Here is a 144,179-nt window from a genome sequence, read left to right on the forward strand (position 1 = left end):
TGTTTCTGTTAGTAGTTGCTGCCACATCAAAGAGACATTGCAAGGGAGTAGATTTTACTGGAAGCATGTGGTGTTGCTTTGGAGTTTAATTCTTCCTGACACTGGCCAGCAAGTGACACTGGTGTTTTGACCCTTCCCAAACACTTGGTTGATTCTGTTAATCTCTCTTAGCATTTTCACCACCGTGTGTGTTTCACCCATTTCTGATTTCATTGTCTTTCCCTACACAACCGTCCATATCATTCTCCCCCATGACCCACCTGCAGCTATGGAGAGGGCTCCCTGGTCATGTGAATGTAGACACAGTTCTAGGAATCTTTTTGGATAGCAGCACTTAGCACAGATATTTAGTTTCCTTGCAAACAATGTAAGAAGCAAGATCATCTGTTTCCTAGGGATAGAAATAGGCTCAGATGACTTAAGAAAACATGACAGTTTTGTTTAAAAATTTAATTTTAAATCAGTGTATAGCTAGATGTGTAAAAGGATAGATTTGGAAATGAGGATGCACTAAAATATTACATTCATAATTTCAAGTTGACATCTTTCGGGCTTTTCTTGATAAGAAGTAATATGTACATAGTTTTCAATCATTAAGCACCTTTTAACTGTTGGAAGCTGTTATTTACAGTATATTATCTCATATGCTGTGTGGATTACAAGTTTTTTTTCCCTATTTATCAAAATAAATAATTACAACATGCTTGTATATGTGTTTGTTCTACTCTGACCAATTATGAGATTAAGAGCCCTTCACTCTCCAAGCCAGGCAACGTAACAATGAAAGAAAGAAAGAAGAGAAAAGAAGCAAGCAAGCAAGAAAGAAATAGAAGTAAGTCTAATTGGCTTCAATATTGTTCATTTTCTAGGTGGGAGCCATTTTTACAGATGCTTATGTGGGCTGTTGAGAAAATTTAAATACTAGGATTTAAATTCAGAAGTGTATATATACATGTGTATATTTGCAATAAGTTAAAAGTAAATTTACAAATTTCGCTTGAGAAGGAGTGATGCAAGCCAGGAACAGGCCATGACACAACATGAGGATGTTTAGCTCTCTCTCTCGGCAGGTGTCTGATTTAGAATAAATGGTATAGAATCTATTAACATCATATGATGGGTAAATAGGACATAATTTGAAAGTTGAGAACATTCCCAGGTCAAAATAATTTCAATACAAATATGCAACAGCTAAGGTAAATATTTTGGGGAGCTTTATTAGAACTGACATGCAACTGTATGGTTTTGGGGAGGAACCTGTATTTTTTATTACATTTCTCATAATTAGTGTAACATTCAGAGCATGGAAGCCAGGAGCAAGCATTCTGATGGAGTGACACACGCAGGCTGTGCAATCACACACAAGGCCACTTTTCCTTGTGGCCTTTCCATGTGAGCCAAGCTGGGACTCTGATATATTGAGGTTGAGGTATGCTTCAGAGACAGCACGAATTTGAGGGCTGTAAGGCAATAGCTTCTGTCTTGTTCCCCCCAAGTTGCTATAACAAATGGTCATAGGCAGGGTGATCATAAATACTACAAGTTTCAATCACTCGCTCCCTCTTTTTTTCTCCCTTCCTTTGCCCTCCTGTTATAGACCATTCGACTTAGATTATATCTGGGAGCTGAGATACACTGGGATCTCCAAGTATTTGGCTTCTGTGCAGTGTGAAGAGCGTGCCTGGTCTTCACACATGTGGCAATGTTTCTGGTCCCTGAGGAATGTCAGCCCGCCAGCCAAATTACCTAGGTGGTTCTTCTCTGTAGGAATTCTTCAGGCTGTTTTATTGGAACCACACCTCTAGACTGGGGACGTTGCTGGCTGCCGGGCTTGTAATTGTTGGCAAAGCATCAAATACATTCAATCTTTCAGAAGAAAGGATTACAACTTTCCTATTAATATCCGTCTCTAAACCCAGCTACTACAAGTTTCCTTTTCATGAGTTCTTTCAGGAAGCCTATCATGAAGAACCTCACACCCCTTCTGTAACAAGCAGGATGAACATGTTCCTGAAGCTTTTTGCTTTCCTAGACCGAGGTGCTCAGTTTCCATAATAGGAGAGGAGGGGACAATCACTGTAATCTCCATATCTTCATGGAAACCCTCAAAGGTTGACAATGCAGTCACCAAAGACACAGGTTTCCATCCTGTTCTATACAAAACCCACACAAGGCCAGGGATAGAATAAGACCAGCAATGCTCCCAAGGGTGCAAAATTAAGGGAGGCACTAACTCTCAGAGGATGACTTTGGATTTGTGTGATCCTGAGATCAACTGCCTCTTTCAACTGTACACAAAGGTGGCTCACTGTTATTCAGGTCCTGTGAGTAGCGACTTGAGCCTGCAGAGTGAGTGTACCCTTAGATTGCATGCCAATGGTCCTCTGTTGTCTTGATCTCAGCAATAACTCCAAGAGGCAAGAAACTTCACTATGATTCTTCAAACTAGCCCACATTTCTACAGAAGTTGTGCTCCCATCACCTGATTCCACCTGGTATCTACATCTCGGTCTGGGAACAGCCAGAAGCAGAAATACTGATGATTCTGAGTTGTTGGCTAGCCTTATTGCTCTGATTTTATTGTTTTTCTTCCCAAATTGAGGTCTCATGATCATCCAACAGCCATGTATCATCTATTTAGTAGGTACTGGTTAACACCTTCTTTTTCAGAAGGAACTGGAAAAATGCATTTTAGAAAAATGAAAACAAAGCAATGATTTTCATGTTGAATGAGGTTGTCTTAAGGCTTTTTTTTGTAACCTAAGAGTAATCTTTGGGCCTGGTGTGATTGCTTGATTGGTTAATCTTCTACCTTACAAATGCTGGGATCCAATATGGGCACCAGTTTTGTTCCGGCTGCTCCGCTTTTCATCCAGCTCCCTGTTAGTGGCCTGGGAAAGCAGTGAGAGATCACCCATTGACTTGGGATCCTGAACCCATGTGAGAGACTCAGAGGAAGCTCCTGGCTGTTGGCTTCAGCTTGGCTGAGCTGCTGCTACTGTGGCCACTTGGGGTGTGAACTGTAGATGGAAAATCTTTCTCTTTGTCGCTCCTTCTCTTTGTAAATATGGCTTTCCAATAAAAATTAAAAATACATCTGAAAAAAAGGTGATCTTCAAAATTTTTACATGTTATATTATGTCTGGCCTTAAGTAGGCAAGTTGATTTCCAGGTTCTTATCCTAGCTACATATTTAATGAAGATCAGATATGATTTATAATGTATTTATTTGTTGTCGAATCTTTGTTTTGAATTATCTGCAGTGCTTTATCCTACGTCAAAAATAGACTATTTTTAGCGATGTTTTGTGCAATTTAAGATGACAAAATATAGCTAAGTAATTTTAAAAGGTTGTGGTTAGAACTCAGCTTAAATATTTGTTATGCAAAGTATATATTACAAACTGGAAGTAAGCCCACTAATATGAAACAAGTTTAATGGACAATTCCACAAGCCACAGGCAGGCCATTCCTAAAGGTGCTTGATCTCCTGAGGACGCACAGCAGAACTGGAACACAAACTACACAGGGTAAAAAGCAAGTTTCACATTTGGTTTTTCTACTGCTCTCCATTTCCCCAACTATTTTTAGTGCCCAGAAAAATCATAAATACTAGACCACAATAAAAGTAAGATGTGATATTAAATAAAAAATAGATCTGTAGGTAATAACTAAATCCTAACACTACCAAAATATTCACCTCAGCCACCAAGATATGCTTAAGCCTAAAAGCAAAGTTAACATTTGTTTTGTCAAACATTGCATAAAATTTCTGTCTCTGAAGAAGGTTTCATAGAAACTAAAATGAATAACTTGCAGAAGCCTAAGTGTCTAGCCAACCCCATTAGTCATGTCTGAAAGTATGCAGCAATCACTGAGCAGAGACTACTGCTGTCAAATTTTGAGGCTAAAAGATGAATAATGAAATTGTTTTCTGCTACCCATGAACACAAAAATGGACGAAGGAGAGAGAGGGAGGGAGGGAGTGAGGGACTAGAGAGCCAGAAGAAAGTAAATATGGTGAAACATTGAGATTTTTAAATCTTCTCACGTTAAAACTGAGATGTCTATTTCTTTTAAAAAAATTCAGCATTCATGCCCTGGCCATCTCTGTAGGAAAAGGAAAACACGTACAAAAAAAAAGGAAAATGTTATTGAGGGAAGTGGGATTCCTAAATATAAAACTTTGTCTCTAATTTATTCAAGAGGGGCACATAGAAGCCGGTAACTAAGTCATTTTCTAATGTCAGTACAATAAACAAGGAACAAAGAATAAGCATTTCCCCCAAAATTGAATGATATTAATAACAATACACCTGGCAAAAAAATAATACTCATGTGCCCTTCTCTGGGTCTCCAGGGCCAGGGACATGTTTATGGCGGGCGTGGCAGCCAGCTGTGCTGACGGGAAGTTTGCCTGTATGGCTCTGGGATACCAGCCCTTGCTCTTTCCAACAAGTAGAATCATGAAGCCTAATTAGCCATGGCTTTTTATGTGGTGCCTTCAGTTCCAGGAATGAAAAAAAGAGAAACATTATAGATGAAAAGATACTGAAGTAATTATAGAAGTTTTTTACAAATGAATATACAAAATATTGGGGTTGCTGAATGAATCCACCATATTTTTGTAAACAGCTGAACAATGAGATTTCCTCGTTGCATCAGCATGGTTTCACTTTAGTGTTGTTTGGAAAGTTTGAGGAGCTGCAAATTATTCCTTACACTCATCATTTGTTTTTCTTTTTTTAATTGTATAAATTTTATTTTTGATAATTTTTACATATTTGATTATGGTGCAAAGGGTCAAAGGGTAGACGAAAGTAGGTGAGGCCATTGTTTTGACATTCTCTTTCTTTTCTTTTTGATTGTATCGAAGGGGTGGGGGAGGGAAACGATAAGAGAAGCTGCACCCAGCCTCCCACCATCCCAGGTTCCCCAGTGTGGGGCATGCTTTGAGGGCCTTGCTCAAGTGGTTTTGATAGTTCAAAGTTCTGTATTGCTGCTGATTTTGCCACTCCAATCGTGATGAAATCTTTCCAGACTCCACTGGCTGACAAAGTCCATATTAGAGTCTCTGCCCAGGTTTTCACTGCCACCTCTTGGCTTGGGGAGTTGATTGACTTGTTCTGGCCTCTGTCCTCTGGTGTGGTACCAGGTGTCCTCTGCAGGCTCTAGTGCACTGCCATATCCTCCATGTGCATCTGGATATGCTGTCCACTGCTCCGTCTAAGCCACTGAGGAGCTGGACCTCCTCATTATTTATTTTTCAATATCACCTCTAAACATCACATCACTCCAATCCTTACTGCCGAGCACACTGCTGTCCTCTTCTCACAGGCAGTCATTTGCCCTCCTCCATTTCCACTTACGCTGGCTAAGCTGTCTTTCAGTTCCTTCTCTGGGAAAAAGCCAGTTGTTTGGGACCTATGAGAATGCCACCAGAAAAATAAAACTCAATGCTATTAAGTGTAATTTGAGAGTAAATCTTTTTCCTTGGTGAAATATTAGAACTTAACTTTAATCATAATGTCACTGATAAGTACGTATAAGTAGTTGGACATCTTTGGTTAACATATTTTGTTTTAAAATAGCATAAGACTCATTTGATAGATGAAAAATGCAAGACAGTCAAAATTAGATTGGAATTTCTATGTCCTAAAATCAGATAACAATGTTGCCTACAGTATACACCAGAAGTCATATAAACTAACCACTATCCATGAATACACAAAACTTTTCAACATCCAAAGACTGAAACTATAAATATAGTGCTATGAATTTACCTGCCTAATGAAGATAAGGCAAAGCAAGATAGAAGAACCAGACCCCTGTGCAAATGAATATATATATATATATATACGCACACACACACACACACACACACACACACACACACACTACAGTGCGTGTGTGTATGTGTGTGTGTACACATTAAAAAGCAATGGAGAGAATTTGGAAACTAAAACATAATTTAGAATCATTCCCAACAATTAAGTTGAAAGATAAATGCTTTAAAGAGCATAACAGTAGCTCCTAGTATTAATTAACATAGATTAAAAAGTCTTTAAGTCAAAGAAAGCGTGCTTGAACATAATTTGCAATGTGTCTTCAATACACACAGAAAGGCAAAAGTGGTCACAGAACTAATGAGCACTTGATGATGTCTGCAGCTCATGCCTTGGGTCAAAAGGATTCTTTGCACTTGATAAGATTTCACTATTCAAGATTCACATCTTCATATGCCTCATCTTGTAAGTAACTTACTCACTTTTTTTTCATAGTAGTCATGCTTGAATCTACACTGGAGTCGGTGAGAATACTGAAGAAGTTAGAAAGTCAGCTCCAATATGCTGTTTGAGCATCAAGCATAGTTCTACTTGAAGACTCCCAGTCTCTGCAATATTGACGAGACTCCCTGGCACAACAAGGTACGGCTCTTGCACACAGCACACGTTGAGGGTGGAACGAGGACAGGCTGCCCGGGGGCTGTTTTGGGTGCAACTGTCTTCCAGCAGATGCCCACTGAATCATTGCCTCTGTCTTCAGAAAACTTTGGCATAAGATGGAAGATGAACTTTGAGATTAAATATATGTTAATCTCTTTGATCTTGCATTTAAAATTGAGAAAAATGATTGAGGGCAGAAAGTATGTAAAAAAAATAGTGAATGGATCATTAAACTGAACTCTTAGAAAAAAGCTGCAGAGTAATTACCTCTGGACAATCAAAGTGCTGAGAGTAAACCCTTGCAATTAGTTTTATGGGAATAATTAAAGATTCAGAATAGAAAATCCTGTATTTCTACATGGAACATTGTAGCCTTAGAAACAGTTACTGTTGTTATGCACTCTTTCTGTTAATGAAAGAGAGTTTTCTAGAAACAGATCATACTTTTAGTTCTGCTACTGTTCCACAAAACAATCCACCATCATCCAGGTGATACTTTTAATGTGAACAGTAACTAGTAGTTACCACCTTTGCAAGGTATAGCATTTAGCAACCAACAATAATAATGAAATCACTAAAAGAGAACAGGGAGATTTTGGATTATTTACTTCCAATTGGATTAACTATTTCACCTGAGCCTCGAATTTTTAGGTCAGAGGTGACATTATTATTTTAAAAATTGGGTAAGATATTTAACCTGAGAAGAAATATAGGAAATAAACTAAGACTGTGAAATGAAGTAAATGCCCTGAGTTTAATGGTTTTGAGGAGCTGAATATGCTTTCTGTGGTGCCTGCTCATCACTGTTTCTCTCACAAGCAAATTAATTAGCTTAATCATAACTTATTAATGTTTTGGTGCCAGATATTTCTGAGGTATAATGTGATAATTTGGTATGTATATAAAATATAACCAAGTGGGGGTCTTCATCTTTTTAAATGTTCAAATAAATTTAACACTGTAAAATGGTACTTATGAGAAATGTGATATTTCAATACATAAATCAGATTTCAAACATGAGTTTATAAATAGGTAAAATTGTGTGTTTTTTTCAAAACACAGATACAACAGATACAAATCCAAGTGCACTGACTTCCCAGGGTGAGGGGAGAAGATGCGCAGATTTATACATGGAATCAAATTGTACAAAACTTTCTGACTCATCTTTTGGAGTGTGTCCTTGATTTTGTCAGTTTCACCTGCTTCCTGTGTGTGTGTGTGTGTGTGTGTGTGTGTGTGTGTGTGTGTGTGTGTGTGCTGGCATGTAGATTCCACAGCTGCACAGAATCCATGCCTGGGGTCATCTAGGGTCTTAAATGTGATGCCTTTTCCTTTGGGTGCACCCAGGTGCAGTGGAGTTAAACTCTGCCATCATTGTGTCAAAAAGTACTCATTATTATCCACTGGGTGAAGGATTAGGTAGGATCCTGGCTGCACTGTGAGATCAAAACAGACCCAGAGCTGCCTGTGAGGTGCTGAAAACTATTTCAAAAAGCAAATAGACAAGTTGGTATCCTGTTATCCATTCTGATGAGCTCAGTGAAGCAAAGGGATTGTACTCCAGGAAGGAAATTGTGAGTCTTGCCAGAGTAAAATCCCAGAAGTTTCTGTAAGGAAAATATATGAGCTTAGAAACAGGATGCTAATTTGGATGAATATCAAAATTCTGCCTTGTGAGACGTATTATCACAAAATGATTTCTCTCTGTGTTTATATGGCTTGCATAGAAACAATTTGCAGTGTTAATCTATTCATGTGAATGTCCCCTTAGACCAATTCAACCTCAGCTTGGTATTCATTCGAGTGACCAGCCTACCTGTGCCAGGCTCTCTCCTGGTACTTCTTTGTCCTCCCTTAGGGTGAGTCACTTTGGTGTCTCTCTGTTGGAACTCCAACCACGGCACGAACTACTGGGAAAGCTGGGCCACAAATGGACTATTTGAAACTTGCTTAAAGATTAGGGACTTGAAAACTTCATTTGATGTTTTAAAACATAAGGCCATGAATGAAGATAAAAGCATCTAACTCCCTGAGATGTAGGTTCTTTTTTTAATGTAGTTTTTGTTTTTCTTATTAATTTCCTCACTGACTCATATGTCACACAATAGCCTTGTATGTTTCAAGAAGGTCTTTGATTTTCTTTTTCATTTCTTCTATGACACACTGATCATTCAGTAATATGCTATTTAACTTCAGGTTGTAAATTTTCTATTTTCTCTCTGTTGATTCTGTTTTATGGCTTTTCATTTAAGGGGATAGATACATACTATCACATACGTTACCTCCAAATCAAAGATGGACTCCCAATGAAACTGTTGGCTGTGTTTTGACAATAAGATGCTGGACTCTCTGCCACTCATGCTCATAATGCCAGGATACACTTAATTAGAAGAATGATGGACTTATGACTGACTGTGTAGGACTATGTTATTGTAATGACATGGGGGAAATTAGGTGGGGGTTTTGGGATTTGGGGAGGAAGGAAGGGAAATCCTGGAGCCTGTGGAACTATATCATGGAATAATAAAATAAATGAATTAGAAAAACCAAAATAAAACAAAAAATAAGGTCATTCATCCATTCATCTTCTGAAGAACAGGGGAGTAAGAAGCTGTCTTCTGTTGCAAACACACTATACATTAAATTCTTCCAAGAGAAGAACTGCTATCATTTAAAATATTACCACAAATCGGTCATTTTGTATTTTGAAAACATGGCCATTGGGATTCTATCCAGCCAAGTCCTGTGTCCAGCTGAAAGCCTTCCTCCAACTTTGGGTACTTCCTTACTCTCTGGCCCAACAAGGCTCGCGGGCACATCCTCTCTCTACCCCACATTAGCCAACTGAGGTGCCCTAGATCCTGGTAGCAGAGAATAGAATGATGCTGAAAATATAATTTGAATGCCAGCATACTCTTTAGTTTATAGGCATTTTAATTTCTAAACCTGAATTTTCTGGCATGAAATAGGTAACAAATAGTAGGTCAGGAAAGGATAAGATAGGCTGTGATATATATATATATATACACACGCACACACACATATATGTATATATATTATACGTAATATATATAATTATATATAATGTAATATATGCAGTAATATATTATATAATAGATCATAATTAATTTATACTATAATTAATTATAAATAGATAACATTTTATACATCATACTATATCATAATATAATCATATATTAAAATGTTACATAAATAAAATAATACATAATAAAATATCAAATAACTGATTAATCATATTCAATAATATATAACACACTATATTATAACACAGTATATAAACAATATATCAGTTACAGAATATATATTAATTAACCAATGTACTAAACAACATACAATTGCTTATATACAATGAATCAAAATACATTGATTAAATAAAATTTAATAAATAAATGAATATATTGCAAAAATAAATCAAATAAAATTAAATTTAAAACATGAGATATACATTTTATGTATATAATTAGAATATGTTATGATATAATTATTATATCTAATAATGTTATGTATATTGTAGATTCTTGTGTGTAAGCGAATAGCTGTAAAGCACAGCCAGCTCCACAGAGTACTTCTTTACTCTGCCCTGTTTTCCATTTCTATCTCCCTTCCCCCACAGTGAAAAGTCCCATTTCCTAATAACGTTAATCTCACTCTTTCCCTATAACGGATGTAAGAGGAGTTCTAGAATCAACCTGCGTCTTCTGACAGGTGGAGATTACTTAGCAAGTGACCTTTCATGATCACCGAGGCGTATTCCGTTGTGTTCGTAGTTTTTCAGACATTGTCAGTGCCTCCCTGTGGGTCAAAATTACCCCTGCTGGTGCACCAATGTTCTACACGACTGTGCAGCCACGGAACCCTGTCATCATTGTCATAAACACTCCCAATATATAGACACCTAACTCTCCGACAAAGAAAAATTATTCTTACTAGAATTTTCCAGCTGGATTGATTTATTCGGGTTGCCCCAGATTGCCCAGGAGTCTGTATGTTTTTTTCCCTGTGAAGTCTGATTATTTGTTGTGCAACTTTCACTGAGAATATTAAAATGAGAACAACTATGAAATATGAATATGCCCCGAAATGCCATTTCATTATTAAGATAGGCAAGTGAGCCAGGCTCAGCCGGGTGGGCAGTGGTGTTTTTTTTTTCAGTAACACAAAATATAATTTTTCACTGATAATCTTTTCAAGGAAGGCGAGTGTGGTTACCCTCCAAAGGGGATTCATAAAAATTTCCTTTTTGGCTTTGGGAATATATAATACTTACATTTTTATTATAACTTTTTATGAGTGTTGCTAATCTGGAAAGAGTAAACTTTAAAAAATGTTAAGTGTGTTATGTTGTAAAGATTTAACTGAGCAGGAAATCCCGAAGTTGCCCCTGTTCTACCCTCCAGAACTGGTTGACTTCATGTCTCAGAAAGATAAAACCCTGAATCGAAGGAGGTAAGCAGTAGTGGAGACCTCTCCCGGTGACAGATGTGATAACAGGAGACACTAGAAGATTCTCTTTGGGCCAGAAAGATTTTACAAAGAATTAGCGATGTGAAAAGCATTGAGCAGGCTGCAAGGAGGAGGTTGAAATGAATAAAGACATTTCTTGCTTCTGAGGAATAATAACTTGTTTGGAGAGATGGTAATTGTCATATATCACACGATAAAAGTGCAGTAATTGAGATGACAGTGAAAGAAAGTTGATCTATACTTGGGAGGTGAGGGTGTCCGCCGTGTGTGGAAATCAAGTACTGGGACTGAGCGACCTTTGAAGGAGAGAGAGCGCTCGCACAGGCAATCCCAGGCCGGGGAAACTTCTGGAACAAAGGCAGCAATACAGGTGTACCAGGAGGCTTTGGAATTGTCTCTGTGAACATGTGGAGGCTGTGAGAGATCGGGACAGCTGAGTCTTCCATGCTCTGCCTCCCTCCATAGTTAGGAGCGAGGCGGAGCCAGGCCCAACACAGCTGTTTAGCTTTTTGGTGGCTTGCTACACCTGATTCTCATTTTCAATTAGTAGACAGAGTAACGATGTCCTTAACAACTTTAAACTAAGTGAATAAATGAAGCCAAAAAGGAGTGTTACACAAATAGCTTACTTAAATTGTTGCTTTTTGCCATTGGGTATTAACCTATCAGAATGCCTGCAGGTGTAACTGCATCAGGATCTGATGCCAGAGGCCTCTGATGTGACGCACAATAAAGTCGCTGGAGTTCCGAGGGACCAGGGAATCCCAAGCCACGGGCTAGGGCAGCAGCACAGACTGCAGAATCGGTGCATCAGAATGTTACTGGTGTGCAACACTGAGAGATTTTTTTCTCCTCATCTACTGCACTTTGCAGATTAGACTGTCAGCTTTGAGTAACAATATAATAATTAAAAAACTCACTCTATTAAGTTGTAACAGGAGCACACAGTGAGTTTGGGGGGCTAGGTGACTGATGTTGAGAACAAACTGGGCAATGACACCTGAATTCCTAAATCTGAATCTTACGTGATTGGTGTCATTTCCTAGGTGCTTGAGGACACCCACCTGTCACCCGAGCCAGGGAGCAGCGCAGCTTTACGGCAGCTGAAGTCTCTGGGATTGTATTTTGGGCCTTTGTTCCTAGATTTTGAGTTAGCCACAATGCTATGTTTGCCTCAGAGAGGGCATGAGAATGCCACCGAGTGGCAGCGTTTTGTAAGAAAAGGAAAAGAGAACAGAGCAGCACACACAAGGCACAGGACCTGCGAGGTTCCGTCCTCCCACATAGGGACTCCTCTTGGCTGTAAGATGCTGTAGAATGCTGAGAAGCATTAGATGCTAAGAACAGGTTTCTCGGCCTGCTGATTTTAAGCCACATGAAACATTGCATGGCCCTTGGCAGGTTTCCAAAGGGAGTGTGTAATTCAGTATTCATCGCATTCCGTGCTAACACTCAGGTGCCAGCCTCCGGGATTCTTGTTCAGCAGCGCCTTTAGAACTGTTTGGGTAACACGGGGTATCAACTGACTTCGTATGTTATCATCTCTTTAAAAAAGAAAGCAGGGGCCCATTGCTATGGCTCAGTGGCTAAATCCTCACCTTGCAAGTGCTGGGATCCCATGTGCATGCTGATTCCTGTCTCAGCTGCTCCACTTCTCATCCAGCTCGCTGTTTGTGGCCTGAGAAAACAGTCGAGGATGGCCCAAAGCCTTGGAACCCTGCACCCGTGTGGGAGACCTGTATTGTGAGCCTCCTTTCCAGCTTGAGGGTGAGCCAGTGTGTTTGTTTCCCTGGACAAGGCTGACCCCTAGAGGACAGGAGTTGCATGGAACCTGTGGAGAACAGGCACTAGGTGACTAACTAGGCATTCATCACTGCAAATTAGACACATACGTGTTTGGCATAATGTGAGTGTAAGATTCTGATTCTTCACCAACTAAAGAAAATTCTGTAACTCACTGACCTTAAATGCAATGTTGCAACTTTATTGAAATAGGCCAATAATTAATTGCACATATTTTTATTCAATCATTTGATCATGTCGACAATTATAAGCATACAAACAACAATCAAGACATCAAACATTTATGTCCCCCTGGTTTTTACAATCTAACTTACGTCCCTTCCCATCCTAAGATGACTGCTAACCTGCTTTCTGTCACTGTGGGTGAGTTTGCAATTTCTAGAAATTTGTATCAGTTGAGTCCTAAAGCACCTGTTCTTTTCCACCTGACTTCTTTTACTCAGCTGAATGCTTTGAGACTGATAGAAATTGGTGCATAAGGGCCCTCTGCAATAGCCTAGTGGCGAAATCCCTTGTCTTGAATGCACGGGGATCCTATATGGGTGCTGGTTCTAATCCTAGCAGCCCCACTTCTCATCCAGCTCCTTGCTTGTGGCCTGGGAAAGCAGAAGAGGATGGCCCAAAGCCTTGGGACCCTGCACCTGCATGGAAGAACCAGAAGAGCCTTCTGGTTCCTGGCTTTGCATTGGCCGTTGCGGTGGCTTGGGGAGTGAATCAACAGATTGAAGATTTTTCTGTCTCTCCTCCTCCCTGTATATCTGACTTTCAAATAAAAATAAAATAAATCTTTAGAAAAAACAAGTTGGTGCACCAATTACTAATTTCCTTTAGTTGTGTTGCCACAGTCCACAGTCTGGGTATGCTACATTTGTTTCAGCATGAAGGGGCCACAGATGTGAGGTTTACAATAAAACCCTGTTGGAGAAGCTCTCTTGGAAAGTATTCTGCAAGCTTGGGATAGACAAAAATTCCTGCAATTCCAAGTGAGGATTTAGCTGTTAGGCTATGAGATCTTTTTAACTCACCAAGTAAGTGTTTGAAAACGACAAGACTCGAATAGATTTAAGCCATACTTCCATACTCCTTTTATTCAACCTTTAATAATGATCTTTCATGTGAAAATGTCTTGAATGTTATGATATTCCTTTATCAGGTTTCTCAACCAGGAATGACTGTTTTCCTGGGGTAGCATTAAGCACAGTCCGGGTATTTTTTTCATGGTTACGTGTCTGAGTACTGCGGGGCTGCTAGGGCTGCTGCTGCTCCCTAGTGGCTGAAGGTGAGAGATGCTGCGGAGCGGCCCACAGCAGGGAGGAAAGCCTAACCCCAAAGGTCGATCCGCAGTCTGAAAACCCACTTTGTGCAGGCACACACATTATATATACATTGATGTCAGTTGAAAATAACGATAGGCTACGGGAAATGAATGAGGAGTCAAACCTGGTCTCCATTATCATGAAGTTTCCAATCCAATGAGGGAAATAAAAAAAAAATACCACCACGATGTCTCACATTATTATTATAATAATCATTATGATAGAAAATAATAGAATAGTTCAATATTTCAAAGAGATGATCTGATTAAAAATACAGTGGGGTTATCATTCAGAAATGCTTTTTTCTTTTGAAAAGATTCATTTGTTTATTTGAAGGACAGAGGTATGAAGAGAGAGATGGAGGGAGAGAAGAGAGGAGGCAGAGAAAGAAGTCTCTGACCACCGGTTCACTTCCCAAATGGGGCTCCAACACCCAGAGCTGTGCCAGGTCACAGCCAGAAGCCAAGAGCTCCATCTAGCTGCTTCCTATGGGAGCAGGGTCCCAGGGACTTGAGCCATCTCTTGCTGCTTTTACAGGTCCATGAACAGGAAGCTGGATCAGAGGTGGAGTGACTGGAACTCGAGTCAGTACCCCTATGGGATGCGGGAATTTGTAAATGGTGGCCTAACACACTGTGAAACAATGCTGACCCCGGAAGTACTCTGATTCAGAATAAAACGGTCTTTCCAGGTTCATGACAGAAAGTTCTTGCTTTCCATTTTTTTTCCTCTTCCTCTTAGCAAGCTGAGACCTAAAACGACAAAGTAGAAATTGTTTAGCAAGACTGAGCTGAAGGCAGTGGTGTCAGCAAAACAGAGAAATTGTGAAACCAGATGATTTCTTACAAAATGTGCTTGCCCTCTGGAGCTTGAAGCAGACCCCACTCGCTTCTCAGGTCTTCCTCTGCAGAGGGCAATGTTTCCTGATACATGCAACTCATGATTAAAAACCAAGCATGAAAAGAGCTTTAATTCTAAGGCTAGAGTTAAATATAGCTCCTTTTCCTGCTCTCAGCTGTGTTTCTTGCTCTACTACCTCCTCCTTCTAAAGGCTGGCATGTCATTTGGTGTTGCTTCTCCTTTTACGGAGGCATGGACTTCACCTGAGGATTTAGGGGATCCATTTGTTAGAATGCAATACCGTGCTCTATGCAGTCACACACAAATGCACACATGGATTAACAGAGAGGGAGGCTGTGGCCATGCTGAATGGCAGCATTGCAGACATCATCCAGTCCCACACGGCAGAGGAGTCCTGCTGAAGGTATGGATAGGCAGAGTCCATGCCTGAAACTGGCTTCTCAGGCTAATGTGAAGTCAGCACTAATCATATATACACACACCCTTAAGGACTAAGGTACTGAGAGCTGTGCAGCGTGAGCCAGGATAAAAAGGGAGGATGTGAGACTATGCATGTGAAAGAGACATAGAATAAAGATTATAAAAAGAGGGGCCGAATTTCTTTTTTGCAAAAGAGAGAGGAACCCCATGGTTCCTAGCAGTTTTTATTTTCTTAGGGTTTCAAATTCCTCTACTGATGTGGCAATAATCTAAGGCCACATCCCCATTTCACAGGTACCTAGCTAGCCCTTGAGACCGCTAGATCATCACGTGCCAGAGGCAGGGGAAAGACAGGATTCCTCCACCAGCACATGAGCTCTGGGAACACCTTGTCTTAGAACAACACCTGCACCTGAGGGCTTGGACCTTTGGCCCACTGCTGGTTTGCACGTAGGACAAAATAGCTGAGCGTATCCCCAGGCCATTCAAGTCAGAGCTGTGTCACTCCTCTGACTGCTGACATCAGCTCTGAATGGTGTCTGATGATATTGTAACCAATGGAGAGACACCATTATCAGCACCGAGGGAATGTTAATACGCAATGAAGACATGGGTCAATGAGAATAGGATTGAGCTAAGAATCCAAGGAGAGGAAAGAGGCAAAGCACATAGGATACATATTGTGAATGGTACAAGGTGTCAAATGTTGCGAGTTACAGCAAACTTGTGCTTAGTTAAGATTTTCTCCTTATCATTGTTAGAAATGACAGATGTGTTTTTATAAAATTAAGAAATTCAGAACTGTATTTAAAAAGATCATAGATGATTAACTGTAGTCTTCAATGCTCAGACAACCCACTGCTAATGTTTTGGTCTGTTTTATTCCGGACTGTGTTGTGTGTGTGTGTGTGTGTGTGTGTATCTACTTTCCTAAGGGACCACATTTACCAACAACAGTAAGAGATGGACAATTTGAAAGAGAAAGAAGATCAGATCTGGTAAATTAGCATTACTTGAAGATATCTAAGTGTGTTCAGTAAATGGATTTAGTGAGGCAGAACAATCCTGTTTTAGAAAATCCTTCTTTGTGTTTGTCTAAAACCCAGTTTCTCTTAATGATTCTCTTGCTGTTATTCTACTGGAATACACACTGCAATACAGGAAGGCATAAAGATGCCGAAACAAGGTGAGAGTGTATGAGTGGGGTAGGGAAGAGGAGGAAGCATTTGTTTGCAAAACTCCTTTGCTCATGGATGAGTTTTGTGACAGTCATTACCACGTTCTGAGCATGGTTTCCGGTAGAGACCTGGACTCCGTGGAACAGTGTTGAAACAGGGTAACTGCATCATGGGACTCCACATTCAGGAGGTGATGAATGTCGTTCCCCAGATTTCACGGCAAAGGCAGTGGGATCTGCGGACATTGTTGCTGAACCTTCTGTAACAGCTACAGACCCCAAGGCAACATTGGACAGAGGATGGGGCAAGTGACCCGGCTCTGCCCAGGCTGGTATTCAGGTATGATGAAGGATCAAGTTCAGCTATGATGAAGATTCAGGTTCAGGTAGAACGAGGCCCTAGGATCAGGAAACCCTGTAAGCCTTTATTTCAGATCTGTTTGTAAATGGAATCCAATCATCCAGTTAGTCATTCAGTCCAACCTGATAAAGTACTTACTGTATGTCGGGCAGCGTGCTGGGTGCTGGGAAACAGTAGCCTAAGTGCCGGAGTCCAGCTCCAGCCGAGTTCGGAGCTCGGGAAGGGTGCGTGGAGTCGGCGATAAAGAAAGACACAGACACAGACAGTTGGTGCGTTCTCACACCAGCCCAGGAAAAGGCTGTCCTTTTTATTTACTCAAAACCCTTCTCAAGTTTCTGCACAAGCAACTATTCTATTTTTTCTTTTCAAAATTAAGGGGGCATGTACAGACATTTGATCATTCTGTCTGCACTCCAAGGCTAAGCAGGTGCTCCTAAAGATAATTTTGCAAAATACTGTATACATATTCTTCAAAGCAAGCTATTGTTTATTCTTCAACAGTAGCCATGGAGCAACAGCCAGGACTCCAAGGCCAAGGCACATGTGATTATCTGCTAATTGGTAGTACTTTCCCACCACATTTTTACTTCTACAATTTACCCATCATTTAATGGGAAAATAGGTTATAAGGGAAAAAACCTAAAATCTAAAACAGAACTTAAAATGTTAAATCCCCCTACAACTATAGACCCCTACAACCCCATAAACAATAAAGCACTAATCAAAAGCATTTTTTATTAATAAAAGCACTCTTAATTCCTCTAGCTAAAATTATAAAAGCAACTAAAGCAATTACATTTACTAGGCTCCAAAAATTGTAAAGGCAAGTTAGCCTTTGAGATAGCAATAACTATGTTTATTGCCATAGTAGTTTCAGCTCTCACTCCCATCACTTGCATTGGTGTTTAAGACATATATATCAAGCCCCTTCCCAGAGGGTGTGCTGTATGTCTGGGCCAGATTCTGAAGCAATAATTAGCACACAATAAGGTGTCCAAAAATGGCATGGGCTTAATTGTGCTCCTGTGTGTAAGTTGTCAAAGGCCTACTCACCAAGACATTATCAGTGACGTCAACTCTCAAGCTCACATCAGTTGCAAAAACCTGCAAAAACTGTCCAACAGGGGCAAACAACAATGCCTCCAAAGAATACAAAATTCTAGGTGGGGTGCTTGAGTGTCCATGCAGCCAGGGGATGAAACAGCGTCAGGGTGGCCAGAGAAATCCGCCGGGCCCTGCCAAACAGCTGGAAGCTCCCCTGAGCCCTGCTAAACAGGGGAGCTGTTCTCTTCACACCTTCGTGCCATCCACACCTACCGCACGGACCCCAGCACCTAAGGTCTCTTACTGCAGTTTCCTGTTGTTATCCTGTAGGTTTCCTTAGAATCTAAGAATCTCTTTTGAGGATGCCACCAGTTTTAGGTTCATTTTTCTCAAAAACAGACTCCAAACCTAGAGTTCTTGATCAAACACTCTCAGAAAAAAAAAAAAAAAAGAGGGAAAAAAGAGAAAGCAATAAGGACATCAGGGAAGAAGAAAGCAAGTGGGGGAGGAAGAAGCCGAGCAGGGTGTGATTACAGGTGAAACCCCAGGCTACGGCCGATTCCCAAGCAGGCTTTGGAGTCGCACACCTCCGAGTTTGCACCATGTCAGAACAGAAGAGGGGGCTTTTTGTATCTTCACATCAGTCACCCACTTGCTATGGTCTTCCAGGTGTTGGTGTGGGAAAAATACTGTCATGGATCTCTGGCTTTTATTACTGTAAACATGGCTGTGACACCCAGTGGAGGTTTTCTGGATGTTGTGTGTGCAAGCCACTAGCCTCAAATCATATAGAAACTGAAAGATGAACACGTAGGCAAAGCACCAGCAGAGACCACACCACCTCAGCAGCGAGAAATCGTATACGAGGTAAAGATAAGCTTAGAATGCTCCAAACCTTGCTTCTCCAGGTGTGGTCTTCAAGCATCACATGGTAAAATAGTGCTGCATCAACCAGAAGCCCGTGAGAGACGCAGAACCATAGCTTTCACCATAGACCTAGCTATTCAGTCTCTGTGTTATGAGGACTCCCAGATATTTATACACATCTTAGCTTTTAAAAATATATTTACTTATTTTTACTGGAGAGGCAGAAATACAGAAAAAAAGGAGAGACACATAGTAAGCTCACCTATCCTCTGCTTCACTCCCCAAGTGGCTGCAATGGCTGGAGCTGAGCCAATCCGAAGCCAGGAGCCAGAGCCTTCTTCTGGGTCTCCCACATGGGTGCGGGGATCCAAGGCTTTGGGCCATCCTTGATTGCTTTCTCAGACCACAAGTAGGGAGCTAGACGGGAAGTGGAGCAGCTGGGATACTAACTGGTTCCCATATGAGATCCTGGCACGTGCAAAGTGAGGATCTAGCCACTAGGCTATTGTGCTGGGTCTGCATCTTCACCCACAAGGAGTTTTATAAAAATGATGTGCTGGGCCCGGCGCGGTGGCGCAAGTGGTTAAGTCCTCGCCTTGCACGCCCGGGATCCCATATGGGCGCCGGTTCTAATCCCGGCAGCCCCGCTTCCCTTCCAGCTCCCTGCCTGTGGCCTGGGAAAGCAGTCGAGGACGGCCCAAAGCTTTGGGAACCTGCACCCATGTGGGAGACCCAGAAGAGGCTCCTGGCTTCGGATCGGCATAGTATCGGCCCGTTGCGGCTCACTTGGGGAGTGAATCATCGGACGGAAGATCTTCCTCTCTGTCTCTCCTCTCTGTATATCTGCCTTTCCAATAAAAAATAATAAAAATAAATCTTTAAAAAAAAATGATGTGCTGAGATCCTGCACTAGACTGAAATAGTAATCATCCAATCAGAATTGCAACATGGTGGTATACTTGGAGCATGTGCAGTTTGAAGATTCCCTGGTCTGGCAGATGAAACCAGAAAGGAAACACATTTGTGGTTGAAAGAAGAGTAGAGCTCACTTTCCTACCCAATGCAATAAATCCAGACCTGCGGGTCCTAGACTCCCCAGCACCAGCCTCCACTATCTTACCTACTGATGGCTTCACTGTGGTGGAGGCGTGAAGCCAGGGAGAGAGACTTTAAAGAAGGGCTTGGGTGTGGGCACAGGAAAGAGAACAATACAAAATCATGCAAGATTGAGAGCTTGATCCTATAATTTCAGCTTGAGAAGCATTTTGAAAGGTCAACATAAATCCTTTGATTCAGATATGTGTCAGCTTCTTGTACAAAACAGGCTGGTCATTAGAAAGCCCCCAAGAGTTACAAAATGCTTTTCCACAATGTTGACAATTCCTACTGTGAGTCAGAATAGGGTCTGTCAACTAACAGAGATATTATTATCTAGGATGGGTGGGGTGGGGTCTGCTATGTGGAATTTTTGGAAACATCTGACTAACAATGGATAGACACTCATTTAGCCTCAAGCCTCTCTTTAAGCAAACAAGAAAATAGCAGTGTTTTTCTGTCACTGCAATGTTGTTTTATAACATTTACCCAGAGGACAAAGAGAATCAAAAAGTAGATAACAACAGTATCTTTTTTTGGATGTTGCAAAGATACTGAGGGTTCTGTGCAGGATAAAACTTAGATGAATCAACAGAGTTGAATTCTAGAAGGTGAGCTACGGCAGAAGTTGAAAATTGGTTTAATTTACCCACTTGATATCTGTAAACAATAAAGAACTGGCCTCAAATACCTCAAAAGCTGGGGTTGATAACAAAGCAAAAACAGTAAGATTGTTAGGTTGTTGAAAAAGTAGTCGGACTCTGATCCCCCACCCATGCGGCACAGTGAACATCCTGCCCCTTTAGGAAAGGTAGGTGCTGGCGGTGGGTTTCTGGAGAGAGGAAAATCAAGGCTCATCAGAAGAGGCCAGGTTCTCAGGGGTGTAGACAGTGAGCTATTCAGTCTGAAGTAGATCAGAATTTCTGAATTTGATTACTTGAAGAAAATGAAATTGGCTTCCATGTTTCAAGTGTTTGCTTACAATAAGATTTTCCCAGCTGTGAGAAGTTTTATGGCTGAACTTGTACTATGTATATAAAAGTATGCAAATTTAATAAAATGAAAGAAAGCTGGATGTCTGGGAGGCCCTTGCTGTTCAAATGGGAAACTTGGATGCTTTCCTGGTTCCCTGATCTGTCCTGGGGCAGGGCTGACTCTCCCAAGCCTTTGAGGAGTGAAACAACATGCAGATGCAAAATCTGCTCGTCTCTTTTTTCTCTGTGTCTGGTGCCTTTCACATTAAAATAAAAAGTCTAGAGAATAAAAATGATACTATAGTACACAGAATGTTCAGAGCATATAGTCATATAAAATGGACCGTCTATGAATTCCATGTGTATGATCGTAGTAATAGAGACAACAGTGATATCACACAGTTTTGCTATCGCTATGCTGGAAACGTGGATAAGGGTCCATTTGGGTAACGGGAGCTATCACTAAACACAGTTATTTAAGTACTAGCAAATTGAACATGGTCTTGTGAAATATGGAAGCAAATGTCAACATCATTAGCTAAAGGCATATAAAAATTAAGTATTGTCTTTCCGGAACTGGAAACATGAAAGGAAAATTGTATAATTATGACTTTAATAAAAGCAAGACAAATCATGAAACTGACATAAAGAACAATCCCTGACGTATTAAATATCATCATTCTCTCCCCCTCCCTCTGCCAGGACAAGCATACGTGATATCATCAACAGTTAGTCCTTCTCTTAAACGAAATTAGTTAAACAATTCAGCTTGAATCAATCCAGGTAAGTTACCATCTTCTGCATGGTTTTCATTATGTTACACCACCCCTGGACACATGTGAAGTTTGCTGCTCCAGAAGTAAGTGCTGCTGGTCAGACAGGGCAAAACATTCAGAAGCTTAGCTGAGTCTGATAGCCAAGAAGGCCATGTCATCAGCTTGGGCAACCCTTGTCACAGTCCATCATCCTAAGACAAATATTCATTGGAGAAAAATGAACAAAATAAGGTCACTTCCTAATTTTGGCTAAATGATAGAAGGAAAGTCATGTGTTATCTATGAAAAACCAAACAGTATTCTCTCACCTCAAAAATACTACTTCTTTACCACTTCCAACTTTATTGTCACTCTGGCCTTCCTCCCTTCCTCCCTGAATAAAAGACCCTCATTTTCTGGATGCCACAGTGAGGCTGGGGTGTTGGAGGCATAAGAAGAACCATGTTAGCACATTTGTCAGGAACTCACCATTTAATCATTGCATTAGTAGGTTCTGGGGAAGTCATGAACTCCATTGCTGCTGTTGAGGTCCTAACAGCTGCCAACTCAATTGCAGAAATAGAATAATAAAATGTCTAACTAAAAGAGTGTGGACTGCACTGTCAATAGAAAGAGAGGTGGACTAAAACACGCCGAGTTCAGTTCAATCTATCACTATTCACACCCAGTGAGGTGGATTCCTTGACTACTCTATGTGTCTGCTTTTTGAGCAGCAAAGTAATTATTAGTCTTACCAGAAGAGTTGAAAGAGTTCCATAAATTGTGTGTCTTTTTACTGGGAAGAAAAGGAAACCAAGGAAGTTGAATTGGCCTTCCTAAGATAACACACCTACGGGATTTTAGTGTGACACTCAGGGGGAGATAATGTCCAGAGGTACTTTTGTGTTAACAACAATATGTGCTATTATGATTATACATTCTGCCCAATGTGCCACCCGCATTACTTCTCTTGTAAGGGTAATGTTTTACTGTTCAATCTATAAACCATGACTTTTCAAATTTTCCTATTTTGTAATTTTGTACAAAGTTGTTAGAACTTACAAGCATTATTATACTGTAAATGATTACTTCTAAAATTCTGGAAATGCACGATCCGTGCATTTATTTCTACATTGATACGAAATGAAGGAAATTAATCAAGATTATTGTGACATATTAGAAAATCATGCTATGTCATTTCAGTATGAGTCACAAATGCGGTCTAAGGGGTTATGCGTGTTCATTAAAAAATGTGATGACCAAAGGTTCTTTGTTGATGCTAAAATCTTCCCCAAAATGCTGTGAAATAGACTTTCTGTGCTCACATCCAGGAAAACAGGAACTTGTGCAGTGAAAGTGCTTTACTGCAAGACATGGTCACAAAGATGCGCATAATGAAGTCCTGGGAAAGTCCACACGTCATCTTAAATGATGCCACCATCTTAGTCCTTTCATCTGCACGTATTGGGATTTCTTAGTCCTGCTTGATAAGAAGTTAGGCTAACACAGCGTGGAGCCTGGTGTGATAGATGCGCCATAGAGCCACGGAACACTAAGACATCACTGTAGAAAAGCTAAGTTACCACTCTCAGTGCCATGTCCTGAAGGCTCCCTGAGACAGGAAGCAGCACTTGTATAGTAAAACATCAGGCTGCAGACACAAACACTGAAATCATCAAGAAACACTATGGAAGTAATATTAGAAGGGCGATTGTAACAAATGTCACCAAGAAACAGTGTGCTTGGGTGGGGGGAAATATTCATTCCTTTGATTAAGATAAGCAGCAGGTTCGGAAGAATCGATTAAGTATCTAGAACTAAATGCAGCGGGAAAAAAAAAAAATGTAAGCCGCTACAGGTTCTGACTTGATGGAAATGTGAGATGTTCTGATCTCTGTGTGATTTCATTATCTTCGTCACTTTAATGACAAATACGTAAATCATGTTAACTCTGACTCTGGGACCAGATGTTGTTGCAAATCTCACATAATCTGTGACCTGGAGCACCTGGACTTCTACCTGTTGTCAAACGTTCAATATAAAACATAAAATTAAGGCAAGAAGCTACCCTGCCTCCCTCTGGGACACTTTCTCTCAGAGCCTTTAATTCTTAGCTTTTCTTTGTCTTTTACTTGATACTTACTGCTTAAATCTCTTGGGGTGCCTGATTCCGGAGAGGCTCCCTCCCTAAACTTGAGCTAAAGATGTTTCCTCTGCTGTTGGTCTGCTGCCAGCTGGGCCTACTGAAGCCACCAAGATGAAGGTTCCTCTTACCAGGGAGTCCCACTCCAACACCTGCCACCAGTGTTCCCTAAGCCCTCAGACTCGGGTTCCAAACACTGATCTCATATCCAATTCCTTCAATGCAGTCTTCACTGCACCCCCAATGAGTGCAATATAGTCTGTAATGTGTATAAAATAATACACATAGTTTTATCTCTCAAAAGTCTTTCAAATGAAACATATACGCAAAAGCAGAACTTAAATAAAAATTTTTTAGTAGCAGAGATAAAAAACAGGGATTATTAATAACTAAAAATGTTCAAGTACCTGTAGTTTACCAGAGGTAATAATATTTTATCTATAGCATAGAATTTAACAGAATTGGAGAGAAGCCATATCAGAGATGGCCCAGGACCCATATGAACCAAATTAGGACTTTTTCCTAGGTCATACTTACATCATCAGGAGACCAAATTTATTGATTGTGGAACATGACAATAGAGACACAGGGACCCAACCAAATGTAATAAAGACCAAAACCAGAACAATCATTTAAGAGAAGCATATCACTTCCAAAAATATCTGGAAAGTAAAATTTGTGTGACTTATTAAATTTGAAAGTGGCATTAAAAAGAGTCAAGGAAGTATCTCTGATTTTAACATGGCTGAACACGATTGATAGATGGAACTAGATGAGGAGGAATAAGTCTGGAAAAGCCATGGAGACTTGATGAGATCAGTTGAGTAGACAAGCCTGGGAGGTATGGGACAGGCAGGTGGGGGCATCCTCTACAAGGATGGAGTGGTAGACAGGTCAGTGGTCAAGAGTTGTAGAAGTTTTTCCTTTTTTTCCAGCGGGAGGTGGTCGGGAGGGGTGGGGATCTCCACCACCTATCTCCTACATCCACTTATATTTTCATCTTCCTGCCAGTGCATTTAGATCCTTATGACTAACTGACACAGGAGGAATTGAGTAATCATTTCTTCTCCCTCTTCATTTCACAGAAGTCTAAGGGTGTCATGATTGGAAGGCAATATGAAATTGCTGATACAAATCTGAGAGAGAAAAATGCATGACAACTTCACAATTCATCTAATTTCTTTGGTCATTTCCTTCCTAGAAAACATGGGACTTTCCTGGCCGTTTTGTAGAGGACTGAAAAATGTAAAATCTATACACAAATCAGTAATGTATTTTAGTAACTGATGTTGATGCATCGCTGGTCTTTTATCAATTTTCAATGAAAAAAAGGCACAGACATTCTTAATAGAATAAAACAAAGGTAATTACCTTCTGGATTTGGAACATATTTTATGATTACTTGGTTATGTGTTTATTTTATGAAAGTTAGCATTGAACTATGCTACTTTTCCCAAGCATACAATATTGTCCGAGACATCCTAGAAACATGTTGCGTGAGACTGAGACTAAGTTAAGACTCATAAAATAACATAGTCAATTCATTTATCCATAAATAATCTGGAAGGATTATTGAAAGTTGGGTGAGGGGATATGAATCTAGTGTGGTATCACTATACAATCCAAGGAAACTCATCAGTGTAAGCATGGAGTTTCATCTGATACAGGTGATGAGTGAATTCATGACTCAGAATGCATCCTGAGGCTGCTACTAAAATTCAGTCTCGCTTTGCATGCTTGTTGCATTACAAGTCTTAAGAACGTATTTGCTCTCCACAAGAGCTGAATCACAGCATACAGGATCTTTGTTCCCATTACCTGCTACTGTGACATCTGTGTTACGGCCATCACTTGGTAACGAGATAAATACTCGATCAGAGGCATTACACACCCCAACAAGGCTAGTTTCTTCTGCAGGCTTTCTCACACTTATACCTGGCCTAGGGCTATACCTTAAAATAGGAGAGATTTGTGCTGTCTTGAATTTGGAGACCTTCCAGTTCTGTGACCTAGGTCTACCTTCATTCAAAGCCCTGCTATTCTTATTCTTTTCACACACACACCCCGAAACTCCTTCCTTGACTACTCCTTCCTCATCAAAACCCTGGCTTCCAGAACTCAGGCACACCGAGCATTTCCCCGAGAGCTGTAGATTTGCTGGTGACGGTCACTTATAATAAAAGGAGATGTTTCTTCCCTAATAAAGACATCCCAGGAGGTATGAATTGTAGAATGTTTCAGCCAAGTTGTTCCCAAATTCACTTCTTAGAGATGACTACCTTCAGCTTTATCTACTGAAGTGTGAGAAAGCCACTTAACTTTATAAAATAAGCCTTGTAAAATAGACACAAATATTATCTTTCATGTAAATGAGTGTCTCATCTGTCAGCAAACCATAGGTAATAATGGAACTACCAGTGGATGTTCAGTCGAAGTAAAAGGAAATACCAAATCATTGCAACATGCTGAGCATAATAAGTCATTTATCAAGCAGTGAACATTAACTTGAGCCAAATACCTGTGCCAACCATTGGAAAAGAATATCATTGTTGAGGAAGTTGTAATTGTTGCTGTCTGACATGGAATATTTAACTCAACTGCCTGTTCAAAACCACTGTACAGACATTTCAGAGAAAAACACAATATAGTAAACTCTCCAAAGTGGAATATTAGAACTCTTCATGTGCAGTTATTTTCTTCTTTGTATATTATTTCCCATTTACATACAATTTTTTATAGCACTAGAAGGAAGAGGGAAAAACCACCTTAAAACAGATACTTTGATGATGTGTATGTGATTTTAAAAGTAGTGTATATCTTTTGGGGAAAATGTGGGAAATTCTTTGAAGCAAAACAAGGAGAAATGGCAAACATCTACATGTTAAAGCTCAAACATATTTATGATCTGCATTTTGAAATACCTCCATGGTTTATTTTTGCACACATTTTACTCAGATCATGAAAATCACTCTGCAAACAAAACTTGTATTTCCTTTTTCCTACAATGACTATATTATACACCTTTTCATAGAAAATTAAAAAATTAATTTTTTTCCAGAGATTTCCTTTTCCACTTCTCTCAGCTTTCAGTGATATGACCTTCTTTATCATGTATGTATCATGTGTGTGGTATATGGTATTTCAGGTTATCGGAGGGAACTTCCTACTGCCCATCTTCCAGTGCAGAGGCTGTGTTCTTTCTTTCACTTGCCTGGGTCTCTTAGTTGATCTTCTACTCTTGAGTTCTTCCTTGCCCATGTTGAAAGGGTTTTTCTTGCAACACCACTTTTACTAGTTACTTCCATTCTTCAGAGTTTTTGGTAGGCTGCATTTAGATCAGATTACAATGCATTATGCTTCCAGAGGCTTCTCTGTAACCCTGCTCCTTCCTTTCCTCTCCATATCCTGTGACAGCATGTCTGCTACCGATGGGACTCAGGAAGCTGTGCAACAATGGCCTTCACACCTTCATTGCCTTTTCCTCTCTAGCCTTTACACTTCTCATTTAGCTCCACACTTTCCTGAAGGTCCTAACACACTTAGCAAGTCTTTCTCTTCCTTCCTTGTGACACGCGTGATTTGCACTACTCAATTTGAATGTTTTGTCCTTTGCATCTTTCTCTAGGTATTTTCAAAATTTTTTTTTCTGATGTATTTGAATGTCACAGTTACAGAAATAGAGAGAGAGGAAGAGAGAGGATTCTTCCACCCACCTGCTCACTCCTGTATGGTCACAATGACTGCGGCTGGGCCAAGTCAAACTTAGGAATCATGAGCTTCATCTGAATCTCTCATATGGATGGCTAGAGCACAAACTTTTGGGTCATCTTTTGCTTTTCCCAGGCCATTAATAGGGAGTTGAATCAGAAGTAGAGCGGCTGGGGCACCAGCTGGAACCCATATGGGATGTGGTGCAACAGGCAGCAACTTTACCTGTCACGTACCAAGCATCTGGGGCCTCCTCAACAGACTGAATAATCCGTGAATAAAACCTTAACACATTCAGAATGCTGCATTCCAGAAACGGATTTGTTTCCTGTAGGAAATCAACAGTGCTGGTTCTGTAGCATTATTAGAAAATTAGAGGTTAGAGGGTTTGAGAAGAAAATTTGCAATATTTTATGACTAGTAAGTGGCATAAGGAGGATTTGAACTGACTTTTCTAAACCTTTGAGACTGCATTTGCTTTCTCACCAAAATATAGGACCTTTCCAGAGAGTTTAGCATCTTATTCAACTTATCAAAAATTATTTAATAAGAGCCCACTCAATGTTAAGTACTGTTCTTGTTGTTTTCTCATCTGAAGCGTCATTCAGAGCAAGATCAGTAGCTTGTCGGCTCAGCTCTAGATGCTGCCGTTCACTATGGGGGGTGAGAAGCAGAGTGGACTTCAGTGAAGCCACAGGGTGCAAACAGAAACTCAAGGTTCTAGATTTGGATTCACGGGATGATGGAAGCAGGTGTTCCTCGTGAGACGAGTAACCTAAGCGTGACGATGAAACCGGAAAGTGCAGAGCCGATTGGCAAGTGAGCGACACAGAGTGGCTACAGTTCTGGGTACATCCTACTACACCTGTGGCAAATTGCTGAGCTGCCAGCATGTGAGGTAAAGAACAGATTGGACAGAGACTTTTCCAGAAGGGGCCTTCAGGGAACTGAGGTTGATAAGTGGGACTTAGACAACCGAGTAATCGCATCTCATGAGAACTGACTGCAGGGGAGAATTGAAGATCAATGAGAACCAGCGGTTGTAAATGGCTCAGTGACCTTGTATCTTTTGGTTTAAAGACCAACTGAACAAGTAGGTCAGAGTTGCGGAGTGAACTTTCTTTCTTTTTTAAAAATCAGTGACCTGAGATCTTTCAGTAATAAAGACACCAGAGGGTGCAGTTTTCCACTGCTAGACACAAGTTCTCAAGGATGTGCCTATCCTGCCGTTTGTCTAAGAGCAAGCGATGTCATTAAGTTGCCCACTCCTTCATGATCACAGTCTTACGCTGTGAGGTGAGGTAAGAATAAATCTAGTGCTGTGGACCCTAGCCAAGCTGCAAAGCTCAGGCAGGGTCCCCCCACTTACAGTGTGTGGTTAGCTAACACCTCAGATTACCAGCCCAGCTCTCGGGGCACACGAGCAGTAAGTGGTACAGATGAAACATGGCGTCATTCCTTGTCCTCATAAGTTGACCTTTGGAATTCCCTGTGTTTAAAAGTGAAGAGAAATGCTTTTATAATTTCCTAGGACACATTTCAATGACTTGAAACACGACCATTTTCAAGTTCTGTTCAGTGATGGTATCTTTTGCCAATGAGGAGTTTGGAATTGTAAGTTAAATTAGCAGGTGAGTTGCTACAGTTGCAGATAGGCTGTGCTGCAAGTTCTAATTAGGGCAAATGAAAAAAATCTCTTTGAGTGTGGTTTTTAGCTGGAGATTAGGGTGGAACTCAGATTTACAAAAAGTAGAACAGTTTAAGATGGGGAATTCATGAAAAACAAATAGTGTTTTTGCCTTCATTCCCTTGACCTAAGGGTCACTTGGATCTGCGTGTTTCAGAAAAGAGCCAGATGTTTTCTAAGTTACGTGGAGCCCTGAGGCCATGGCTGTCCACAGGCACAAGTCGCCTTGTGGAATCCGACATCACCACCGAACATGGAGAGGGAAGACTTAAGGTTGGGCCAAGAGACTTTACCTAACTTTAACAGGCATTTGTAGATCCTATTACCAAATTCTGAAGTTTCTAAGTTATGTCAGCAGTATATTTCCCAAACTGTGCCTTTGCCAACAAGCGTTTCTTCTTTAATGATGTCTTTCTGAGTAAACTATTGAATCACTCAAAGGATATGGACTAAAAGGAGAGTGAGAGGAGTGTGTGGGAGGAGCACGGTGTTATAAAAGCTGTCATCATGCTGCCAGGACTGCAGCAACTCCCAGAGGAGCAGCTCCAGTCAGACAGCAGCCCAGAGAACCACAAGGTATTTCTGCCGTCTTTTTGGGAAAGATGGCTTCGTTTTGTCTATTCTTTCATTTTTGTATTAATAACATATTGAGGTGATTGTAATGAGTAAGTAAGAACTTAATGCTGTTTTCTTGTTTGGTTGTCTACTGAAAGTATTTTAATTTAAGCTGGGACTAAGTATGTGGTAAAGTGTAATTGTGAATCTCAGAAGCCAGCAAATACCTCTAAGAGCTTAGCTAAACCAAAGTGTATGTTCCTCTAATTTTACCAAAAGGTTAGAATATATATAATACTAGATACTATTTTGACATTGAATTTCATGGAGATATTTATATAAATTATAATATTTTCATTTAAAATGTTTTAATTGATCTATAAGTTGTATTTAAGTAAAAGGAAAAGAATGCTTAGTTTTTATTCAGACTGGACATTCTGAAACTACATAAATTGAGAAAGAACTTGGGTTGGGTCAATCCAGTGTAAGAATGTACTTGTTGCCTTTAGTTGGATAAGGGGACGATGTAATGAAAGAGGAAAATCAGCTCTACTTGTATTTGCATTTACTGAAGTACAGTTCAATTAGTAGTTTAATGCCCTATAAAGAGATGCTGAATCATTATAAGTGTCAACAAATAAAAGAAACTGCTTTTAACTTTGTGGGAGGAAACAGCAGCAACTTTTAATGGGCTTCTTTGAAACTATTGATTTATCTTCACTCTTACTGATTTCTGTGTTCAATTTCAAGATATTTCCCCTAGGAAGGCACAAAGATCAAATTGTTTTGATTGTAACAGCAAGCCCTAATCCAACATGCAGGGCCATGGGAAGAGGGACTTTGGTCAATTGGTCAGGTGTGGCACATCCCCAGTGCTTCGTTGTCTGTGCCAAGTTTCAGTGTTGCATGCATCAACTTATGTTGCTGGAACCAGCATCAATGCCAGAAGCCTAGCCCTGTCTATGGTTTCCATTCATCAAAGTGTTATACATTATGCAGAAGCATGCTGAAGTTGTCCAACTTACTACCATGTTAAGGAACTTACTACAAATATGTACCTTACCTGAGAATTATTTGACATTATGTTATGACTTTGGTTTTGCATTGTCTTACAAACATATTGCCTTGCAAACACAAGTCATGGGTTTGTCTGACAATCAGAAGGCACTGTCACAACTGGCAAAAATCCCAAACTTCCCAAACTTTGACAAGTTGGTAGGAGAGGCATTAAATTTAGGGCTGAAGGTTGGGAATCAGCCTAGACTCTGAGACTAACTAGCTGTGAAATCTCCAGCTATAGCTCTTCATTCATCTAACAGGAATCTCCAAGGTTTACTGAGCAAGTCCTTACGAAGATTAAGCAGAAAGTTAGGTGAAGGAATTTGTAACTGAAATTGAGACACTAAATGTCATTTTTTCTGTTAGTCATACTTCATTTAGAAAATGGAATTCAGAATATTTTAAAAAGAAGCAAGCTTATGTGGGACAAGTCCCTTTTCATTAGTATCAAAGAGATGAGGGTGCAGTTTATAACAAAGAATTTGATATAGATATCTTAGTTTACTTTTCTGACATATTTCCACATTCTTTTAGTTTGTTTCCAAATAGTATTAAGGCAATTTATTTTAAAAACTGAAATAACAAATCATGATAATTATAAATTTTTGAGCCACTCATGTTAATCCATTCTCTGTGATGAAGTCAGAAGAAAAATATTGTGCCTCCCCCTTTTAAAATTTAATGAGAATTAATGGCTTTATTGAACAGCAACTTCCTTCTTTTATTTCCTCTTTCTGGCATTTCTCAAGCTTAAGTTCTTACATGCTGTAATGAAGACGTATAGAAGTCAGTGGGGCTACCGGAAAAAAGTCGGCTTCGAAAAGGGTGATCTGGGCTTGAATCCATGATTATGCAAAAAGGCTGTCTGTCTTTGCATGAGTTATTTAACAGTGAGGAGCATCAGAATATTATCTATGTTGCTCATATTGTTCCTACAAATATTAACTGATGAGGCAAAAGAGCTAGAGGAACAAGTTTGATTTACCGTATCTTGTTAAAATTCAAATGAGTTGTGTTTCAAATGAGCAATTTTGATACAAATGCCAATGACTTCCTTAATGATATGATTTCATGAAGTAAGGGCTTGCGTAAGACGTCCATGGAGCAGAGAAACAAGTGACATTTGGTTCTCTTTGGGAAGCCCTGCTGTGTGACGTCACTGCTGTAGGTAGCATGACAACTACTACAAGGTATCAAGGTATGTCTTCTCCCAGGGGACTTTCCCAGCTCCTCTCCAATTCTGGAAGTAATAGTCACAGAGAGAAGATGAGTATTACAGTAGGTTGATGTTTTTTGGTATTTGTGGGTGTGTTTTAAGTATACAGCTGGAAACATGATCATTGCTAAGTAGCACAATAAAACACATACACATGCACACGTACACATCTGCCTTGGGGGTGTCCAAGTATCGACTTTCATGCAGAGTCTTGGCTCTTGGAAGGAATGTCTGCATTTATTTTCAGGTGGTTGATACATTGAATATATGTGTGTGTGTTTCGTATATCAGATATTATCTCTATATTCCTGTCTGGCACTGACTTCCTCCTGGGGATTGTGCTAGACACAGAAACCCTTTTATGATTCCCAGTAATAAACTCACCATCCCAGGAAGTGCTTTCTGTGTAGCAGGGCTGTGGTGCGGGTGGCTGGCTAGGGCGTAGGCAGAGGCTGGGTGCAGTATCAACTCCTCAACAATGAGTCTGAGATACTTTGACAAGCAAGGAGTGGGAAAGCAGATAGCTGCTTTCAACTGGAGCTGACAAGTAGTTACATGCAAGTGTCGTGCATCTGAATCAGTGGATTAGGGTGTGCTTGCCTGTGTGTGGTTGTGCAACACATGGGCATGTGCAGTGGAGCTATAAGTGCAGCAAGGGATGGACAGCGTGACCCCAGAGGTGCTTACCTGGCTTCATTTCCTACACCCACCTCTTAAAACTGAGTGCAATTGTCTCTTTTCTGAATGTCTCTTTGTTCAGCAGTTTCTTGCTTTGTAAAACTGACTTATGCATTGAGCTTAGTGAGGATCAAATGGTTAGTATAGCTAAAGTGTTTGGATCAGCAATCGCCGTGAGGTAAGAACTCAATAAACACTGTTTATTGTTGCTGTCATCATTTTCTTATTTGAAGTGCCATAAAGTGTCACTGCTAATTGCTGAATGTCTCTTCATATCTCCAGATTGGCTACATGATTTTCAGGATATGGTGCAAAATGAAAACATGGGGCCTCTTGTTTAAAATAGTGGGAATTTAAAGATGGTGTCAGAAGAATGCTGTACCATGCCTGGGGACTTTCTCTGTGTTTGAAGTACAGGGAGGGAAGCCCTGACTGAGCAGAGTGTAATAGTCTGTGTTTCTCTACTGATTTCATCCACAATGCTACACCCTCTCCTAAAGCTTCCTCTTACCACTTTCACTGCTTTCTTTCTAGGTTGACACAATGGAAAACCTTAATGTTGCAAACACAATTTTTGCCCTCAATTTCTTCAAGCACCTTGCAGAAGTGAGCCCCACCCAGAATCTCTTCTTCTCCCCATGGAGCATCTCATCAACCATGGCCATGATCTACCTGGGTTCCAGGGGCAACACTGAAGACCAGATGGCCAAGGTAAGCTTGTGTTCAGCCTCCACGTTAGGACAGGATGGTTTCGGAATGGATTTGTAGAATTACTCTTGTTTTACATCCAGGTCACCTTCACTCTAAGAAGACAAAACAGCCACTGAAACCCTCAATCGCATGTTTGATAAAGTTACCACCATTTCTTAACTCCTAACTCACTCCAAATCACTCTGCTTCCCCGGTGTGTTTGTTCCTTACCCTTGTGAAGAATTCTTTCTAATGATTTCTAGAAATGGTCACAGCAGATTAAAAAAAAAAAAACAAGCTAGGTGCTGGAACTGTGGCTAGCACATAGAGAACTTGCATCCATCAGCAGTGTGGCTCAGCAGGATGTGTGGCCAGTTTTCAGTATCGAAGTGGACAGGGTGTGGGGCAGCACTATGAAGTTTCCCTGCCTTCAGGCCTCCCTCCCTCTAGTTCCTTCCTCTCTCCCTCCCTCACTTACTTCCTCTCTTCTTTTTCTTTCCCGTCTTTCCTTTCTTCCCTCCTTCTTTCTCTTCCATTGTTTTCTTTCTTCTTTCCTTCCTTCCCTAGTGAATGGATATAGATTTGTTCAGGAAGCTCTTTCCACTGGGGTTTGGAAATAAGGTGAAGTTTTGCCTGCCATCACACATTGCAATAGTCATCACAGGTTTATTCTGCACATGGAAATTTTCACGCTCCTTCCGTCTTCTTAGGCCAGCCACTGGACGACAATTAACATTCCTCCACATTCCCATGCATTAAACCTGAATGCTTTAAGCACAAGGCTGTATTGTGCTTTTGGTCACACCAAAATGCCACTGGCTTGTTACTAGCTTCCCATGAAAATTGTGTCTGGGTGTGTAAGCATTTTCTTCAGAGACATGATCACCACAGAAGGACAAGGGATGGTCTCTATGCTCATGCCTGTTTGAACATCAAAACTTACAGCAAAGTTCAGTTGCTCAACTCTGACAGCAGCAGTCTTTTGCAAGTTTCCTTCCTCTCTATCATCTTTGCCCTGAAAAATGCAGCGAGCTGCACTGGAAGTTTTAGGAAACACCTGAATCTCTCTTTCTTTTTTCTTTTAATATAAAGGAACCAGCACAACAATTTTTAAAATTAAATGCTAAGAGACTGCAGTGGGTTTTTTTAAGTTAAAAAAACAAAGAAAAATTATTACTGGTTACTCTGGAGACAAGATTGATTTCCATCGCAAGAAATTGCTTGAAATTTTGTGCATTTTGTATTTCAAATGTGAATTTGATTGCTTTTTAACTAAAATTTAAGAGGAATCCTGGGATGGAAGGAATATGCCTGGGCACTGGGCACCTACTCATCTGTGTTGGAGTCATGCTTTGCCACTTGCTAAGCATGTGAATGAAGGTATATAAATCCTATGGCCTCTGTGTTCTTGTCTATAAAAGGCAAATGAAAATTCAGCTCCTCCAAGATGGTTGCATAAAGCACCTGTTAGCTAGCACTTAGCAGAGGCCACCTTCCTGAGAAACTTTTATGAGTTTACTCACATAATACACAATCCTTTGAGGTAGGTTCAATGATTATCATATTAACTTCACAGATCAGCAAATGAGAACCAGAAAGCGCCCATGGTTGGGACTTGGTGTAGCTAAGAGACACAATGTGAGTGTAGTTGTGTGGAAAGAAAGGCCAAAGCAGAAGGTATCAACTCCTGGGAAGCACAGGCATAACAGATTAACGTGCTGGCCGGGAATGCTTCCGAGGGTTTGGACAAGGCACCTGCCATGCTCTCTTGTCTGTGGCTGCAGCATGCCTCAGGTCCCCTCAGCTCCTCCACTCCTGAAGAGACCCCTTCTCAAAGGCATTTCTGGAGTGACTCAGGAAGACTTTGATGCCACCTCAGAAGCTCCTGACTTAAAGAGGGATTGGGCAGAACTGAACCACTTTGTTTCTGATGGTGTTAGGTAGAATTCTTGAAGTCGGCCTCGAGAAACAGGGCAAGGCTTCATACATACCAAGCCTTTCTCTTCAGCTCAAGAATCCACAACGAGACTGAACAAGGTTATCTGGCCTTTGTTAACAGATCCCAATGTCAACATGCTTAGCACATCACACTGTCCACACCCTGGGTCCTGTGGGAGAATTCTACAGAACCTAAGTGTTCCAAAACTATCTGAGTGGGTGGAGCAGACCAGCACTGTTCAGCAGGCAGCAATGCCGGCTGTGTGCGGGTGGGTCAGCATCATGGGGACTGATACCGCCTGCTTCCTCATGTTGTCTGGAGCCACACACACAGGAACAAAGACTCGTGTTGTCATCACACCCCTGTAATCTGTCTCTACACAAGGAAGTTGGTTTCCTTCTCTGTGTGACTATGCATGCGTAAACATTTTAGGGGATTCCTGTTAATGTCAAAGGACCTTTTCTGCTTAAGCTGACAGTTCTAGACAGATTGTACATGTGTTTTCTATGTTAAGACTGCTGAAAAGGGAGTAATATAGAAGATTCTGAGTTAAACTTATTGTTTTTTCAGAATGCCAACTTTTTTTTTTCAATGTAACACATAGATTAAAACATAATTTAGGGAACATTATGTAACAGAAAATCTTATAACAGAAAATGTTTTAGATATGATTTAATAGAAATACATTTGAAGTTTCTTGTAGGGGGGATTTAGGTTGTCTACTATTTCTGCATTACATGGAAAGAGCACTTACGCTTGTTTTTCATACACAAAGGCAAATACAAAAGACCACTTAAAGGTCTCTGTCAGCTGTTGGTTTTAAAGTTTCAGTAATTCAACAGGAAAATGTAATCATTCTCATATTCTCATTACAGGTGCTTCAGTTTAAGCAAGTTGGAGGTCATGATGTCACCCCGGAGAATTTTACTGGTTGTAAATTCATGCAACAGGTCCAGAAGGGTCCCTATCCTGATGCTATTGTGCAGGTATTTGACTAATTTGTTCATATTAAGTTTACATGTCATTGTTACAATCCTCTTATCTTAAAAGTCACAGCATTAGACCTGGCATTAACCTGAAACAACTTCCCCATTCACAGAAAGAAAACAAGGATTCTGAGTCATTTACTTAGCGTAGTGAGGTCATACCACTAACAAATGGCAAAACCAAGGTGACATCCAGAATTCTTGACTTTAATCAAAGCTAGTTTTAAATTTCTATCACTCTCCTCTGCCAGTAATTGGGTAAATGTATTTTAAAACAATGCCAGAGGCTCCTAGATCACCCTTTTTTATAGAAGAAGATTCCTAACAAAGCAGAGAGAAAATGAAGTGACAAATAACTGAAGAATGAAGGCCAAGCTCAATGTGTGTATGAGGTCACGGACCCAAAGCTGCCTTTCCACCAAAGCAACCTCCCTCCCCATCTTCCTTTTACTTGCTCCCTTCCTGTCATCTAACCTATCATGTATCTATTGACCTATCTATCATCTGTCAATCTCAAGTAGTAATACTTTTCCTCAACAATCCATTTGCTTAGGTTTCTGTTATTCAGCTCAACTCTAAGACCTGAATCTAAATGTGTGTAGCCAGCCCTCACTGTCTTGTTCATGGTTAGATGATGCAGAGATAAAACCCATGGTTTCTTCCTGGGCTTCCTCATGCTTCATCATTCTGTGAATTATGGATTAGAAGAGGTGTCATGGCTCCTATAATGATTGTGAGTCAATTAGATCCTCTCACTTCCCTTAGGAAGCCATCCTGTGCGCAGCTCAGGCAGTGCGTTAGAATCCCCATTTACTTTCGAGACTTTGTAAACCCATATTTTCTGTTGCATAGGCTATCCCGAGAAAAGGATGCTCATAGAAACTATATAAACAGATCATTAGCATGGTTAAAGTAATAATTTTTTCCCAACTTTTCTGAGTCATCATTGGCAGATAAAATCTACATCTCTTCAAGGTGTACAACCTTGTGGTTTGATATAACATATATCGTGGAAAATTTGCCAAAACATAAGAACACAATCAACACATCCTAACCATAACTAGTTATTATTTGGTTATGGGGAGGTTGTGACAAGTCACAAAATATACACTTTTTGCACATTTAAAATAAACAACATGGAAGTTTATGCCATAGTCACACTCTCTCTGTATATTAGGTACTAAAACTTATTAAACTTAAATACAAACTAAAAATTCTTTAGCTATGGGAACTGTACACGAACCTAAATTTCTTCTAATATGTTGGCTACTTCCTGGCTAAATACAATGCATGAATATAATAAAATTTGGGACAGATTAAAACTTATTTTGCTGTTTTAAATAGTTTAAATCTTCACATCCTCATCAAAATCACTTTATTAAAGGTTTTTCTAGAGTATCAGAAGAAATTATGCATTAATATAGCAATGATCTTTTGAAAAAAAACCATGTCATTGCTTAGGACACATCTTTTTATAGTAGTTCTTTGTCACATAAGAGAATTCTTTCTTTCTGTTGCAGGCACAAATTAGAGACACCATCCATTCCTCCTTCAGCTCTCTCAGCTCTGCAATCAACAAATCCACAGGGGATTATTTATTGGAAAGTGCCAACAAGCTGTTTGGAGAGAAGTCTGCAGGTTTCATGGATGTAAGTAATGCCTGTAATTGAGATGGTATGTGACGAAAATGACCAGAAGTCAAGTTACTTTCAGGGTAGTTCTCTGCAGTTCATACAAGTGGAATCAGAATTTGGTACAGATTCCCCAAGCTTCACCTGCTGTAACCAGCTTTCCTTATGTTCTTGCTTTCCTTGTTCATTCTCTAGTGTAAATGTCTCATCTGTGGAGGTTAGACATCTGGACGACAAACTGCCTTCCAGGAGCACTATCCCCCAAGCCAAATTCCTCTAATATCTGCTAGGAGTACAGGAAGGCAGATGGAATTGGGGCTGGAATCTGGGGAAGGAGGTCAATGAAGATCCTGTAATCTGTTTCCTCATTCATCACCTCTCGCCCACTTCAAGCCCTACTCCAGGGTTTCCAGTATTGATAGCTTATAACTTACAGCTAAACTATAAATAGTTCACGATCACTTGTCATAACATTTGGTTCTTTTTCTGCTTTAAAGGAGTACATGAAACTTTCTAAGAAATATTACTCTACAGAACCCCAGGCAGTAGACTTTCTGAAATGCGCAGAAGAAGCCAGAAAAAAAATTAATTCTTGGGTCAACACTCAAACCAAAGGTAAAACCACTTGAATATTTTCTTTTCTTCTTTCTACTTAGAAAGCTAAGATCTTAATACAATCATTGAACTTAGCCATTAAACCCTTAAAATTTACCAACCTTCACTGGTTAATGTAAGCTTATTGCCATGTAACTATAGTAGTGAATAAATTAAGAAAAAATTAACTGAGGTCCACTGATGGAAAATATATGAACTCAATTTAAGTATTTTGATTTTGTGTTTTACTCTCATAAGGAATATGAAGGAAGACAAATATTTCCAAATATTGAAAGTAATTGTGACTCTGTACCCTCCATGGACCAAAACAAAGAAAAATATATTTGACCCTAAGTTGAGTAATTATTGTACTGTATAAAGAATATTTGCAATGGAAGAAGAAAGTCTTAAAAATATTTAGATTTTTTGTTCTCTTTCACAATTTGAAGTCAGCACATTTTGTTTGCTTTGGCCCTGGCTTCATCTCTCTTTGATTCTCTAAGCCCCTTCAACCAATTTAACTCATGTCCTTTTGCCCTTAATTTTTTCATAGATTAGTGCCTCCCTTTACATTTTCACACCACTCAACCTTAGTGAAACAATACATTCATTCTTACTGAGTGAATAATATTTATCTATATCTTTTACCATGTACCAGACACTGGAGTGGAAATGAACACATGAATTATGACTCCTGCCACCATAGAAATTTCCATCTTGGGAAGCAATGAAAATGGCAATTGTTAAATAGTCATAGGTGCTTTGATGGGGCAGTACAGGGCACTACTTGGGAGCATGTAAGGAAGATACTTGAGTAGAATAGAACATGCTTGAGTTTTGATTGGGAATGTGAGCTGAAGGTATTTAGGAAAAGGCAACCATGACACCTGGAGAGGGTGTTGCAGACAGAGTATGCAGTTATATAGAAAGTCCAGAAAAGAAGCACCTGACCCTTTGAGGAAATGAATGGAGTTAAGTTTGACTAGTAGTGAGGTGCCACCAAAAGGGTGAAGTGGCAGGCGTGTTCTCTTGTTCTCACTCTCATGTGGCAGGAAGCCTCAGTGACTCCCTGCTGTCCTAAGGAGAAGCTCTCATAATCTGGCCCACTGCGTGCTGCTGCAGGATTCTCTAACTCCCTAAGCGCAGTGTACGCACTGATACCTCCACACCCTCTTCACAAGGACTCCTCAACTGCAGGGTTTAGTTTATGCCACAAAGTCCCACCCTTTCCTGGAAGTGTCCCTAATCACGTACTTCCTGATAATTTCTCTTTTCAGCTGGTCTGTTATTATTATTTTTTTAACCTCATTACTCCTATTCATATTTAACATAGAAAACTATTTTAAAATGATTTTGGCTGTTTCTTCTTCTATCAAAGTAATAGGGTCTAGCCAGACTATTGAGAGTTGAGAGTCTGTTGTACTTTTCCTCTGTCCCTACATAGAGTGACGCTGTCCTTTGAAAACAGAGATCAACTTACAACAGTCCAACATCTGTCAGCAATATTAGAAAGCTTTAGACTGAGGAAACAGAATATTTAAAATTTAACTAGCATTATAACTATGGGGAACTTGCAAACTTTCTTCATCATTGTGTCCTTTTTGTGTAAAATTATACTAATGATTTCTTCCTAAAAGAGTCACTGTGAGGATCAGGTCATGTAGTGCATTGTAGTGGTTGGAGCGATGCAGAGCATGTACCCACCTCAAAGGAACTTTTTCTTCAATTTCCTAATGATTGCAGTCTGATGTCATTATGTCTGAGGGCATACTCAGGATTACTGCTTTAATTTCTTTGTATTGCTATTTTTAAATTGCTTTCTTTTTAAAGATTTATGTATTTTTGGACAGTTAGATTTACAGAGAGAAGGAAAGACAGGGAGAAAGAGTGTCCATTTGCTGGTTCACTTCCCAAGTGGCTGTAATGACTGGAGCTGTACTGAACTGATGCCAAGAACCAGGAGCCAGGAGCTTCTTCCCAGTCCCAAGGCTTTGGGCTATCCTTTACTGCTTTCCCAGGCCACGAACAGGGAGCTTGGTGGGAAATGAAGCAGCTGGGACATGCACCTGTGCATGGATTTAATTACTGAGCCACCATGGCAGGTCCATTGCTATTGTTCTCCATGTTATTTGGCTCAGTTATAGAACTTACCACATAATTTTTTCACAATTAATACTAAATGTTCTCTACAGTATTTTGGGCACATTGAAATAATTAATTTTTTTCCCCTTGTCTTTTTGACTCTTAGTTAAGCTTTAGTGTACATTTTAAAATTATTTACAGGATTTAGATTTTAAGGAATTTATTCATTTTAAATGAATGGATTGGTTAAATGGACAGTTAGTCTGAACTGGATTGGGAGAAATAAGTGATGCACTGTGGAAAAGGGCCATCATGCACCTTAATGGACTTTGACTGCCTTCTGAACTGAATAACGTTCATACAACTGCAAAGCTGAGAAAGCAATACATAAAAGGAAGTGAAAACATGGTTCCTAGTTTGATAGTGATTCTGAATTTAAAAATAACTATCTTCATTTTCTCTTGAGTTTTGCAAACTTGAGAAATGTGTTCCAATTTAAGCCTACAGAAAAAGCTTGATTTTGAAAATCAACATCCATTCAGAGTTTGACCAATGTGAACTCTGAGTTTGATGTTTACCCGAAACAACCATGTCTTCATAACTTTGGCTTTGATATGAAAACTCAATCTATGTTTTGTTCCTGCAGGTAAAATCCCAAATCTGCTCCCAGAAGGTTCTGTAGATGCAGAGACCAGGATGGTCCTTGTGAATGCCGTCTACTTCAAAGGAAAGTGGAAAACTCCATTTGAGAAGAAGCTGAATGGGTTCTACCCTTTCCACCTGAACTCGGTATGAGAAAATAAGATGCATTGCCTAAAGGTGTGTTTTAGGACATAAGGAAAGATGGAGCCAGAAAAGTGAAGATTGTTCACCGATTCCCAGATGACCTGCTTTTTCTGACTCAGGTTCGCTGTGCATTGACCTTACTCAGTGGCATTTCCAGAGGCAGTGTGAGCTGAGCCGAGGACCACAGGCCTCATGCAGAGGCATATCTGGATTCAAATGTTGGCTGGATCACTTACCAGCTAAGACCCTACTTACATTTCATGCATTTCATATTTCTTGTATAAAACTGTGCTACGACAGTACCCATTTCAGAAATTCCTTGGAAGCGTTCACTGAGGTTTAGAAGTTCTTGCCCAATAATTAATACTGAACAAAAGTTTCAGTGTTATTTTCATTGTTGTCTGTGTTACTAAACAGTGGATATAACTTGAAAAGTCTACAAGATTAGAGTACTCATGGTAAGGATATACAAATAGTTTACTGTCTGCATTAAATCTGAATCCATTCTCTTATGTATATGGTTGTAAATCTTTTTAAGGGATTTATTTGCTTATTGGAATGGCATTCTGAGAGAGAGAGAGAGAGAGAGAGAGAGAGAGAGAGAGAGAGAGAGTCATCCATCTGCTTGTTTACTCCTTAAGTGGTTGCAACAGCCGGGCTTGGGTCAGGCCAAAGCCAGGAACCAGATGCATCATTTTGGCCATTAGCTGGTAGCTGGTAGCTGGGTCAGCTATGTAGCGGCCAGGACTGGAACCAGCATTCATACGGGATGCCAGTGCTGCAAGCGGTGATTTAACTCACTGTGCCATGGGGCCTGCTCCATTGTAAATACCTTGACATCTTAGACTTGACTTTCATGTTTTACTTTGTAATAATTTCAGACTGAGAGTAAACCTGTACAGATGATGTACTTGCGTGAAAAGCTGAACATTGGATACATAGAAGACCTAAAGGTTCAGATCCTAGAACTCCCATATGCTGGAAATGTCAGTATGCTCCTGTTACTTCCAGAAAAAACTGCTGATGCTAGCACTGGGTTGGAATTGGTAAGACATTCCCCCTTCAATTGCTTTAAACTTTTGGGGCTAAAACTCCCAGTAAGGAAATGAACTTCTACATCTAAGAAGTACTCTTTACTTTCCTACAGAAATAGGTTATTGAGTGCACAATAAGTGTGGCATTTTTTTTCAGAATTTCTGAAGATATGGTATACTTGCTACCTTCTCAAAAGTTTGACCAGTCCATTAAAATTTTGTATGATGCATTATTAAATTGAAGTCTGTAATTTTTAACTAACACTGAGTTTTTGGTTTTGCCTTTTGCTTTGCATTACAGCTGGAGGGTGCAATCACCTACGACAAGCTGAAGAACTGGACCAACAAAGACACGATGGCTGAAGATGATGTGGAAGTGTATATCCCCCAGTTCAAATTAGAAGAGCGTTATGAACTCAAATCCATTCTGAAAACCATGGGCATGGAGGATGCCTTCAGCAAGGGCCAGGCCAATTTCCAAGGAATGTCAGAAGCAAATGATTTGTTTCTTTCTGAAGTGTTCCATCAAGCAACCGTTGATGTTAACGAGGAGGGCACGGAAGCCTCTGCTGGCACTGGGGGCGTTATGACAGGAAGAACTGGCCATGGGGGCCCTCAGTTTGTGGCTGACCATCCTTTCCTTTTCCTGATCATGCACAAAATAACCAACAGCATCCTGTTTTTGGGCAGATTCTCCTCACCATAAAATAGAAAAGATTCCATTTCTACACAGGACTTCTTGGCGTGAGCTATCAGTCTCAGAAATGCTATTTTAGGAGCCAAGAGACTTTTTTTCTCCATGTTTCTGTTTTTCTGTAAAAATTCTGGGACCTATTAAATATAAAGGCAGAAATGACCAGATAATCTTCAATCATAATTTCATTAACCATTTGGTCTCTTTAAAGGAGATAATCTCCACTTTGTTTCTTTTTCTTTTTCATTCATTTTATCACATTAACTTTTCCTTTGTTATTTATTACCTCATATAATTGTGGGCTTAAAAAGAATTGTTATTAACTGTCTATTTAATGTAACCAGTTAAGTTGCAGAAGCAGGTGGTCAGTTGATTTTCTATCTAACCATGTTTACTTGTTCTTAGAGTGAATGAATAAAAGTTTCTCCATGCCGTTTTGTAATATTTTGAAGAAAATCTTCAGCAATAGGAAACATGTTATTTACATTATTAGAATTGCCATTTTTGTAACTTACATAAATTATGAACATATAATAAATGAACATAGTTCTTTCTAAAATTTGTTTTATTTTATTTGTTAGAAAGTCAGATATACAGAGAGGAGAGAGAGAGGAAGATCTTCTGTCTGATGATTGACTCCCCAAGCAGCCACAATAGCTGGAACTGAGCTGATCTGAAATCAGGAGTCTGGAATCTCTTCCAGGTCTCCCATGCGGGTGCAGGGTCCAAAGGCTTTGGGCTGTCCTCGACTGCTTTCCCAGGCCACAAGCAGGGAACTGGATGGAAAGCAGAGTCATTGGGATTAGAACCATTGCCTCTATGGGATCCCAGTGGGTTTAAGGCTAGGACTCTAGCCACTAGGTTACCATGCTGGGCCCAAATGACCATGTTTCAATGCAACTGTTTGTGCATCATAAGCTAGTTATGCTTTGATTCCAGGGAGTGGCATATCATAGACTACTTGTGACGATCCAAATTAGGCAAAAAGGAAGAAAGAAAGAAAGAAAGAAAGAAAGAAAGAAAGAAAGAAAGAAAGAAAGAAAGAAAGAAAGATAGATATCAAGAGCACAGCTGACTCTCTTACTTGAAGATTCAGTGTTGAGATTGAAAGAGTTGTAATTGCAAGAAAAATTGATTGACATTACATTCTCAAAACAGCCAAAGGCCTAGTGACTCATAGACATTGAGGTGACAATCTTTTGGGGACCCCGTGTTCACACCTAAAGGATATCAGCAACAAGCACAAATTAGCAGAGTCAAGGTTACAACCATTAATCTAAGAGTTCAGAGAAGTGGAGAGGGGTTGTGTCTGAGGATGGGAGGGGAAACATAAGCTTGCTCCTTTTAAAGGTGTTTGTTCCAAAGAACACTGGATGCTTTTAAATAGAACAGAGTTCAGACCTGAGAATTAAAACGAGTCATAGATTAGGGAGTGTGAACTGGTAATAAAGTCTGGCTACGGAAGTGTGGGTAGACCCAGGCAACAGATGCCAGGCACAATGCTGCCTCTGAAACTCATGGTGATTTGCCCTGATAGTGTATAGTGGCTTGGCTATCCACACTGTGAATCTCTTGTGCCACAATACCAACTCCAGTGAGTGGTATTCTGCTCACGCAGCCTAAATATACTAAGCCTGCCATTATCTACTTCATTTGCTTTTGCTCTATTCCTATATCTTCTCTTTGTCTCTATTCCTATTAGAATAGTCACAACGTACCTGAAGCACTTCTGTTTCTCAAGTTCGTTGAAAGCATAGTAAATTCATGCTGTCCAAACATCAATATCATAAAAACAACTGGATAAACATCTTCTCTCCCACTCCCGTTTCCTATTCATTTGTTTTCCTTTCCTCTCTCCATATTAGTGCTGTTTGTACATATTGCCATTCTACATAGGGCAGGCCAATTAGCAATAAATGAACAAAGTTATGCTAATAATACATTTAATTACTTAAGCTGGGGTTCTTTGGTTCACTTCAGTAGCAAAATAATACGCAAACATGATGTGATTGATATAGATAGCACAAATGTGTATAGTAGTTTTAACCAATAGGCAATGGCAAAAAAATCTAAGTTTTGAGAAAAGAAATGAGTTTAAAGAGAATGAAGCAATTCTTGGTTGATTTGGCAATGTGTATATTGATGCCCTTCACACTCTCTAAGTAAGTGATACAGGGATTCATGCCGTGTAGTGAGATATCCAAAGCCACTCTCTGGTCACTGCCATCAGTCAAGGAAAACCATCTTTCTATGTGGAGCCTCCATGTGACACTTCAGCCAAGAATAGTCATGCAGACCTATCTTCCCAGACTGTGAGTGGCAGACATCAAAGAGCTTCCTACTAGAGATTTGAGCAAGTCTAGAATAATTTCTACTCTGAGTACCACACCAACACACAGATATTAAACTGAGTCAGTTTGCCAGAGGATATGTGTGGTCTTAATAGGAGAAAAACAGAAACAGCTTGGAGAAACCTCCTTCCGTTTTATCCTTTCTGGATTTCCACTCCTTCTCACCTTCATTCCCTTCACTCCATGCACATGTAAATTACATAGCTGGTCTACCATTTCTTCTCTAATAATGAACAAAGATAAGCCAGATGACATTTATAGGGGAAAACAAAGCAGAGCCACAGCATTTTCTGTTTTGTTGCCCATTGCCATTTTATTAATTTAAAGCTTTCTATGTGTCTTTCAAAAACACTGTCAAAAAAAAAAAAGTACACCAATTGTTGTCAGTTGGCAAAGCAGAGAAGGGATTAAGCAAGGAAAGTTTGAGTTACAAGAGAGAAGGGATTAATGAAGGAAAGCATAAGTTACGATTTGTCAGAATTCAAGTTTCTACATGCTGATAAGACACAAAACATGAGTAATTAAATAATGAAGGTAAAAGTGCCAACTAGCCTATATTTTTGAAATCTAAATTTCTGGCCAAGATAAGCCTGAGGAGTGTATGGGCTTGTGAAAGTGATTCTGGGGTGGGGTTACACGGAGGGAGGTGCCAGAACTTCACTTCTTAAGTTAAAGCTTCAGGAACACAACCACAATCGCGGTCTAAAAGAACAAGTTGTCCGTTCAGCTCCTGTGGAGGAACACAAGGCATTGTAAGTACTTTTTTTGGGTCCAGTGTTTGTGCTCAAAGAAGTTTAAAGGGGAGAAAACATTCTTTTTCAATTGAGTTAGAGAAATCAGTTTGCTAAGAATTGTGAAACCTTGAGTGAAGTTTTTGTCAGTCATGCTTGTGGAGTTACTGTTTCTGTACTTGTATCTGACAATGCAGGCAAAAGAAAATACAATATTCTCAACATAACAGTCTAACTTCTACTTTGGCGTAAGAGTGAGGCTGGCAGCATGAATTTGTTCCCTGACCATCACCCTGTGGAGCTAACGGTTTGTCTGTCTCTCCCCAACTTCCCAGTCTCTGGTCCTAGCCCAATTCCATAGACTGGTAGGCTTCTTCTCTTCTGTGGAGAAATCTAAGTCCCTAAAATCCCACTTCGGATGCTCTTCATAACCAGCCAAAATTACCAGCTCCCTCGGGGGAGGCAGGCTACAGGTGATTAGGGAAATGCAGGTGCAGGAGGCATGTCATGTTCTGACACACTCAGAGTCCTGAGGTGGGTGAGTGAGTACCATCTGCACATTGAGAATGTGTGGAATTTTCTGGTGGAGAAAGGGACAAGAGTTCTGACCTACCTTTCTTCTCCTACTTATTTTTTCCCTCATCTTTCCTTTCCCTTTTTTCTTCCTTGATCACCAAATCGCTCCCACTAAAATCTTAGACATTGACAGAAGCAGTTACACTGAGTCAAGTCAATGTGATTTTGACTGCATTCATATAGCATCTTTGGATAACAGCAAGGTGTACGTATACTAAGCTGGGAGAAAGCTCCTTTCTGGCTCAAAGCATTGCACTAGCCCCACAGGGAAAACAGTACTGACTTGGTAGAATAAGAATGACCAAGAGCAGTAGACGAGACAGACTCACAATAAATATTACAAATGCCACTGCCACAAATGAACAACAGCTTTAGTCAACTTCAAGTTAACTGATGAAGACATTTAGGAAATGGAGAATAAACAATGTGAAAAACTTGCTATAAAGCTTTGTAACAACAATGAGAATCACATACAGGAATTCAAGTAATTTAAGAAATTTGTCACACAGGAAATAGAAACACTGAAACAAAATCAGGCCAAATTATTAAAAATGAAGGACATGATGGGGCAAATTAAAAATTCATTTGAAGGTCTCAATAGTAGAAGGAGTGAGACAGAAGAAAGAATCTGGCTTGGAAGACACTTCCTTTAATAATGAGGGAAAAATGAAAAAGCTGGAAGAGAACTGAGTCAAACTAAAAAAGAAAAGTATTCAATAATTGAGGGGCACTATCAATAGGATGAATATGAGTTATGGAAGTTTCAGAAGGACCAGAGAAGGTAGGTTTAAAAGCTAATTTAAGGGGACATGGAGTGGTAGCCTAAAGGCCAGAGTCCTCACCATGCATGCCCCAGGATCTCATATGGGTGCCTATTCTAATCCCAGCAGCCCCACTTCCCATCCAGCTCCCTGTCTGTGGCCTGGGAAAGCAGTTGAGGACAGCCCAAAGCCTTGGGACCCTGCAACTGTGTGGAAGACCAACCAGAAGTTTCTGGCTCCTGGCTTCAGGTCAACTCAGTTCTGGCCTTGGTGGCTACTTGGGGAGTGAATCAGCAGACTGAAGATTTTCCTCTCTGTCTCTCCTGTTCTCTGTAAATCTGTCTTTCTAACAAATAAAATACATAATTAAAAAAAATACTGAATAAAATAATAAAGGAAAGCTCCCCTAAATTGGAGAAAGAATTAGGAAACAAAACATAGGAGGGGCACAGAACTTCCATTAGTATTGACCAAAAGTGATCTTCACCAAGACATATGGTAAGGGTGCCCTCTTCAGTTGAACCCAGGAAAAAGATTGTTACATGCGCAAGTGAAAAATATCACTTAACTTATAGAGGAACCCCAGTCAGACTCACTGCTGACCTCTCAGAGTAAACTAAGAAAATGAGTGATGTATTACAGATTGTGAAAGGAAAAAAAAAATGTCAACTTAGAATAATTTACTCAACTAAACTTTCTTTTGTGTTTGAAAATGAAATAAAATTCTTCCACAGTAAAAAATAGTTCAAAGAATTTGCTTGTTTTTGACTTGCCTTACTGATGATACTTAAAGATTTTCTGTTGACAGAGAAAAGGAACAACACCAGCCCAAATCAAAGGTAAATGTGTAAAACAAAACAAAAAGACTAAATCAAACAATGAACAACCCATTGCTAAAATGATAAGACTAAATTACAACCTATTCATATCAACCCTGAACATAAATGGCTTAAATTCATCAATTAAGCATCGTAGATTAACGGACTGAATGAAAGAGCAAAATCCATCTGTCTGTTGCCTACTTGAGACACAGCTCATTAACAAAGATATGCAGGAACTGAAAGCAAAGGCATGAAAAAAGATATTCCAGGCTTATGGAAAGAAAAAGCAAGCTATGATAGGCATTCTTGTACTAGCTAATACATACTTTGACATGAAAAAATATTAAAAAAATAAATAAGGATACCACATAATGATCAAAGGATCCATTATGCAAGAAGAGATCACCTTAAAGTTTCAATTCCATTTATATTTACTGTGATTTTCCTCATTTCTTATTTCCTTTTCATTTTTCTTTTTTAATACATCCTTGAGATTAATTATGATACCATTTATTTGTGGTATTTCTATTTTTTTGTAAGCTCCTGATACTATACATGCCCCTTTCAATACTGTTTTTGGTACATGTCATGAGTTTTGATATTTTTGTTTTTATTTACATTTCTTCAAAATTATTATTCTGATTACTTTATTCAGTAACACATAGGTCATACAGTAGCATCCTTTTTCTTCAAAAACTCTTTTTAATTTTCTTTTCATTTCTTCAGCGACTTATTGGTCATTGAGTATCATCATGTTGCTGTAAACTTTCTATTTTTCTTCCTGTTGTTGATTTTGTTTTGTGGCTTTTCATTAAAGGGGATGTATAGTAACTGTGTCATGGGAACTCTCATATCCAGATGTGAGGATACAATGCAGTATGCATCTCTACTTCCAATCAAAGATGGACTCCCAACGAAACTGTTAAATGTATCTTGACAATAGAAAGCTGAAATCTCTTCCGTTGATCATAACTACAATGTCTTAAGAGCAGAATGGTGCATTTATGATTGTTTATGAAGGACCATCTACAATATAGGGGAAATTAGTGGGAACAAGGGATTTTGGGGAGGAGAAAGGGAAATTCCAGAGTCTATGGAACTGTATCATAAAATAATAACAAGAAGATATTAAACAAAACCCAGAAACTGGAATAAAATTGCAAACTTATTTCAAAGTGAAGTAAATTTCAAACCTAAGCATAAGGTTTTCATATTGTTCATTTTCTATCCACTTTTTGGGGAATCTTTGTGTATGGCTGAATATTTTTATAACATCAAAAGAAAAAATATAGAATCAAAATGGAAAGGATTATTAATGTGTTTTTTGCCTTATGTTTTATGTTTCTTAGATTCTCCCAATGGACTCTTTAGCAACATCAATCAACCAGTTTGCCCTCGATTTAGGCAAAAAGTTAGCTGAATCTGCTGAGGGTAAAAATGTGTTCTTTTCTCCCTGGGGCATCTCAACTTGCCTGGCTATGGTGTATTTGGGCACCAAAGGGGTCACTGCAGCTCAAATGGCCCAGGTGAGTGGTCCTTGGTAGTCTTAGAACTAAATGCTTTTTTTTGCCTTTTGACTTCAATTTTCTCCTTAAAACCAAATAGTCCACATTTTACAAAAATCTTTCTACAAAGAAATTTGCATAAAGAGTGATAGACCATAAAAGAAATACAGAGAAAAAAGTACATTTAAAAACTGTTGCCCAGAAATCCATTTAAGAACCTGTGTCTTCTAATAAAATAAAATAGAGAAATGATCAGCATATTAATTTTAATTCAATACTATAAAATTTTAAAAAAATTTTGGTGGTTATGCTATTTCAAGAAGTAATGAGTCATTTGTTAAATGCTGGGATTATCTAGCATATTTTTAATTTTAGAAGGATCTTATTGAAATAAAAAGAAACGTTAAATGACTTTGCTCCTTCTGATCTGTTTCATTTTTTTATCTTTTTCTCAATCCTTGGCTGTCTTAATTGATCAAAGAGCCAACTGAGACTGTTAAAATAGTGAAACAAAAATTTGTGTAAAGAAGTTCTAGTTTGCTGTAAGTATTCTCAAAGCATTGTGAATATAAATACATCCAAATCATCGTAGACAGCAAAGTGTGCAGGAAACATCCATCTATACGTGTCTTTGTTCATATGGATGAATTTCAATTTTTTTTATCTAAAACAAACATCATTTATAAGCTTTTGAAACAGTCTTGCACACATAAATACAACTGCATATAATTCTTCATACATGTAAATATATGTAAAATAAAAAGAAAAACTGTTCTGTATCTTGACATAATAATTTTCACACTAAGGAATTCTTTGTCAAGTCCAGAACTGGGGATAGCTAGGAATTTTTAGTGAGTTTGGTAGGAAACGTTCTGTTAGTTTAGAAGTAAGGTATCACCCTTACGTTAGTTCATGAGATGTTGTGTGATTTGAAAGCAAACAGTAAAAACAAAAGCAAAAACACCTCTGCCCACAGCTGGTTTTGATTATCAGTAAATTGTATGGCTTAGTCCTTAACCAAGGTGTCATCTAAGAATCTGGCAAATCAAAATTCAATTTGTAGCCATTTTATAGAATTCTTTTGCTGTGCTGTTTGCCCTTATTTTAAATATTAAACCTTCAATTGCAAATAAGGCTATGCATTGGCTGCATCCCCTTTCCCTGTGACAGGATGTATTTGTTCTGTCACTGTGGGTCAGTGTAACCGGTCTTGAATTAGCTTTTATCATTTTAATTGGGCACAGAATGTTGGGGAAGAGTTATTGCCCTGTGTACTATTCTTGGATGACTCAAGGGAAGCAGAGCTATCCACATCCTTCCTGTTGGCTTTTGAATGCTGTACTGGGCTGGACACAAAGATTATAAGTGTCAAGATAGAACTGAAGCACTTCATTGGAATAAAACAACTGAAGTTCCCCAAATTGGTCAGATAATTTGAATGACGATGGACTCCTTAAATTGTCTAAATGATGGTCTCAATGGAATATGTGGGCTTCTTCTTTAAATAACCATGGGTAAAATTAAAATACAGAAAATAATAGAAATTTGCCTCATTCTCAACTTGCAATTAAAAAAATGTTAAAACGAAGAAAGTAGCTTAAACTAAACTTTCACAAATTCATTTGAAAGTACTGCTTGATTCAGCCTAAAACATCATTAAAATAAAACTGGAGCTCCTTTGTCCAATTAAGTGTATGTTACACAAGGGCAGGAAGGACTGATTTGTACTTACAGATTCAGATTCCATCTGATTACTTTCTCAAGTTACATTCAGTTGTCTTTTTATTCATATGACAGGTGCTTCAACTCAACCGAGACCATGACAACAAATGTCCCGAACATGAAAAGAAAAGGAAAATGGTATAGCTCTTCTTTTAATATCTATTTGACGGTTAACAAGAAAGTATTTTTAACACTTGTATCTTTGTGATTAATATAAGCACATTTTAACGAATAATTTTCCTTTGGAACACACAAAAAATCTTCAAAAAGTTCATGGAATATATTTCATGAAAATACATCCATGAATTTTAAAACCTTTGTACCTCAAAACCTTTCAGACCACTTTCCATGAACTTTTGGAAGTACCCTTGAATATTAAAATTATGAAACCATTTTTCAGATTACAAGTGTTTTTTGGAAGAGTTGTATTCTTATCCCTTGTCGCGACCCTTTTTGACCCCATTGAAAGAGTCTCTACTGTCAAATGTGCTCTTGCTTTTACAAACTAAATGTGATGAAAACTACAGCCTGATAATGTTTAAATTTTTGCACCAATAACATTAAGAAAACCTATTTTAAAAATCTACCTTAAGGACATTTTGAAATTTTGGTTCTAACACATGAATTACTTGATTTAGCTAAGGGTTGTTAACTTATAGGTTGCTCTTGTTCAGCATTTTTTGGACTAATCCCTTTTGTTTTAAAGGAAATCAACTTGAGTAGTGTTGAAGAAATACACTCTCACTTCCAGACACTTATCTCAGAAATTGTCAAGCCCAGCAATTCCTACATACTTAAAACAGCCAATGGGGTCTACGTGGAGAAGGCATATCCATTTGTCAATGTAAGTGCAAATGTTTTGTTCTAAGCTAATGAGAAACAAAGCGCCATGAGAAAATGATCAATACATTCTTTGCACATTGATTTCAGGGACAATCTTAGTGCAGCCAGTACTTCCTAGTAAAGAATCATTTAGACCAAACAATATTTGTCTAGCTATAAAGGAAGTCCTTGGGATTTCAAATAAGATCTAATGATCAGATGTTTATGTGCAGGATGAATGGGTGATGGTCATCCTTTCCCCTTAGGAATGGCCAATGGGCATGAATATCGAAATGTGACCTGTACAACTCCTGGGCCAGTAGTTGATTAAGGGGAAACAGAATTTAAAAACACAGGGGAAAGGGGCTAAGTGCGATAAACTAGTGGCTGAATCCTTGCCTTTCACTCTGGGGATCCCATATGAGTACCAGTTCATTTCCCAGTTGCTCCACTTCTCATCCTGCTCTCTGCTTGTGGCCTGGGAAAGCAGTAGAGGATGACTCAAATCCTTGGGACCCTGCAATTGCATGGGAAATTGAGAAGATGCTCCTGGCTCCTGGCTTTGGTGCAGATCAGCTCCGACTGTTGTGGCCATTTGGGGAGTGAACCAATGGATGGAAGATCTTTCTGTCTCTCCTTTCTGTAAATCTCACTTTCCAATAAAAGTAAATAATTCTGTCCTGTGAAGGCACGAATACTCCTCAGAGTAGTACAGCCCAAGCCAGGTTGATCATTTAATTCTTCCAGTGCGGTTTTCCGTACCTTTGGCACATGTCAAGACACACTAGAGAACCCAGGGGTCCGACAGATAGAGGGCAAGGACAATAGATGGAATAGGAGAACAATGTGAAAAGAAAGTTTTTAGTTCAGGAGTCCTCTACTGAATCCGTAGGTAAGTTTAGTGTCCACACAAGGCAGCTACCAAATCCACAGGCTTCACCATGGTTCCAGTGCTGTCTCTTACTGCCGTCGATACTTGTTGGCCGCTGGGGTCACTGCTGTAAGTCAGAGAGACGCCCTTTTGCCTCTAGCCTATTTCTAGGCCTGAATAAAAGTTAGGATGAGGATGTGAAAGCACCAGCATTGTGTGTGACAGACTTTGTTTTCACAACTGAAGTTCTGCATGGACAATTGGTGCCTGACTAGGCTGAAAGATGGAGGTGTCTGATTTTCGATTGAAATTGGGAGTGCAGAATAAAAAGACATAAATGATGTAGAAAGGGTCTGCAACTGCCCCTCTGCACAGTTTGTTGGATAGTCTAAATAGACTTGACTTCTCAGGTTTGGACAAGATCTGGGTAAAATGGAATTTTGCTTATGTCTTTCAGAAATATTTAGAAGACATGAAAACCTATTTTGGAGCAGAACCACAGTCTGTTAATTTTGTGGAATCTTTTGACCAAATCCGAAAAGAGATCAACTCTTGGGTTGAAAGACAAACTGAGGGTAAGTATTCAGCCTCAGCAGAGAGCTTTCGCCACGCACAGACCGATTTGTTCTAACGTGTGCTGTACGTAGGTAGAGGTATTTCTTAATTAGAATATCAGAGTCTAAATATTTAAATGCTTTATTTTTATTCAGGGCATAAATTTTTGGCTCTTCCAATAGTGTTACCAAAAAGTCATAGTTAAGCCACCATCTCATCAAGGAAATGAGCATATCCCACCAAAAAGGAGTTCAAGGAATGCAAAGCAGGGACATGCAAAAAGGAATATAAGATCCTCCTGATTTGTAGTTTTTAAAGGTATAATAGGCATTATATAGATATTTATCTAGTAACAATGCCAACAAAAGTGTATTGCTTGATGTGCTATATAATCTAAAATACTTTATACAACAAGGTCAAGCATCGAAGTGTGGGGTAAGAGATATGCCATTTCAACAGCAAGGTCATGTATCAAAGTATGGGGTAAGAGATATGTCATTTCAACAGTTTTTGAACCTAGAGGTCAAGCTCAGGACATCAGTTGGGTCTTGCTTCCTCCTCGCTGCTGGTGCTTACTGATAATTCTGGGTGTTCCTCAGCTTGCAGATATACCCCATTCTTCCGTGGCAAGTGGGGCAAACAAGCTTTCTAAACCTCCTTGATAAGGGGAACTGATTCCATTGTGAGAACAGAGCTCTCAATATCTGCCATGTCCCTGCCCATAGGCCCTACCAATGAGAGCAGTGAGTTCTAAGTACCCACAGTGAATTTTAGAGAAACAGAGATATTCAGATCATTGCAACAGCTCTAAATTAATAGATTCCTGGATAATGTTTCTGAGAGTCTTAAAATAATAGTAATCAGACTTATTTGCTAAAATATAATTTAGGGTTTTTGGGGCTTATTGTCCTAGGAAGCACTGACTTCCCTGTGGAGATTTTTTGCTTTCTTTGTCATGTTTTCAAACAGGCAGTATGTTAACTTGATAAAAGCAAGCAGAGGACTTTCCATGTCATACTCTCAAGCTGCCTTAGTAGTGTAGAACTTAATCCGTTACTTGAAGGTTTAGAAGAATTTACCTGTCAAAACGTCCAGAGTGGGTTTGCTTCTACAAATGTAATTGCTTGACAGATTTTACGTTTCAATCATTTGATTTCTATGATTCAGATTTCCTACCAATTCTTGAGTTTCTGTTGATAGTTTCCTGGAAAATCATCCATATTGATTTTTACACTGATTGCTGCAGGATGTCCCTGAAACTTGAAATCTCCTGCATGTCTGTACTTTTGCATTTGAAAACTCAGCCCTTATTTTTAAAAATGAAGCTGTTTCAGGATGAAGCTGAGCTGGCCGGGATGTTAACCTCCACTTCAGGTGTCAGACACACTGCTTCTGAGACATTATTTGATATGAGTAGATTTGCTAAATATTTCGAGGTGCTTCATTGACAAGATTGTAGAGAATGTGTTGGGGGCAGTTAGACAAATTTCCATTTAAACAGAAAGTAGACCAATCTGATCCAGGCGATTGCAGAAAGCAGTGGTTTGGGCAACCGGAAAACCTTGGTACAACCTTTGAGATGCTAACCGGAGCAGGTTGCAGTTGGTGGCCACCCAGAAGTGAAGGGGAAGGAAGTGTTTGTTTCCTCAAACCACGTTATACCTACGGTGATGAACATGCACGGACTCTCGGACTGCGTCTCTGAGGTCTCCCTCTCCTTGGCTTTTCTGGGCAGGAATGGCATTTATCTTTACAATATAACATTTCTGGAAAATCTGAAACCTTAATTTTCAGCCTGTTGAACCACTGTGCAGGCCCCCAGAAACATTACTATTTTTTTTTTAAATAAAGCTTCTATTGTTTTGGGAATATGGAAAATCTGGTTATTTTCAGTTGAAATATGCACATAACCACTGGCCACTGGAAATTCTGTTTATGCTCTTATAGGTAAAATTCCTAATCTTCTCCCTGATGAGTCTGTGGATTCCACCACCAGGATGGTTCTGGTGAATGCCTTATACTTTAAAGGAACTTGGGAACATCAATTCTTACTGAAAAATACTACAGAAAGGCCATTCAGAATAAACAAGGTGAGAATCCTTTCCAGTTTTTAAAAAACATTTCTTAAAAGATTTATTTATTTTTTGTATTGCAATGTCAGAGAGGGAGATCTTCCACCCATTGTTTCACTCCCCAAGTAGTACAACAGCCAGAGCTGAGCTGATCCGAAGCCAGGTGTGTTTTCCAGGTCTCCCACACAGTTGCAGGGAGCCAAGGCTTTCCCAGGTCACCAAGCAGGAAGCTGGATGGCAGGTGGGGCCACTGGGATTAGAACCTGATCCATATGGGATCCCTGGACACGTTCAAGGAGAGGACTTTAAGCTGCTAGGCTACTGCATGGGGCCCTGCAGGGGTTTTTTTTTTTAAAGGATTTATTTCATTAACTGAAAGGTGTAATGACAGAGAGACATGGTGAAGGATCCAGAAGCCAGGAACTCCACCTAAGCTCCCCACACGCATGTCACGGACCCAAGCTCTTGTGCTATTCTCCCATGATTCAAACCTACACTCTGAAATGGGCTGGTGGTCTTCCAAGTAGCATCCCAACCTCTGCCATGCTAGTCCCACACTCCCGTTTTCAAGGACTAAACTATTATAAAGTCTTGTGGACAAGACTCTTTTATGTATAAACAAATTTTGCTTCTTTTAAAAAACACATCTGGATAACACCTAGATTTAGAAAATTACCAAAGAGAATCTGCCAAACTTTCTTCTAAAGTTGCTATGACGGTTTGCATGTCCCTGCATTGGGCCGTGCCTGCTGCTCCACCCCTGCTCACAGTGTCTTGTATTTCCTGCCAGACATTTGGTTAGTGTTCATTCTGTAGATGTGCTTAACTCTCAGTCCTGTAGTTTCATAAGATTGACCACGTGTCCTGTGCTGCATGCATTCTTGGTGATGTTTCTGCTCGGATATATTGCCTATTTAGTAAATGTGATCTTTTTGTTATTGCTTTCTTTCAAGAAATCTTGGGATATTGAATATCACTTCTTTTGTGTATGTTTTGGCAAATTTTTTGGTAGTTGGTTGTTTTTTTTTTATCATCTTAGCAGATTTCCATTTTTGTGGCATCCGAACACTTTTTCAGACATTTGCATGTGAAGTATGTTTTGCTGGATTTCTGGCTCACTGGCACTTACAGAGTTTACACAGAATGTGTGTACAGTGAGGAGTGTTTGTTTATAAAGTGTTCAGTGGAAATCATCTTGCTTTGATTTCAGAGATTGTCATAATAATGTTGGGGAGGGAAAGACACTGCCTCATGCCATCTTGGTGACATTGTTCAGTAGGAATATATCTCTACAAAGTGAGACTTGGGTACTTTTATTCACACTTTATCAAAGGACCATCAGTTCCACCAGTGGCCCAGACAGTTGAGAACCAATGGTGATGCAGAATAGATTTGGTGGGATACCTTTTCAATGACTTCGTAATGTGATCTTACAGGTTACAAGCAAGCCAGTGCAGATGATGTCCATGAAACAAGAGCTGCGCACTTTCTACATTGAAAATCCACAAGCCATGGGCCTTCAACTCTACTATGAGAACCGTGACCTCAGCATGTTTATAATTCTGCCAGAAAATGTTAATGGATTGGAACAGGTAAATACAGCAAGATAGTCTGTCTAATGAGTTCCTTTGCTTGCTCTTTGTATCTTACTGGGAAAAACTTAAGTACATGATTTTGAGCAATTTGCTTAAAGCAAATATTAATTTCTAATGCACTGCTTGGCCTATCTTTCTTTGCACAGTATCTAATTTTGCATATGCATCCAGCTTATAACACTTGCAAGTTTCCAAAGGTTTTACTGGTATGTGGAAAGGATTTCCAAATTGTTAACAAAATTTGTGAAACTGGAGAAGATGGTAAAATAAGATCAATTTGGATAAGTAACCCTCAAAGTCGTGCTTTGCAGGATAAGATCCTCTTCCTCCAAGTGCAGGTGCCTGAGCTGAAGTTATTGCTACATTCTTAACGTATAGCACTTGTTTGCATATATGTCTTTGATAACTGGCACTTAGATTCAGAAAACTCAAGATAACAAAGAATTAAGAATTGAAAACACACACAGCATTTAAAAAATCAAAATATCTACACATGCATTTGTAGGCACATATTCAGTACCTAAAGCTTTTTACATGTAAAGAGAAGACAGGAGACTTTAAGCTCATAATAATAAAAAAAAAAACCTGTTGTTTGTAAGATTTTGGATTTTTCTTACTATTTATATTGTTAATTTTGTATTGTTGTCATTATAGAATATAAGCATCTTATTTTATTCCAAATTTTGGTTTCAAATAGTTGTCTCTCATGTTGATAAAATTAATTTGTCTATATCATGTTATAAAGGAGTAAATGCCTCGTGTGAACAACACCTAATGTACATTTACACTGATGCATTTGGGTGTTCACATGGTTGACATCTTGCCACGAACTTACACATTCTCCTGTATCGCAAGAATTATTGCTGTTCAAAGCAAAAAAAATTGAAGGCTGAGTGTCAGGGATCTCATTACCCAATCAGAGTCTTCTGAAATGTGTGTATTTTATTACAGTGCATGATGGGAACCACCATAATTATCTACATAACTCCTAGAGATTTCACTCTATCACTTTGAATCCAAATTGAGACAATTTCAGTTTCAAATGACTGATTTCTTCTTCCTTGGTTCCAAACCTACAGCTGGAAAAGACCGTAACATACGAGAAGTTGAACGAGTGGACTCGAGAGGACATGATGGAGCTGTATGACGTGCAGCTGCACCTGCCCAAATTCAAGCTGGAAGAGAGTTACGACCTCAAGTCGGCCCTTAGCAGCTTGGGGATGAGCGATGCCTTCAGCCAGAGCAGGGCCGATTTCTCCGGAATGTCTTTGGAGAGAAACCTATTTCTGTCCAATGTTTTCCACAAAGCTTATGTAGAAATAAATGAGGAGGGGACAGAGGCTGCTGCGGGCACTGCAAGTGAGGTGCGCTTTAAAAGTAGGGTCCCCTCCATTGAAGTCAGCGTAGATCACCCATTCCTGTTCTTCATCAGGCACAACAAAACCAAAAGCATTCTCTTTTATGGAAGGTTCTGTTCCCCTTAACCCTGCATCTTGGTCTTTGAGAAACAAAATCTTGCAGTGTACAGAATCTACTGCAGAAGAAGAAGCACAATTACTCTGTCGGTGTGTAATCTGGAATCCTCCCTATCAGAATATCAATCAGTAATACTAAATAAGGCATCTTAGTAGTCACATCATGTCTGTATAGCTAGAAAGAATGAGAATTTAAGCAAATCTGTACCACACCAACACATTTCTGCCTTACTGTGATTTTTATTTACATTGCAAAAATATAATGCTATTCAACTGAATGCTTTATGATTCTTGAGCTATCAAGTTAATTTTCTCCAAGATTTTTATTAAAGATGATATACATAAATTTTGCCACAGTAGCCTCCCTGTTTTCACAGTTCTTACAAGGAGCCTGTGTTTAGTAGTTAAGACACCTACATCAGATATTGGAGTACTTGTGGGTACATGAAGATGTGGGGTGGGGGAGAAAAGAGAGTGTTCTGTTTCTCTAATTTACATGGTTTAATTTTGCTATACAACACGGATGGCTTTTGCAACGTGTCAGTGATAGAGTGCTCGGGAACTGTACTCTGGGTTGAGCGTGATCTGGAATGGAAGGGGAATCTTTGCGGAATGACAAGAGCAGGAATCATTTGGTTCCAAGAGAAGCTCCTGCAAATCTTTTCCATCCAGACTCCTTTTCAGAACAGTACAAAAATGAGGTAAATCATTAACCTCACTGGAAAACAAGAGGAAGGCTTTGGCTGACCAGAACCATTCTCAGGGAGGACTAAAGAACAGAAAGCTGGGCTCTAAAAGGTGCGAACAGCCTAGGAACCTGCAGGAACAGGACAGGCGCCTCCAGGCATCTCAGCATTGCGAAAGCTAGAGTCCATTAGAAAGGAGTGATGACCAGGCCTTGAACGGGAACCCCATTTTCCCACAGTGAACAGCAAAACTGAAAATTGTATTTGAGCTACTACATGAAAATCTCCAATTAAGTGGAGGTTGATATAACTTTTCAAGGAGCCATAGGATTTCACAGATCAGCTCGGGCAAAAGCAACACTCTGGCTAAAGTTTGTTCTTACCTCTGTTCATTTCGTGGAAGTGCTGTAAGACCTCAGCAGACTACACCGGTCAGTCCCAGTCCGGGGGTGTCCTGCTGTGGATCCAGTGGGTCTGCAAGGCCGCAGAAACTCCAGCACAGTCTTTGTGGTTTGGGGGTGTCCCAGCAGGTGGGACGAGAGGCAATGAACCCCTTGTTGGTTTAGCCTGGTTGTTGGAGCATCCCTGAACTAACGTCCGGTGCTGAGCGTGATTCTCCGGCCAGCGCATCACTGCAGGCGAAGGGCTGGTTGGTGCCTCTTCCGCTGTCTCCACTCTTCCTCTGTCTCCAGCCTCGCCTTGCTTCCAGACACCCACACTTGACCATGGAGAGTCGCCCTGGGCTAGGGCCCAGTGCTGGGGACACCACATGCCTCTGCCGCCCTCAGCTGGAAACCAACCTGTAGAGGCAGCTGGGAGTGAACAAGGTCTCCACCCACGGGTATTCGCCGATGACACTTGGTGCTGCGAGGAAAACAACACCAGCCGCGGACAGATTCCTTTGGGTGTTTTGGCTGCCATTTGAACTGCTTTTCTCCAACATGATCCCTCAGGTGGACCCTCCCCCAGGGACCTCCTACCCGCGGCATCTACTGCTCCTAAACCACAGTTCCATCCCAGGTTGGAGTGCAGGGCCGGGCTGCGCAGCCGGCTATTTTCCATCAACAGACCCTCCGGCAGGTGACAGGTGTCAATGCAGTCTTAGAGAAATCCACGCAGCCTCTCGGGCACTGAGCGCAAGGGTGGGAAGCATGGGCTCCTCCATGCCTGGTCAGCAGAGAGGACGCGGTGGAGCCAAGCACAGGGAGTGCGCGGAGGCCCCTGGACCACTGAACACCGCGCTCCCCGGCGCTGCAGAGCCCCCGCGGAGGTCTCACGTGACAGCCTTTCGCGTGCCTGAGCTAATATCTGCTGTCTCTGAGCCTCTGAACATCTTAGTGTGTGTTCCGTGAAGTAGGTGCTAAAACAAGTGCTGCTATCCGGGCGGCGCAGCAATAGGCTTTGCCAGTAGAGGGAGCTGGAAAGAGGCTGCAAGAAGACAGCGCAAGAAAAGCAATTCTCTTCTGATTCTGATTTTGATTCTGATCCTGGCAGGCACGCAGAATGCCCCTGCACCTAGCAGCTTCATCCCCAGGCCATGCTCGCTCTCTTCACACTGTCATCACCTCTGCAGTTTTTCAAGATACAACGTTGGGCAACTGTATCCCTGTCAGACCTTTTGCTTCCACAGGCCTACCCCACCTGTTCACACCTTCTGTGAACTACATTTTGCTTTGGGTTGTTTGACTGCTGCTGAATGTTTGCCTGTTCCTGTGGCTGCCATGCCTTCAAGGGAGTTTGAAATTTAGCCTTGGGGCTTTAGGTTGTTTCAGTCAGCGTGGCTGCTATGAGAAACAGCACAGGCTGGATGGCTTGAACAACAGAGCTTCATTTGGCAGTTTCCACAGCTGGGAAGCCCAGGATCAGCAGCTGGAATATTTGGTTCCTCTTTCTTTTCCTTGCTTGTAGGGGACTTTTTTCTGTTTCCTCAAGTGGCTGGAAGAGCATTATCTCTCTTCTCGTTCTTATACCACCACAAATTGCATCATAAAGCCCCTCATGACTTCCTCCAATACTATCTTCATCTTCAATGTTATCAAGCCCAAACATGATAGCTTGCTGGTTAAATCCATGCCCTACATCCACTGGGATCCCATATGGGTGTTGGTTTGTATCCAGCTGCTCCTCTTCCCATCCAGCTCCCTGTTTGTGACCTGAGAAGCCAGTGGAGGTTGGCGCAAAGCCTTGGGACCCTGCAATTACATGGGAGACCCAGAAGAAGAGTCTGACTCCTGGCTTCAGATTGGCCCAGCTCTAACCATTGCGTCCACTTGGTGAGTGAACCAGCAGTTGAAAGATCTTTCTCACTGTCATTCTCTCTGTAGATTTGCCTTTCCAATAAAAAAAAAAAAAAAAACTAAACTAGATCTCCAGTGTCATCATCGAGGCAGTCACGGCTAACACACAGCCCTGTTGTCTGACGTCATACGGTTGTCTCTTGAGCCTTTGGTTCTCTTGTTATCCACTCACTGCAGCCAAAGGGGGCAGTGCCCAACTACGTCTGCTGCTTGGGGTCCTATTAAAGCCATTGCTTAAAAATGCCCTTTACATTCATTTCTCTGTCTTTAATCAACTAAGATGGTTTCTCACAGTGAACCCTGACAGATGTGACTGTATGAGTCTCACGTGCTATCGGAAAAGCTGTGGCAGAAGTTAGATGTGCGTAGTCAGAGCTACCCAGTCCATCCTGGCTTAAGTTAATGCAGCTGTTAATAACTATTTCACTAAAAAGGGAAAGTCTGAGAGAAATCCTGAGGCAGACAGGACACTAGAACAGGTATAAACTGTGACTTCACCATCAGGCTACGGAATGGTTGCCCTCTTGCTCTCCAGGTTCTGAGGGTGGCCATTGACTCCCACTGAGTATCCCTAACTGCAATGTCCAGTCAAGACACGCTAAGAGAACAGTGTGTCTTTACAACCCAAACCAACCTTCCCAATTGTTTTCCAACACTTTGTGACTCCATATTTCCAGACCACACCCTTGGAATCATGGGACAAAAGGAGAATAATGCAGTGCTACTGGCAGTTGCAGAGTAATACAGAATTGGGTGTTTTTATTCTGTCTTCTAAGTCCCTTGAAACACAAAATATGGCAAACAATTAATGTAACACAAGTTTAGATATATTGAGTTGTCCCTATTGCTGGTCAGTAAGTGTTCCCCAGTTGTTTAGGTTGGTTAATTTGTTTTAGTAAAAATCTAGACATCTTAGCAGAAACATATTTGGATAATCAGCTTTTTCAGTTTCAGAATTTAGGATTCTCTTGGCAGTAAGCAGCAATGATTAGGGAATGTTAATGAAAAAGGACAAACTAGTTCCTATATAAATGAACTATAAATTGATAGGACTTGACATACATTAGTGGAGGTAATTATGTAGAGAAGTGGTGGGAGGAAGGAATAGAGAACATATTTGAGTAAATTGAAACTACTCAGTTGTATTGGCACACAAACCTCAAAAGAATTGGCACACTTCAGCAGTCAGAACAGTTTCCAAGCTCAAAATAACAATTTAGCTCCAGTAAACAGCCATGCGGACGACAGGCAAGGAGGTCCCGCTTAAGTTATTTAGCCCAGTTTCTCCTAGAGGGTACAAACTCCATTCTTGCATCTTTGCAGTCATTTCCTCTGGCATTTGTTTGTTATAATTAAACTCTTCTTTCATCACTGAACCTGTGTACTGTCTTGTGCCAATGTTATTGCTGGGCGTGGCAACCAAAGTAGTACCTTGGGAACAAGGTCAGATTGTCATCTTGCTTCTACTGTGAATTTCTGTGGGAATCTGAGCAGATCAAACTACCCTGGCTTTGCTGTTCCCCTCTGCCACATGCTGGGCGCACAGTCAGTATTGTGACATTCCTGAATTCCTCCTGATGTGTTTACCTTCTCGAATCCACGGAAGCCACCTGGGACTCTCCTGGGGCTAGAAGATGGTGCAATGGAGAATATATAGATTGTTTACTGCTGAAGAATAATCATTCACTGGGTGTGAACATTTTGGAACACCCAGGAGACTCTTCACGATCAATTATTTGTTTATTTAGCAACATGGAATACAGAGTTCCCAAACCCTTGTAGGAAAATCTGACTTTCCTGCCTATCTGTTGAGCAGATAGAAGTGTAAGCTGGAGACTCCCAAATTGAAGACAGGTTAGGGCTGTACCTTTCCCGAGGCCCAACAGCTATTCCCCAGTTTTGTTTGAGGAGATGTGCAGAGTTAGCATCCGTGCAAGTAGACACAAGATGAAGCTGACCGCAGTCTACGTGTCTGAGTGGCACATGTGGGAAACACCTTATTGGCTAACTGTGGGCTCTCCAGCTGGTGTGAGAAAAGCTTAGGGTGTGAAGCCATACAAGGCCCACTCTGAAATAAGCCCTAGCTATCCTGAGGTTCCCTGCTAGGGCCCAGGATTTAAATGATCCTGACTTAATAATTGAATAGAATTAATTCCCCTGAATATGGCCTGTATACAGACTTCTTCCCTTGGGAAATATATCATTTCCACATTTATTTATACAATGAGTTTCATTTACTCTTATATTCATCTTTGCTTCTTCCTACCCACTCATTCCTTCATGTTCCAAGAAGCTATACCCATCCTTTCTCCTAGAATTGCCTTTTTTTTAAGCTTTTTTTTTTTTAAAGTAAAGTGACAGCAAGAGAGAGAAAAAGAGAGAAAGGGATCTTACATTTGCTTGTTCAGTTCACCAAATGCCTGCAAAAGCTGGGGCTGAGACAGGCTGAAGCCAGGAGCCAGGAGCTCTGTCCAGATAGCTCATGTGGATGGCAGGAATCACGCTGCTCTATAAACCCACTGTGCCACACCACCAACTCCCCTTTCATAATTTCTTAAGGCTATGTCCTTCTCCGCATTCCCCCTGCTCTGCCTCATTGCAGCTTTCCTCATCTGTCACCTGCAGAGTGGTCACTGAGGTATCACTCTGGGCTGAGCTGGACTCTACAATGCAGCCAGAGGGGTCTTTATGAAACATAAATGTGATACATTTCTCCCAGGTTAAGATGCTTTGGTGATTTCCCCTAGTCTAGAAGAGAAGGCAGACCCCCTTCTGCATCCCCCTGAGTCCACATGGCCATTGAGGACCTGGATTACTGATGGACTCTTCAGGGCACTCAGGTGGCGCCTCGCCTCGAGAGGAGTAAACCAAATGCAGACGTAAACTAAAAGCTACATCTTCAAATTACTGCATTTGAAAGCATTGTGTTGGATGAAACACACTTCTGCACTCATCCAGTAGTTTTTGTGCGCATATGAATGTGTATTTTTAAGCTTTTCTTGTCCCTTAAGTTTCTGTTGTGTTTTACAGAATCTGCAGTGCGCTAAAATTTAGCACATTGAGCAGTCACCGAGATTTGTTGCGCATGCGTGTGGAAAATGGTGCTGCTGCCGATTGCCCTGCCGAAGCACCTGGAAACTATTGATCTGTAGCAACTTCAACTTCTGGGTTTGCTTTTAAATTTTTCAAAGGTAAGACCCAAATTTGAAACTGTTCTTAAGCGCAAATGCGCTCACACGCACACACAACAGGAACACGGCACACATTAACCCAGCTGTGCCATGGGTGAGTTCCCACACAGGGCGAGGTTCCCGCACAACTTCTCTCCCAGTACCCAGCCCAGCCCCATCTCTCCTCTGCCAAGGGTGCAGGCGAGGCACTCCTCCCAAGATCCAGCTTCCTGTCTTGGGAGTCAGGGATTGTTTGGCCCTGTGCAATCCGGTTGCTGTGAGTCATCTCCCGGAAGTCTCATCCTTCATCAAGAAGGGCACGGAACATCCACGACGCACGTTAAGTGGAAGCGGCTCCACAGACAGCACAGCTGGAACCCGCAGGTACACCAGGCTGGGGAGGAACACGGGTCCTTAGAGCTTCCTCCAGGAGGGAGGTCAGTGCGGGCAAGGGGAATGGAGAGGTGGAGAGAAAGTTGGAAGACGCCGGCGGGAGAAAGTCGGGAAGGAGAGCTTGCGGTGTCGTGGGTTCAGGGTCGACCTGCCCAGTTCTGGGCTGCTTCGTGGTGCGGGAGGTGGCCGAGCGCCCGAGCTGCGAGCTGCAACAGGCCTGCCTGGGGAGAAGCTTTGCGATTTGCCAGCCTGGGCGCCGGCCACGGGATTCGATGCTCAGGGTGGGTGGGCGGGAACTTTGGAGAAGGTGAGTGGCAGTCGCTGCGGGCGCCACCTGTCTCCAGGAGGTGGGTTGAAGGTGCTGGCTGGAAGATCTGGTCAGGAGGCAGTTTGTAAGTTGTACCTTCCATGCCTTTCTCTGTTCCCGCCGCCCTTCCTTGGATTCTTTCCCTCTCTTAAAAAAAAAAAAAAAAAAAGACAAAAATACAAACGAAACTACTAGTTTTTGGTAGCCTCAGCAATTATTTTTAATTCCTATACTCTTGTGCCTGGGACACCCTCACCCACCCTCATCCCACAACAAGGGTCACAGGCTGCTTTCCTGTCTTCTTGTACTACTGTTTGAACACACATACACACCCCTGGTTGCTGGGTCCTAATCTCTCCCCACCCCACACTTTTTTGTTTTTTACTTTCAGTTATTGCAGATTCTGTAGTGTTAAGCGAATGTCTTCTTATGTTGTTGTATGTTTCCAGTATTTCATTAAATCACACGCAGTCTGCTGGAATCAGGATGCCCTCGGCCTCCTAGCCTCTGGCTGTCCTCATGACCGGGTCAGATGTGTCCCACACCCCACCTAGAACTCATCACTGTCCTCACTGCAAGCTGGTTCTGCACGTGGACAGCCCTGTGGGTCTCACTCATCCTGAGCATGAGTTTCGCTTTCTGCTTGCCTCTGCTGTGAGCAGTGCCTGTGCCTGGCCATCAACCCTGTCACTTCCTGTGCATTCAGCAGTCACTCATCTGTGGTAGTGGCTTCCAGCAGTTTCCACAGCCTCTTTCAACACCGGAGAGTGGACCTCAGTCTTCTTCTAAAACTCCAATGTACTCATTTAAGTCATTTACATAAAAAAAGCACTTGTTGCTTTTCAGACCATAGCTCAAGTTCACATTCTTGAAGGTGGCCTCAGTTGCCCAGCCTGTCTCACATCCACATTCCAAGGAAATAAGGCAGACCTTTCCCTGTCCACTGCAAAACACCCACCCAGTGGAGAGCGTGTCTACTCTTCTGGGGGGCTTGCTTGGCACTTGGCGAATTATGCTCTTGGAGAACAAATGGCAGGTTTGAAATCATGCATTTCTCTGTGGGTCCTTCCTGTGTGTGAACTCCTTATGTGTAATTGGTAATCCATCATTCATTTTGTTTTCTTAAGGCATGCAAGCAAACTTAGTTTTGAAGGCGAGTGGAATGGGTGCACAGTTGTTGAGGGCTCCATGTTCTGTGTGCATCTTGGTTGAGCTCTGTGGCTTTTTCCTACTCCTCTGTATCTTTTTGTTTTTTTAGTTGTCAACCCTGTACACCTGTAAAAGGTAAACAAACTCAATGCCACCTCATTTGATTGATTGGAGTTCAAAACTTTTTTTTTTTTTTCATGGCTGTGTTTTCGTGACACAATTTATAGGTTTGGCACCTGAGGATGCTATTTTGTGTCACATTATTAGATTACTTGGAAGAGGTCCTATTTTATCCCAACCATTTCAACAATTTTTATGTGTGAGATTGGAGTACCTAAAAATGGGAGGTACGTGTGGGCTAATCCTTTCTGCTCCTTCTTTGCCCCTGCTGACCATAACAGGTCACGAGCTGGAGCTCACTCCGCAGGTGCCCTTGTGCGTGAGTGTGTCCCCGTGTCTGTGTCACTGCTACAGGAGGAATGTGGATGGGAAATGCTATACTGCTGACTACGCCTGCATGTAGAAATGCAATGGAGGTGAAGAAATGGGATGAAGGAAGAGGGAGGATGGAAGAATCAGGACTAGGAGTTAGCAATTAAGAGCAATTAAAATGTCAAACAGAAATCCATGCAATAATTTACTTCATTCCTTTGCCTGTTCAAAAGGATGATGAAACACACACACACACACACACACACACACACACACACACACACGGGTCATGACTACCTTACCATGGGTTGTAAAACATGTAAAGGTAGGATCAAATCCAGTTTTGTTTGGGTCTCCATTATCTTCAATTTACCCAATTCCTTGCTTCATTTAGTTTCTCTGCTATTACCTTCCCATAGGCCTGTACCATGAAGTTAGAATAGTTCATTCAAGCCTCCAGTTTTGAAAATAGCCTCAAGTGCAAGGTGAGTTGGTGTGAGACTGGGGGCGACCTGGCTGCAGGCTGGACCCTGCTGTTCCTGCAGACCCACAGCAGACCCACCTCCTCCCAGCTCTACCTGCCGCTCTACAACTGCTCTAGAGGGGCCCCATGGTGTCAGGGCAGTGAGGAACCTCAATGTTTTGTTCTATTATGAATGAGAATCAAGTTGTGCAAACCCTGCTATTGTATTTGCTTGGTTGATTTAACAGTCTTTAAAGAATTTTCAGTTGTTTTGGACAGTAGCTTTATACTTAGAGCATGCTTTTACGATAAAACAAAAAACACTTTTTTTTTTAAACCAGAGATACTTCCTCTTAAGAAATTTCTTAGGAGGAAGCTTTAAGAAAGACATTTAGTCATGCCGAGGCGCTGGCTGCCATATTCTTTCCTTCCCATCCTTCAGCCCTTCCTGCGTCTTGAGCTGCTGAGCCAGACAGAGGATTCTGTCTTGCCCTCCGCAGATGGAAGGCATTTCCGAGCTGGTTGGCAAGGCACTTTGCAGCCCTCTGGGGAACTCAGAGAACAAAGATCACGGCACTGCACGTGTGCTTATGGAGCTGAACACAGGCTGGGGGCTCTGACTGTCAGCCTGAGGTTTTGTTTTGCTTCTTTGCCAATTTTCCAAATAGGAAAATGTTTGTCTTATTTAAAGAATAAGAAAATGCAATAACAGAAAAAAAAATGCAGCATGTAGATTCAAAGGATTTTGGATGATAGTTTATCCTTTTCAAAAAAAGAGATTTATTCAGTTATATATTGAAATGCAAAGTGAAAGACTGTGAGATTGTGTGTGTGTATGACAAGGAGAGGGAGGGTGGGAGAGAGAGAGAGAGAGAGAGAGAGAGAGAGAGATAAAGATAAAGATGAAGATAAAGATAAAGATAATATTTCAGTTGCCAGTTCACTTCCCAAATGGCCACAACAGCCAGAGCTGGGCCAGGCCAAAGCTAAGCTCTGGGTGGCAGGGGATCAAGTACCTGTAGCATCATCTGCTTTGCCCTTGAGCGCATTAATAGGGCACTGGATCAGAAGCAGAGCACCCAAACTGGCACTCCGATGTGGGGTGCTGGAGTTACATTAAAAGTGGGGTGTCTTGAAGAGTTGTGTTAGCTGCCAATTTGTGATTTGTTGGAAATGTTCTCAGTTGTAAGAGCTAAGGAGGCTTAGGGAAAATTGATTGAGTTGATGAATTTTAATGATTTATGGACTAGTAGCACAGGTCTCTGTAAGATTTAATAATGTGAACCATTGCGGTAAACATAAAATAACTTGCTAACATTACAGCAGTTGGCGGGTTGTTGTGGTATAAGTTTTTGCTACTTGGAGCCAGATGCCTGCCTAAGTTAGACTCGTACCTCTTGCAAATGCCGCGTGATAGGGGCACCAGTTTCCCTTTCCATTGCAACTCATTGAGAGCTAGTGCTTGAGAAAAAAAATGGTCCTGGGATGACAACTTGGTGTGAGGCTTTTCACAAGACTCACATCTCAAAGGGCAGAGGACTAGATTAACAACTGAAAGTGTTCTAAAGAAAATGAATGTAGGAATAGAGAAGGGAGGGACTTGTTTAATTTGCTTATTTCATCAAATTTACCTTGACTGTTTAGTGAAGCTGAGAGGAAGTTTAAGATCAGGCTGTCTGGGATTATTCTATAATTACCACACCTAAATCAGAATGTTTATTTGATGACTCGAGACTTGGGAGACACATTGTATATTCATGTATATTCAGCTTTGGCATGTGGGGCGGAGTGTAAACTGGTATATACATATTTTGAATCCCCCTGATTCAAAGTTAAACATTCTCTTTTGCCAGTAATTCAGTTTTGGTTGCACTATCCCAAACCTTTCAAATTTGGTGGAACTTGCTAAAGTGTTTTTGTCATGATGACAGAAATACAGCTTTTATTTACTAAGAATGGTCCATAATTCTTTGCTTCATAATTATTTATAAATTTGAAAGGAGCAGCAAGAGCACAAGGAGTTTGCATAATGAATAAGAATTCATATTCCAAGAATTCAGAGTGGGAGGAGCGAAGGAGGAAGGTCGCGAGTACCATAATCTTAGAATTGTATCCATGAGCTTTATTGCATCTGTTAAAAATTAGTTAAAATGAAAACATAAAAATCTTAAAAAACAAATCCATTCATAGGAGCTATTCTCCCCAAATGAAATACATCTCGGTATGTTTGCCTTTCAAACAAAAAGCGATGGAAAAAAAATTCGGAGTGTGGAGTGAAACTGATGTTTCTGGTCACTAGTGAGTGTCTGTGGCTTCTGGGTGAGCCACCGAACCTTGGGCAGCCTCCTCACCCCTTGCGTGCAGCAGCACCGCAGTGACTGCGTGTACCAGTTGTGCTCCCAACTGAGACCAGCTTCTGGTGCCAAGTCTGTGTTGTCCTTTGTTACGCCACTGAGGAGGGGAGGAAGTGACCAGTCCAAGGCTGCCTGAGCCCCTGTTGTGAAAGGGGATACCAGCTGGGGGCTGGGGTTGGATGCTGTGAACAAATCAGTGTTTTAGCATCTTACTGTGGTTGTGCCACCTTACCACACATTTAGTGACCAAAAGCAACACAAGACTATTTCCTTGTAGGTCTGGATGGCTTGAATTTAAATTAAAAGAGCACAGCTCCTTCTATCCCCTTGTTCTACAGAAAGCTCACAGTCTTTTCCCAGTCATATTGCTTAATGAGCAGCCTAGCATCACTCTGACCTCTTCCTCTTCCATGGTCACATCTTGTTCTCTGACGTCTCTACTCCCCTCTTGTAAGGACCATGGTGATTTCATTAAGTCCAGATTAGATAGTACAGTCCTAGTTTTTAGGGCTGGATGCTTCTGGGGGTGTAATTCTCCTGCCCACCAATGGATGACTATGAGTTTACAGGAGGGCTGTACTGGTGACTGATGTGCTCCTGCCTTGTGCATTTGCTCCAGACCCTCACAATGGACCAACTCTGTGAAGGAAATGACAGTTTTGCCATCAAGTTATTAAAACTGTTGGGTGAAGCAGAAACATCACGAAATGTCTTCTTCTCCCCACTGAGCATCAGCATTTCCTTGGCCATGGTCTACCTGGGGGCAAGAGGAGACACTGCAGACCAGATGTCCCAGGTGAGTATGCATGCCACTGAGGCAGAACTGGGACACCTTTCTTCATTGCTCTTATGGAGCTGGTCTTCTCAGATTTTCATGCCAGCTGCTGGACGGTGGATGGGAGGACAGGATGTGGGTGGAAAGGTGAAGTGTTTAGGACAGGCGATCTTCTCCTAAGTTTATGGGAGAAACCAAGTCAAAGTGGTTTTCTCTGGATAAAATCATCAGCTTATCTGGTTTGATAAGAATGGCAAAGTATCGTTCTGCACACCCCACCCGCAGAGGCAAAACATTTCAATCTAACCATATTTTAAATTAATATGAAATTTTAAATAGAAACATAGCTGCTTTAAATTGATTAAATGTTGGACAAGTATGCCACGTAAATATGGGCTAGGATCTTTCGGAGGCACTTTGAGGGAAGGTATAATCTGATATAAATGGTGACCTATAACCTTATTTACTGACAAAGCAGTACTCACGTGTATTTCTTTGACCTTGGGTGAAAATGTCCCCAACATTGTCTTGGCATCAGCTTGCCACTAACATGTGTGTTCTGTTTGAATGGTCTCCTACAGCATTCCCAGGAGCCCAGTCCTCAGCTCAAACATCCAACAGTTGTTCCAGCTCTCTGGAGCTGGGAGGCTTTCGGTTAGGGCTGGTTGAGAGATGCAAGAACAACTTAAACTGGACTCTTACCTGACCTTTGAAATTATGCTGTGGTCTGGAGAACTTCTGAGAAGTCACTGAATAACATTCTTATTTTTATGTCTGTTCTTTATTGTATTTCCTGGGTCACGGTTGATTCGTCTCAGTTAATTGTTAATATGTTTTAATGTTCAGCCTCCCTCCTTAGTTATTTCGCACATTGCCTTCTTAAGCATGAGTAAATCTGCTAGACCAGGGATTCTCACCTACAGGTACTTGGCAAGGACCGAGAGGAGAAGCTCACATCCAGAAATGTGTCAAAAACAATCCCACAAGGCACAGGACAGCCGCACCACAAAGAATTATCTTGCCACATATGAAAATAATACTGAGTTTGAGAAACCGTAGAAACCCTGCACTGGACAGTCAAGCCACTGTCTTAAGTAGGAGCCTGTGTGATCTGCAATGCAGTTTGGAGGTAGCTCTCTGAGGGGGCATAATGACGATATTGAAAGTGGGACTTGCTTTCCATCACCAGGTGCTTTTTGCGAACAGGGATCAGGATGTCCACCGAGGTTTCCAGTCACTTGTCGCTAAAGTTAACAAAACTGGCACTCAGTACTTGCTTAGAATGGCCAACAGACTCTTTGGAGAAGAAACATGCGACTTCCTTTCAGTAAGTAGGACTCGCGCATTGATGAAAAAGAAATAAAATTAAGAAAAACCAGCAGTGAAATTAGTTGCCATAATAACTTGTCCAGCATTCCATTAACACAAACATAATTTTAGGTTTTATAATTTTCCTGAATTATATCCTTTTTGGTTCGTTTCTGACACATGCTACACTTATGTCGTGTGTCGACGCATGCTACACTTATGTCATGTGTCATCCGTCTGCATCCAGACCTGCTTTCCCCAATTTCTTTTTTACAGAGTGACCACATCTGTCCATTGTCCAAACTCCTCCCTAGTCATGTCTGTGGCTTCCGGGCTATTTTTTACCAGAACCTTTTCTCAAGATCTCTTGAATATGATGCCACTTCTGAATAATAATGGCATTGCTGGAGATTGTAGTCTTGCCTTATCATTCACATCTCTATTAATTGTTCTAAATTGTTCTTTCTAAGCCCAGCCTGGTCTTTCTCTTTGCTCATAATTTCATACTAATGACAGAAATGTATTCTTTGAAATGTAATTTATTAACCTACTTGAGAGAGAAGGTAGCTATATCCACATACACATTTTATATATCTATGAATACATACATCTTATATATCTATCTATACCTATATCTATATCTATACCTATATCTATATCTATATCTATATCTATATCTATATCTATACCTATATCTATATATCTATCTATATCTAGGTATAGATAGACATAGATATGTATACAGAGATCTATCTATCTCTCTATCTATCTATCTATCTATCTATCTATCTATCTCTTTCACCCGCTTGCTGGTGTTAGGGCCTTGGCACAGTGTCAGGCATAAAGCAAGCTGTCTGTCTGTGGATTTCTTCGGATCTCGAGACTTGGGACACAGGAACACTGTTACATGAGAAAGACACAGTGGACAAAAGGTCAGGAGTCCAAGACAAAAAGTTTATTGACTATAAGGATACCTGGTCTTCTAGTTAGTGTGACGTATTTTACACAATATGGTAGTTATAAACATGCAAAGCAGTATTCCTAAAGTGCGTCCTAGTTCTTACAAACTTTCATTCTTTTTGTAGGTCATTAGCTACAATTGTTTTTCATGGATAACAGCAATCACAGTGGAGGGTGGACTGCAGAACACTGCAGAAGAGCCTCTTACCTAGGCAATGTTCCGAGGGGGCCTTCAGCTGTTCGTCTTTAGACTTTCCCAGAGACCGGAGGCACTCCCAAGTTCACAGTCAGTTAGCACGCACTCCTCCAAGCCCCTTATGGCTACAGTTGTCCATATATTTTTACCAGTTGCATGACTGCCTCTTAAAGTGAAGAATTACTTGTGCATATATTTATGGTAGAAACATGTTCAGGGAAAGAGATTCACCAAGTTTTGGGGACCTTTGTCAGACAAAACTATGTGTTTTGTGTTCACAGACCTTTAAGGAAGCCTGTTGGAAGTTCTACCAGGCAGAGCTGGAGGAGCTGTCCTTTGCCAAGAACACTGAGGGATGCAGGAAACACATCAATGACTGGGTGGCAGAGAAGACAGAAGGTAAGGGATTTTAATGTTGTGGGGCTGGAAGGCAAGGATGAATTAGCTGAGGCCTGAATTCTATGGCTCTCCAGTATGCTCAGTTACCAGAAGCCTGTTTGTGTGTGTTCTCTGATTTTCAGGCTAGGCATACAAATTTGTTATTTCTCTTGAGCTTATCAGATCATGAAGTAGTACTTTCTGACAAAGTAGTTGATCCAAACAGTAGAATTTCAAGTCTGCTTTCCCAAAACCATGTCAGAAAATCCTTCCCACATGCCTCCTCTTTGGTGCCCTGTTTATCTTCCATCTGGGGATGAGTCTGAGGATGACATTCTGTTAGGAGGCAGCTCAGATTTTGTGGTATCATGTTGTTTCCAATGGTAACATCAACAGCCCACTAGCTTGATCTACTATGGGGCCCATTCCTCCTCTTTAACTTGACTGTGGCTACAATTGCTTTCTGCGTATGATCTTTCCCTGAATTTGCTGCCAATTGTGAAGGCATGGGTAATGTGGAGCCCATACCTTCTCCAGACCCCACAGGGCAGTTCTTGGTTTCACTACAGAGAAAAAGAAAGCATTATTTCAAGAACCCTAAATACCTAACAGAAAGTTTAAATTCTTCCAAAAAGTGGAGGAATCAAATTTACTAATTAGAGCCCAGTCCATCAACTGTGCAATCTTTACGGATCCTCCATTGTGTGTCAAGTGGCATCCATGCCCATGATATTACGGGAGGCCAGTAAAATACTTACCAATGGAAAGGAAGAACATTTGCACATCTGTTGAATGGCTGGGCTCACAGTTTTCATATTTTCGGTTGCTGCCTGTTTGATTAATCAGTGTTTAGTCACCTGAGGAACTTGGCAACTCCTCCACACCTTGTCCTCCCTGTACCTGTGGCCACTCACACCCTTCCTTTTCTTTGGCTGACTATCCGTTTACTTCCTCTGCCAAGTCACTGCTTGCAGGTAGTCTGTCTTTTCCCCCTTCTAGGTATCCATCCCCCACCCGTTGGAAGCCTCTTCTTGTCAAAGTGAGATTTTAAGGTTGGCACAGAACAGTGATTTTCAACCTAGTGCATTTGTTCTTATGATCTTTGATATTGGCTGGAGATATGTTTAGTTTTTATAATTAGGGGAGGTGCTACTAGCTCATCAGTCCACAATGAAGATAGCAGCCGCAATAACAAAGACTCATCTATGCAAGGATGCCACAAGGAGCTCGGTTGAGATATTACGATGCCAGTGTTGAGAGCCCTGGAGTCAGAAACAAGATTCCTGGTTTATTCTCTTAAAGCAGCTGCTTGTCAGCTATGTGAACCTGCAGGAAAAAGCCTGGAAATGGCTACATTTTCAATTTTACAACTATAATCTGCTGTTGAAATCATGATTGCCCCACTTCCTTGAAGATTGTTGTTTCAGGGCAAACAATACACTGTGTGTGAGCACACAGATAAATACCATCCTTCTGATTCAGTAGGCTGCTAGGAAAGATGACTGCAATCTGGCTCGTGGTGAAGCCTGTGTTTTGTATGGCAGGAGCATTCTTGTAAGGTAATATTTGTTTTGATATAATTTTCCCTCATTCTACAGGTAAGATTTCAGAGGTGCTGGGTGCTGGGACAGTTGGTCCCCTGACTAAGCTGGTTCTTGTCAATGCTGTCTATTTCAAAGCAAAGTGGAATGAGCAATTTGACAGAAAGCACACAAGAGGAATGCTGTTTAAAACTAACAAGGTGGGGAAACAGTCTTCTGTTCAACTATTAGCACAATAAACTGGGAAAGATGACAATAGAAAACCATAATTTTTCACACTTTATTAATTTTATTTCTTGAGAGACTTATTCGATGAGAGGGAGGAGAAAAGCTAAAATAATTTTTTCTGTTGATAGTTTTGCTTTTCTCTTTGTTTATCTCATGTTTATCTTCCATCTCTGGTCACACAGTTTGGAGGAAAATTTCTAGTAAGTCTTAGAATTACATTGCTTTTTGCTATCACTGTTCATATGTCCTGCAACACCTTTCTGGATTCATTGCCTTGGAATTCAGAGCTGTGCACTTCTGGACTAAGTAAAGGAGTGTTTAGCAGATGATAGGGCTTTACTCTTCCAAATAAGAGAATGGCTGGGTTCACAGTTTTCAGCTTGGAATTGGCCGTTCATCAACTCGGTATTAGCGTATTGCACAAAGGTAGCAAAGTTAGACATAAATGTTAGGAAAGCTTTAACAATTGCTATCCTTGCACGTGTTGTTAATGATCTCTCTTCCTAAAATCCAAAGCTATAAAACCAGTTACATAGTAGGAGAGCATTTCAGAACAAAAGTATAACTGTCCTTGGTTTATACATCTTTTATAACCACTTTGTTCAGACAGAGGACGTGAATCTTACCTAGACAACCTTTAGCTTGGATAAATAGAATGTCACATCCTTCTACATTTGTGAAAGTATTCTCTCTCTCTGCCACTGATGCAGGATCTTCTGGAACAAGAGTGTGTTCCATTCAATATTAAGATGTAGTAAGAGTTTAAACATAAGTGCTCAGAAGTAATAATGATTTTAAAGGTGCTTGGAGTTCTGTGTTTGGCTTGTCTTGTATTTTGTAAGTTGTTCTCATTTTTCGTAATTAAATTTTAATCCTGTGTCTTATTAGGAGGAGAAGACAGTGCAGATGATGTTTAAGAGAGCCAAGTTTAAAATAGGGCACATAGAGGAGGTGCACACGCAGGTGCTGGAGCTGCCCTATGCAAATGAAGATCTGAGCATGCTCATTTTGCTTCCGGATGACAACACGGATCTTACTGTGGTGAGTCTTGGTTATTGGGCCTGTGTGTCTAGAATTTCAGATGAGTTTAGCTTTTAAAGTTCATCTGCCAGGTGGCATTTGAGGAGTTTCTAATTTCAAATGATTATAAGTAGTGCTGGATGAACACCACTGTATATCTTGTACTGAACATGTGTATGCGTTTCTGTTGAGACCATATCTTGCGGGAGACAAGTTTTGAAGCAACTGAAAGGATCAAGCGCTAAAAGAAAAAGAGGAAGTTCTTTTATTTGAAAGGGGGGAGCAGTACTCGAGTCCTAATAATTATTGAACAGAAATTCTAGAAGCAGAGTAGGGATTGATCGGGGCAGTGCTTCTCAAAAATATGACTGTGCATGTAAATCTTCGGGGATCTTGTTCAACACAGATTTCGACTCAACAGAGTGTGGCCTGAGCTGTTGTGTTCCTAAAACTTTTGAGAGAGGAAGATGTTATTCCAGGAACTTCACTTGAACTGCTCCAAGGACCTGGACAAAAGGGGAGAGCTCTTTTCTCAGGAGAGAAACAGAATGCAGTCTAGAGCAGAAAGTTAACCTAAGGAAACAGGAGATGCAGGACTAACAGTTGCTAATATGTAGCTCTCTGGAAGCAGGAGAAATGTCATTCATAAATAGTGCTGTTTCTCACGTGTTAATCCTTTTACCATAGCTCTCCTTGGCCCAGCAAGGATGTAACATCGCACGTGGTCATTTCCAGCATGCCAATGCACAGGGCCTTGAGCGTAATTTCTCTAAGGGATCATAACGTTATTGATACAAGTCAAGAATGAGATTTGTCCTGTCCAGTCATGAAAAGTTTAGGAGGATATAGCAATAGAGCCAAAGTTCAAACATTGATGCTGAAGAGGAGTGCTTGCCTGGGCTCAAACTGGAAAAAAGAAGGGGATATACAAGCGTAAGACCCCTCTTTCTCCTTTGTTTCTTCTGTGCCATTGAACAGGTTGAGAGATGGCTCTTGGCTGATTCAAGAATGCCAAAAACAAGTGACATTGACTTCCCGGGGTCTGTTCTTGGTCCCAGGAGACACATCTGCCTTCTTAGTTAACTGATGCCTGGTTTCCCCATCTTTCACCCTGAAGAAATCTTTCCCCTGCTAATACTGAGTAGCTCCCTGATCCACTGAAGATCATGGTCTCAAGATATCATTCTTTAAGCAATCTCTCTGATTCAAAGTAATGTATATTACATGACTATTAATATCAGCTGGTAAGAATTTAATTATCATTTTTTTTCACATTTTAGATGATCTTGGTGCATAATGCTTTTACTGGAAGTTTGTATCAGGTGTTTCCAAGCTCTTTTATTCTTGTATCTGCAAAATTAGAGAACAGATGAGAATTTGGGGATAAATTTGGTGTTTTTTTATAAGAAGAAACATATCTATAAGTTGTCTTAGAGCAGAACTCACTTCCTAGTCTCATGCTGTTGGGGAAAAAGTGACAGGCAGGTTGGGTAGGTACCAGGCTGTTCCTAGACAGACTCTTTAAGATTTGACTCTTTTGTCATTCCAGGTGGAAAAGGCACTTACATATGATACCTTCAGAGCTTGGACCAATCCAGAAAAGATGACAAAGAGCCAAGTGGAAGTGTTCCTTCCCATACTAAAACTGGAGGAGAGTTACGACTTAGAGTCTGTTCTTCAGGATTTAGGAATGACGGACGCCTTTGAGGAAACCAAAGCTGACTTTTCAGGCATGTCATCTAGGAAGAATGTACCTTTGTCCAAAATTTCCCACAAGTGCTTTGTGGAGGTCAATGAGGAGGGCACGGAGATGGCCGCAGCCACGGCCGTAGTCAGGAACACCCGATGCAGCAGAATAGGTCTAAGGTTTTGTGCAAACCACCCCTTCCTTTTCTTCATCAGGCACAATGAAACCAACAGCCTCTTGCTTTGTGGCAGATTTTGTTCTCCATAATGTGGTGTGGATGCTGCACCAGCTTCTCTTTCTTATGTATATGCAGTCTCAAATAAAAACTCTTCATTGCCAAATTGGTGGGGTGGTTTGAATGCTAAAATAAAGGGTGTGCACCTGGGGAGTTTGTGTCTTTGCTGCAGGTCCCAGAACCACCAAGAATAAGCATGGCTTTGGATGTACGCCATTTGCAGCTGATTCAGCTATGCTTGTTTTGGGGTGTTTGTGATTCCTTGCATTGTCCAGGGACAAGTAGAAAGTAGTCTTTCACCAACATCTGTGCTCCTTGAGCATTTGGAAGCACCACAAAGATTTACAAACTAGTCCTTGACAGTCTTTTCTGTCCTGTGATGATCTCCAAGCTCTGCCCACCAGCAGCAGGTCCCCCAGATCCGATAGACTACAATGTCGGGGTGAGTACTGTAGTCACTGCGACCACGCAGTGTCTTGCAGACAATAGAGATCGTGTCTGCGTTTCCTTCAGTACCAAAGCCTCTGCGTCTCCTTGCCCGGTGCAGTTTCTTAGAAAACAGATTTTTTTTGGGTCCTCGCATACGCCTCAGTGCTCAACAGAGCTCTACAGGATTGAGCCAGTAGGCGAATCTCTGCGACGTGCCATGTTGTTGTCTTCATTCCCCTTCCCCTGAAATACACACTGTCTCCCAGAAAAATGCTAGCATCAAGCACTTAATACAAGTCAATTATGCTTGTATATGCTCACCTATGGTTCAAGAACACCCTTGCATAAGAAAGGCTTTGCCTTCATTTCATCCCAACTAAGCAGATAATCTGTATTGTGGCAATAATTTGCAAATAACAGAAATTCTAAGTCACAAAATAAAAAGTGACAATTTGATCACCCAGCAGTTATCACTGCTAGTAGTAATATGCATTCGTCCTTATTTTATACAGGCAAACATCAATTTATAAATATTGTAGCTCAACTTAATCATATACTTATCTAGCGTGTAACATTTCAACTCACTATATACCTTTTTCAAGATACCTTTGTAGGTCATGAATTTGATGTATATAGTTTTCTTACTACATGGCTGTGATTTTATTGACTCTATTAAACAACTTAAACCATCAAAATTGCTTATATTATATGAACACTGTTATGACTATTTTAAAAAACTATTCACATCCTTGATATTTTTGAAGAATCCTACAAATGGCACGGTCAACATAACAGCTGGGCGTATTTTGAGACATTTTCCAAATTGATCTCTGAAGAGTTATACTTTCACACTCACGTTTTACATTTCCACTAACTTATTTTGGTTTGTTTATGAGTTAGACTGAACAACAGATCTTGACTCCATTTCTGGTAACGTAATTCACAAATACACACTCTGCTGTTTATCAGGAGTGCTCATTTAAAATTGGCCAAACTAGAAATAGACTTTGCTATATACACTTCCAGGACATTATATTTCCAAAGCAGATTTGGTCAAATAATTAATTCGTAGGCCTAGAATGTGTGTGTGTTCTTGTGTCTGCACTTCCATTGTTATAGAAGCACAGCTGTGAGCCTCAGCCACTACAGGGTGACCCAGCAGAGCCCTGGCCAGGACCTCAGTACCCCCAGGACAGGAATCAAGCTTCAGAGGCACCTGCCCTGGAAGGGGAGGCAGCGCTGTGAGGGCCTTGAAGACAGGCTCGCCGACTCTCATTCCCCTGGCTCTGGGTCACATGGTGGCAGGCCTCTCACGCTCGCCCCGGGACCTTAGAGAGGCAGCTTACTCTTTCCAGACTATAGGAGGCAGTTTTGGGGGACCTTAGGGAGGAGAATAGGCCGGCGGGACGCCTGCCCCACATCTGGGTGTCCAGTCTGGTGCTGTTTCTGAGGGAGAAAGGAGAGAAGCACAAGGGTGCCAGGCGGCTCCCTCTGCGCAGCCTACCAGATCTTGCTGCTTACCCGGCCCGGACTACTGGAGATCTAGAAGTAATTCCTCTACAGGGATATGATCATAGACAGAAACAGGAATTGAGGGAAAAGCGACGTAAAGATGTGATTAGGCGTCCCCTGCTGGACGATTGAGACAGCGCGTTCCCGGGGAGCTCTGGGTCTCAGGGGTGCTGGAAGTCTGAAGAGATTTCAGGGGCTCCCCGCAAGGTGGGAGTGGAGTGTAGAGGGCAAGGGACCCTCCACAAGGTCTACATGGGGAAGGCTCCTAGGATTAATGCAGTTGTTATCCTGTCCGCGGGTTCGGGCACGCACAGGTGGGTCAAAAGTCTTGACTATCCTCACCAGCATCCTCAGCGAGGATGCGGGGAAAAGGGAACCCTACTCCACTGCTGGTGGAGCTGCAAATTGGCACAGCCTTTATGGAAATCAGTCTGGAGAACACTCAAACAACTCAAAATCTGCATACCATATGACCCAGCAATAGCACTCCTAGGAATATATCCAAAACACCTGTTTCACGACAAACCAACATGCATCCCTATGTTCATAGCAGCACAATCAGTAATTGCAAAAACATGGAAGCAACCGAAATGCCCATCAGCAGAAGACTGGATAAGAAAGTTTTGGTTCATCTACTCCATGGAATACTACTCAGCTATTAAAAAAAAAACAAAATGCAGTTCTTTGTGGCTAAATGGGCCCAACTGGAAACTATAATGCTAAGGGAAATGAGCGAATCTCAAAAGGTTAGATACCACATGTTTGCCTTGATTTAACCTGTAATTTTTGTTTGGTTGTTTGTTATTTAAAAAAAAAGTCTTGACTAGTGAGTGGAAATGCTGCATATAGATGCTGTGGAAACCGAGCCTAAGTGAATCCTTGTAGCTTCATGGAACGTCAGTTATGACGACCATTTGGGATACTGGACTGTCTGACATAGTCTGTACCAGCAACGTTGGCCATGCTTAAATAACAGACTGATGGACTTATAACTTCTTATGAAGGATTATACTATTGCAGCAATATGGGGAAAATCAGTTGGGGGTGGGAATTTAGAAGAGGGAATCCCTGACTCAATGGAATTGTACCATAAAATTCAAAATTCAATATTAACAATAAACAAAATTCAAAATTCAAAATAAAAATAAAAAATACCATTTGGGCCACAGGTGTCTCACTTCTGGTGGTTCATCCTGGCTAATTTTTGCGGTGTTGGAATAGGTGAACCTGTCATCCAAGCTGAAAGTATTTGTACCTTAACGAACATAGTATGTTTGGCGTAACAAGAAAAGTATTGTGAGATGTGGATGTCTGTCCAGGTCGTCAAACAAGAGAACCACCAGCAAAGGATTCATGCTGTCTCTCTAACTCAGTCCTGGACTACAGTTACCAGCCTGAACATCCAAATGGTCTACTGGCAGGCCTTGTTCTGACAACTCAAACCAGCCCCTCCGTAGAGCTGAGATATCTGGATACAAGAATGTTATGCTCCTAATAAGCTATTCATTGGAGTTGTGCATGCTCACTAAAGAGGTCCCCTGTGTTGACCAAGAAATTGAACAGACTAAAGCAATGAGCAAATTGCACCTGCCAGCCAAAGGGGGAGAAGAAATGGCTGCCTTACGCACAGAATACAAATATGAAACTTACGACACCTGTGCATCCATGAGAAGCAGGCCTGTGGCAATTCAGCCGCAATGCCAGACTGGACTTGCAGGCAAGTACTGTGATGCCAGAGCAGTGTGAAAGAGCTGCTTACCTGTCAGACTCTGGCAATGACTAAAATCCTGTGCAGAGACAGATCCCTCCACCACTCAGCTAGGATGTGCTTGGTAGCTTGCTTACTTCTGACCCTTCCTTCCAGTCAGAGGGGTCCTCTCCATCCTCATTGTAACTATGCCTTCCATGGATTTGGACCCATAATCACTAGGTGATCTAATGATTGGGCCACAGTATGTAGCCCCTAGAGACCTTATTTGGTTCCTATTCTGGCTACCTGAGCACATAGCATGGATCCACAGCCCAAACTACACATCAGTGTGCCTAATTATGTGATGTGCAACGGACTTCCCATTGTCTTTATCACTCATGAGCCACAGCAGTGACTGGTTTAATGACCAATTAAAAGGACAGGCCTAAGCAAGGCTGATGGAAGTCGACAAGATAATCCTATTTCGGGCTTTCAGTCTTTGCATTTCTGAAAAACTCTATTTCATTTTCACTTTTTGAAAGACCTTTTTAAATGTACAGAATCCTACCTAGGTTGATAGTTTCTGTTCATTCAATATCTTAACAATGTCTTTTCACTTATATTGTTTCTAAAGAGAAATAGTCTATCATTGTCGTCTTTATTCTTCAGTACCCAAACCGAATTGTTTTTAATTGGTTTTTAAGATTCTCTCATTATAATTGTATTTGAGAAATTTGAATAAATAAGCCCAAGAGCAGATTTTGATGATAAACCCCTTGTATTTGGAGTTTGTTGAGATTCTTATATCTGAGCACTTAGAATGTTCATAAAGTTTCGTAAACTTACAGAAGTTATTTCTTCAGCTATATCTACTGTCTCCTGTATTCTTCTGACAGTCCAGTCATATCAAATGTTAGGCAATAATTCATAGTGATGCTGTTCTTTCAATTTTTACCTGGTTTTCTCTTCTGTGTTTTTATTTGGATAGTTTCTGTTGTTTTATTTTCATTTAATCTTTTCTTCTGCAATGTCTAACATTCCATTAATCTATCTGAATATGTATTTGTCACACACATTGTAGCTTTTGTTTCCTGAGACTTTCTGATAAAGTTCGTAATAAGCATCTAAACAGTCTTGCCTTCTAATTCTATCATGTGTGTCAGGTTCAACTAATTGCTTGTAGTCCCAATAGGTCATATTCCCCTGCTTCATTGCATGACTGGCAATCTGTGAGTGGAAGTTAGGGTTTGCAAATGCCTTTTTCTGATGGTGGATATTTTTGTTTTCGTATGAATATTGTTAAGGTTTGTTCTAGGAAACTGTTATTTGTGATTTTCACAGGTCTTGGTTTCAGCTTTGTTAGGTGGGGTCTCTGCTGAGTTTACTCTAGGGCTAATTGTCCCCGATTACTGGGTTGAAACCACTATAGTGTTGTAGCCACTACCTTGTGAGGTGGGAGGCTTTTCCGACTGGAGGGAATAGGCTGAGAAGTCTCCTGCTGGTGCCAGGCTGAATGTGGCTGACCCCTTACCAATGAGACACCTGGGATCTGGTCTCTAATCCTCCCACCACTCTCAACAGCGGCCGACATCTCCCTTTCCCTTTGGTGGAACACAAACACATGTGAATGTTGCTACAAATGTTCTGGGAAGTGTTATGTTTGTAACAGATAGTGAATGAGCCATCTGTAGAGGGAGTTACCAAATTACTTTGAAAGATACAACTAATTACATAATGGTGAGTATCACTAATTTACAATATATTAAAGAGATAATGAAGCATATCTGAATTTTGGGGGCTACAATTGCTGTAAAAGTTAAACAATGATGCAATAAATAACAGAAATGTAGAAGGATAAGGTATATGAATATACATATCTAAAACACATGCAGAAGACTTAAGAAATGAGAAGATGCTCGACACCGTGGTTGTTAGAGAAATGCAAATCCAGGCCACAGTGAGACCCTGAGCTGCCTAGGAAGGCCATGACAACATCCGGTAATAAATATGTGAAGAAACTAGGATTCTCTCAAGTCACTAGTGTGAGTTAAACACACGGTCAGTTAAACAATGTGGTGTTTCCTCAGTTAATTGAGTTCTGAGATGACTCAATAATTCTAGTATTACTAGGAATATGCCACAGAGGAGTGAAAATAGATCTGCGTAAGTTATTCATAATTATTTCTTAGTAGCAGTGTTACAAATAGCCCAAAGTGGAAACTACTCAGATGCCTATCAGTTGGTTAAAGAACAAACCAAATATAGTATATTTGAATGAAATATTATACAGCCATGAAATGAAATCTGTTACATACAAAAACATGGATGGACCTTGAAAAATGCTATGTGAAGCAAAAGACAGAAAAGTTCATGTAGGGTATCATGGCATTTATTTCTTAAGGTGATTGAAATATTTTGCAGTCAGTGGTGATGGGCTAATTAAACAACTCCTTGACTCTCTGCTTTGAGAGTCAAAGCAGAAATAAATTATTGTAGTCTCTAGATTAAAGTCAGTCAATATAGAATCATGATGAAGATCAGTAGCAACACACATGTCTGTTGGAAGTAGACACTGGTGAAACCATTAAAAAAAAACCACCTGCCATTACTCAGTAAAGCTTAGATAGTTCACTCCCACTTAGAAACCTTGGAGAAACTTGTTGCATGTTTCTCAGAAGACATGCAAAATCTCGCTCATAAAGCTATTCCTCACTTTAGGAAGAAAAGATATTAAGAAAAAATTTTAATATAACGAATCATTATAAAGACAGAAATATGTTAACCAGCAAGAGAATCTGAGCCATCCGCTTGCTCAGCTCCAGGAAGCTGTTCATATTGTTACAGTGTTTGTATACTCTTTCTGTCTTTGAGGGTTGTGCAGCCTTTGATAACATAGCACACATTAGGAAAATTAATGAATCACAGCTTCCTGCAGGGAACATGATGCAAAGCAAACATAACGAGTACAAACTGGATGGTGTAAATTCAACAGTAGATAAACGGATGGTTATGTGGCTTAACGGTGCATGTATGTGATAAATAGAACAAAGTAATTATTATTATCGTAAATGTTTATAAGATAGCATTACATTCAGAGGCAAGCAAAGAGAAAATGATGACGTAGGGTAAAGAAATGTCAAAAGTAATTGTGATACTCTGCTTCTTAAGCTGGGTAGGAAAGCTGGTGTTCATTCTCTTTACTATGAACTTTTCACTCTTCAAGTGGCTGCGATGACCACAGTTGGGCCAGGATGAAATGACCCACAGGCGTCGTCTGATCTCCCACAGGAGTGACAGGCACCCAAGCACTTGGCTCATCCTCTGCATTTTCCCCAAGCCTTTAGCCAGGAGATGAATTGGACGTAGAGCAGCCAGGTCAGGAACCAGTGCCCACAAGGCAGTTTCACCCTCTGTGCTACAATGCTGGCCCCACTGCTTCTTTCTTTCTCTCTACAGGCTCCACACAATTTATTTTTCATTTTTTCTTATTTTAGAAAACAGAATTGTAGATTTGGAGGAAAGAGAGTCCAATACTTTAGCCATTTTTAAAAAAATCAAGTTGTCTGAGTGCCTCACCTTTTAACTCATCCTCTGAACCTGTCTTACTAAGCAAAATCTGAAAAGTAAGGGGGTATTTTACCTTTTGGGATTTCTGTGTTTTCCTCTACCCATAACGTTTAATTCTTTGAAGAATCGTGCTTGTATCTCCATGCCTTTGTGCCCATTACTCTTTTGAAATATATAGCCTATGTCCTGTACCTGTTGTCATGCGCCAGACAGACTTATGGCAGGGAGCATAGATGTGCACAATTGTGGGAAGAGGAGTGAACTGTGCTGTATCTCAGTGAGCATAACACAGAGTGGGTCAAAGAGAGCAAGACAAACCCCAGACCACATATATCTGCTGAACTTCAATGTCAGCCCTGATCAGAGCTTGGGAACTGGGTAAGGATGGATTTACAGATAGAAGACTTCAGAAGCTGGCTCTAGGAAACTAGAGAGGTCATTTGCTAATGATCCCAAAGTCACTGCCACCTGGTTACAGGACCTGGAGCAAATTACCTTAAATCCTTTGGGCTCTGACTCTCTTGCTGGTAAGGCGGGAAAGGATTTCCCCCGAGGACCCCCAAGTTTTTTCCAGCTAGGAGGTTTTTGAACAAATGTGCGGCACTGGACTGTTTGGGCCATGTTTTGCTTTCATCACTGATGTTTTCATTACTTTGGGAGCTCGAGTTATTTGAAAGATGACTTTTTTGTTGTTAGAAATCTAAGTTGACTGTGGTGTGTTTGTTATACTGGTACCGTTTTCATTTTAGTCAAGGACTTTGATGATGGCTTCCAGTGAGAGCATGGCAAAACAAAATCGTGTTCACTGTTCTAACATTTGTTTCATCTTCAGCTTTTGTCAGTAGAAATGCTGCCATTTGTCATCTCAACGTTTTCCAGTGACACCACTTTCCTGGTTGGGAGCTTTTGAAGTCTTTCTCAGTGAAAGAATTGGCTGCTGTTTCTCCAGGGCTGCTTCTTATGTGAGAGTGGGCAAGACTCCTTTGGTGGGAAGCTGGGTCTCTAGAAGATCCCCTCCTCCTGGTAATGCAAGTAGTGACATTTAAGTGGAAGGCTAAGACTTCCACTTGGATGAAGAATACTGCTGTAGAATGTCATGGTTTCACGTTGCTTCCATGCTGGGCTGCAGAAATGGTGGTTGAGTTAGGCAACCTCCTTTTCCACAGAAGAGAAGAAGTGATCTTCTGAGGGTTCTGGGCATCCTGGGCAAGGATCTGGAAGAGCTGGCCTGATGATGCCTTCATGACAAGCATGCCTTGTGTCCCAAGCGTGCTGGGGAGTTCTTCTGCTGGAGCAGGCCTTGCTTATTTAATAGAGTCATGAAGCTTTTCAGAAGGGGCATAAAGCTTGTATTTGTCTCTACTGACACCATCCCCTTCAAATAAAACACCTAGGAAGGAGCGAAACGTGGAACTTTTTAGAGACTCATTTGATCACTTGGGGTAGCAGTTGCTTCTGCAGAGTTCTGAGATCTACTGCAAACACATGACTCCCAGCTTCTTTTCCCAAACACAAATGTACAAGTGTTCATTTACACACTGATCATGGTTTCCTTATGATGTTTTTTATTTGGCTATAAATTTTTATCTAGGCTGGAGATAAAACTTTTCATACAGAAATACTAGTTGTAATTATAATTTAAAAGTTCCACCCAATTGAGAGGTAGAGTTCAGGCCATGCTGACCACAATCACAACTTCCCTAGGTTTTCTCTTTCGCATGTTCACAAATAGACTAAAAACAAAAATATTTCCATTGTAATGCCACTTGGTGTCGCTATGAGTCTGCAAGAAGTGGACTGCTCTTTCCTTTTCAATATACTCTACATAAGTGACAATTGTTTCATTTTAAGAAACACTTTCAGGAAAATTTGGAATGGATTTAGCAGAATTCCAATATTACTTTATTTCTTCATAACTGAAGAACAACCTTCTTTGTCTTATTTCGGAGATATATCCCTGAGCAAATATATAGTCTCTAATTAAGAAAATAAAGCCTTCGTCATGGCATTCAAGTTTCTTTGTGCATTAGATGGAAGGAAACAAAAGGATCAAAAGAAACCATTAAACGTATTGGCCAGGATAAACTTATGCAGAGTCAATCAGAATGCTTAGAATTGTTTTCTTACAACTACTAACTTAATTGCTATATCTATTTTATTCTGCAGAAGATGTCATAGTATTTGGATCTAGTAAGGTAGCTACGAAACATAACACTTATTTAGTATTTATGGTGTGAAGACACTGTGTTAAATGATTTACTTGCATAAAGCCTGATTATCTTTATAATGTTTTTGATTTAGTTGAGAGGTAGGCAGAGGATGACAGAGAAGGAGAGCTGCTGTCCGCTGGTTCACTTCACAAATGGCCACAATGGTTTGCCAATTGAGAACTTAAGCACTTCTGCCTTCCAGCATATGCACTGTGGATTCCAGATCTAGGACAAAGGATCTAACCTTGGTACTCAGATTTGGCATGGGAGCATCTGAACTGACATCTTAATGCTGGGTTTAACAACCGCCTGCATTATGACTGTTTTAATTCTTACTTTAATTGACCATTGTACAGCTTACTTTATCTCAATGACTTCTATGAGGCCAAGGACATAATTAAAAATACTCAAGTGAACCATTAGAGACAAAGAAAAGACGAGGGAAACGTGTGAATTATACAGATCCTATTGCTATTATTTTATACAAGTGTCTCAAAGTTCGTCAGCCACAAGTTAATATCTGCCTGTATGTTTCCCTAGTACCACTAAGATGAAAATAATATGATGTGGCTTAAAAAAAGCATTTAACATAAATGAAGAAAATGAATGATGATCTCTGCAATTGCTTTGACCTCTGAGGATGACAACCTTAACTGAGGATCAAGCACAAGTTGGACCAGAAGAATGGACAGTCAAGAAACAGGAAGACTGGATCTGTCATGACTTTTAAATCTTTTTGCAGGTATAGATTCTTCTCTGTCATCTAGACCTGTGTAGAAAACCTAACATTGGAAATCACTTTCAAGATGTCTTCAGGTGTTCTGGAATCAGTGTATTTCAAAATGAATATATTCCCATTCCTATAGCTGTTGCGCATCATCCTCCCTTTGCCCCATTCTGATTTATCTCCTGGTGGTGTTCCAGTGAATTGCACCATCACCCACTGAGTTCCTCAAGCCAGACACCTGGCATTCCTGTCTGATGTCACTTTTTTCTTGTGTCATAGGTCCACTCATTTGTGTATATCCGTCTCTGTGTCCTGTGACTACTGATACTTCTAATAGTCCGTCTCCCTCGCTCCTTACCCATAGCCAGTAATCTTGTCCAAGTCCTCATCCCTCTCAGAAGAGAGCTGTTATTTCCTAAGTCCCGCTCCAGCTTCTACTCTACCCCATCCTCCAGACAAGCTAGAAGCAATTACAAAACTATAACTAATGTATATGCTTGCTTAGAAATGTCCAGAAGCAAACCATTAAGTAGGTCTAAAACATTTTTCTTCATTTCATATGAGAAAGATGCTTCAGTATTTGCTCCATGTCTAATACTACTCTTTTAATATCTGCGCTATCTTAATATGCCTACACAGTTAATAAACTGTGGATGAATTCATAAAGATGAATGACAGAATATTTTGATGAACTCTCAGTAGCCCCACCAGTTCTCAGCTTGCCATTAAAACTTCCTTCTAGTGTGTTCATGGGTCCTCAAAAATGAATGCAAATGTGAGTGAATGCATCCAGGGGAAAAGCTTTGGGAGCTTAAGCTTTGCTTGTGAATACTTCCCATTTCCAGCTTGCCAGCTAAAAAGCTCACAGTGAAGAAACTTACTGTTTAGAGTCTGAGCTGTGGCTAGAGCAGGCTGTGGTTACTCTGTCTTCACCACATGGCTCGGGGCCATTGCTGGGAAGAACTACATTTGTGTAATTTGGACTTCAACAAACCACCGGATGACCTTGGGTTAGCTATTCCACTTCTGTGTCTCCTAAGCAAAGTTAAAATAGCAACATTAACCTACCCGCCACAGGCTTGTGAATAAATATATTTTTCCCCAAAGTGCAATGGCCGATTTTCATTAGTCATAGGGCTATGATAATGGTTAATTGTCCCTAGTTTTCCTTGTTTTTTACTGCTCACTCTAGCAACAGATTTTACTGAAGGGACCAAGGGGATCAAGGGAGTTAAGTTGCAAAATATGCTGACGCACCAAATAAATTGTCTAGATAATAAAAATATAATCAGTACTGCAGGAGACCTTCTGATTTCCATCCCAACTAATCATCAGAGATTCCATTGCAAACTAATTTTCTTATCTCGTATCTCTAAGTCAGCTCCTGTCAAGGACTTAAGGGCTCAATTTATCATCCGCTGCTGCTGGTGTGCCTTGGCTCTGGACTTACCTAACTGATTTAAAGCAAAATTGATCATGACTCAAAATATTTGTGCTCTGAGCGTCAAATGCAAATGCCCAAATGCTAAAGTAATAGACAATGCCACTCTTGCACTACCTGTGCAACTTCTGCTCTTCCCATATTTTCTGCTGAGTGAATATTGCTTTTTTGAAAATATTTGATGATATCTTACCACACAATATTCCTTTCTCCCTTCTTCCATCAGGAAATGAGAAGAAAAAGGAGAAAGGAAAAACTTTCAGAGGGGAGTGCTTCTAGAACATCAAAATCAAGGCAGCTAGCCAAGGCATAATATTTCAGTTGACTCATATCAATCTTTCCAATATGCTCACTGGCCAGTTGACAGACCAACGGCACTGATTGATTCTACACATGAATGTGAGAGAAACAAATCAGTTATTGTACTGAACTTCTCCAAAGAGATGAATCATCATGGCATTAGAAGTAATAGGAAGTCCAGGAGAAAGGCATTAGGAGGCTTCTACATTCTTGTTGTTTTGGAAGCTTAACTACTTAAATATGGTATGTATCCAGTCTAGCTTTGGATGAGATTGGATATATCACCCAAGCCTCTAGGTTGGAGTTTCTTCTTGCAGGCTCTGGAATAACTCATTTTATAAAATAACTGTTTTATAAACTGTATTTTATTTCCCAGACAAATTTATAGGTAGCTTAGCCATCTTTTTTTTTTTTTTTTTTTGCCTGTTTCCTTTCTTTCCATTTAATTGAAAATCATTCTGGTCTAGAATAATTAATGTTTGAATCTTTAAATTTTAGAGGCAATATAGTTCATGATTTTGCAAGTAAAAAAACTGAAACTGGAAATGCTTTGTCCAAGATGCAGAGTAACGACATAAAGGAGACTCACTTAAACTGAAAAATCAATTCGAAAGGGACAAGCTTGATTTTATTTGGAAGACAATCTATACACCAAATTTTGATTCAAAATATGATTCTGGTCTGTTTTAAATTTGTATTGTATTATAAGGTTGATATTTTTGTGGGCTCAATATATTGCATGTTACTTGTTTTCTACACTGTAGTGTAGTATTCAGAAATAGCATACTTTTATTTCATATTTAAGTATTAAATATTAAGCATATTTAAGTATTTCTAAAGAAAGAGTGTAAAATCTAGCCTCTAAATTTATCACCTGTTTGGGCCCAGTGCCATGGGGTAGAGCATCGGTCCTCTGCCTGCAGTACCAGCATCCCATTTGAGTGCCAGTTTGTGTCCTGGTTACTCTGCCTCCAATACTGCTCCTTGCCTATGACCTGGAAAGGCAGTAGACGATGGTTCAAGTCCATATCAATGTGGGAGACCCTCCTGACTGTGGATTGACTCAGTTGTGGTCCTTACAACCACGTGAAGTGTGAACTGGTGGATGGAAGATTCTCTCTCTCTCGCTCTTTCTCTCTCTCTCTCTCCATCTCCCTCTTTCTCCTTCTACCCCCCCCATTGTTTCTGTAACCCTACCTTTCAATAAAATGAATAAATCTTTAAAATACAATTTATCACCTGTATATCAACTCACAGTTGACATCTTAGATTTCTTCCTTCACCACATCAATCAGTTACACACTGTCAATTTTGGTCCCATGATATTTCTAAAATGGTTGCTCTTTTATTGCCATCCATATCTTTTGTTAGACCAGCATTTAGCAAACATTTTTGGTCAGAGCCAGATAATACAAACACCAGGCACTGCAAGTTAAACATTTTCTGTTATGACCCTTCAGCTCTGCTCTTCTCCCACTGGTGCAGCCCTTGGTGATCTGTATATGCAGGTGTCTGCATTCCAATGAAACTGCAGGGGCAGTGAAAGTGCAGCAACCTCTGGCTTAGATCATTTTAGTGCTATGTCTCCTCTGAATTGCTGTAGAACTCCAGTTACAAATGCTCTACTCCAACACCTCGGTGTTTATGTGATCATGCCTGGGCAGCCCCGTTCACAGCTAGGTGTAATAGTGGCTGCAGCCCTCCAGAGGAAGTTCAGGTGTTGTGGCATATTATACAAGGCTGTTTAAAGTTTGTTTCTATAATTCCTTACAATCTCCTCTCTCTACACACATGATTACACTGCTCACTAAACCCAGATGGAACTGTCCTTAGGTCCGGACGTCTGCTATGAGCATCCCCAGTGGGCCTTTGCATACCTTGTTTATCCGATCTAGGCTGACTTCCCCCACCAAACCTTTTCTCACTTTTCTACATTTTGTGTACCTTCTTGTCTTATAGGCTCCAGGAAGCTGTCATTGGCTGGCTGGAATAAAAATATCTTCCACATACACCTGCATTTTATATCAGAACTACAGTCACATTGTATTGTAGTAATACTCCCATTAGAATATTTATCAAAGATTTGTTATAAATCAATTTATGGATATGTAATATTTGCATGTACTATGGTTTCAACATAATCCTTAACACATGTATTCAATGTCTAATGACAAAAATCTAGATAATTAGCATTTTCCTATCTTCACACATAAATAATTCCTAAATGTTGGAACATTTGGGTTCTTCTAGTTACTTTGAATGTGTCATAGGTTATGACTGTTTTAAACATGTAGTCTCTATTTGTTTGAAATTCAGAGTTAGAGAGTAGGAGGGAAGAGAGAGAGAGAGCAAAGAGAGAGTGTAAGAACAAAGAGACAAAAACGAGAGGGAGAGGTGTGAGACAGAGAGAGAGAGAGAGAGAGAGAGAGAGAGAGAGAGAGAGAGAGAGACAACACACAGAGAGAGGTGGGCACAACGGGTGAGGCTTGGCCAGGCCATAGCCACAAGTCCAGATTCTTCCAGATCATTTATGCAGGTACCTGGGTCTATCCTCCGCTGATTTCTCAGGTCCATTAGCAGGAAGCTGGGCTGGAAGTGGAGCAACTGAGTCTCAAATTGGCATCCATATAGGCCAGCATCATAGGTGAAGGCTTAACCTGTGCTAAAAAACTGGCCCAGTTATTTTCAAAGAGAACTCATCTTCCTTTTGAACCACAGCCTCCCAAGTATGTGGCTTAATATTGTAAAAATGGCTGTCTAGTGAATTAGGACAGATGTTACTGTACATTTTTAACAGTATAAGGGTAGTACCTTATGCTACAGCGAAGTGACAGGTTTTTGAGCTCAGTGCAGAGTCATGCACACAAGCCTGGAGCCAGTGTCTAAGGAGTGAGGAAGGGGCACACACCAGCAGGACCTGGATCTCATCCCAGTGAATAATTCATTAGGATTTTCATTGGCTTGGGAACATCTTTCTTCCACTGATTACTGTTTTTATCCATCCATTTATCTTCATTAAAGATTTTGTTTCCCTTCAAATACTTGTCTGCAATTTTTTCTTTAAAAGCTAGGTCCCTTCTGGCTTTTAGGATTTAAGAATGCTTTTTCTAGCCAGACTCATTCTAACCACAATTTCTCAGTCTAAGTCTAAAATTTCTCTCCCTGTTTAGACATAACCAAATGTCACAATCTTGGTCTTGACACCATTCATACGGGTGTAAACTAATGGACATTAACCCTGTGGTCACTTATTGCGTCTCTTTTCTCTATAATCCTCCTTTTTGGGTAGATAATTATCAGTCTTCTCTTGCCAAAGATGACTGTTAATTTACATAGCAGCATTCTAAGAAAGTCAAATATAAGTTGGTAAATAATGGTTTGAGTGCTCAGATGCAGTGTAAAGTTATTTTTAAAAATGCACACATTTGAAAGCTAATATAAATTTTATTTTCCTTCTCTCCCATTGTATTTAGTGAGAAAACAGTAGATGCTTTTTGTTACGTGTGTTTTATCATTTTTTTAAAGAAACATTATTTTTCATTTTATTTGAAAGAGACAGACGCAGAGAGATTTTCCATTCGTCACCTCTGCAGTTCCTGTAACTGCCAGGACTCAGCAAAGCCAAATCCAGGAACTGAGAACTTCATCTATGTTTCTGGGGTGGGGTGTTGTGACCCAAGTATTTGATTTACTGCCTTTCAGGTGTGCCCTAGCAGGAAGCTGAATCTGAACTGGAGCACGAGGTCCTGGACCCAGGTACCTAGGTACCCAGGTACCCGGGTACCCAGGCATGATACAGGTATCCCAAGTTGCAAGGTAACAGCTGTGCGAAATACCTGTTCTATCATTTTTAAAAATACACATTATTATGATTTTGGTGTCAGAATCTTTTTGTTATGCTCCAAGGTTCTAGCTTTATGATGTTACTAATATTCCTGAATGATTTTACTAATTATTAGTGAGAAAATTATCACCTGATAATATCTGAACTCATTCTTCCTGACATTTTTTTTGTGAAAATGGCTGTGCTGTTGTCACTATCCAATCTCGTACAAGTAGTTTGAAAAATCATTGTGAGTTAATTAGGTTCCTTGACTAATTTCTTTAATAGCCCAGGGCATTTTTGTTCAGAGTATTGGTTAATTTGTGCCCTTGTTTCCTAAGCATTTTCTTACTTATTCTTTCGTAAATAGCAATTTTTTAAAAGTCTTCATTACTTTCTAATTGTTCAAATCGATCTTCTTCATTATATAGGCTAAATATCAATTTTAAAATGAGTTAATTTTCCCTATGACTTCAGAGTTGTGATTATATCTTATTTCCTTTATTTTTAAATGAGATTTAAATTATTTCTGTGCATTTTACCTTTGGGTTTTAAGAATAGCTAAAATATTCTTCATGTGTTTAGCATAATCTATACTAACAAAAATTAGGCATTTCAAGAATGAAGAGTTTTTCTTTATTCTTTAAGTGTGTTATGCAGTGACATTACACTTACATTGTGTTAAACAAAGAATGCATTAACAAGCTTGTAACTTACTCAGCTTGCATTTTAAACATATTTTACTACCAGCAAATCAACATGGCTTATTGTGGCATCTAAAAAGACTCTCCTCTCTCCTCAGAAGATTGTGTCTGAAGTCGTTTTGCTGGGGTTCTTTCTGGCTGTCCTGGTCTGTCCTGTTCTTTCTGGTCTGTCTGGGAGGAGCTGAACTGAGGCATCCCAGTGACAGCTAATTCTCACGGATTTCTTTGTCAAGCTCTTTTCTTTCTGAGTTTCTGGTGTTCGTGCCTTGCCCAATGGTGTTTTCTCTTGGTTCTCTTCAAATTCTGGGCACAGTTGCTTCCGGTGAGGGGGTCAGTGATTGCCTGGTTGCTCCTGGCTCTTTATAAACAGATTTTACTTCAAGAAACTCAGTTTATTCTCAAAGGTTGGAGCCAGAAATCCTGGATGGTATTTTTTACAATTATTCACGGCATAATCAAAGGCACTTAGTCTGAGAAGTAAACTTCACAAAGCAGGTATAAAAGAAATGAGAAACTTGCTGTGAAGGAAGTGGACCTCAGACCTCCCACCGTGGGGGCTTGAAGGTTCTGCTGACATTCTGATCAGTCACTAATTTACCAGGTTCAGTGCTTTGGGTCTTTCTGCCTCTCATTCAGCATCAGAGCCGTTCATGGTGGTGGCTATGGGGGAACCACAGTATAGCCTGTAAACGTTTGAAACTACTTGTCCATGAAGAGCAAGCCTGGAATGACAGGCGCCAGTGGGCTTTTGAGTGTTGCTAATACCTGAGAGTGGATAGCACATGCATGGGGTGGAAAGAGAGTCAGAGACTTTCATGCACACCCTGAACTCTAATGGTGTTTCAACACAGAAAAGTCTATTGGGGACAAAGAACAAAGTGGTGGGAGCTGTTGAGGTTAGTGCTGGTGATGTCCTAGGCAGTGTATTCTTCATAGGTGTTATAAGCAAGACCTGAGTTAATTCTAAGTCATGCTACCTTGAACAACGTTTAAATTAGGCTTATCTGAGGCTTCTGACAGTCTTTTAGGAGTCACTGTTGGGAAATGGACTAGCTTCACTTCCTGGCCCTGCTGACTATACCCCATCACAAACTCATACCATTGTGTCATGGGAACACACCATTGTAGGAGGCAGAGATAGGCACCAGAGCTGACTTACTGAGCTTAAGAAAGGCATTCTACCTGTCTCCAGGGCCATTAGAGTTTGCTTTGGATATAATCTACAGCTCATGATCAAAGACCTTCCGATTTTAGTTACTCTGTAACCTTGGGCACACCTCGAGGAATGTCTGTGTGTGCAGAAGCCAGAGACAGCGAGCAGAAAGTTTTGTCTCGAAGCTCAGGTCTGTTCGGCAGCAGGGTCAGTGTCTCAGCAGCCCACTGAGAAGGAAAAACCACTCTGGCTCTTGCATCTGGGGAAACAAATTGTCCTGACTCCTTCAGTCATTCCAAAGCAGACACAGTGCTTGAAGAACTCGTCACCCTGTGAGAATGAGAGCATTTGCTGTTTCTTCTCCTTGCTGGGATAGGGGCCAGAGGGGCCTGCTGTGGTAGAGAGAAACTGGAGAAGGTGCTCATTTTCCAGTGCAGAAAGTAAGATCTTTGCACAACAAGGGAATTGGGGTTAGGGAAATGTCATCTGAGAAGTACAGGGCTTGGTTTGTCATGCTGCTCTGGATACCGTGGCAGCAAAATTATTAAATTATTGAGACAATTTTGTTCTGTGATATTTTCTGCTTCTGTGTTTCTTGCAAAGGAAAAAAAAATCAAGCCAAAATAAGACAAAAAAAATCTTTTATTGTGAAACAACACATGGAGGTCTTTATTTTGATATTTGGTGCTAACAAATTCAAATTCTTATCTCTTCACTGCAAAACTACCCAACTCTTTGTTAATTTAGATTATTCATAAAATCAGTTAGTTATCTTACTCTGGAATCACAGACAACAGGGACTGACGGAGAACATCTCAATCTTATTTGTTTCGTCAATCATTGACACCGGTTTCAGCAGAGTTGCATTTGTCTCCATGTTTTGGATCTGCCTTCATTGCCAGAGTTCAGCTAGTGGTCCCAGCTGCTCCGGAATCCTGTCTTCTGAGGTTCACGTCTACTGACTTGACCGCCTTCTACCCTCAAACCCACAAATCGAAATTGTGGATGTTATACTCTGTTGAGTCACACAGAGTTCACATGCTTGCTAGAGCACAGGGGACTAGAAATGGAGGTGTGGCCTCCTAAAGGAAATCCACACTTCATAAAGAAAAGAAGGGGAAATGAGTTTGGGGGACAGCCCGCTTAATTTTAAAGAAAAGATTGATAAATTCATTTATGGAAGTCACTTTTGCCATTTGCAATTAGGAGAGACATTTGTCTTATAATAGTACTGAGGAAATATTTTTCTCATCTACCTCCATATAAACAATTTTACCTAGTTACTTTTAGAAATTAACTTGTATTCATTTGAGAGGCAAAAAGCACACACAGGAGAGAAAGAGAGAGAGAGAGAGAGAGATTATCTGAGGGCTACTCTCCCCAAATACCTACAGAGGTCTGTTTTGGAAGAGCTGAAACTGGAAGCCAGGAATGCGGAAACATATATTTCCCACATGAATATCAAGGACCAAGCCACTTGCCATCACCTGTTGCCTCTTGAGATCCATGCTGCAAGAAATTTTAATTGGAAATAGCATTGATAATCAAATAGGGGTAAAACACATCTTAACTGTTTGATCAAACATCTACTTTCTTAGTAGCTTATAATTTAAATTTTGTTCTAGTTAATTATTTTATTGAAGCTTATTGATTATTTCAGTGGATAGCATTGTCAACGAATAATCATGAACAATGTTCACCTTGTATACACCAGGATCCCGGCTGTTCCACTTCCCATCCAGCTCCCTACTTGTGGCTTGGGAAAGCAGTAGGGCATGGCCAAGGCTTTGGGAGCCTGCACACATGTGGGAGACCTGGAAGAAGCTCCTGGCTCCTGGCTTCAGATTGGCTCAGCTCAGCTGGTACAGTCACTTGGAAAGTGAACCAGGAGACGGAAGATGTTTCTCTCTGTCTCTCCTCTCGGTAAATCTGTCTTTCCAATAAAAATAGATAAATCTTTTAAAAGGATCCCCTTTATGATTCATGTTCTCATTTATGTCTCTAAAATTACGTAGTGCCTTCTGTTTGAAATGGCCTGAGTGATAATCTGACCCAATGCTTCATTTTATGGTTGAGATCATTGAAGGCTGGAAGCTGACTTTTGGCTCAGGTGCTACACTGCTCAGGGTTATTGCAGAGATCAGACCCTAAATGGAAATGTGTTTACCTCATGACTCTGGGCAAACGCACTCTTCGGAAGATCCTGTTTTCCACTTCTGGTCTCTTCCTGATTTTGGTGATAATTACTCTGGAGGATTACGTTCAGCTCCTCTTTGAGCTGGGTTCTTTTGCAGGAGCCAGTGGTCTAGAGCAGTTTTTCCTTCTGTAAGCTTAGCCCTCCCTAACCTTTTGAACTCAAACCTCAAGACAATTTAGGTGAAGAGGGGTGGTACCTGAGCTAGACTTTCCTATCACAGTGCTTAGGACTTCCAGGAGACAATGCTAGATTTCCTCTTGAGGTATGTGCAATCCTGTTCACCTGAGGATACTGCCTTGTCTATTGTCACCCACTGCTAATGATCTCACCCATCTGATACTCTTGTGGCAATAGGTACAATAAGACTGATAGGAAGTGACATTGAACATTATAAAACAATTCTGTAATACCAAGTGCTCTTGGATGGGTAGACAGAGGCTACCCTCTTCCAAAACATTTGAATTGAGAATTTCATTCACCAATTTTTGAAATAGCAGCACTTTGTGCAATGCTGGCTCTGAAGATTTGTGAAAACCATGCTTTCTGAAATTTAAATGGATCCTCTTCCATGTCTTGTTGTTGTCTTCTTCTGCCTTGGGAAAGAGAGATTAGAAAGCAAATTATCACCTATCACTCTGAATGAGGAAAATAGGTAGGCCATGTGACATGGGAACATTTCCGAGAAAATGACCTTAACATTCCTGAACTGCCCTGAGAATCCTATACTTTCTTCATTCAGTCTTGATTGCAGACAGATCTATCATGTGAACCTGTATCACCACAGCATGAGAAGAGAGGAAAAAATCCCGCAAACGTAATAAATTGAGAAGCAAAGCAAAACACAACCAAACCCACTGTGGCAGAAGAAAGTGAGAATGTAAAGTTAAAACCCAGCTGTGGTTCTGGCCCTGGAGGGCAGAAGCCGACTGAATTTCCCAGGCCTGTTTGCTCTGCCCCAGGCTGGGAGAAAGGCAGTGTACTGAAAATGTCTCCTGACACTGGGAGCATCTGCCAGCTGAGCGTCCTGGGGAAGCAGCTCTGACAGGCGCTTCTTATCTTCCTCGCTCATGGAAGGGAGCATGTTGTCACCTCAGGAGGCGTCTGCTGTGGGGGCTTGCACCCCTCGCCCGACCCCAGGAGACAGCCTTAATGGCAGATTTTTGGACGACTCATTTGAAATGGAGATGCATTCATGAACAAGCATCTTTCATGTGCAGGTGAGGGGTGGAAGCAGATGAGCCCTACAGATCTGAACATTAATTTTCATGTGACTGTCCTCAGCAATTAAGGGTGAAAGAATATCACAAGAGACTCTCATTTCTTTATCCTGTGCCCCCTACATGAGTTAGAGGACAAATTATGCACAAAGGGGTGCTTTGACTGCTAATTTTTGTCCTAATCTGTGTGATAAAGTGCTAGACCTGGGAACCTGTGTGATCTGCAGAAAACAGCGAATGGGTGGCATTACACCACTTGCATCTGTGATCTTGATCTGAATCTAATGTTGGTTTCCAAATAAATGTTCACAAAGTTTGATTGGATCTTTAGTTGAATCTCAGTGTTCCATTCAACATCGTCAAGTTGTCATGTTCTGGGTTTTATACCCCACCTTTGCATGCACGATCCTATTTTACACTCACTTCAACCTTATAAAGTCTATGTTGTTTCTGTCATATCATAAGTGAGGATGTTGAATTCCAGAGAAGTTACACAACTTGAGCTAAGTTCCTGGATCACAAAGAAGCAGAGCCAGGAGACAGAGTCTGTTTCCCCTTTGCTACTCATGCTGCCTAACCAGGAAAGGAAATTTCTCTGCAACGATGGATTCCTTGTGAAAATTCATGCACTGATTTATGAAAATCCGTTAGTAAAATCAATATAAAATCAAGTGAAAGTGATTTCATTTTTGAACCAAGCACAGTTGGCTTTCTGATCAATTCCTATTAAGTTATGTATAAAAAGAGAATGATGCTACTATTATATACCATGGTTTGATTGGACAAATGAAATTAGATGAAGTAAGGAATGTATGGAAATGAGATGGTGCGTTATTACTACTCAAACAATGTACAGTTCTTTTCTACCTTCTTGATTAAACAAGGATAGGACCCTAAGAAAGAAGGCAGCACATTGATAATGCTCTGTGAGCAATTCTAATTGGGTTTTTAATAATCTCTTTATTGGGATTTGTGAATAAAAAGACTTAAGACCAGTAATAAGTTCAGTATGAAATCAAATATGGCCTAGACTAGGCTCTCAAATCAATGACAAATCATCTTCTGAGAGATTCTATTTATTCACTCAAAGCCCTAAGGGCACAACTAGAGTGTTTGGAAGTAAGCCAGAGCAGTCAGTTCAATAAAATAAGCATGTTTCTAATTTAAGGTGCTAAAAAATGAATGAGTAACCTCACAAAATGGTGACTTGTCTATTCTTCCCTAGTCTTCTCATGGGCTAGCAAGCGCCTCTTGCCCCGGAAGGACTGTACTAACTCTTCCAGTGCAGAGAGAGAGCACTTCGGAGATTGTATGAATCTGTTAAGACTTGGGGATTTTAGAGACCAAGCAAGCACCTCCCACTATCTTGTTTTATTTACTTACCCATTTAGTTTTTGTTGTTGCTGTTGAATGATTCCAAATACTAGGCTTTCATCTAGGAACTAAGGATATTAAAGAGTAATGCAGATTCCTTTCTGTTAATGAATTGATAGTCTAATCTAAAGTAGAAAATGCAATCACATATGTTATATTAAAGGGTTATATAAAACATTATCAGGATAATTCATCTGAGAGTACATTTCAAGTTTGGCTATTAATCATTGGTCCATACTTGATTGTTATGTCATTACATAGATCTCTCATTCTACCCACCCAGTACAATAGTCTCCTTCCCAACCTGCCTGTTTCTAGGGTGAAAATATTAATATGCAAATCTGGTCACATGATTACCTGGCTTTCCAGTCTCTATTGGCTTCCATTTTGAACTTTGAGTAAAGTCTCAGCTACTTATGTGACCCATTGGAACTTGCAGAATTTGACCTATAGCTGTTTCTCATGTCCTGACCAACCATCTGAATGACCTGTTGTTTTCTTGATAAATGAATTCATTATATAGCATGCGTTTCAGGTGATTCTTCCCTTCATTCGTCTCATGCTTGGGTTCTCAACATTCTTATCTTTGTACACTTATAAGGGAGATTGCCCTATTCACAGCACAACCGACTGCCTCCTAAAAATCTATTACTTACTGCGCTCAAGATTTAAAAATATTTGATCAATTAATAAACACAAAGATATATGACGAATATGGCTACATTTTCTAATATATGTAGATGAACTACAAAGTTGTCATTGCCAAAGTTCACTAGCAAGCCCCTCATGCCAGTGTCTGTATTTACGTTAGGTGAACTGCATTCACCTCGCTTCATCTCTGGAAGCTCCGTGCTTATACTGTCCTGCTTTCAGAGGTGTAGTGGGTGAACCTCGACAGACTTTGAGTGTTTCAGAAATAATGCAGAAGATCGCCATTGTCTAGGGACGTCTCTTTTGCAGGACTGACGTTACCAAAATGTGTCAAGATCTTTTTGAGTCCTGTATTTGATTTTTTGATAATGAATAGAACACAGCTATAGACTTAAAGGGTATTTTCTGTTTGTGTGTGTGTGTGTGTGTGTGTGTGTGTGTATTGCAAAATATAAGGTCTGTATCTCCAGCAATAGTTACATTCTTTATGATCACTTCAGGGGGTCATGTTCCTCTAATCATTGACCATTCTTTCTGATAAAGTAGTAACAGTCAGTTTTGTGTTTTCTAACTCTTGACCACTACATCAATGATGCCTGTGGGTTAGACAATATGGAGACTTCAAAAATCACCCTTCTGGCATGTGAAGTAGTGGGTCAAGTCACCTTCTGTGATTCTGGAATCCCCTCTGGGTGTCTGTTGAATCCCAACTTCTTCACTCCTGACCCAGCTCTCTGCTAATGTGCCTGGAAAAGCAGAGGAGGATGATCTAAATACTTAGGCCTCTGCATTGACATGGAGACCTAAAGACCTTCTAGCTGCTGGCTCCAGAATAGCCCAGTTCCAGCTATTGTGGTCATCTATGAAATGAACCAGTAAATGAAAGATTTTCCTCTGTCTCTCTTTTCCTCTCTCCTCCCTTTTTAATGTAAATTTTAAATTAATACATCTCTTTTTTTAAAAAAAATTAAGACAAATACATTCCCCTTAAAACGAGTAGTGATGTGGGTGGTGTATAGCATTGCAGTTAAGATCTGTATTGCTATCAACGCCACCTCCACATCAACCCAGCCGTAGCAGATGAATACATAAATAGTCACATTGGTTTTAACGGATGGGGCTGAAACTGTTGTTTTCAGTGTTAATTCAAGTCCTGAACCAAGTAGAGGTAAGTTGATCGATTTTACTCAGATACTTAATGCTCCAAAATGGACACTTGTAAGATGTTTAACAAACAGATTTTTGCAGAGTGTCTGATAACGTGGAATAAGAGTTTGGCAGGAGGGATCCAGTCATGAGGCCACCACCATTATCATCTATTTTGACTACAGCAAACACCACACTGATCACCCGTCATGGGGAAAATGCTAGAACACCCACAGAAGGAAGCTAATTTAGTTTTCAACGATCATGACTGTGTTACAGCCATGGAGATAGGTTTATTTCCCAGAAAGCATTTACCATTTATGGAGAAACTTTCATGCAGTAGGCATCATATTAAAAGGTATTTACTTCCTCTTTTTAGTTTTAGGTTAAAAACAGAGAATTGAGAAATTAAATTCTTATCACAAATGTTTGTCTATTTGCAGGACATATAGTAAATTCTGATATGTTTGGCTTGAAAGATGTTCCACTCTATCATACTACCTTTCATAAAGACACAAGCGACAAACATAATTTTCATCAAACTGGTCATAAAATAGATAAAATATACATAATTATAAGACAACACAATAATTGCTATGATATGAGGATATCTATCATGTGACATCCATTAAAGGAAAAGAATTTCTTTCTCACTATTGGTTCAAAGGGGAAAAGGTGATATTTTTAAAAAAACTCAAGCTGAATTGTGTTTATTTAAAATATTCAATGTAAGATACATATATAGAAAAATGGTTACTATTATGAAATAAACTAGTGAATCTATCACATTTAGTTATCCATGCCCTTTCTCAAGCCCTGTGATAAGCATATCTGTCATCCACTCATTCAGTGCAAATCCTAAAACCACATACCATTAGTATGTGTAATCTTTGCATTTTGAGTTGGAGGATGAGCAGCACTTCATTGGCTGAGCATCATGCACATGATTCTATGAGTCTTTACACAGAATGACATAGTAGCATGGATGGGGAATTCTCCTGGAGAACAAGCAGGGAGCTGACATGAGGAGGATAAATTATCCTTTCCTAAAGAGCTTGCATTTTATTCCATAACAATTGGGAGATGTTAAAGGTGATGATTGACACAGTGCAGCTGGCCTTGCCCTTATTATCTTAAAAGGTGTCTGGAGAACTGATCAGAACAGTGAGACAGGTTGCAGGGTTCTAAGAAACAAATGATGAGGATACAACTAACGCAGTCACATGAAGTAACAATGGGACGGGCTAGGGGACACTCAGTGGAGATCCCCCAGTACACAGGAGCATGTGTCTCACGAGGTAGGTGTCAGTGACTGGGTAGGGTGGCAGTTCTTAGTTTGTAACGCTGGAAAGAGGAAATTTTAGAATTGAGTAGGTATAATGGATATAGCTTTTAACATGCTGGCTTTTGGGTGCTATGGTACATATTTTAGTAAATTCAGTAATGGTTAGAAATTCATGGGTGTCTGAAAAACAGAACATATTTTGTGGCATTCTAAGCAATGGGGGTTGTGAGTCAGTTGTAAGCTTCTGTGTCAAAAAGTGCTAAGGGTACAGGCTGGGGTAGACAGTAACTTTTAAAGGTAAGGGGTGGCCAACCAGTGGGGAAAGTGAGTGAGCCCCAGCAGGATGGGAGTGTGCACGTGACACACTGAGTTAGCCGTTTTTACGTGCCTTCACAATCTTAAAGAGTGATTAGCTGAAGGAGTTTAGAATCTAGTGGTATGGAGAGGTGATTTCAAAGAGGTAGAGGTCAATAGCACATATGCCACAGAAGGGTAAAGGGGGAAATGGAATGGAAAGTTTCTCCGTTGTCTCTACTGCTACAATAAACTATCACAGACTGGTGGCTAATGTAGCCAAAACCAATGTTTCATGATTCTGGAAGCTGAACCTTCTGTATCAGGGTACCGACAAGTTTTGGCGGACGACCTCTAACAGGTAACTAACAGTTTACCTTTTTTATTAACTAATAATCTGTTCTCTTCTTATTGTAGGGCACTGATGGCATTCTTTAGGACTCTACCTTCATAATACATAATTTTGCACATGTTTCACGTTCTAATGCCATTATAATGAGTTTTGGGGGGATATATTCTGTCCACCCCAGCCACCAGGCAGTTGGTGAGCGCTCTTGACAGAGCAGCTTGCTTTGTTGCTGAGAAAGGTGACAGAGAGAATTGATTCAATTCATTTACCATTGCTAATCAAGGAATTCAGCTGTGGAAGAAAGGCTAACAAAGAGGCAATATGTAATGAATAGAAAATATATGATTGAGAGTTATTATTTTTTATAATAAATGTAAGTTTGAATTTTAGGGAAATTAAAGAATACAGGCAGTGAAGAGGCAAATGAAGAATTTTATAAAAACTTGGTGAAGTAAGTGTTCCAAAGGAATGAGAGTAAAGCAGAGCAAGAGGTACCTCTGATTGAGAGGAACCTTGAGCATCCAGCTGGATTGACAGGTCAGATATCCTTTATGGGTCAGGTTGGAAGCAAACTGATTTTCAGGGAGCTATGAAGGATTGTAGAAATTTTGAAACAGTCATTCTGTGGGAGGAAAATGATCATAAACGAAAATGATTACAGAAAGGTTTTGGGTGCTTATCTGAACTTGGAGCTACCTATATTGAAATTACATCAATCTGTGCTGTCACAAAGTTTTCTCCTAGCATTGCTTAAGGAAATATACCAAAAAGTGAACAAGAAAAATTGCTGGGATAACCAGTGTGACTATGGGCAAGGTGTTTGTGGCAGGACAGAAATCAGAGGGAAATGAAGGCGCTGGTATGAGGAATGGTGTTGTTATTACCCTTCAGATCTGAGCTGTGCATGGAGGCAGCGGGGGAGATGATGCTCATGGCCTGGTTTTGATCTATATTGCTAACTGCTAAAGATTACATCATTCTGTCTTAGGAAGATGTACACCAGGGATTCCCTCCAGGCACTGACTCTCTTTGAGGTCATTCCGGGCACAGAATTGAAGAGGTCACATCCTTGTTGGAGTGTTCTAGGAGATGAAAAACAGTTTCTCTGCTTTAAGGGAGGTAGAGTAGGTTTGTCAGCAACTTGCTCAATAGATCCAGATCTTCTGATTTTGAAATTGCACAGACTTTGGAATGGGAAGTTCCTGTCTTGTCCTGCCACTGTGTCACTCTCTTGGGAGTTCAAGGATTTAGTAAGCAGAACTTCAAGTTATTTGAACTCTGCCACTTTCCTGCAGGGACCTGTGGAAGTATGGGGCAGTCTAACAAATGTGGCAGTGGTTGTTGATGCTTACGGACTATAGGGCCACTTGACCACTTCAGAATTTTGGTTAGCAGAACAGATTTAGGAACCAATAAAAGGGAAATATGATAATATGGCAGCTATTTTTGTGAATTTCTTGGCTGTGTTAGTGCTTTTGAGACCATCTATATTTTGGAAATCTTAAGCTGCAATCCCCTGGAAAACTATTTTTTTTAATATTTATTTGTTTTTATTGGAAAGGCAGAACGGATTTATAGAGAGAAGAAGAAACATAGAGAAAGATCTAGCCACTGATTGACTCCACAATTGTTGCAAAGTCCAGAGCTGAGCTGAGCTGAAGCCAGGAGTCAGAAGCTTCTTCTGGGTCTGTAACATGGGTACTGTGTCCCAAAGATTTGAATTATCCTCGACTGCTTTCCCAGGCCATAAGCAGAGAGCTGAATGGGAAGCGGAGCAGCCAGGACATGAACTGGCATCCATATGGAATCTTGGTGCTTGCAAGGTGAGGGCTTCAGCCACAGAGCCAAGGGCCATTACCCCACTCCCCAACTCTGCTGAAACATTTTAACTAGGAAGTTATAGGGATTGATTGTAAATATTTATTGATAAGGTGGAATGTTTTGTCTGAATTGGGTCTCTGAAGAACCCGAAACCGGGAGGAAAAATAGTTACTTGGAGCTCGTATCTTTATAGGGACAGAGACACATAGAGGGAACGTATGTGTATGAAAATGTATTGGATCCAAAGAACTTTGAATGTTAAAACTGCTTTAGCAAGAAAGCAAATGTTTTTTTTTTTTCTGCTATATGTTGGTTTGAAATCTCCATAGAAGTTTTCTTTACTCTTTAAAAATACGCTTTTTCCTTTTAAAATGTGGTAATGTGTCTAACTTTCCTAATCAGAGAAGCCAGCCGGGTTACCTGGGAATTTTCTTATTGCATGTATGAACATGAAGGGAATATATTGAAAGTACTTTAGTTTTAAATAAGACTCATGTTTTCCTGAACAATTTGTTTAACGAAGATTTTGGACATTTTTACACTGACTTAGTGAATTCTTTCCTTCATTTTGTTGAACCATTAGCAGCGAAAACTAAAAAGGCAAATGAAGATGGCTAGGGAGTCAACTGCCCTCACAAAGTTTGAATAAATTATATGAGAAGGTTTTTCTCCCAATTAGGTCATGTCTTGGGAGATAACCAGTCACTTTCTAAATAAAGCATTTTAAAAACATTTGCTTTATAAAAAAGTGCTGTTTCTATCTGGTCCAAATGTGCAATGTAGTAGGGCAGCTGGCACACAGAAAACAGTAGTGCCCAGGCCAGGTTAGGAAACTTTGCAATGGTAACTACCAAGTCACGTGAGAGCATTGTGCACATCCAGAAAGTGACACCAAAGCCTTTACCTGTGTGTCCCTGACCATGTTGCTTCTGTGTCGTTGTTGGAAGTTATCTTCAACTCTTCTTTCTTCTATTAAATGTGACTGACATGGCTTCATTGGTGTTTGTGCCTTCTCAGAAGGCAGGAGACTCATGAGAGTTTTGTGAGTCTGCCATTTTTAGGCTAGATGGAGAAAATGTACTATTTCTAGCACTTGGAATCTCTAAGATAAAACTCTAAATTTTTCCATTCGGAGACTTTTTCCCAGTGTCTTTTGTGACCTCAATGGAAATATCAGAATATCTTACATATCTTAAAAACTACTTTTTTGAATGCCATTTCTGGAAATATTTATATCTGTCAGCAATATAAATCACATCTCCATTTAGCTTGACACTGCTTACTCAGATATATGGAATACAGTATTAGTTTCTGTAAGGATGAATTGACTTTGCTTTGGAACAAGGCTTTCTTGGTATCCGCACTGCAGAAATATATTGGTTACAGCTAAAATGTATGACTATGCTTACACTAAAACACACAGACATTATAAAACTGAATATTGGTTTCGGTAGTAATGTATTCTTTTCAATGGATTCATGTGGCTTTCAGCAAGAATGTATTGATTTCATTAAAATGTGCTTCTTGAGATAAACAAAAATTCAGTTAAAATGCATTGGTTTCTGTTAAAGTTCATTGACTGAAGTGAAGAACATTACACTGTTATTGGGTAGCCCCAGGGTCTGGGAAGTATTGAACAGAGAAGTATACATAAGTAATAATAGAGGCTGGTGAAAACAAAGACATTATAAACCGCATAAAGATGTAAATATTCAACACACATTATTAGATTACATTGCATTTTCTCACAAGCGCAATGAGTTGGCTCAAGTACTTTTCACAATGTCACTTCAAACTCAGTATTTCAGAATTGTTAGGAACTCCAGTGACTACATGTACAGCAACTCCAGCTCTCCTCTGTTGAAGTTATTCCCCAGGAGCACATCTGGCCCATGAGACACTCAATTGCCTAAATGTCTGAGAATTCCACTTAAAAACCTCAATGTGGTGCTTCAAAACCGAAGCTTATGAATGTATCTACCTATCCATGAATAATTTTTCATAATATGCATTGTTTCCTGAGCTTTTTTAAGGCTCTTTGTATACACGGATTCCAAAAGATGTAGCATCTTGAATTTTGCTTTTGATTCCATTTTCAACGAACTTAGTGAAATCACGGGGTGTATGTGTTTCCTATAGATTTAATTTTCCCAGAACCTGGCAGAGAGTAGGTCAGACTCCAGAAGAATCTAATTTTGTTGATGTAGCTTCACTAAGTATCTTCATCCTTCTTGTAGGACAAAGTAATGGTGAGAAGGAAAATGACAAATAGGTACACTTACCCATTTTGCCTCACATTTTGGATTTTTAAGCAAACACACAAAAATTTTCATTCCTATGGCTAAATTTACATTTGAGCATTATCATTTATAAAAGCACTCAGTTTTAATCTAATAGGTACAATCCACTGCGGAAACATTTTTCCATCTTAGACAATCTGGCCTACAATAAGGTCAGAGTAAAAGCATTAAAAAGGATTAGCAAAAAATAAAAATTAATTTGATTCCAAGTCCTATTAATGAAAAATATTTGCTGGCATGTTTTGTACTGACACTTGTAACTATCTCTCTGTGCATGGTTACTTTTTTTCATTTAATTATTTTATGATTCCATAGGCTCTGGAATCCCCTCCAAATTTCCTCCACACCCCCTGATTTTCCATATATTATTACAATAGTAGAGTTCTTCATAAGGAGCCATAAGCCCATCATTCTGTTTAAGTGTATCCTGATATTGTGGACAAGGACAATGGCAGAGAGTCCAGCATCCTATTGTCCAGGTATATTGAACAGTTTCATGTGGAGTCCATCTTTGATCTGGAAGTACAGATACAAGCTGCATTGTATCTTCACACCTGGTTATGATAGTCTTTATTACACAGCTACTACACATCCCCTTAGATGAAAAGCTACAAACAAAATAAAAAACAGGAGGAAAAAAAAAAGAAATTTACAACATGCTACTGAATGACTGATGTGTCACTGAAGAAATGAAAAAGAAAATCGAGAACGTCATGAGGACAATGGCGCTAGAATATGGCCTATGAGTCAGTGACGTGAATGGGAAAAACTGTTTGAACAAATGAGAACTAAAACAAAAACATCAAAATCCACGAGATACAGTTTCCACTAATCTTTGTTGGTGAGATGTGTTTCATTTAGAAAACAGATAGGTGACGTTTGTGTTTGATCCAGTTCACTAATCTGTGATGTTTGATGAATTTAAGCCATTTAGCTTTAGGGTTAATGTGGATATGTGGTAATTCGGTCCTGTCGTTTTAGTAATGGGTTGTTCCTTGTTAGATTTAGTCTTCTGTTGTTATTGTACTGGGATGTTCTCCACATTTGCCTTTGGTTTTGGTGGGTGCTCTTCCTTTTCTGTCAAGAGAACATCTTTAAGTATCACTTGTAGGGCAAATCTTGAAAAGACATATTCTCTGAGCTTTTATTTACTGTGGAAGAATTCTAATTTTCAAAGACAAAGGAAAGCTTAGCTAGGTGCCTTATTCTGGGCTGAGAATTAGTCATTTAGTAGCATATTATTTACTTCATGGTGTTGTTAATTTCTTTTTTATTCCTGATGCTGATTTTGTTTTTGTTTTGTGGCTTTTCATTTAAGGGGATGTATAGTAGCTGTGCAATGGAGACTATCATTTCTAGTAGCATGTTATTTAACTTCATGGCATTGTAAGTTTCTACTTTTCTTTCTATTTTTGATTTTGTATTATGACTTTTCATTTGAGGGGATGTACATCCAGATGTGAGGATGCAGTATGGTATGCATTTCTACTTCCAGACAAAGATGGACTTACAGTGAAACTGTTTACTATGTCTTGACAATAGGATTCTGGACTCTCTGCCAGTGTCCATGCCCACAAGGATGCACATATGACTGTGTGAAGAAATATACTTTAGTAATGATATAGAGGAACTAGGTGGGGGGTGCAGAATTGGGTTTGGGCTAAGGGAAATACCAGGAGCCTATGGCACTGTATCATAAAATGATAATAAAAAGAAAATTTAAAAAATAAATTTAAAAATTTTTTTAAAAATAAAAAATATATAATTACACAAGAAACTCTATTATGGATAAATATAGAAACAAATTATTATGAAGGTTAAATCTAAGGTATATCACTCAGGTTAACAAGTATGTGAGTCTGGAAATGTGTGTTTTCTTGTCCAAATCTCTTCTTTCTCTCAGTTAACTATTCTCTCGACTGTCAGGCTGGTTATTTTCTTGCTTTTTTGATTATCTTCCTTTCTACCTTTATTAAGTATACATACCTAAGCATTTAAAAATTTTGTTTTATACCTTTGAGATGCATTAAAATTGAAGCAGAAAAAGATGTTGGTTTTGGTGAAAACTTTTTTGAAATCCATGCATACCAGTTGTGTGAATATAAGAATCATAAGATTTATGTACTTTAATTGATGATTCATAGTTTTCTAAAGCAGGTGTGTCAATTTGTACTCCCAGCATCAGCATATTACTCAATAGCTCTCCTTGTACCAAACTTCTCAATATGGCACTTTCATTTTCTTGGCCATTTTAATCACTGGGTGATGGAAAATTGTGTATATCACAGTGATTTAGTTGACAGTTTTCCTATTTCACAACATTTTCACATCTAGTTTTGATTATCTGTATCTGTTTTGCTTTGAATGTTTTTTTTTTTTCATTAGCTTGATTTTCTTTTGCGCTTCCAGTCTTGGTTTTGTTTAAGCAGTTTACATTAAATATAAGGAGTTGACATAATATGACTCTTGAGCCAAGTCTGACTTTCAATCTGTTTTGGTAAATAACTTATCACAACACAGCCGCCTCTTCTGTCCATGCTCCTCTCATGCTCTCACGGCGGATTTAGTGGTTGCAATCAAGGCTTAGTGGCTCATGAAGTCTCAATGCTTGGCGTGCAAGCATGCTTTGTTGGTTGTACGTTTGGACAAATATTCTTTATTTTTCTTTGTATTGTCCTTTCACCCCTAATGGTATTTTAGTAAACAGACTTTCTTAATTTTTGTGTGCACATTGTTATCGCTTTACCTATTTTAATTATAAAGATGTCTTCTTTTTCATAAACTCATGAGAATATTCTGACATTTTGTAAGAAAGCACATTTATTCAGTTTTCTTTTATATAGTTCTATAAGTGAATTGTATTTCATTTGATGGGAACACTGTGAAAGCAGATTCAGCTCCATCTTTTTCTTATGAGTGTCAAACTGTCCGAGGACCATTATTAAAGACAGCTGTTCTCCCATGCCTACTATTTGAAAATGAGGTGTTCGTATACACACGGTGCATTTTTGTACTCTCTCCTCTTCTGCTGTTTGAGTTGTCTATCCTTATAAAATAGTACATTTTTGTTATCGCAATTTTATTATAAGCTATGATCATGTAAATGATGTGCTGCCGTCTTGCTTCATTTCTGAGTATTCTTGACCTTTGGAATACTCATGTAGAGCACACATATATCTTCAGATTCAACTAACTTATTGGGATTGTGGTTAACATTCTTTTAACTTACCAATAAGTTAGTGTGAGGCTGATATATGTGTATCAAGCAATTTTGTTGAGCTGATGTATTCATTCTAAAAATTAATCTGAGGATGTTTTTTGAATTTCTTATGAAACAATAAATAACAATGTTAATACTCTCATTTAATTATTATCCTGTTTAAATCTTTCCAATTTTTGTCATATATAGATATTGATAAATATATAATTATTTGCTGCGCTGCTACTTTGTATAGAACCTCTAGCAGGTGTTGCCTCTGAGTGATGATAGTGAGTGAGCTTTTCTTATTCACAACAACAGAGTACAAGATTTCAACACTTTTAAAGAAAATGGTATCAAATTAAGAAAATTTCCTGCTCTTTTTAGGTTATGGGCAGATTTTTTAAAAATCATGTAGAATGTTGGATTTTATCAAATTATTTTTCCAACACATTGTAACATTGTGTCATTTTTCCTCATTCTAGGAAATCACTTTTACATAATTTACTGTAATCAGTTAATTGTTTTAAAATTATTTTATACTGTGACTGTTATGTACATATTTTGTAATGAAGTCACTAGGCTTTATCATCATAGAAATGTCATCCTGATAAAACACCATTTTTAAAATTTTTTCTTCTGTACTCTAGAAGAAAATCTGTAATACAGTTACTGTCTTAGAAACAATAATTTCTGTAGTGTTTTGGGCCAGGAAGATCATATGTTTGTATGTGATTTTGTGGCGTGCGTGTGGTATATATGTGGAGTGTGATAGGATTATCTCTCTCTCTGTGTGTGTGTGTGTGTGTGTGTGTGTGTGTGTGTGTGTGTGTGTATACGCATTGTGTACACACAGGCTTTCTATAATGTACCTTTCTCTTTATTAATAACAGTATTATTCAGACCCATAGTTCCATGGGTGCATTTTGATTTTATTTTTCTGAAAAATTGGCAATTTTATGTAAAATTAAATCTACTGGCCTAGATTTCTCATTAACGTCATGATTTTTTTTTTCCTTTACAACCATTTAGGGAGTAGATCAACCAGTTCAAGTCTCAATCCAAAACCAATTAGAATTTCTATGATAAGTCTTGGCTGTCAGTGTGCTAAAACATTTCTTCAAAGGATTCTAATGTACATCATGTCTGAGAAGTACTATACTGGTACCCTACATACTGGCTCCAATTCCTGCTTATCAAGACCAGGAGCAATCCACGCTACATCTTTTAGCACGTAAGTTTGTTCGGAGAGGAATGGGGAGGTTCTGACAGAGTAACTAAAGGTTTCCCCTGGTAGTGGAAGAAGGTAAGTGCCTGGGGGGCAGCCAAGTCTAAGATATTAAACAGGGGGTATTTTCTGGGCCACATTTTTTAAATAAATCATTTAGTTCCTCCTCTTCTAACATTATGATGATCAAACAAAATGTTTCTGAGATGAATCTGAGTGATGACTCTTAGATGGAAGGATGGTCCAAGTTGGCATACTCCATAAAATTAGACCCATAATTCTGGTAACTGGTGCATTCTTTTTCAGGTACTTAGAAAACTGATGAGAGTTTGCAAGGTAAGCAGAATCAAGATAAAATGCCTACAGCATGTGAAAGAAAGTTTCCTTTCTTTTTAAAACTTAATTTGGTTACTTTCTGTAAATGAGATAAAAGCTTTAAGGTACTGTCTGGTACTTGGGGTGACAACATTTTTATTAGGACATGCACATTTGGGCTTTGTCAAGAGAATATTGCACTGGACATTTGTAACACGGCAAGGGTGATTATTCAAGAGTATTACATTAAGGGGAGAGAGCTGGAACTCCACTGAAAGAAAAAGTGGGAGATTAGTAAGCTCTAGCATGAGCTGTAGAATAGTACCGCTGGACAGTAGTGAAGATATTGGTCAGCATTGTCAGGCCATTTGTGTTGCTAACAGTCACTTCTTAAAGTTGGGAGTCTGCAGTTCCCAGAAAGTATGAGGCAGAAGTGTTATTATTTTTCTTTATGTTCACATTTCAAAGGGATGGCTACCAGGTCAGATTTATATTTAAAAGAGGTAAAGAATTGATTTGTAATGCAATTTTTCCAAGGGAAAGACTTTTTTTTTCCCCCAAGAAAAGGTCAGATACTTGTAGCCAGGAAGAAAACTGTCTCAAGTTTGGTCAAGAGAGTGGAATGTTGAAGCCATTTAGGTCAGCTTTATGAAAGTGTGGAATAAAGGAAGTACAAGCTGATCTTTCTCCTCTGAAGATTTGGGGTGCTGGATTATTAGTAGTAGGTCGACGGTATGTGTGTCTATTTGCACATGTTGGTGTGAGTGCACAAAGAAAACCTCAGACGCACAGGTAAACTGTGAAAGTCACATATCCAGGTGGCTGTGCTGGTTTCTAGGTGTTCCAAGTTCGAGGTTTCAAGTCATTTTTCATGCTTTTTATTAAGTATTCCCCCTCTTGGTAAAGTTGCCACATTTTACTCTTGAGTGTGTTCACCCCAGAAGTGTCTATTTCAAGTACTTAGCCTTCCTTGATGCTGCTAAGTAGCATATGCTTCAAAGCAGATTCACTTTATGTGAGCTAAATGGAGCCCTAAGAATGGATTTTATGAAAACTATCCCATAAACTGTGCCAATACTCTCTCTCTCAAAGTAACTATTTTTAAGATCTATTTTTATTTGAAAGGCCAACTTTCAGAGAGAAAGAGAGACAAAGAAAGAGGTGCATCCATTGTTTCACTCCCCAAATGGCTGCAATGGCCAGAAACCAGCTACTCTGAAGCAAGGGGCCAGGAACTTCTTCTGAATTTCCCATGTGGGTGTGGGGTCCTGAGGACTTGGGCCATCCTATGCTGCTATCCCAGGCCATAAGGAGGGAGCTAGATGGAAAGTGGAGCAGCCAGCACATGAACCAGCACCCATATGGGATGCTGGCACTTGTAGGCAGAAGATTAGCCTGTTGAGGCATTGTGCTAGCTCCCGGATCCTGGAATTTTATCCACATGGGTGGCATGAACCCAGCTACTTCAGCCATCATAGGCTCGCACTATGGGGTTCATCAACAGGGAGGTAAAATTAGTAGAAGAAGCAGAACTTTAACCTTATAACTATTCTTTAAATATCAACTTTGTATTATTAGAGTTTATAAGATAACATGGGACAATAACATAAAGATTGATAAAGAAGAAATAGAAAGTTATTACTGTTTAAGTTTCTGGCACTTGAATACAAACACTCAACAACTGATAAACCAGAGGTCAAGTGAAAATAAAGATATGAATATTTGAACATCATCATCTACATGTGTAATCTAATTATTAACTAGTGACTACACCAAGCCACTTCAACAGAATACACATTCATTTCAAATGCACATACAACATTTAACAGGACGGATCAAATTCTGGGCCATAAAGCAGTTCTCAACAAACTTTAAAGATTTCAGACATACAGAACACATTCTCTGATCACACACACACATACACACACAAAGAAAGAAACTAGAAATGAATGCCCTAAAAAACTGGAGGGTGGTGGTCAGTACTTTGGAGCAGCACAGAGAGCCACTGCCTGTAGAGCTGCCGACCTCCATAGGCATTTGAGTCCTGGCTGCTCCACTTCAAATCCTGCTCCCTGGGAAAGCAGTGGAGGATGGCCCAGCTGGTTGGCACCCTGTAGTTACATGTGAGACCCTGAGGAAGCTCCTGGCTTCGGTTTGGTTCAGCTTCAACCACTGTGGTGTTTTGGGGAGTATACCAGCAGAGGAAAGACATATATAACTCTGCTTTTCAAATCCATACAATACATTTTTAAATTTTTTGGAAAGTCTTGAAATATTTGAGAATTTAACACCTCAAATAGCTTTTGTCACAAAAAAATCATAAGGAACATCTGAAGTATTTTGAATTGAATAAAGTGAAAACATATTTCCATATTTGTGAGATGCCACAAAAATCAATATTTGAGACAATTACAGTATCAAACATCCATATTTGTATTTAAGAATAAAGGTATCAGTATGAAGATTCCTCGGAAATCTAGTAATATATCTATCATATGACCCAGTCATCTCACTCCTGAGAATTTACCCAAAGGAATGAAATTAGCATGTGAAAGTTACCTGTACTTGTGTGTTTATAGCAGCCTAATTCACAGTAACTAAAAGATGGCGTTAATCTAGATGTACATCAGTTGATGACTGTATAAAGAAAATGTGGTGTATATGTAGCCATAAAAATGACATCTTGTCTACAACAAAATGAGCGCAGCTGGAGACCATTAAGCATGGTGAAATAAGCCAATCCCCCAAAGACAAATGTCAAATGTTTTCTCTGATATGTGGTAGTTAATGTGGATTGCAGGAAAACAATGTGTAAGAATTAAATTGACATTTTATGATTTGATTATTATTTATACCCCTATCGACAGTCCCGTGAAGCAGTGCTTTTTATGTTTATTTGCTGAAAATTATTATGTTTCATGGCACAGAGAGCCTGTGATTATAAAATGTTCTTATAAAAATTAAAGGAAACAGGAAAAGAGGAAATTGAGGGAAGTATGGTTGTTTTTCTAGGATTGTATTTATAAATGCATGATGTCTATTCTCTTTATACTCATAAAAATTTCAAAGAAAAGAAAGGTCTCACAGTCTCAAATCAATGCCAGTTTCCATTTAAGAATCTTTAAAAAGTGCATATCAAATTAAAAAAAAAGTACAAATCAGACTGATGTAAAGAAAAGCAGGAGTTTACTGAATAGGAAACTAAATAGAATTTAGAGCTTTAAAAATGTGTACATTGAGAGATTGCTAGCCAGACTGATTAAAAAGATGAAGAGGAGGAGGGGTGAAGACTCGGAGGAGCAGCCCAAGGGGGAGCAGGATAAAGAGCAGAAGTCAGAGGAAGACACGAGGAACCATTTCACTTATGTAACCGAGAAGCAGCGTGCTGTGGAAACACGCTATGGTGACAGCACATCCATGCTAGCCTGAGGGAGGAGGGGCAGAGTGAGGCGTACCAAGAGATGGGAAGGCACTTTGGGTAGTTATGTTCATTATCTCGATGCTTTCATAATGCCCAAAGTTATCAGTTGAACATTTTATATACGCGATCCACCATCAGTCATTCTCAAATAAAGCTGCTCTACCATAAAAAATCAAAATAAATCTGCATGGAAAACAAAATCCCAAATCAATAACATCTTATGTTCTTAAAACATTCTGCTCTGTAATTATTAACTAGCAGGAAATGTGTAAGAAGTATGGACTTAAAAATCTTTCTGAAGTGCACATACTTCCAAGTTGTGCAGTGAATGCATTTGTCACATGAAGATTTTCTTCCATGTTAACGTGCCTCAATGTCCTCCCACTTTCACTGAGCACGGTTCTTCTTCCATAGGTACCTGGTTTAGTTTCTATATTTTTCAGTGACCTGATGGCGGTATTGTAGTTTCTGGATTTTTTTTAAAGAAAGCAAAGTATTGAAGTGAGGAACAGTCCTCCACCTTAGCACTTGACAACTGCATTTTGCTCACAGATTTGAAAGCTAGCAAAGAGAAGAAAACAGAAGATGAAAAACATTGGGCAACATTGGATCACTGAACAGTGGACTAAAAACTTATGGGAGCAATTTAAAGGGGAAATTTGTGTTTATCTTATGTTTCTAAAGGTGATATTTTTGTTTTCTGCAGGACTTAAAATTTAAATTGAAAATAGTTATTTTGTATTAATTCTTTTCTTGTCTGTGCCACTAATTTACATTTATTTCTGATTTTATATATCGTTGCCTGCAAGAATAAGTAAACGAAAACGTCCAGGACCTACGTAGATATTCAGAGTTCCAGTGACATTCAGGTGCCAGCCAGGAAAGTTGCATCCCAGTTGCGTTATGTTCTGGCACTATGAATGGCAGGAGAACAACTATTTTGTTGCTGGTCATCAGGAGCTGAAAAGCTTTCTTTTGCCATGGAAATATTTTGATTTCTGAGTGAAATGACAGGCACTTCTGCTTCCCTGGGATTCTGACAGTAAAACTACCTGAAATTGATCCTCTCTACTCCTGCAGTCTATGACGCAGGACAGCATCCTATCTGTGTGTGTGTGTGTGTGTGTGTGTGTGTGTGTGTGTGTGTGTGTGTGTGTGTGCGCGCACGTGCATGAGAGAGAAGGGGGCCATTTGGGCAGTCAGGGAATGGCTCCAGGCGAAGTCTCAGGATTTAGCACAATAGCGCTGGGAGAGTTCTATGTCCTCCCTCTCGAAATTTCTCAGCCTCAAAGGCCTGTTCTCTGGGTGAACAAAAGCTCCAGCCCATGAGTTCATCAGAGACAAGTTTGAGCTAATGTTGCTGGTAGAAGGGCATGCGTGATAACCAGAAAGGGCACGCAGGTCCAATGGGAGTTCAGGCTGTGCTTTTGATAGCCGCCTCCACTCACTGCTGTTTATGCAGTGAACTATTGACTGGGACGAATGCTTGCCTGAAAGGCCAGTCTTGTGGCAAAAATTTCATCAGAATTGAAACCCTTCTGAAGCTGACCCACTTGCATTCCTGTGCTGTGTCTTGGACTCATATTTGACAGTTAATTACAGGAAGCCTGAACCGCTGAACTGCCTTGCAGACCAGTTCAAATTTTCCAACGAAATAAATTGAGCTTGGCTTCTTCTGAATTAAAAGGTTGAAGCTTTCATCGAAAAAAACCCAGCTCTGCCTCCTGCTTTGGGAAATGACGCCTGCTTTGAGAAATACTCTTTTTCCTCTATTGTGCCCATCCCCCCCAAAAAAGAAGTAGGGAAATATTCCAGGGGAAAGAAGATAAGGCACTAATTACTAGATGTGTTGCTATGGGATTCTCACTTCAAGAAAATTGCACAGCCTGTTTTTTTTTTTTTTTTTTTCTAATGGGAAATGAGCTGACTTTGAGGCTGACCAGGTTTTTACATCCGTGTGTGATTGGTTCTGGGCGTTTTGTTATCACACGCCCAGGAAGATAAAAAGCAGCTGAGACAATAGGCAGGGGCGGCTGTCCCTATCAGGCGCAGCGGCCTCCCTGGTATCCTAATTACAGACTCTTCACATGAAGGATTCCTTTTGAAAGCAATGAGAACACTGAAGGTAATGAGAGTGAAGGTATCCAGAGGATGCTAACGAAAGCGAGTGGAGAACTCTCTTTAGACGATTTCTTAATTATAAGGTCTGTGTTTCAGCAGAAAGGGAGTGAGCACTGATTATTGAGCGCCTGGTGGATGCGTCTTCTTGCTTAGCATTTTACATCTGATCCCTGCATTACTCCAGGCCAGTGAACAAAGGAGGAGACCCTTCCCACTTGCCAGCTCGTGTGTCTGGAACACTGAGTCCGTCTGGAGGCTTCTTCCCCACTGTTATCCATGAGGATGCCCAAGAACTGCTTCTGAAGCTCTCCTCCTGCTCACGTGCCTGTGGGTCTCTGCTTCCCCTTCTATCAGGTGGCATGGCGCTTGTTTGATATGGTGTCACAGCAACACTGATCGGATCACCAAAGTTCTGAGTTGCGTTTTTCTGGTCATGCTTATTACTTAGCACCTTTATCTCCAGACTTTCGGTGCTAAATTTCCTTCCCAATTGTTCTGAAAAACAACTCGGCATTCACCTTTCATCTCTGCCTCCCCTTATACTTTGATGCACATTCTTTGGATAACCATTATGAGACAGCCAAAAGTTAATTTCCACGGTGTTGCCCTGCTCCTCTTCCCCTGAAGTAAACCTCTCCCCGTAGCAAATAGTTAACTACTTATGCCAACCTTATGCAAATTCAGATCTGACCCAGATAAGAACACTACTAGAAAAGTAGCATCTCATTGAATTCTTGCAAAAATATTGCACAGGCTGAGTGCTGCCACCTTGGCAGGAGCAAGAGTCCATCAAGCAGTTTGCCCAGAGTCAACATCTCACAGAACTGAGATGTGAGCTGCAATGTGAATATACTTTTCACAACTTTAACATTAGTAAAAACAGACTCCGAATTGAGAAAATTGCAATAATCCACACATTTTAGCCCACTAAAAGAAAGTGTGTCATGGAAATCCTTGCCAATGGCTGAGGGTTAAGCTTTTCAACTCAGTGGGCATTTTGCTTTTAGCATCAGGTCTTCATTCATTTCACATCTTTCCTCTGGGTCAACGTTAATGTTCTTAATTCTGGATTCCTTACAAAGGATACTTCAAGGTCTGTGGAAAATGAAATTTAGAGGTATTTATTTTGGCGTGTTTTTGGAAATCCCTACATGCTTTATATATGTATATATAATGCATTTACATATACATATAAGCATATATTATGCTTTATATAATACTTTACAGAATTACAATGTTATATATGCATTATAAAGCATACACATATTGTGTGTGATTTATATAATATATTTGTATTATGTATGCTGTATGTAATATTAGGCAATTATATGAGCTTTTGAAGGTCTTTCTTAATTTTTGGAGTAGGATGGTACCAGGTGAGCAGGTATGTGGGACTCTTGGGAGAGAACGTAGCTCCTGAGCCAAACTCTGGAAGGGTTTTGCTTTGATGTCACTTTTTAAAATGAAGTCTTTTTGGAAGAATTCATGCCTTGTGCGTGGCTACAGACTGCACTGTATATAGTCTAGTTTGGAGCTATAACAGTGACAGAAACAATTCAAATCAAAATTAATATGTTCTACTCACAACACTCAAGAGACTCTGTTACATTACCCACAGCAAATTCAAATAACCAGACCAGACTTTTGTATCCCCTGTTGTCTGTGAAACTCTCTCACCCTCAGCCTTCACCAGCGCGGTACCCAGAGCACCTGGCTACTTATCATATTCTCTGACTTGCAAATGAGCATTGCCTGTTTTTCACACACAGATCTGCCCTACCTTTATAATGTACCCAGGTAGCTTTTGGCCTTTCTTTTCCTGTTTGATTATTTTTGGTTCAATCTTAGATTGTTGAAAGCTCCCACACATCTTGACTATTTTTATAACAAAAGTGCTCTTAGAAAATGTTGGTGTTTGGTTCTCAGTGGCCACAACTCTGTTTACACATCCCTCTTCCTTGTTTATTTTCCTGGATGTAGGACATCCTGGCTTGTGATAAGCGGAAGTTGTCAATGGATTTCTGAAGGCCCAAATTCTTCCTGCTGATTCTGGTGTCCTGGATATTTGGACCTCTCCTTTCTTGTCCAGGTAAGAGACCTGCCTCTCCCCACTATGTTTTGTGGTGTGTAGTTTTACTGTGTGTTAAAGCCCACCATATGGGTCTTTCATTCTATACATTTTTACCCATTGAAATCAGCATCATGTATTTTTAAGTTTTTCTTTGAAGGAATAGTGGTCCAATTTTTCTTCTTAACACCCCAATCACTCTAAAGGAATACGAAGCAATCAATTCTGAATGCTAACAGAGGAAATGGGGAGAAACCTTTCTCTTTTCATTTGTTTTGTGCTAGAATCCAAACACCCCCAAATTAATCATGGCCCATTTAGAAAGAATTTGTCTTTATTATGGTCATGTACCGAAGTGGGCTTTTAAAATTCTAGAAGTTAAACTTTTCCAAACTCAGACGATACCTTTAAGGCCATCTCAGGATAATTGCTAGTCTATTCTCCACAAGCATTTGCAAGTATTACAAAGAAGGAAAAAGAGAAAGAGCAGTTGGGTATAAGGAACTGTGTTCATTAGGCAATCCATGCATATTTGGAATATCTTTAAATTTTTCTGTCTAGTATTTTATACTTATTTTATAGTAGATCAAGATACAGCTGCTTCATTACGGAACTTTAAAAAAAAAAAAAACCTGTTCCTCTCTCTCTTCCCCCTAGGGACACCCAGAATCACTGAAGCCAGATCTAAAATATGGCTTGGGAAGAAGATATATTTCTTTTTTCCTTTTTCTTTCTGATTATTTTGCTAGACTTTATATGGGTAACTGTGAAAATTTGTCATTCTCAGAGAATCTGTACTCTCCAATATTTGGTTCCCAGAGGATTCTGCCAAGATATCCATGAAATAAAACAGAACTATCAAAGTTTGAAAACTCATTGGCAAATGTTTTCCCTACAGTTTAGGGCCTGCATCTCAATAGTGACAACATTCAAGCGTATGACTTAAAGTTATCACATCTTGTAAAACCAATGTGTCTCATTTTAATGGACATGATTGCCTTTGATAGCCATCATTCCATTTCATCTTGGTGAACCCCTAAGGCAATTCACCAGTCTTAAGGATGACTGAAATAGCTAAAAAGGAAAAACATAGTGTTAAATATTAGTGAGATACTGAAAAGTAGGTAACTTCCCAAAGTTTACTAGAAAAATAAATTGTTTGAAAAACAAATATTTTTAAAATAAAGACTTTGAATAAACAGTTGTGTTTAGTTGAAGCCAATTGTTTTGCAGAATTTTATTTCTTTCGATTTAATTCATAATATATTGCTTGATAGTTACCAGATGCAAGTTATTAGACTAGCTGCCTCAAGAAATTAATTTTAAAAATCAGACTGCCCTCAAATGTACTGAATTTTGATATTTTATAGTCTCAGAAATTGTGCAGTCTAATGCACAAATTTGTGCAAGATTTGGATTTTTTTATAAAATACAAATAGAAATGGTTACAATTCTAAAAAAACTATGTAAGGCCAAGAATAATTTTTCTTCATTTATGCATTAAGAAAAATTTGGGGTTTAGATGTAGAAATTACTGTCAAGAAAAGGCAGTATTCACTCACAAGATTAATGTATTTTAGAAGCTAAAATCAGATTAGGAAAAAAATCCCATTAGGAATTAATTTGGGTACAAATACTGAAAATCTTACTTTTTTGTGTTTGTAAATAAAATTGATGTAAGCATGATGATGGAATTGGCTTTGCTTTAATACAAACATATACTTAGGGAGTGATTTTCAAACGATGTAATTTAAAATTACCAGTTAAGACTTGAACCACTACAAACATGCTTCCTGCTCATTCCTGCTCTTTCAAGCCACATGACCTGATCTTAGGGAAGAGATGATTTCATCCTCTTGTTGATATTCCAGTTATCTCACCTATATTTTATAGTACAATTTAGGAAATAAGTCCATAGCATATTATCATTGTTCATTCACGTGGAACCCTTTACTCATTCATTCAATAAAGTATTTACTTGTGCTTTAAGGTGCCCATTCCATTTTATCATCATTATCTGTGCTGTTTTCTCTTAACATGAGTATCTATTTTAATGATTCATTGCTTACACGTGCTTTGCAACATATGCCTTACTTTTTGTGTGCGTGTGTTTCTAACTTACATAATTGCTATTGGGTCAATAGCACATCAATTTCTACATTCACTCAGCCTTCTGTTAGTAATATCCATCCATGTTACCGTATAGGGATTCAGTCTATTGTTTCTTTATACTCTATAGTGCTCCAGCCTTTTGCTGTGCTTTTAGCCTTTATCTATACATTCTTTTGGTAATAAGCTTCCAACATTGCTTCTAACTTCATATTTCTTACTGATTCAACAATTAAACTTACACGTGTCTCCTTAAGAGACTGTGTGAAAAACTGATTGGACGCACTCCTGAGTGGAGTTGTTGGATCACGATTCGGTCTTTTCTGAAATTTATCTAAGTGGACCAGATGCTCTCCACAGGGGCAGCTGAGTTTACAATGCCAACAGCAGTGCTTGAGTGCCCTGTCTCTTCTTATCCCATTCATTATGCAGCTTTCCAAGCTTTGCCAAACCAGCAAGCGTAGGTTATTTCCACTTTCTAATTTTTGACTGTTCCAATAAAGGCAAAGTGATGAGACAAGATAAAGAAGTAGATCAGCTCAAAAGTCAACCTTAGCTGTCAGGTCATGGTGGGCAAAACCTGGGATGGACAGGATGAGTGTTTAGAAGAGGAGCAGAGGTAATTAGCAGGGTCCTTTGCCACTGCTTTTTGCTTATAAGTTCCATTTATTAGAGAAATCTATTTAAATAGCAATTATTAAAACTTATTAAATGCCCATATATTGCTATCCTTTGCTACAGTGCATCATAAAGTAGCTACGTTTCTTAGAAGGAAACTTGCTTCAGATGCTTGGAGAACAGCTGAACAGTAGGGCTGAGATCGACATCATGATCAGTACAACTAACAAGTTTGTATCTGTCTGTTATACTAAATTGTGTTACCCATTTTGCTAGTATATATGGAAATTCAATAAGAGGTGCATATAGAAGTTAACCATAAATGACAGTTGTAGAATTAACCCTACAGTTGGTTTCCTTCCTTCCTTCCTGTTTTTTTTTTTCTAATAATGGTTTCCTTTATTGATTTGAAGGGGAGAGAGATGAAGAAAAAGAGAGAGGGAGAGAGAAAGATCTTCCATTTGCTGATTCAATTCTCAAATGTCTACAATGAGTGTTGGATCAAGGCCAAGGCCAGGCGTTCAGAACTCCATCAATGTCTCCCACGTGGATTGCAGGGTTGCAGAGATTCAACCAAGTACTTAAATCATCGCCTGCTGCCTTCCAGGAAGTTCACTAACAAGAATCTGGATTGGCAGCAGAGCTGATAACAAACATTGCTAGTGGCAGCACAATGCTTGCTCCTGGGGTCAAGTCTTCAAAGCAAATGAAGGTCCCGACTCAAAAATAAGAGTTGGTCAAACATGTGAGAAGAAGTGATAAAGGCCAGATAGCTGCTTTTCACTGGATGATATGATTTTAAATCCTGAATGTTTGAGTTAATTTTCTAATGGAGCAACAGTTCTGCAACCTTCTGGAATTTGTAATTGTTTGGAATTTAATACTTCCTTAGAACAATTTCAAACCTATGGGGAATTCAGAGAAAAAAGGATCTTAAAATTCATTAGAGTTGTACACAAAGCAATCAATCCCACCAAGTTTTAGGGCTCAGGGCCCAGAGAACGGTCCAATTCATTAATCTGAATGCTGAGTTCCAGTGACTCAGCCACCCATCCCATAAATCACCCATCACTCCTGGAGGAGGCTAAAGCAGCCGGATGCTATATTTAGCAGATTCTAGACTTATAATTAAATGAGAAAGAAGCAAGAGACAAGGTGACTGGCTAGGGGTATGACTCAGCAGGGCGTGCACTCTACTTTGAGAAGTTCAGACCATTGTTATTTTGAGATGTAAATATGATTGGAATTAATATGCCTGCAACTGTGCTTTTTTAGGGATCAATTTATGCTTACGTTCATAAAGTCATTGATATGTTTTCACCAGAAAATAAAATTTCATGAGATTTTTGAAACAGTCAAAAGATCTATTATAGAAAAATAATATTGCTTCCTATGCATTTGAAATCATGCTCAGTATTTAAGTTGATATTGAGAAGTCCTTTGCTGAATCCATTATTTCAATTCTTCTTGAATCTCTCTCAGACTGAGAACCTTGTTTTAAAATGTCTTTATTGTTTTTAAACATAACTACTTATATTAGTACTCCATGCTTAAATACATTTCGATATATATAATTGCAAATGGCATAGTACCTATTATACCGGATCACACTCTCATTCCAATATAGGTAGACTGTTACTTATCTAAAATGCTTGGTACAAGAAGTACTTCAAATTGTTGTGGACTTTGAAATACACACACAATTGTTATATACATTATTTACACACTTATACAATGCATATTTTAATGATTATGCAATGTGATATCTTAGGAATAGATTCCAAGTCTCAATTCTTTATGCTTCATTAATACCTTATATATACAGTCTAAAGGTAGTTTCATTAAGTATTTTTAGTATATGTGCACTTGACTGTGACCTATCTGGCATGCAGTTCTCAATTTGTCAGAGTTTAAGTTTTGGATTTTGGAACATGTCATATTTTGGGTTTTCAGATTAAGCATGCTTAACCTATGTGTTTCTTTCTTCATTTTATTAATAACTGAAGTCATTTAAAATATTTTTCATGGTTATAATGTATAATCAATCTAATTTTATTAATGCCTTTGTAAAAATGTCAGTTTATAAGCAAAATGTGACAAATAATAGTTTAGATTCTGCTTTGTAGGGAAGGGGTGTTTAACGGAGAGCCAGCCATGTCTTGAGCACACATTTGGTTATCTTATGCTTGTCCTTATTCTGCATAGTCTCTGGCCCTTTTATCCACTTTGATCTGCCTTACAAAGTAAATTGAAGAGAACGGATAACAATGATCAAGTGTGGTTGTCTCTGCACATGTCATAAACTCTGGTGATTGAATTGCTTCCTTCCCACCTTGGACAAAGTGGGGTTCCTCTTTATTTGTAAATTCATTTCAACATTTCTTCTCTATGTATTTTGCTTCAACAGGCATTTATTTTATTTCATGGGAGAGAAAAGATTCTATCCTATTTTTGAATATGTCTTCTAGGTGTGCCTTGTGGTGCAGCAGACTGAGCAGCTGTTTGAAATGTGCATACCCTAAGAGTGTTCCTGGTGTCAAGTGCTGCCTCCACTGCCAATCCCACTGATTGCTGCTGTGCCCCTAGGAGCCAGCAGATGATGGCACAAGTGCCAGAGTCCCTACCACCCACATCGGAACCCAGATGGAGTTCTTGGGTCCTAGCTTCGTCCTGAATCAGTTCAGGGTGTTGTAAGCATTTAGAGAGGAAAACGACAAATGGAAGATCCTTCTCTTTCTTCCTGCTTTTCCCTCTGTCACTACACCTTCCAAATAATAAAAAATAACTATTTTTTTAAAAAAGAAAATTTTCCTTGAACATCATCCCTTTAAGGAGCTAGAGTGGTAGCTTTATATCATTGCTGTATGTAGAATTATACTTAGTGTTGCTTCTGTGTGATATCCTCTGGCATTGCTGCTGTTACATCTCTCATATTTCTATGTAGTAATGCATTTTGTTTTCCCCAGACTGCTGTTAGTTCCTGGGGTTAATGCATATTTGCATCGCTTGCTGTGAGTAACAGAGTAGGTTACACATGTGGTTAACATGATGACTATGAATAAGAAAAAAACACAGATGTGAAGATATGATGCAGTGTGCATCTCTACTTCCAAATCAAAGACGGACTGCCAATGAAATTGTTGAGTGTATCTTGACAACAGAATGCTGGACTCTGCCATTGTCCATGCCTTTATTGTCAGAATACACTTAAACAGCAGAATGATGGACTTATGCCTGATTGTGAAGGACTATACTATTGTAATGACGTGGGGGTAGATTAGTAGGTAGGGGCAGAGATTTGGTGAGGTGGGAAGGGAAATCCAAGAACCTATGGAATTGTATCATGGAATAATAAATACATAAATTAAAACACAACAAAGTAAAACCAAACAGAGATGTTTGGTTTCCTGTCACCAGTTCCCTGTACGTTCTCTTGGTTGTTGGCAGGTGATAGTGAAGATCATTTTACCGACCGCAGACAGTACGGGATTCAGGTGCTTCAAGTACGAAAACGTCACCTGAGTGTTCTCAATGGCTTTTCATCTTGATTTTTTTATTACGTTTTCTTGATACTTTAGTATGATAACAATAGTTAGCAAAAACAAGTCTAAGCTATTTTACCAGTGGATCTCCGTCTTTTCAGAGGTCTGTTTTACAGCCTTAATCACCTGGAGGAACTTGAACTGGTAGGTTTTCTTTCCTGGAGGTTCAATGTTCCTTGGTAGACTCCATCCCAATGATGAATATGGAAAAGCATCTCCTTCTTTCAAGAAATGGACCAGGTGCACACAGCTTTTAGAAACCTCAGTGGAACTATACTTTGTGTGTTCAGCCCTTGACTACCTTAACACACATTGTTATATTCGGTTTGCAGAGCAACCCTGTTAAGGATGTACATGTTCTTTCTCCGTGTGTAGCTGAGTAAGCTGAGGCCTTATCAAGTTAATTCACTGGGATTTTAATATATTTGGATTATATTATCTTTCAGAACATATCTCCTGCGATAGCTGAAGCAGGATTGAAAATATGGCGGCCAAAACGCCAATCAGACACTGTGAAAAGTGGCAACTTAATAGCCGTACCAATCACCTACCCCATGTATAACAGTCGAAGAAATCACCCACCCCATATATAACAGCCATACCAATTAGAGAAAAAAAGTGCCTCTTTAGTTTTTAGACTTAACTCAAGAGAGGATAGCTTTTTACATGAGCTGACAGTCAGAAAAATAAATTCTCAAAAATAACAACTATTGTAATAATATGGGGGGAACGGGAAAGAAGAAGGGAAGTTAGAGGAATCATGGAAAATAACGTAAATTTAAAAAAGAGAAAGGATAACAAGATGAATAATTCCTTGGGTTTACTTGTTGCAGATAAAAAATATTTTCATCTCAAATGATTTCTGTTAAACTTGCTTATTTGACTATCTTCCCTTGATTACTCAAAGTGAAATATATAAACATTGAGTTAAATGGGCTCTAATTGTTAAATATTTAAGAAATTAAACTCTGAGATTGCTAAATTCTCAAAAGGTTGCATGGGTCTATTTGTGGTTGGCCCGTGCCACCTGTTTGTACACAGTAGAGAAAGACCCTCCTGGGTGCCCGGGATCCTGCAGGAAGCTGGCGTGGCAGGCATGTTCTGGAAAATGGGAACAGAAACCTTCCTCTAGGTAAACTGCTCATGATGGCCAAGGTGAAGGCTGAGTGAAAGGGGCCTCTTTTGGTCTCTGCCCTGAGGACTGACATGGACAATCCGTGAGTCGCAGACAGAAAAATACATTGTCCACAGCCTGCGCAGGGCGTGGCTCCACTGGCCTGCCCCGATGTGTTGGGTTCCTTCTCACTTCTCTAGTTTCTGTCCCTCTCTCATCTTCACAAGGACTGTGATTTGCTGTTTCTTCAAAGCTCTGTTCCACTTTATTAATTTCTCAACAAAGAACTTTCCACTGCCTTACAGTATGCTGTGTATTTTACTTTCATTTTGCATTTGTACTTTCGTTACTCTCATGCACTTATTCTGTAGGATTTTTGTCTCTTGCATTTTTCTTCTTACTAAAATCTTATTTGCAACACATTTGAAGAGTATATACTATTTTAAGTTCATAAGACAATTTATAGCTTCTCAAAGTCATCATTCATTTGATTCATAAGATGTAGCTTTTGAATATTATTGAATTAAATGTTATTTGTGTTAAACTTCTTACACCGTGCTAATCTGGTCATAACATACCCTCTTCTAGCCACTTACTATCTTTAATGTCCTTCTTTTTAATTGTTCGCACCCCCAGTCCTGTTTGCCCTCATGAACAGTTGTAAAGTGACTTGCTGGCTGGTTCTTCTGAGTAGCGAGAACAGAAGCTCTCCCGAACACAGATGAGAGCTCCCCACTATAGTCTTGGCTGCTTCCCGGAGGCTCCCCCTCTTGGATTGCCACAGCCACTTAAGGCCTGCTCTTCCTAAACCTCACTGTGATACCCCAGTTTTCCCATGGGCTTTTGGTTCTATCAGCCTGCCCGATCCTGCTCAGATTCTGAGTGCCAATGGCATTTCTTCACCAATTGTTATACTATTTGCTCCTCTCTTAGGCAGCATATATTTGAAAACGTTTTTTTCTGATCGGGATGGTAGCAGCTGAGAGAATAATTCTGAGGTGGGTCCTGCTTGAATTTTTTCAGGCATCAACCCTGAGGCCCAAGCATGTTGTGGGTAAAGGACCAAGCGACACGAAACTACAATGGGTCCATAGGTAGGGGAAACCTGGCTTTTTCCTAAATATCCTTTTCTTTAAACTTCTCGTATAGTGGAGCATAAACAGATTCTGGCTTATTTTTTTTAAGCATCTTTACAGCTCTACCTAAACTCATGGCCTTTATTAAACTGCTTAAGGGAATTTTTTTTTTCTTGTAAGTGGCAATTATAAACCTGCTGGATGGAAAGCTTAGTTTATTAGTGTTTGTGTTTAATAATTTGAATCTACTAAGAATGTTATTTTCTTAGACATGAACCTGGGAAATTTTCTTAGAGAGACATCCTGGGCTGGCCTCCTCTTATGTGGCACGTGATGCAAGTCCAAGTGGTCCTGATCCTTGAAGCTCCGTTACTGGGAGAAGGGTTGAGACTGGAGACTTGGCACTGAACGCACAGCGCTCCCGCTCATGTCTCGCTTTCCTTAAAGGAGTTCTCAACCTTGAAGCTGGTTCCCTATTCTTCTTCTTCTGTCTAGAAGTGGCTCATATGAAAAGAGATTTAAGACAGGTAACTTGTACTTTCAGACAGCTGAACAAATATTCTTGTCTTTTTTCTTATGTGTGTAGCAACTCAATTTTAAGCTTTCTGAGGACAAAGTTGATTATATCTTTTCTTTCAGTTCACTGAAGTAGACAGAGTGTCTACAGAATGCTCTGGACCTCCTCTCTTTAGCTTTCTTATTTTGTGGATTTTTTAAAACTCATATTTTAAAAACTAGTAAGTTGCATCATTTGACCAGTGACTTTTTTGAATTATCAATTAACTTTTAATTTGTAATAAACTACCACAAAACCACAGCTCTCTCTCTCTCTCTTTTTCTCTCTCTCTCTCTGTCCCTCTCTCTCTCTCACACACACGATGCAGTTGTCATGCACCTACAGGGTTTTATACCGTCCAGGTGGTGTTTACCTGAATAGCTTTCCTGACTTGGGCTGTTTTCACTCGCCCATCTGAATGTCTACTGCGGGTTTGGTAACCTGGATTGAATTTAGCTAATGACGCTCAGCTCCAAGTGTCTCTCATCTGCTAGAGGGAGTCTTTTCCTGCGCTAATGAATTATTCAGCTTCTGCTACAATTCAAACATTCACTTCTCCTGACGTGTTGGTTAGAGTAAGACCTGGGAATCTAAAATCAAGAGTCACAGCAGGTGACCCTGACCAATGTGGGTGTGAAATATATAGACATAAAGAAAAGAGAGTAGGAAGATGGAGGAGGGATGAATCAGGGCCAAATGATGCCATTACCCGTGCATGCATAGTGTGCAACATTGGTGACTAGTGACCCATGAGAAAATTACAAATGTGCATTTAGACAAGTTGGCTTCTAATACTCAGTTCACTAATAACCACGCCAAAGACGCCTACTCAGGTCAGCTCTTCTTGCGTCTCCAGTGAATCAACGACACTCATACTTTTGAACTAAAAGCACGAGAACTTCATACTTTTGAATTAAGGTCACACTTCATGTGTGCATTAGCAGGATGATGAAACAAAAAGGGGCTGAGACTCACAGCCCGACATGGTATAAGATGTGCGGGTTCCAAGTTAAAACCTTAACTGCTGTTCTTGCTTTGGCAGCACATATACTAAAATTGGAACAAGATCTTAACTACTGCACCATGTGCTTATCCCCTGTTATATTTTCTGTCATGAAGTTAATGATCTTAAACTGATCAAAGATGAATATTCCAGGCCAAAATATAGGTTATTCCAAAAGCAGACAACAGACTACAGTGTTAGCATCTACAGAAATAACGGAGTGTGCTATGCAGTAATGTGGATAGGCATGCTGCCATGTTTTCCAAAGAATGAGAAGAGTGATGCAGCTTTGGCAGTGTGCAAGGTTGCTTGTAACGGGAACAGCAGCTTCTCTTTTGATCTCTGATTCAATAAAGCTACCCCGTAGATAAAGTTTGCACTCTGTTCTCCGTGTTCCATTGAGAATGTGCAGCTATCTCCCAACGATATCCACTGCACATGAAATATTATCGTGTCACTCCAAGGAGACTGATGGCTTTGTTTCAGTATGGAGAGTTTCATCCCAGGCTGTGCTTCCCTGGATTTCCTCCTTGCTCCTTAGCAACCTGCGCATTATTTTTGATTGTTTAGGCCTCTGTGATGTGTACAGCAAACTAAAGGTGACTTCTTATCTATAAGCAGAAGCTGCCTGATAAACAGCATGGCTGAATAATTTATAAGGTAGCAGTATAGAAAGTGGCAGTTCACACTTCTTTCCATGTAAAATGTCTCATGAATTGCTAACTGAGTAAACAGTTTAGTAGGGAATGGAAACCTAAAGTCGTTAGCAAGAGAAAGTAAAAAGAGGTTTCTATGATGTAGTAATTATGACATGATTCGGGAAGATTTCTGATCCAAAGATTGCCCTGCATTGATTAAATATGAAAGCAAATTATGATTTTTCAAATCAATGCTAAGAAATAATTATTATACATGTGAAACTTCTATCAATAAGGCAAGCAGGCATCAGTTTTCTTCCACTCAATTTCAGTCAATTTGTAGTAAATGAATCTTGAAAAAACACATTTTTCAGTTTCTAATCATTCAGTAAATCCTCTATTAAAATAAAAAGCAAAAAGGGGTTGATATATTATTAATCATCATCTTGCTTAGTTAAGATTAGTCTCTTAATCAGAAAATCCAATCAAATTGGATCTCTGAACGCAAACCATCAAACTGTTGCTAACTCTATTTTGAAAGATGATTAGTAAGATTAAACTGAAACCTCAAAATATCAAACTCTTGAAAGCAAAATCACAGTTTTATTCCATTTGATAATTGGTACTTAGTAAGTTGATACTTGGGAAATCTGTTTAGTGGCTCCTTAATCTGGCTTTTGGGAATATATGCATTAGTGAAGAACATTAGAAAATTCTACATTTTCAAAGAAATCTGTTAAATATATTTATATATATAAAATATTATAAGAAACATTCAGTGAATACAAAGTGCAAAGCTGAAGCTTTGTCTTTAAGGAATCGGAAATAGTGCAATGGATGCTATTCATTGTTGGCCATCGCTTCAAAGGGATCCAGAAGGAAGAAAAGTTAAGTAATGCTAGACTCTCAACTAGAGAGTTTGTCATTTGTCTCAACTCTCCTCTTTCCGCATCTGATACACCCAAAGGTTTGGTTCTATGGGTGAAGGAACTCTTGTACCTCCAGCTCCTTCCCACTGCCTTCATCCTGAACTGGAGCGGTTTCTTTCTCAGTGGTGGTCCTGAGTCCAGTCCATTGATGCTTTATCTTGAATCCAGTCTTCCTAGACAGCCCTCCCTTCCCTGCCGCATGGTACAAAGGGCACCACCCAATCTAGAGCTTTAGTCAAGCTAAAGGGCCCTTTCCCAGAATGTTTGACACATATCCACAGATCTAATGTGTGAGAGAGCTGGCTCATGCCCACATGAGTTCTTTCAAGCCCACTTGCTCATCTAAGCACTACAGAACAATCACAAAGTTATTTGTGTGCTCTGCACAAGTTTTTGAGGCTGCTTGTAGACAGTAAAGGCTGTATTTCACTCACTTGTTCACTTACAGTAGCATGTCCTTGTTGGATACCCAATAGATATCTGTCCATTAATTTTGGAAAACTTCTGTTTTGAAGATGGAGGATCACATCAGGACAAGAATGGACATTTACCAGTTAAATCAAGAGGGATATTAAGCAGGGAAAGCTTTGAGAAAGACTTTCAGATGCTGAACGTCAAAATGTGATAAGGACTCATGAGTTCAGACATGCTGGACCTTCCTTGTAGCCAGGGGGCGGATGGGAAGTGTATGTTGCCAGAGCCGTGGGAACAGGGCAGTCGGTGACAACTGTGATCTCGGGGGGAACTACTTGGCCAGAGCAGGAGACATGGAAGGGACACACCTGTCTTCAGGGATAGAGACCATGGAGGCTGGATGCCTTCTCCTACCCTACTACTCTCTAGTCAGGACTTTGGACATGCAAAGAGAAGACAGCTGTCAGTCACTTGAGGAATGGAATTTTTGGTAATCAAGAGCAGAGGAAGAGCAACAAATGATATTTTGAGGGCGCACAGGCACAATACTGATGGAGAGTCTCTGGGGAGAAATATAGCATAGAGAGCTGTTATCCTTATTGTACCCATTTAATAAATCAGAAATGGGAAGTCTAAAGAGGTCAATTACAAGGTCATTCACTCGGACAGTGACACATCTGGAAGGAGGCCATTGGTCTCAGAGTCCACTTGATAAGCACCCGCTTCCTTGGTTTTCCTTGCACCCAGGACTTCATTCACTGTTCTGGGTGATTTGTGAAGATGAATGGCGCAGTTGTTGAGAGCTTGCTGCAATAATTGATTATCCACTTGATCAATATTTGATTCCTTATTTTAATTTTAATTTTTGAGTGACTCCCTTTCCTTTTAATCCTTTGTTTAGGGAGAGTGTGTATTTGCTGGCTGTGTGGTATTTGCTTACCTAGACTTCTCATTTCCATACCAGCCACCTCTCTGCACTGAGGAAGTTGGTAAAGCACAACTTCTGTCCTCAGACAACTCAAGTGGATTTGAAACGCCGAGCTTCCCCTAAGAGAATCACCACCACACCTCCTTTGGCCTTTTTAGCAGAGGTTTCACTTCTCCAATTGATCCTTTGCTCTTAGCAGTAGCTTTTTCTAGTTTCTGACTTTTTTTCTTCATGTAAGTGGCATGGTGCTACAGCTTTTGTAACATTCTCCCTGCCATGTTGTGCTGGTTTAGAAAAATGTATTGACTCATCTTCTTCAAAATAACCATGTAAATTTCCCCCGCACTTTGTTGTGTGTCACACAGTGCGGTGGGAGTGATGTTATGAGCTCCAGCAGCCACCTGCGTTTCCTCCTCTGTTCAGTGAGTGCCCTGTGGCTGGCATGCAGTGACTATGCTCAGAACAAGGCCCTCTCTCTCGCTCGCTCTCTTTAAGTGAAAAACCCATTTAGAATGTTTGAAGAAACAAGAAACCGCTCAGAACATATTTTTCCAAGGCTTCTCTTGGTGCGGTTTCAACTTGGCTGTAGGGAAAAAATAAAAGTAGCTCTCAGCTACTTCTGAACAGTCTTCTTTAGGACAGAGTGCTTGTCTGGGAGCACATATGGTTCATCACCACATATCTATGAATTAACAGAATTTTTTAAATGAGTGTGGAGGACTTCCCAAGGCAAAAATGGCTTTGGAAGACAGGGTTTGCATATCTATTGAATGGCCTCGTAGCTGGTGTCTGAAACATATTAGGGGAATTATTTCACTCCCATTTTACCCTTGGTAATTATGTCTAAATTTCTCCAGTGACGAGGCTACTTTTAATCTGTACGTATCTAAAGATCACAGAGCAGGTTGCGTTATCACAGAAGGTTCATATGTTCAGGGTTGGTTTGTTAACTCACTTGATCGTTCTGGTTGGCGACCTTAGATGGTGATTCTGATGCTGTCAATCCATGCCTGTAGTCAGAAAGGCAAAAAAAAGAAAAAAAAAAGTGACTCTTTCAGCTCATACGTCATTAGCACCTGCTGTGACTGAGACGTAGTTTTAAAAGATGGATGCCAAAGTAAAGCTGACATTGACTTTGACCAGATAAATCACTCCTTTAATTTACATGGATTTTACTGTTTTAAAACCTTGGAAAATCTGGTCGCTCTTTCATGCTTGAAGAAGACCATCAAATTGGAATAGGAAGTGCACAGAAGGTATGAGAAACAGGAATAAATTGCCCCAACTTTGAGAAGGGGAGATAGTTTTTTGCCCAAAGGATTCTGGATCTGGTGACTGCAAACTCCTTGCAGTTCCAGGGTGTTGGGGTGGAAGAGCTGCATGAATGGCATTTTGGTAAGACAGAACTCGGAGTGCAGCACAACATTCTGCTCCCAGAGCTCTGCTGAAATGGCCGAAATGAAACTCAGTCAGTGGGATAACTGTTGCTGTTACTGCAAAGAAGGAGAGAGCATATTCTTTGAGCAATGATTGTAGAGCATTTCTACCTGAAAGGGAACCACTGGGAATAAACGGAGGAGGAACGCTGGAGCCTATTCCATCCCTCTCCGAGAAGATGCATGCTTCGCTGGTGTGGCAAAGACAGAAATAAGGGGAGACTGGACAGGTAGGGAGCACCTGCCTTCAGAATCCCTTCTGTCAAGAAGCCCCCAAGCAATTCTCAAAGGTGTTCAGCCCTGTCCGGGAGCCATGCCATGGGGTCCTGCTTCCCTCCAGGCTGCGAGTATTCCTCCGTCAAGCAGAAACCCTTGCTCATCACGCAGCCTCCAGAAGAGCCTGTTTACCTGGTCTGCCTACTTGTGTATCTTACACGCAAATGTGGATACAGAAAACCACCACAGAACCTCGCCAGGAAACTTAGTACTGGCTTGGTGCCCACAGCTCTGATTTTTCCATCATTTTTTGACAGCCAGTTTCATTCAGTTAAGACAAGTGTAAATGGCAGCAACCACAACAGCAGCAGCAACAACAACAACAACAGAAAGCTCTCAAGCTTTTAGATTTCTCATGGCAGCAGATGGACAGTGAGGAGACACAAGGAGCAGCCGCCCACGTTCTCTACGAGCAGACGTGAGGATGGGCAGCCTGCTCCTCTCTAAGGAGGCGGGAACAGAAAACATCGAGCGGGAGGCCCTTGGGGAGATTTCAGAGCTCGAAATAAGGAGACGGACTCAGAGCTCACTATCCAGGACAAGACCTATTTCCAAAAAGATTTACTACCGGAAATAAATTATATTGAGGCAATATATGCTTTATGATCTCAGTAAAATATAAGACAAGAGGTTTTTCATGTGTGAGAAGTGCAAGATGACATGAAATAGTTTAAGACTCAGGTAAAACAGGAGCTACTGAAAGTTCAAGACACAACTAGAGCAAAAGATTTTCTAGGAGTAAAAGTACGTTTTTTAAATTTAAAGCTTCATTAAGAGTATTTAAAAATCCAAAGCAATGTTGTAGATTTTCTAATTGCTGAACAGAAAACACACTTAAGGAGTTTAACGGGGCACAAGGAAAGTGGGTGGAGGGAAAAATGGTGAACGAGAAATAGGGACAGTAGATTTGATATTCTAATACATGCATGATTGATGTCCATACATTTGAGGATTTATTTCAACTCACATAAAGCCAATTTTCCAAGGTGGGAACATAACAAATAATCCTTTCCATAAAAAGGAGGTATGGAAAGTGTTATATGAAGAGATTAAAACATGAATTTTTTTGGTAAACATTTGAAATTTCCACAACAACATTTTCAGAATGATGACAGAACGTTAACAGAGTTCTGCGATGGTCCTGATGAAAACATACATATTAGAACGTGAGCAACTGTCCTATGCAACAGTCGGAAGAAGTTACTAATGGAAGAAAAAGGGCATAAATAATAATAACAATAACAATTCAAGCTAGCCAGGAATAAATCAAAGAAGGAAATGTCCATATAAGCATAAGAGTTTTTACTGCTAACATTTAAATTAGAATGAGTAGTGTGACTGAGGATCAGAATAAATTGAAATTTAGTTTTACTCTTTTACATAAACACTCATTATTACAAACATGTAAAATTTTTCTAAACTTTTTTTTTTTTAACTGGAACTAATACCTCATTAGAAATTTTTTGGCCATTGGAGAAATGGTTTTAAGATATGGAATGATTCCAAAACTTAAAGCATCCAGAAAAAAAATACACACCAAAAAACTGGAAAAACAACCAATGTTTATGGATTGAAAGAATGGACATCATCAAAATGTCCGCACTACCACCTAAGTAATTTACAGATTATATGTGATCCCAATCAAAATACCACTAAGTCGTAATCCCAATCAAAAGGCCCTTCTCACGGCTAGGGAAAAGACTCTAAAATTCATATGAGATCACAGGAGACTCTAAACATCTAAAGCCATCTTAGACAGTAAAGATAAAGCTGGGGACATCACAAAACCCGACTCAACACATGGGCATTTATACTCAAAGCAGGTTGGCAATGGCACAAGAATAGACCCACGGACCACCAGAACATATTAGAGGATTAATCCATGCATGTACAACCAACTAACCTTTGACAAATTAGTTAAAATCACTCCCTGGGTAAAGAATGACCTCTTCAACAAATAGTGCTGGAAAAATTAGATCGTCACATGCAGACGTGTGAAACAAGATGCCTGCCCTACAAGCAATACAAAAACCAACTCTCAGTGGGTGAGAGCTAGAACCCTAAGATCTGAAACATTCAAGCTATTAGAGGAACACAGTGGTAGAAGTAAGGGCTTCTTAGATAAGACAAGAAGCACAGGCAATAAAAGCAAAACATAGACACCTGGGATTATATTAAGCCAAGAAGCTTCTGGAGAACAAAGGAGTTATCCAACACAGTAAAGGAGAAACTGACACAATACAAGTTTTTACAAACTACACATATGATACAGGATTAATACCTGGAATATATAAGGAGCTCATTTAAAATAGCTTTTTAAAAGTACACTCGGTGTGATTTGTAGATGTAGTTTTTAGAACACAAAGCTATTCCTTCCCTTTCTTCCCCTTCTGTCGTTTTTTTTTTTTTTTAAGTTTTTGAGTTAACATTTTGAAATCAACATTACAGCAAAGAGGCTGAAACACATCACTGAATGAGAAGTCTAAATGAAAAGCAAAAAGACCTTATTAGTTTAGTGAGAAAGTAGACAAAGGTTATAACTAATGGATTGGAAACTTTCACCAGATTCCAAAGCCATCACAGATCATTAAAACCATAGCAGTATAACTTTGGGAAAACATGATACTTGTCTTTTGGAGATTGGCTTATTTCCCTAAGCAAAATGGTTTCCAGTTTGCAGTACCTAATCTAGTTAACACGAAAGCCAATGAAATAAATAGGAAATATTTATTAACTATAGCCAAGAACGGGCTACTAGAAAAGTACAATGCCATTCATTTCCTTACGTCATGAAGCAATATTAATTCTAGATGAACTGTAACTCGAACTGTATATCATCATATTAAAATGGCAACAATTTGGAAATAAATATATTCCGAGAGAGTTGTGGAGTTGAGTGAATTATGCGTTAAAGACTTGCTTTGTATTTTAAATCATAACAAATTAGAATTGAACAATATAATAAAAATATTTAAGCAACATATTAATAACTATTGAAATTCCCAAGAAAATCTTTAGCACCATATAAAAAACATTTAACGAACATTAAAAGCCAAATTACACAAAAAGTAGTAATTGAGATTGATCAAAAAGGTAGAGGAAAATATTTTAATATGAAGCTAGTGAAAATGTGATTTTCAAATGGCATTTTAAATTTCATGAACTTAACATGAAGAATATTTGAGAATTATGGAAAGAATTCATATTCTGTTCTGGAACTGCAAATTCATATTGGAATTCTGAAAGGGAATTTTGAAAGTTATGAAGACAATATTTTCAGAATTCTTTACAAGTTTTGATTCGGAAATTTCGTATCAGCTGTTTCTGAAATTGACAAATACTTACTGATAATGTGTAATTGCACTTTTTACTCTTAATGGAAACTGGAAATAATCCAAAAATTCATGCTAATGCTGTTACTTAAGATAGCCACGACACACGCTTTATTATGTAGCTGTGAGAGTGTTTTCAAAGACTCTGAAAGCTGAGTTAATGTGTTGTGAATTAAAGCAGTCTTATAATCTTCAGAAAAATGATTCTTATTTATAAAATATAAAATCATGTTGTTTCATAGGATTCAAAGGTTCTTATCCTCCACCGATGTTACAGCAAACAAAACAATGCTGCTACTTGCAACATGATCCTGGTTTTCTCAAACACTACTCATTTCAATCTTTTAGAGAAAAACAACTTAAAAACAATGAAAATTTTTGTTCTATGTAATATTAGATTTGCACATTCCTAGTACGACGACTTTTTAGTGCTTTTAAAAGAGAATGTTTAAGGACAAGAAAGACCTGTAAAGGCTGTGGATAAACAGAATATACAGATTGTTACTTCACACGGCCAGAAGAGGGCGCCTTTACATCGCAATGAAAGCAGAAACCTCGCATTCAGTTCATGTACTGAATACAAATGATAAAAATATGTAATCACATCAATGTTTATGATAGCCAACAAAAACTTCTATACGTTTGATGCTATGATGAAATGTCCAACTTGACTTGTACTTTTAGAAAGTTTTACTTTAATTGGCGTGCCATAATTGAACATAGATTCATTCTTGCTGAGAGAAGGTCCTCTTTCCATCTTACCACTGTCCTTGAATTCCGTGTCTTTGAACCTGTGTAGCTGACAAACAGTAAGGCTGCCTGAGTGAGGCATTCACCTGCCTGGTTCACCTTTTCATCTTAGCACGTAGTGGAGCAGGCTAATGAGCCCAGGGACGAAGCAGGGACAGCCAGGAGGAAGCAGCTAACCATGGGAAAATGGAAGGCGTCTTTTATGCTATTTGATAACGGATGGGCATAAGGCTCTGTGATCGAGATAACTCATTAAAGATAAATCTGTCACTGTGAAGATTAGAATAAAAATAAGAAAAGAGGCAGGAGGGATGGTGGGGCCATGGTGTGGAGGTATCGTTCTGTCCTTAAACCTATGCATATAAAGTGTATGGAATTTGCTCCCCGATATAAATAAAGAAAATTGTAGAGATGATATCATAAATATAAAATTTTTAAAATTCAATGTAACCCGAGGTGCTTTTCTATGTCAATATTCAGTTTCGATCTGGCATGTCAGTTCCTAGGACACGTCAGCTCTTCGCAAGTGTAATAGGAAACCACAGCAAACTGAAGAGCAGAGCTGAGCGCCGTCATCGCCAGGGCGGAACTCAGTGCGCGCATGGCAATAGCCATGCGGATAAGCCCAATTCTATCTTTGATCCTTTTTTTAAAAAAAAAGATTATTTTAATGGGAATGTCAGATTTACAGAGAGAAGAAGATAAAGAGAGAAAGATCTTCCATCTGATGGCTCACTCTTCAAGTGGCTGCAATGGCTGGAGCTGAACCGATCCTGACTCAGGAGCCAAGAGCTTCCTCCGGTCTCCCACGCAGCTGCAGGGTCCCAAGGCTTTGGGTTGTCCTCCACTGCTTTCCCAGGACACAAGCAGGGAGCTGGATGGGAAGTGGAGCAGCCTGGATAGGAACCGGCGTCCATATGGGATTCTGGCATGTTCAAGATGAGGACTTTAGTTGCCAGGCCACCTCGCTGGGCCCTCTACCTTTGATTCTTAGCTCTGTACTTTGAAGAAATGGAAAATGACTATGTGGTCAGGCACATGCAGTGAAGACGTGGCAAGGACCCAGTCCTTCTGCAGACTGGACTTGTTATAGCTTGAGGTGTAGGGGTGTGCCTAGGGGCGGGAGAGGGCCAGGAAATGGAAGAGGTAACTGGACTAGCTTTTCCTGGGCATTTCAGCCTTGTAGGTCTTGTCTCCCGGGGGAGGGAATGCAGAGACCGGCCTTAGGAAATACAGCCAGGAGTCCCTGGTAGGAGACTGCCTGCTCTCCGGAGGGCGCGTGGCAGAAACCTGTGGTCTTGTTCCATTCATAGTTACACACACCTTCCAACTTGGGAAATAAGTTATTACAAGCTACAAACATTGAATTCTTAGGCTAATTACTCCAAAAGCCAGCACCTCTCCCCTGGCTCCATGGTAAGAAACAGGAAACGGGTGGCAGGGTCAGACAGGGAGGTGGAGGCGGCACTGGCAGCTACGTAACCTAAGCTTTTGCGTGATGTCTTTCCGGAAATCATTTGCTAATGCGCCACCTGACTTCCTCTGGCTTGCTTTTTTTGCTCTTTTTTTCCCCCGGTGGAAGGATTTCATATTTAGCAGATATGGGAAAAATACTGCACCCTGAGTATGGAAACTGGTTTTTGAGCAGCAGGGACACTAGAATTCAGGGAAATGTTTGACTTCTCAGTTACAGGGAGCCCCATTCCTAACTGTGGTCCATCTCTTTGTCATCCTATGTCCTTTTAAGCTGTTATCTGCCCTTTCATGAATAGTTTAAGATTATATTCAACACAACAAAGTTTTTCAGTCAACTAGTATGTAAGCATGTGTTCCTTTGGCTCCTTGTTAACATACACACGGCGTTTCAAAACGGAAGTTCAAAGCCGTGCAAAGCTGTAGGATACCCCACAGTGCTTTGGGCACTGATAGAAAAAGAAAGCTAGCTACAGTTTGCAACTTTGAATTAGTCATACCGTCCATTTCTAACGCAACACCACTCGGACACAGAGCATGTCTTTTTAAAGACAGGTTTAATATCAAATTATTCTTACATGAGAGCCAGTTCGCCAATTCCAAGAAGTTTTAGTTTTGCAAATACGGGTTGAGGCGAGGGAAGAAGGCAGTTTGCGAGGTGATTCTGCAGCCTCAGAGGAAGCCCTGGGTAACAGGTGAAATAATGAGATGTAGACCAAGCGAGGCTTTGCGTGACTCTTCAAGCTCCCCCGTCCCATCACCAAGCTACTCAAGTATGATATTTTATTTACTTACATACAAAAAGAAAAAATAAGGTGCTGCTTTCTGCTACACAAAACCCTTCCTCACAGGAGGGAGCCTGTCTGCCCTCGGCTGTCCTGTGCCAGACCTCGCTGCTTGGAGGAGCGTGCCTGAAGAGCGTGAGAGAGTCAGGTCAAGGACTGTACAGTCAGTTCATCTTCTTTACCAGCTGCTAGTGGAAGCCAGTCCCTCCCGCCTTGCCCCCCGCCTTGCCCCCCGCCTTGCCCCCCGCCTTGCCTCCCCCCTTGCCCCCCGCCTTGCCCCCCGCCTTGCCCGCCGCCTTGCCCCCCGCCTTGCCCCCCGCCTTGCCTCCCGCCTTTAGCAGTAAGGGCAAATGACTGAAATGACTCATAAAGTCACTGAATGAATTGATTTCCTCTTCTCACCTGAAATCAAAAATAAATGTTCTCTTTGTGCTTGACAAGTCACCTCCAGCGCAGTTACAGCTTTTGTGTTTCTTTGGGGGGAATTATTGGATTTTCAAATCAGTCCTTGAGAGACTTGCATGCATGAGTGCCCGAAAGTGGCTTCCTCTTCTGTCACATCAGGTGGCTGCAGCTGGACTTTCTGCATGGGGGACCAACAGTTGAGTGTCCCACCGGAGGATGGGCAGGTGGCTGTTTAGTTTGAGACAGGGTGCAGGAAAGTCCTCATTTATTTTGTACAAGAACTCTTTACAAGTTGCTCCTGGCAGACTTCTGAGTGGTGTCGATGTCTATTCAGCCCTCAGGGACACCAGGCTGGGCATCTTTGCAGATGTTCCGAGCAGCTCGGCACTGCTGCAGATACCTGTTCCTCTCGGATCTAATTTGAGTCTCATTCAGACCTTGGGTTTGAGTCTCCTGTTTATTATTGTTGCCTCAGTCCAAGAGAAGGAGTTGGAAAGCTGTGCTTTCAGAGTGAAATGAACAGGTCCTTGATTGTTAACTCAGGGTTGAGGGAAGAAGGCAGGACACCCTACTTAATGGGAAAGTAACAGTGCCCCATAGGGGCAGGACTCCATCTTTTAGTTTCCTGACACTGCTTATGTAAGACCCCGCAAATGAGGCAGCCTTCAGTAACTGAGACGTTCTTACCTGCTAGTTGCAATCAAGCTGTCGGGTGTCAGTGTTTGGAGAATTCTGGGAGACTCCTCACACGTCTTAGCTCGCTTCCGGCAGTTGCTGGCAGTCGGAGCCTCTCTTGTCACATGATCTGTGTGTCTCTTGCTTTCTTGTTGCCACCTCGCCATGTGAATGTCTGTATTTTCCTTTCATGACACCTGTCATTGGATCATGATGCAACGTATTCTGATATCAAAAGCCTCAAATCAAGGAATCAATAATCGATATGAGTAGACTGCTTCTGATCTACATCAAAGAATTGTAAAATTGTAAGGCTCTAAACAAGATGGAAGAATCCACCATGGGGGGGGGAGCAGGTTTTGGGGAGGGGAGGAGGGAATCCCAGTGCCTGTAAAACTGTGTCTCATGATGCAATGTAATAAAATAATAATAATAATAATAATAATAATAATAAAAAGCCTCATCTTAACTAATTAACCTGGAAAGTTCCCTCTTTCTAAAGCAGATCACATTCTGAGATTCTGGGTGGCCATGCATTTGTGAGATTCCCTCTAACCCAGAACATGCCAGCTGAATCATATTCATTTCCCTGAAGCAAAGCCAATTTTCCTAGGTGATTTTTTTTTCGCAAATGGGAGCCTACATTGTATATGATGTATGTGGAAAGTCAGATCCGTTCACATTGGGGGTTATCTATAAATAAATATGACTTCTTGAAAGCGGTTGGCTCTTTTGGTCCACTACTTTCACATTTTTTTGCAGAGTATTTTTAGAGTACAAATTAGATTACCCTGACATTTCCGAAGTGCCTGATGTAACCCCACACTGGATCTTTGCAAATACTGCTAAGAAGGTTTCACAATCTGACAGCACTGTCTCCTGTTCACAGGCTCTGAACGATGCCATCGGCTTCAGAAATATTTGAATCATACAGAAGCACAAACCCTCAACATCAATCAGGAGAAATGCACTTGTGTATTTATAACTCCATCTTTCTACTCTTTCATTGTTATTTTGTGTGATCCAGTTAGACTAGCTTATTAACTGATACACGGGG

General features: G+C 40.1%; 3 protein-coding genes and 1 long non-coding RNA gene across 6 annotated transcripts; all 4 read left to right on the forward strand.

The window, feature by feature from the left end:
- Window positions 1-15,676: 15,676 nt before the first annotated feature.
- On the forward strand, window positions 15,677-23,499 carry LOC121159720. Its single transcript, XR_005884410.1, has 3 exons — window positions 15,677-15,780; window positions 21,551-21,631; window positions 22,935-23,499. It is a non-coding gene; the product is annotated as an uncharacterized LOC121159720 (long non-coding RNA).
- Window positions 23,500-29,059: 5,560 nt separating this feature from the next.
- Window positions 29,060-43,247, forward strand: SERPINB2 (serpin family B member 2). The gene is made up of 8 exons (XM_040985096.1): window positions 29,060-29,717; window positions 33,184-33,360; window positions 36,154-36,264; window positions 37,785-37,913; window positions 38,393-38,510; window positions 41,218-41,360; window positions 42,239-42,403; window positions 42,693-43,247. Exons 1-8 carry the CDS (start codon window positions 29,649-29,651, stop codon window positions 43,095-43,097), a joined length of 1,317 nt encoding a protein of 438 aa, XP_040841030.1. The 5' UTR covers window positions 29,060-29,648; the 3' UTR covers window positions 43,098-43,247.
- A 2,835-nt stretch (window positions 43,248-46,082) lies between these two features.
- SERPINB10 (serpin family B member 10) lies at window positions 46,083-59,220 on the forward strand. 3 transcript variants are annotated; one of them, XM_040985097.1, is made up of 8 exons: window positions 46,083-46,183; window positions 49,675-49,851; window positions 51,628-51,690; window positions 52,259-52,396; window positions 53,703-53,820; window positions 55,748-55,890; window positions 57,309-57,464; window positions 58,547-59,220. In XM_040985097.1, exons 2-8 carry the CDS (start codon window positions 49,684-49,686, stop codon window positions 58,949-58,951), a joined length of 1,191 nt encoding a protein of 396 aa, XP_040841031.1. In that variant the 5' UTR covers window positions 46,083-46,183; window positions 49,675-49,683; the 3' UTR covers window positions 58,952-59,220. The 3 variants fall into 3 exon arrangements, with proteins under 3 accessions (XP_040841031.1, XP_040841032.1, XP_040841033.1); XM_040985098.1 differs by having other exon boundaries at window positions 46,089-46,188; XM_040985099.1 differs by lacking the exon at window positions 46,083-46,183 and adding an exon at window positions 47,979-48,343.
- A 5,688-nt stretch (window positions 59,221-64,908) lies between these two features.
- Window positions 64,909-78,627, forward strand: SERPINB8 (serpin family B member 8). Its single transcript, XM_040985101.1, has 7 exons — window positions 64,909-65,479; window positions 70,813-70,989; window positions 72,158-72,295; window positions 73,714-73,831; window positions 75,409-75,551; window positions 76,468-76,620; window positions 78,149-78,627. Exons 1-7 carry the CDS (start codon window positions 65,207-65,209, stop codon window positions 78,551-78,553), a joined length of 1,407 nt encoding a protein of 468 aa, XP_040841035.1. The 5' UTR covers window positions 64,909-65,206; the 3' UTR covers window positions 78,554-78,627.
- The last annotated feature ends 65,552 nt before the right edge of the window (window positions 78,628-144,179 follow it).

The sequence above is a fragment of the Ochotona curzoniae genome, unplaced genomic scaffold (assembly GCF_017591425.1).
Source record: "Ochotona curzoniae isolate NIBS_2020 unplaced genomic scaffold, NIBS_Ocur_1.0 contig_43, whole genome shotgun sequence".
Taxonomy (NCBI): Eukaryota; Metazoa; Chordata; class Mammalia; order Lagomorpha; family Ochotonidae; genus Ochotona; species Ochotona curzoniae.

Excerpts from the sequence above, each read along its gene's own strand:
- SERPINB2 (XM_040985096.1), top strand. The coding sequence starts at position 29,649 with ATGCTGCCAGGACTGCAGCAACTCCCAGAGGAGCAGCTCCAGTCAGAC. Across the intron at positions 38,511-41,217 it reads GGTCAACACTCAAACCAAAG|GTAAAATCCCAAATCTGCTC; the intron begins GTAAAACCACTT and ends TTGTTCCTGCAG. Across the intron at positions 42,404-42,692 it reads CTAGCACTGGGTTGGAATTG|CTGGAGGGTGCAATCACCTA; the intron begins GTAAGACATTCC and ends TTTGCATTACAG.
- SERPINB8 (XM_040985101.1), top strand. The coding sequence starts at position 65,207 with ATGGGTGAGTTCCCACACAGGGCGAGGTTCCCGCACAACTTCTCTCCC. Across the intron at positions 73,832-75,408 it reads GGTGGCAGAGAAGACAGAAG|GTAAGATTTCAGAGGTGCTG; the intron begins GTAAGGGATTTT and ends CTCATTCTACAG. Across the intron at positions 75,552-76,467 it reads TGCTGTTTAAAACTAACAAG|GAGGAGAAGACAGTGCAGAT; the intron begins GTGGGGAAACAG and ends GTGTCTTATTAG.
- SERPINB10 (XM_040985097.1), top strand. The coding sequence starts at position 49,684 with ATGGACTCTTTAGCAACATCAATCAACCAGTTTGCCCTCGATTTAGGC. Across the intron at positions 55,891-57,308 it reads GGCCATTCAGAATAAACAAG|GTTACAAGCAAGCCAGTGCA; the intron begins GTGAGAATCCTT and ends GTGATCTTACAG. Across the intron at positions 57,465-58,546 it reads ATGTTAATGGATTGGAACAG|CTGGAAAAGACCGTAACATA; the intron begins GTAAATACAGCA and ends CCAAACCTACAG.